Genomic DNA, 143,093 nt, shown 5'->3' on the forward strand with positions numbered 1-143,093 from the left:
AATTCCAAGCCACAACTGAATTATATACTGTGATAAGTAGCAAACAATGTTTTTTGAAGGAAAAGAAAAATACTTTTGAGCCAAGACAACACCTACATCTGTGTTTGCACAGCAGACAGCAACAATAAAACCCTAATCCTGATTTGGCCCTTGTACAACTTCTGTAATAGAGATTATAACTAGCCGTGATGAATATGTTCAAAACGAATTCCGTTTCAAGGCATACATCCAAGGGCAGCAAACTTGAGGTTCATGCTGACTTCTGAGAGTTTGATTTCTTAATCTTAATGGTGTGTAGCAAAAGAAAAAGAGAGAGGCGCCACGGAGTGAGAGAGAGAAAAGTAACAGAGATTAAATGGACATTGTAGAGAGTTGTAAAAATTATAGACTGAACCCACTTATATGGTTATATTCAGTCAATCATCAGACACTGAGACAGGTTCCTTTCTACAATCTGTTTTCCAATATGGTATATCTTATGACAGTGCTTCTACTGCGTACGGTAGCAGAGTACATCCTAAGGCAGGGGTTGGGAACCTCAACCCCAGGGTCCAAATGTGGCCATCTCTCCATATCTGGTCCTCAGGAATACCCCCAGGCCACACCCCTTCCCAGCACAGCCCCCTGAGTGTTTCTGCCTGGCTGCAATGTGTCCTTGGGCTCTTGCTTGACTGAATGGAGGGTAGAGAGACATGTGTAAAAGAAAAGCACTTCCTCATGTGGCGCATACACTCCCACTGGAGGCAATGAGGGCCGCCAACTTCATGAAGGACGAGGCTATCAGCGGCTACCTGCCACAATGGCTATGCTCTACCTGCACTGGCAGAGGCCTTGTGCCTCTGAATACCAATTGCCGGGAATCACAGGTGGGCAGAGTGCTGCTGCGCTCAAGTCCAGCTTTCAGGCTGGAGGCGGATTTACGGTAGTGCAACCACTTCCACCGCACCGGAAGAATCATCGTTCTATTGTCTGGAGAGGTCACTTCCTGGTTTAAATGGAGAAGCTGTTTCCAGTCGAGCCCAGCAACAGAAGAGCAGCACTGGGAGTTGAAATTTTGCACCCATTAGCAATTTTGGGCCTGGGGCAACCACCCCTGTGGTCCCCTCATGCTACCCCACTGCTGGACCTAGGGAGCCTAGGGAGTGCTGCAGGGTGTCATAACTATGACATAGTGAATTGAGCAGAACGGAAGGTGGGGGGTACAGATTTTTGGCCTCTCACAGGGCACTGCTGAAATTTGAAAGGCCAAAGTCTGCCCCTGTGTAGGCTTCCTGGTCAGTTGCTGTGAGAACAGGATGCTGGACTAGATGGGCTGTTGGCCTGCCCCCGCCCCCGCCCCCCCACCCCTACAAGTCTGTAGTTGCCAGGTACTTAAAGGACTGGAGCACAGTTCTTTACATAGAATGGCATAAAATGTGTACATGCTGATTTATAGGTATAGATGCCCAGGAAATTTTAAATAAAGTTCGAAGTTGTAAAAATTTCAAAGTTTCAAAAAGTTAAAAACAAAGTTTAAAAGGGAGGGAGGGCAAGAGATCCAGGGCTCACCACAAAAGACCCAGGGCAAAGGATTATTTGTGTTCACTGAACATCTCTCACTGGTCTAAGACATATTACTGAACTCATGGCCAAAGTGGATGTAATATTATGTGTGACTGCAATCTGAATGCATTTGTTTGAACACCCTCTTATGGTGGCTAATGGATCTAACTCCTGACACCAGACAGTCTTGTTGGTTTGGGTGAGAGCTCTATAAAAACGTTATGGAGGTTTTAGCTGCTTGTCCACACCCCAGAAGCCCCAAATAGCTGCAGCTTCCTAGCATGTGACCACAACTGTGAGATTTCCATTTATAATAAGGTCAGGCAGCTTCCCAAAGTGTAAAGTGACCCTCAACAGCACCTTGGGATGTGTGTCCAATTTTATACAGATTAGTTTTTGTTATACATATCTTATACATTTCTGATACCTTTAATATTTTGAAGAATTTTGTCTGTTTATGAAAACTGAAGTTAGCGGTTGGGGGGGCTGGGACTGGGTGCAAGTAATTAGCTTTGCCTAGGACACAAGATAACCTGGGCACTGCACCCATACACAAAGCTGGGTGCATGTACTCCATGACTGGCAGCATCTTCCTGCCCCATAAACATAAACGATCCGAGATAACGTGTGAAACCCGCCCCCCCCCCCAGCAACTCCACGGCCTCCTTCCCCGCCTGTCACTTTTGCACGACGTCGGGGCTGTAAGGCGAAAAGGTCAGGCAAGAGCAGCAGACGTGCCTAGCTGCGCCCAGAGACCCGCCCGTCGCTCGGGCGGCGGATGGGCACCGCTTGTCGCCGCCAGGGGCCCGCGCTCGCTCCTCGAGGTGCCCTCGACGACCCTGCGCGCTGGGAGGTTCGGAAGGGCCTTCCCCTCGGAGGTCACGCAGGGCCTTCCCGCTCCACGCTGGCCCACCCGGCAGCCCTGCCCGCAAAGCCTGCGCCCGGAAGCGCCCTCCCGGGGTCCGCGGGGATGCAGGGAGTGGGGGCGGGCGCCCGAGGGGGCGGGGAGGAGCCGGCCAGCCGCCCGCTTCACGTGGCCCCGGGGCAGCAGGAGGTACTGCCGAGAGAGTCTCGCTCCGCAGAGCAGCCCGCGGCGGAGCGGAGTCGCCCGGGAGCCGGTCCCTCTGCTGTTCGCTCCCCCTCCAGCTCCACTTGGCACCCGGGAAGAAGAGCGCCTGCTTTCCCCGCAGAAGCGCTTCCCCTGCTGGCGCCCGCCAGGCTCCTCTGGGAAGGAACCACACGCGCCCAGCCAGCCAGCCAGGGATCCTGCAGGCGCGACGCGGCGGCTCGCCGCCCCACCGCCGGCTATGCTGACCAATGTGCAGTAGGAATCGAGGAGGCATCGCTTCCCGCTCCGAATCGGGACTTGAGACCGGCGCGCGAGAGAAGCGGAGGGAGCCGGCGCCCGCGATGCAGCTCTTCGGGGGCTTCCTGGTGGCTCTCGCCCTGCGGGTGGTGGGCGCGCAGGTGAGCTCCGCAGAAGCCCCTCTGTCCTGGCCCCTGGCGGGTGAGGCTGGGGTGGGGCCGCCCCAGTGGAGCTGGCAGAGAGGTGTCAGAGTGGGTTTGGGGCGGCAGCCGATTACTGTTCGTGCCGTCCCGTGATCTAAAATGCGAGGAACCGGGTTGCAACGCCCTCTGTTCCGGAAGCCTTGTCCCGATCCCAGGTACGTGGAAAACGACTGGTTGTTCAGTGGCTGAACTCGGCGCGCCCCACGAGGTGCAGAGCTTGAGCGCCGGGGAAAAAAGACGTGAACCCAGGCTTGACAAGTTTACACTCTTGAAATTTACACTTCACGGTGTTTAGGGCTTTATTTTAAAACTGGAAGTACTCTACGGAGGAAAGATCTCTTATGATCTGGAAGTTTTTTAAATCTCCAACTCTCAGGTGTGTTATAATTATTTAGTAGTGTGGGGAAAGAGGCCACTCTGTACATGCTCACAGACACTGCTACCGTCTCCTGGAGTCCCAGGAAGCACCTTGGCACTGAGGTGTGTGGGGGGGGAGAGTTTACAAGGCTCAGAGGAATCCTTGATCTGGTGGGGCAGAATGCATAGCCCAGATTCAGGAATGATTGATTGACCTGGTAAATTGCCTAAGTGTGTGGCTTCAGTTAGGGGAAAATGCTACCGGTATGTGTTGTTTTTTAGTTTTGTTTAAAAAAAACATTTTAATTATCCTGTTCTTGCAGCCAAGATACTCTTTCTCATCCTTTCCTACCCTTTTTTTGTGTGTGAAACTGAAGGTGTTTTCAGTCAGCCTGCTTATTGAGCATTTGTCTTGATTTGTTTGCAGGGAGACTAGATTACGTTGGCTATTTAATGAACATTACTTCTTATTTGTTTGTGGGGAGGTTAGATTATTGCACACTTTCTAGTTCATTTCCCCAATCATTTGGGGAAGTGGATTTCTTGTGCAAGGCTCCCAATCAACTATTAATTGCACAACCTGAATTTGCTGGTATGTGTTTGAATCCCACCTGAAAACAGCCACAATCCCCCAGATTCTCCTTCCTCAAAGTGTCCCCAGAGTCCTGTCAGTGAGTGGATGAGTCTAGAACCAGATTAGCACAGAGCATTAAAGTGTGCATGTCTTGTGAAGCATTGTCAAAGCCATTTCTGAGGATCTGCATGTCCTTGCAAGGATACTGCATCCACCACGGTATATTGCTTATCTCTCCTGTGTCAAGTTGCTACAACCAGATAGACATTTCAGAAGACTGGCACCAAGCCGTGCAGATACGCTCATGGAAGTCAAGGGCACCCAGGCTGAAAGCACCTTAAGGGCTTTCTGAAGTTCTTAACTGGAATGGAATGCAGGTTGAGTAGGCTTCCTACTTGCCTTCTGGACCACTGTTTTGCCCCAGTGCCAAGCAGTCCCTATATTCTGGCACAAACAAGAAGAAAAGCCCCTTGATTAAGATGGATTGCTATCAAGAGCAGAAGACCTGGAAAGAATCTGCCCACTTCCCCCAGCATGCTGACCTTGAGCATGCCCAGGTGGGCACTAGACTCTGGGAGGAGCAAACGTCAATAATTTCTGACCCAAGACTCTTCTTTAGTGCAAACCATTGGACTAGATGAGCCTTGAGGTCCCTTCCAAGTCTATGATTCTACGATTCCATTTATCTGGCCACCTCAAATATTTACTTGCCTCACCCTTTCGAGTAAAAACGTTAAATTTTCTGGAGAGGGAAGTTGTGCACTGCTAGACTGATATCTACTGGCCTGAAATAGAATTGCGGTTTCTGGGTGATATCCAGTGGTAGCCAAACTCAGAGTAGACCCACTGAACAAGGAGAGCACTTCTGTAACTCAGTAACCCAAGGGGCTTGCAAGAGACATGATATCATCAGTAAATTAATCATAACAGATTGGAAAAGGACTTCATTTTGAAATGAGAGGAGCTGACTAATGCTTGGCTTGAAGTCACAGTCTCTCACTTGCAGCTTCTCTCTCTAATCTCATATACATGCAAGTTGATTGGTGTAGGAAAAGCACTTTGTGCATGCTTAGAGGCATATTGTTATTGGGTTGGATCCAGGCAAAGTTAGTTGAACAAGTTATTCATGAAATAATTCAAGACCCATCCATTTCACTGGCCAACCTAGCAGAAATAGTTCTTTACTAAAATTTCTACACTACCTCTGTAAAGAAATTCTCAGGATAAAAAGAAAATATAAAGAATGGTTAAAATACAGTTAAATCAAATCAGCTTAAAAAAATACAAGGATGAAAAAACAGCAATATATTTATTCCCTTCTTGATTATTTTACATCTTCCATGTCTGGGTCTGATTTTACAATACATTGGTGAGGGAGGCAAAGTAAAAACTGTGCAGCTGATTTTAACACTGAAGCAATAATATATTTGTATTGTGAACCATCTTCATAGCCATGATAGGAAGAAAGGTGTTATTTAAATCAAGTAATTTGCTGAATAAATGTTTTGGGCTCTGGTATACCCTGGATTCAAGCATATAGAACTGATCCCAGCTGATAAGCGATTGGGAGCTTCTGAGTTGAACCCGTCACAGTGGCGGGGGCTTCTTCTTCCCATCACTCTGTTGCCCCTGCTGTGTCAAACTCTGGATTGTAAATTCCTCAGGGCAGGGACCTGACTTCCTGTTACTTTGTAATACCCAGTGCTGTAGAAATCATAATAAATATAACAGGTGACACATACATTAACCAAGGCTACCATGCACTGCTTGCTTATCAATATGTACAGGATTGCACAGTTTCCAAAGGAGGAAGGAAGGAATTTTCTGTACTCTTGAGCCCTGGACTGCAGCATGGGGACAATGTGCCTTTTGACCAAAAACCTGCCTTGCAACATCTTAATCAATTGATCTTATTTTAGAAAATAAAATGCGGCCTTTAAACAAGTTTCAGCACATGAGAATCATCCCACTGTCTTCTGTGCTTTACAGAAAGGATCCACACTGAATTGCTAGAGATTTCATTGCAGGGTGTTGGGAATGCCTGGGAAAAATTACTTTCCCCTCCCCTTTCTCTCCCTAGAGGCAAGATATGCTTCTTCAGAACAGCACCACTGAAGCAGCAGGTGAGTGTGAAGCTTGTCCCTCTTTTATGATGTCGAAAGGGCCTCCAGGAAGACACATGTGAATGGAAGAGACTTCAAGGCTCTATTATGTCATTGTCTTTGTTCTGGCAAACCAGGCAGTTGTTCATTGGTTCAGAGATGAAACGAATTTTCTGCATGCTGTCAGTGAGACTTCAAATAGCCAAATTAGCCATGATATTAAATGTGCCTTTGTATTTAATGTGCAGATTTATTTTTTTTAAAAAATGCAAATAGAAGCTGCTGGGGGATGGGGGAGAGCTGCTAATTATTGAGATCACAGCAGGTGGGCTGGGTGGGAGATTAACCCTTTCCTCTGCTTAGGAAACTCCACCCTCTGAAGCTGGCATTTGCACTGGCAGGAAATCCTCTGTTGGGCTCAGTGCAAGATTTCCGCCCAATGCGACTACAACTTTCAGAGGAGAAAGAGAGATTTTCCTCAGGACTGCAATAGGAGATGAAAGGGTTAAATCCCCTCCATCATGATAATTTTTAGCATTTTTTAAGCCTATGCATTAAAAGCAAAGACACATTTAATGGCACATCTAATTTGGCCTATAATGGAGCCTAAGCATATGCAAATTGAATAATCACACATTCTTTCCCTGATTCCCCCTGTCTTCCCTTCCTCTATCTTTTCACTTGTGTCAAATTTTAGATTGTGAGCCCCTTGGGGCAGGGACCTTGACCTTTTGTGCTCCTCGTGCATACCGCTGAGGCTATATAAGTAAATACAGTAGTATTAGTAGCATCAGCAGCGGTGGTGGTGGTGGTAATCTAACACTCTCCCCACCTCTTTGAGCACAGAGAAATTCCAGAGGTGTAGTGCTTGCCTAGGTTTGGTTTTCATTGGAAGGTAGTCACTGGAGGCTTATGGTGCTTTGCAACATAGGAGTTTATTTTCAGATATACAGTTTGAGCCTAGGTGAAGGCACACAGCACGAAAACATCTACTCTCACTGCTCCGTCCCCAGTCAGATCTGAGCAGCTTGTAGAGCCGAGATTTCAGCTGTCTCCCTCTTTGTCTCTGTCTCCCTCAAATATTGCAGTCAGACAGAGGCAACTAGCTCCCCCTGCCCTTTGTCTGGACAGGGATGGTGGCGGCAGCAAGTATTATTCAACCATCTCCTCACCTTCCTGAGCCATTTACTTACAGTTTTCCTAACAGAAGATGTGCCTTGCAACTTTTCCACACGCCATTAAAGAACATGTGGAGACTTTTTGGGTTGCATTTACCCTCTCCCAATCTTACAACAGTTTCATACAGTTTTCAACATCTGTGATACATTGTGAAGGAGATGGGTAAGATTGCAGTCCTGGATTTATGTCCTTTCCCCATGTGACCATATTATAGTTGAAATTAAAGGCCTGTGATGTTCTGACTTCCTTCTGATCTAAAGCCAAGCATTTCCAGTCTCGCTTATTGAAAGAAAGGATGGGAGGCTGGAAGCTTCCGCCAAGCGCATGAAATGGTGTTATAATCAGCACTTACTTAAGTCGGAGACTCTGCTGGATAAATCAGACTTCCCTGTGACTTCCAGACACACCATTTTCCTGGCAAGGAGATGTCAAAGTTCTGGCTGAGAAACTGAGATGTTTTCTGCAAAACCGCTGAATCTAGAAGTTTCTGCCAGTGGGATTAATAACACTCTTAGGAAAGATGCTTTTCGAAAGGCTTGCATCGGCCTTTAAGTTACAGATGGTTTGGTCAACATGGGATGTCCTTGCCCTGCAGTCTGCCTTACTCTGGAAATGGTGGTAAAGGAGCAGTTAGGAGTTGTTAGGAGACCCCGTTCCCCTCACACAGCTACAATTCCCAGAGTAGCTTAACCGGCAAACCCTCTTCCCAGGGGACTCTGGGAATTGTCGGCCTTTGAGGGGAATGGGGCTCTCCTCATAACAACCTTCTTAACAAGCCACAGTTCCCAGGATTCTTTGGGGGAAGCTGTAGCTATTTAAAGCAGCACAATACTGTTTTTAATGGTTAGTGCAGATGTTGTGGACTATGTTGCCTATCAGCCCCAGATAGCACAGCCAATGGCGACTGGGGTTGATGGGAGTTGTAGTCCAAAACAACTGGGGAGAACCAGGTTGGCAAAGGCAGATGAATCTGATACAAGGCACCTTCCTACATCCTTGCTGCCCATCAGTTACCTGAAGCAGCCGTGTCTCCCGTTGTCCATGCTCTGAACCTGTTGCCCCAAATCTTTTGTATCTTCTTCAGTTGTCTCCTTTCATGACGTTTGGAACCGCAGCTCCTGCCAGCCCTTGGAGAAGCTCGTTGATGTGGTATCCGAGTACCCCAGTGAAGTAGAGCATGTGTTCAGCCCTTCCTGCGTCTTCTTGCAGCGCTGCAGCGGGTGCTGCGGAGACGAGAGGCTCCAGTGCGTCCCGACGGAGGTAGCCAACGTCACCATGCAGGTGAAGAGGTTGGGCTTTGTGGTGCTTGGTTCCCAGCTGTCTCTCCATGCAATTGTTAGGAATATAGAAAGCGGCCTTATACCAAGTCAGGCCATTGGCCCATCTACCTCATTATTGTCTACACCAGGGGTTGTCAACCTGGTCCCTACTGCCCACTAGTGGACGTTTCAGGATTCTGAGTGGGCGGTAGGGGGTTCTACGGCACAAGCTGAATCCTCCTTCCATCGAGCACTGGTGGGTGGTAGGTATAAAAAGGTTGACTACCCTAGTCTATACCAATGTTTCCCAAACTTGGGTCTCCACCTGTTTTTTGGACTGCAACTCCCATCATCCCTAGCTAGCAGGACCAGTGGTCAACGATGGTAGGAATTGTAGCCCCAAAACAGCTAGATACCCAAGTTTGAGAAACACTGGTCTACTTTGACTGGCAGCAGCTCCCCAGGATTTCAGACAGGGCGCTGTCCCATTTCTACCTGGACATGCTGGGGAGTGAACCTGGGACCTTCTGCATTAAAAGCTGGTGCTTTTACCCCTGAGCTACAGCCCTTCCCCGTAGTGGTCAGCACTTCTTTGCTTCACATCTTCTGTGAACAGCTGGGAAACTGAAGCTCAATGGATTCCTGTGATTCCTAGCAACTGGTATTCGGAGACACGATGCCTCTGACAGTGAAGGTAGAACATAGCCATCATAGTTGGTAGTCATCAATAGCCCCTCTCCTCCATGGATTTGTCCAATTCTCTTTTAAAACCATCCAAGATGGCGGCCCATCACTGCTTCCTGTGGCAGCGAGTTCCGTAGTTTAACTATATGCTGTGTGAAGAAGTACTTTCTTTGGTCTACCCTGAATCTTCCAACATTTCTCTTTGTTGGGTGTCCACATCTTCCAGTGGACATCCTTTCTCTATGCACATTCTCCATGCTAGGCATAATTATATAAATTTCTGTCATGCCGCCTCTTACTTGCCCATTCTCTTAAGTCCCAAATGCTCTGAGAGTTACATAGATTTCACCCTTACAGCTCCTGAAGGTGAATTCAGAAGAACAAGCGCCCTATGTGGAGCTGTCCTTTGTGGAGCATAGGAAATGTGTATGCAGGTATGTGTCTTCATGATGGCATTTTTCTGTTTTAAAAAATTACATTTATATACCACCTTTTCTTTTAAGGAGCTCAAAGTGGTGTACATGGTTCTCCTCCTCCCCATTTCACCTTCACAACAGCCCTGTGAGGTAGGTTAGGCTAAGAGATGGTGACTGGCCCAAGGTCACCCCATGAGCTTCTTGGCTGAGCGGGGATTTGAACCCTGATCTCCCAGGTCCTGGTCCAATACTCTAACCATTACGCCACACTGACTGTCCTGGGTATCCAGTACCTCACAGGAGTCAAGTAATCCCTGGAAGGAGAGGGAACGATGTGGGGTAGGGAGGCCCCTTATTGAAATCCACAAGCCCCTCTATTTGACTCCCTCTAATTTTAGCCTTCAAAAAACAGCAGCCAAGGGAGCCAGCAGAAATATTTTTAAAAAGGTGAGGGGGCTTGGACTGGTGGTGCCTCAGGCAGCCTGTTAATGTAACCTGAGCCTAACTGGGGCAGGTGTTCTCAGTTCTTGTCATGGTGAGCCACAATGGGATGTATTTGGGCCGGTGGGGGGAGTGCAAGGGAACTGTATTATTTGCAGTTAAGTGCACTACACCTCCTCCCAGCCTCAAAATGAAGAAGCAGGACAGTCGCTTTCAGCATGTTCCTTGACACCTCAGGCTTGGAGCGTTCCTTCTGCACATTTAAATCAAATTCCAGCTTTCCCCCAGGGGTTAGATTGTTGACACCCAGGCCTCCTCAGCAGGAAGCAGTTGTTCTTCCACCATTTGCTCTGCTCCAGGAACTCCACGCACAATTCTCACTCTGATTGACTAGAAATTTTTTGGATTTGTTGGCTACATAAAGGCAAGGCTTACTGGAGTAATTGAATCTCCTCAAGTCTGCCGTGCCTTAAGCTGACCAGACTAAAGGCATGGCTGTCCTAGCCAGCACACAATTGGGGGGGGGGGAATCCTGACAATCCGTATGCTATCTGTGTTAAAAAGCATAGTAATGAAATGTTGTTCCCAACAATTCACAGTCTATGTCAGAAAAAGCTGGATCCTGTGGTCAATGCCATTGTGTATCATTGCTCATACTTTTTTTTTCACAATTCTGCAGTGTTTGCATTTTGCACAATTTAATTATGGTTTTCCTTGTCACTGGGAGGAGCAGGAACAGTCGAGGTCACCCCCAATCATGAAGAATTCAGCAGACGTTGGTCATATTCTTTCAACCATATCTTCACAGTCATAAGGACTAGAAACTTAAAAAAAAATACAGAAAGGAAGCTAAAATTCTTATGAAGCCAAGTTCAACATTCAGTGTCATATTCTACATGCTTTCTAGACACCAGTGAAATTGCAGCAGATACACAGCCCTACACGCCTAATGCTTAATGAGCCAGCAACCCAACCAAGTGACAAAATGTGACAGAAGTAGCAGCTGTTCCAACTCAGCTGTCCATTTGGGGCCTTTACCAAAAGGAACAAAGAAACAGCCCCTGTTGCTTGCAGCATGAACACACACAGCATCATACAACCCTTCACTTCCAGCTAGCGTCCTTGCTCTCATAAGCAGAGACGAAACAAAAACTACCTTTCAAAGATAATTATTCCTTAACTTAATCAGTGTATTGCCTCTGAATACACTGGCCTCTGAAATGCCCAAAATAGGTGGTCTCAGACTGGCAATGTGGGGGAGGGGGAGGGGCTGATGTGCAGTGATGCTGAGAGCATTCCTAACTCCTCTTAGCCTCGGCTAATCCCGTTGGTGTACAACATGTGCTGTAAGGGAGGGTGCATTTTTGCCTGCAATGCCTGCTTCCTGAAGGGATCTCTGTAGAGAGACTAAAAGCCACTTGATGCTCTCCTTTATTTCTACCTACCATTCTCCCCCACAACATCCAATAACATATTTGAAATTCTGTCCCAACAGACCTTTTCAGTGGTTGCAACTGAATAATGTTGCTTATGAGACTGTTAACGGGATCTCACCTGCGTTTGGTGGTCTAAGAAGGGAGACTGGGCCTTGTGTGTGCAAAAGCCTAGGGCCTGGTTCAGTGATAGACAGTGGGGTGTGTTTGTGTGTGAGGTGGGGTTGGGATCTTTGGCCCCTATGAACCATGCCAGGTAGCAGAACATGAGTCTAGAAGCTCTGAATGACTCTGTTCCTTATAAAGAGGAAATCATCACAATTAGGGGGCAAGCCCATCTGTGTGTTTTTTTGCTATTCCCATTACATTGGATCTCTTAATATCTATGAATGTTGCAGCACCATACTCTGAACGTGACAGTCTAACTCTCTTCTCCCTAGGCCTCGGCGAGATGCTGTGAAGTCAGGGAGGTAAGTAGAATTGGCAAGGTTTCTGGACATTGGTTACTCTCCATAGTGGAGAGGGGTTGGGGCGACCCAGTCAGATGGGCGGGGTATAAAAAATAAAGTTATTATTATTGGTGTCTGTGGCGTTTGCCCCCTGGGATGTGTCAATGAAAGGGTTAAAATGGGTGTGATGTGATTGGTCAGTGAGAATGCAAGGGGGGAGTAAAAGATAGAGTGAGAGGTTTTGAAAAGACAGTTGAGGTCTGGGGGTTGACAGTTGGGAGTTGAGGCTTGGGTGTTGGAGAAGGAAGAGGGTGGAATAGGCAGTGGGTTGGTCGAGTTGTATTGTGAGAGAGTGAGAGGAATTGTTAGGGAGTTAGATAGATAGTTGAGAATAATTCAGTTTGAAGTTGTAGGAACTAAGATTTAAGAAACTGACAAGAGAAAAATAAACCGAAACCTTACGCTTATTCCTGCACTTAAAAATAAACTTGATTATTTGTTTATGTTAACAACTGTCTGGACTCTGTGTGTCCCCGTGAGAAGCGGGGTGGTGGCAGCAAAAAAAACAACCGCAGTGGTGGCACAGGGTCAATAGACCGTCAAACGTCCAGGGGCCCTGTGTGATCGCCAGAGTGTCTCATTCCCCACCTTCTCTTCTGTTTCCTTCCTTCTTCCCTCCTGAAGGAGGAGGAGACCCAAGGGACGCAGCAAGAGGAAGAGGGCAAAGCAGAGACCCAAAGATTGATCCTCTAGGTGAGTGTCAATACCAGGCAATGAGGGGGAAGAATAATTCTTCAAGTTATGGTTTAGCTGTAGATGTTTTCTCCCAGAAGTGCCTGCTTTTGGCTCCAGTTTACTGGCATGGATAACGCGAAGTTAGATTATTAGTAAACACAATTAAAACATTAAAATAATAAATAGACACCATCAATAAACTAAAAACATACCAGTATTCTAAATATCTGTACAGATATATATATATAGAGAGAGAGAGAGTTTTCACTGCATGTTTGCCAGTGTAATAATCTTTTCCCTGGCTGTGGGTTGTTTTGGTGATGGCACCCTCAGGTTCTAGGGCCACAGAAGAGCGACCTATATTGTTCCTACTATCATAAATGTTTCTGAGGTGCATTTTTCATTTTATATACCACCTTTTCCTTCAAGGTTCTCCAGCTCCTCATTTCATCTTCACAACAACCCTGTGAGGCAGGTTAGGCTGAGAGACAGTGACTGGCCCAAGGTCCCCCAGTGAGCTTCAGTGCTCAGTGGGAATTCAGTCTTCCAGGTCATAGTCCCAACACTCTTCACCCTTAACACCACACTGACTCTTTTTTTCTTTACCGGCAAACCGATTGACCGAGCTATTTCACTCATTGTTGGAAGCAGACTTTGGATGTGTGAGCATACTGTTGGAACCAAACAGTAATCTGGGTGATTTCACATGACAAGTTATTAGAACTTGAAGCTGCGCATGCACACAGGTTTTGCACAGTGTCCACACAATGTTGTCCTCTCCAAAATTCTGTCCTGTATTATTTTCCCATTTCATATGGATTTACAGTTTCTGCAGAAAATCTGATAAAAAATATATATTGCAGAATGCATAAATCCAGATTAAAAGGGGATGGGTGGGACGGCATTTTTAAGGGTGGACACTGCAAAAACCTTATATGCATGAGCAGCACTGAGTCTGTGGTAAACCGCCATCTTGAAACACCCCATAACCCAAAACGAAAAGTCCCTGATCTAGCTAAAGATAAATTGCACTTAAATCCCATTGAAATCAACAAAGTTTAATTTGCACCCTTGATTTCAATAGGACTTGAGTAGCCTCCAACCCACCGCCTTCAACCAAATCTGCAGCAATGAGGGCGGTTGAGGATGCATTTCTATGGGCTTTGCAGTGATAGGCCCCTCAAGATTCCCATAACCCAAAGATTTTCCTCCTTGCCAACCTCACCAATTGGTCAGGGGAGAAGAAAAATTTTAATTCGTGACTAAAACTTTCGCTGACAGATTACATTCAATCATCCATTAAAGGTTGCACCCCTAATTAAAATGCATTTAACTTGCTGTGTTTCTTCTTAAAGCTCACCATAAAAACCTTCCCATTTAAGGACTTGAGATCAAAAATAGCAAATACCAAGGCCTTGAATAGCTGGTTTGCCTTTTGTTATCCAGAAAGTAAACTTTAACCTTTCAGGAGGAAAAAGTGAAACTATTGTTTATTTGAGCAGATTGGAGCCCTTATCTCCAGGGAAAGGGAGGATTTAAGGAGATAAGTGGGGCAAGTTTTCCATTGTGCCTTGTAGATGAGAGCACATACAGTGTTTCTGTGGATTGTAGCTGAGGGTGCAACTTTGCCTTTTTCAGCTTTGAAACTCCCGTTTCTAAAAATCTGTATCCTTTTAGACTCCTCCCATCTTTCTTGCCTAAAAAGAAAAAGAAATGCTTTACAGAAAACTAATGCCTAATAAAAACAGCACTTAACCGTTAAATGCCTTAGGGTTCCTCTAACTAAGCCATTCTCAAGAGTATACCCATTGAAATCAGTGGACTAAAATTAGTCACATCCATTGGTTTTAGTAAGTTTACTCTTAATTTGACTTAGCTGGATACAACCCTTAGTCTGGATGGATAAACTAAGGTATATTTGGTGGCAATATTTTTGTTTGCTTAAGTGCAGGTTTAAGGCATAAGGGCCAGGAACCTAAGATCAACTTTAGATGTGCTCTGGGCAGTGGGGTGGGGAAGAGGGAAATTAGATGCTGAGAACTGAAACCAGACAGAGAAATAAATAACCCTGTGCTGTGGAAAGGGAAGTGAGATAATTCCTTATATTACTGGGGAAGGATTTGCAGTGATAACATTTATGCATATTTACTCATAAGTAAGAGACATGGGTGGCGCTGTGGGTTAAACCACAGAGCCTAGGAGTTGCTGATTAGGTTGGCAGTTCGAATCCCTGCAATGGGGTGAGCTCCCGTTGCTCGGTCCCTGCTCCTGCCAACCTAGCAGTTCAAAAGCAGGTCAAAGTGCAAGTAGATAAATAGGTACCACTCCAGCAGGAAGGTAAACGGCGTTTCCATGTGCTGCCCTGGTTCACCAGAAGCGGCTTAGTCATGCTGGCCACATGACCCGGAAGCTGTACGCCGGTTCCCTCGGCCAATAAAGCGAGATGAGCGCTGCAACCCCAGAGTCGGTCACGACTGGACCTAATGGTCAAGGGTCCCTTTACCTTTACCTTTATGCCTCACCTTCCTTCTCAACTGGATTGTGGTAAGAATTCACTTCTGCACCACCTTATTTGTTACCCAGGTGAAGGTCGCATCTACACTATGCCTTTAAAGCATATATATATATATATAAATGGTAGTTTTTAAGGGTTCTAGGAATTGTAGCTCTGTGGGGTATAACCTACAGCTCCCAGGATTTGGGGTGGTAGGAGACCCAGGACTGTTAAAGCAGTATAAATGTGCTTTAACTGTTTAGTGTGGATGCAACCTAGGCTTCTGCCATGTGAGTTTACTTAGCTTTGTTTTTTATCTGCTCCTATTTTCTGTATTGGGACGCGGGTGGTGCTGTGGGTAAAACCTCAGCGCCTAGGACTTGCTGATCACATGGTCGGCGGTTCGAATCCCTGCGGCTGGGTGCGCTCCCGTCGTTAGGTCCCAACGCCTGCCAACCTAGCAGTTTGAAAGCACCTCCGGGTGCAAGTAGATAAATAGGGACCGCTTACCAGCGGGAAGGTAAACGGCGTTCCGTGTGCTGCGCTGGCTCGCCAGGTACAGCTTGTCACGCTGGCCACGTGACCCAGAAGTGTCTGCGGACAGCGCTAGCTCCCGGCCTATAGAGTGAGATGAGCGCACAACCCTAGAGTCTGGCAAGACTGGCCCGTACGGGCAGGGGTACCTTTACCTTTTTATTTTCTGTATTGTCCTAAACTGTTTTAATTGCAGTTTGTACATCGCCTTGAGGCGTGTGAGGAAGGAGATTAATTCATTAATAATTGCTATTAATTATCTGCATCGTTCTGAACTGTTTTTAAAATAAAGCATGGGAGTCTGTGTTAGAAGTTTTAAAATCTCATTGCATGTGACCCTTATGCCTTAATCCTGCACATTTTTTCAAAAATAAAATCTCTTTTCTCTGACATGCATGCTCTCACACACAGAGATTTTCCAAAGATCTCCATTTCCAGAGAAGGTTGTCATGTGGGGCTGTTACTCAAGAAACACAAGCTGAAAGCCCCCGAGCAGCCAAGACCAGGACAACTAAAACAGTTGGCATTCTCTTTGTGGCATCTAGTCAGATTTTTAAGAGGTTCCTCAGGAGACATGCTTAATCCCACGTAATGTGTGGCCTGTTCTGGGAACTTGGAAGCTGGATTCTAGTGAGAAATGTGATTATTACATGAAAGAACTTGGGTGTGGGCTTAGCCACCCGGGAGGCTGTTGGTGTTGCCAAGCCCAATGTGATCATCGTCTTCAGTGGGGATATTATAACCATCAAAACAGAGAGTGGTTTAAAGAACACGCAGTTTTCCTTCTAAGAGTTTGATAAGACCACAGCAGATGGCAGAGTGTATTGTGACATTAGACAATGACTCATATAGGCCCCATCAAAGTGGCTTTCAACCTATGTGCAGATCTCTTTGGGACACAGACATCACAGGCCAGAATGCACCCTCAGGCCATGTCTGGACTGTACATTTAAAACACTTTAAACAGCCCTGGTTTTCCCCAAAGAATCCTGGGAGTTGTAGTTAAGGGTGCTAAGAGCTGTTAGGCGGCCCCTTTTCCCCTCACAGACCTACAATTCTCAGAGTTGCCTGGGAAGAGGGATTGATTGTTAATCCTTGAACTCCTGGAAGGAAAAGCAAGATATAGATATACAACAAGGAACAAATATGTCAGAGTCACAAGTCTCAGCAAAACACATTTTGCCAGCCTCGATAAAATATTATGTCAAAGTACAGTAAATAGGAATATTATCTTGCAGCAGTTACAAGGTGTTTGATTATTTCATGGTTGTATTTGCAGATTCATTTTTCATTTCTTATTTTTGTTTTATAGTTGCTGTTTATTACTAAATAACAGCCCAGTGATGACAACAGATCAGTAGGGGTTACATGGGGGACATGGCAATTCAGAGGAGTTACTTGCAAGCCAAACACACCAAGCCCAGTCAGTTGTGTTTTACTTTGTAAAGGCAGCACACTTGGGGAGTGAATGAAATAATGTGGCTGCAAGGACGGTACTTAAGCAAACATACCCCAGTGTTCTGCACCATTCATGAGCTCTTGTGCTCATGTTATCCCTGGTTTCCCACAGGCATCTGGTTGCCCACTGTGAGAACAATATGCTGGTCTAGTTGGGTCATTGGCCTAATCCAGCAGGTCATTCATATGTATTCAGCTTCTCCTGCTTTATCTGCTGCTCTGGGAGGGGTCCCTCCTGAGTCCCAGATGGGAGTGGTCAACAGTTCTTCCTCTGATTGCTTAGCAACAGTGATCAATTGATCAAGCACCTTTAGCAACGGTAGCACCTGCCAAGTGCCAAAGCATTAGAGCTGCCTCCAAGTTTTGTGCTCTAACTTTCTTCAGAAATGTCTGATTGACTTATTTTTTAGAAGCTAAGAGTCTGGGAGCACTGCTTGCATGGGATCTGATACATCTGTGCCCCCTTGTACAGTGCAGTTAATATGACCCTGAAGCAGAGGATGAAGCAGCGGATTGGAGCCCCACAAAGTGATTGCTTTTCTCAAAACACTGAGCTGTTGACAAACTAACTCCAAAGCAGCCTTGCAGCCAATCTGAAGTCTTGTGGTTATTCAGCAGAGTGGTCACCTTGAGAGAGAAGCTATTTAAAACCAAACAACTCAAAACTGAGCAATTCCTCTATTTGGTGGTCCATGGGTAGCCTTAAGCCTTTTTCACAGCACTGTAAACTAAGCAGCTATTGTTAGACATGATACGTTTTACTATGCAATGCTTTTTAGGTGTGGCAGCAGTAGTGGATTTCTAATGTTTATGAATTGTCAGCGAGACAGTTGAACTAAGGCCACAGTTGGATGCATACTTACTTGAATAATATGGTTCTTTCTTCTGAATAAACGTAGATGGGATGGGCTGCAATGCATTCAGTGAAAGTGTGCCACATCCTAGAAAAAAAACCAAGCTGAGTATCCAAAAGTCCTTTGTCATACATGTATAAATGTTCTTTTTATGGGATATTTGGATTTTAAGGTCGTTAAATACATTTGACAGCATGGCCTTGTTAGAGTCCTAATTTGCTGAAAATTACTGCATCCACTTTCCATGCCTGTTAACACAAGACCCAGCCACCTTCTTGGTGTTCATCCTGTCCCTTGCTCTCTTTCCAGGTGGGACTTCTGATGAAGGTGGCTGCTTTGTTAGCAGATGGCAGCGCCACAGTGCCTGTATTTATTACTCTGTCCTCTTCAACACTCCCCTACACACAAGCCCATCGCATTTCTGACTGATGAATTCTGGAGGGGCCCGTAGCAGTTCAACCACTTTCAAACCATCCTGAGCAAACCAGGAAGAACCAAGGAAACATCACAGCGGGAGCAGATCAAGCCAACGTGAACAGGAGATGCTAACTGCATACAAGGAGGTTGACTGGGGGCCAGGTGAAGAGAAGAAGCCACACGTTTGTCTAGGTTCTTTCCCTGCCTTCGTATATAGCTAATATTTCACACTGACATCCACAGAATTGGAATCAGAATGGAAGTACAAGAAAAGAGCAGTTGGACTAACTGGCAGGTACAGTATTATGCAGCATGAACTTAGAACAAACTGGCCACAAACAGAAGCAGGTGTTTCCTGCTGAATTGTCTGGATGCTACAGTCTGGCTGAGCAGTTAGGTGGCAAAACGAAACAAGTGGTTTGAGCAGTGTCATCAGCCCTTGGCTAAGTCTTTTTGCTTTCCACCAATTCCATTGCATTGAAAACGCTCTCTTTATCTTGCCAAGGATTCGTGTATCAGAAGAAACTATGCTTTGTCAGCCCGATACATCTAAAATACCTTCTTCCTTGATGAACTAAAGCTGGAAGAGTACTTTGTCAGGTAGCATCTTGGAAGCTGTGGGAAGAATAATTGTGTTCTGAGGCAGCAGATCCTATTCTGAAGAAACCTCCAGCACGTTACTCACAAAGGCGAGGAGCCAAGGGAATCATGAGATTGGAGAGACAGCCTATGCAGAGCTCAAGTTGCTGTGGGTTTAGTGCGCAAATATCATATTTTACTGCATAAGTAATTGGTTTATCGAAAAACTAGTGCTGGAAAATACACAATAGAGAGAGTATCCCCCAAATCTAAAGGTTCATGTATCTGTAAAGCGCACATAGTCACTTTTCCCAACAAAATTGTAGCAGAATCCTGTGCTTGGCAAATCTGTCTTGTCCTGCTGTGTATCATTTGCATCTGTATTGTAACATAATCAACTACGCAGCGTTTTGTTGATATAGCTGGTTTTGTGGTGGTTGGAAAAGACAGCCACAAGGTATGGGAGTGGATGGTGCCACTCCATCTCTATCCTGCTACCCACCCTCTCTCTGCTAAATTGTGTCGCATCTAACAGCTGGCTATGTCATCTCAATGCCAATGGCACCTTTGGGAATGGGGGCTGTTGCCGGTTTATTAGCACTATCGTATCTCATTGCACAAAGTCAGTTTGCAGTCAGTCCTATTGGAAAGGGTTGCAAAATGTAAGTAACTGTAGCTTGGCTGCATAACAATAGCCAAACTCTGAATGAATAATTGTGAAGCAATAGGCATTCTAAATGAGCTCTCACTGTTTGAAGAAATATTGGTGTCGTGTCGTTTTAGGGTGCATAATGTTGCCCATCTATAAACCAGTTACATGCTACAGTACGGCTGAGTATGTTACAGATCATTATTAGATTGTAAAAGTGATGGCTAAGCAATGAGGTGGTGCATGACAAATTAGTTTGAAGAACCACATAAGAGAGTGCCTTATTTATCCTTTTGCAGAAGAAGTAGAATATGAATTGACCACTTGTCGTTTCAAATATGGATAACGATGCATTTTGACATGCAGCACATCTGGTCTCCAGAATGCCATGGGACGAGACATATAGATGTTCAAAGTGATCTAGACAAAACTGTGCAAAATACCAGTAGCTGTTAATCAGGATAGGACATGCACCCTCATGCAGTGATTGTGCAAGAATCTGCAATTGCTAGAGGTTCATAGGGAAAAACAAGAAATGAAATATTCCCCAACGTTATCAGCATTTGTAAATTCTCACAATATCCAATACAGGCTTCTGCTGGATACAGGACTAGAAGGACCATTTATATGACACAATGGATTTGCTGTTTCTTGTATATGACAACCTGATTGCAATATGGTCTTGATCTTTATCCTGTGGTAGAGCCTATTTTTTATGGGGTGTGGTGGGACTTAAGATTCCTGCTTTCTGTTCAGTGCAATGAAGCAACATTCCAAATGAATTCTAAATATAATACTGTTATGGTTAAAACACAGCTCCAGATTCTGAAAATATTTTTGTCAGCTCATTCCATTATCTCTTCTGGGGGAAAAAACACTCTCCCAAGAAACACTGTCTGCCTTCTGAGGATGTGTGAGGCATTAACTTCCATTGCGATTCATCATTATTGCTGAATCCCTTACCATTGGGTGGGAAAGCGTGAGCCAACACGCTGGGCTGTCAAATGAGAGTTTGGAAGAATGAAGTGCTTTGCTCTGTCACATTTCTTTTGGGGCAAGTAATTGTTTCTCATCTGCAAAATGGATATAATTGACTACTAGGCTTTCTATACAACAGAAAAGACGTGAAAATTACAACAGAACTGTTGGAATGTTAGCCTATTGTGGCAAGAGGAACCAGATAATTATACTGATATGGTAGCTGAAAGACTCTGTTTAAACACAGTTCTTGTCTGCTTTCCTTTAGTATCTTTTTCTTCCAAGACTGCAGACTGGTTATCCAAGAAGTATTTAACTGGAATGCAGTACACCCAAACATATTTTTGCAAGTGCTCACTAGATGGCTCCAAGCTTGAAAGCAGCCCCTTCGTCTATGCTGGACTTTATAGAGGATATAATGATTAGGATTATGGCAACCAAGGATCTATGACAATGTCCTCTTTTTTTAGCCAGTTGGCATCTTTTCCCCATCTGGATGAGTGTTGTTCTTGTTTTAAACCATTTACTCAGAGATACTGAACTTTCCTCTGCTTAACAATTGCAGCTCTGGATAATATTTCAGTGCCCCACATTAGTGCAGCCAGATAATATCAGCAAGGTCACTTCCATGAGCTTGTCTAAACCCCTTTGAAAGCCATCCAGCTTGGTGGTATTCGCTACATCTTGCAGTGAATTCCACATTTTAACCATGTGTTGTATGATGTACTTTTGTCTGCCCCGAATCTTACATTTTTCAGCTTTCTTGGGCTCTAGTACTTTGAAAGCAGGAAAAACACACCTGTCTGTCCACTTTCTCCACATCACACACACACCCCACCCCAAAAATCCTAATAAAAAAGTGGGGAGAGGCTCCTGCGCTGGTGGGTTTCCTACACACACCTGGCTGGCCATTATGAGAACAGAATGCTGGAATGTATTGACCAGGGGTAGGCAACCTAAGGCCGGATCCAGCCCAATAGCCCTCTCAATCCGACCCACGGACGGACAGGGAATCTGTGTTTTTACATGAGTAGAATGTGTCCTTTTATTTAAAATGCATCTTTGGGTTATTTGTGGGGCATAGGAATTCATTCCCTCCCCCCCCCAAATATAGTCAGTCCACTACATGGTCTGAGGGATGGTGGACTGCCCCACAGCTGAAAAAGGTTGCTGACCCCTGGTATTGCCCATTGCCCAGGACCCAGCAGGCACCTTCTTGTGCTCTTCAAAGCACAGACAAAAACATGGGTCATGTGAAATAATGATAAAAGAACAAACGCTTTTGACTAGGTGCATTGCCTTTCTAGTAGCTCAGTTCCACACGGAGAGGTTTAGCAGAAACATGGCTTCTGCCACCAGCCCACAAATACACTAGTCCTTTCCCAACAGTCATTTGGATAGCATGGCAAGCTTACGAGAACCGAGGTAGTTACCACGGAGTAAAACCATAACACCGACTCTGAAAACAGGACGGAATTTATTGACATAGTCCTTCGACCCTATCGAAAACCAGGAGGACAAAGTGAAATGAGATCGAAAGTGAATACATGTATACAATCACGTACGTACTTCTTTAGGGGAAATGGCAGCCCAAGGAATATTTCTAATTTCATTTCCAACAGTTTTAATTTCATTTCCCCACCCCACCCCCGGAGACAGACTCTCCCCCCCCCCCCCCGCTTTGGACTCCGCAGCCTGGCTCTGCAGCCTTCGACGCGGGTTCTTTAAGAGGCAGCTCTCGAGCCAGCTGCCCGGCGATTGGTGCTTTATTCTAAAGGCCGGCTAGTGAGCTCATCCGCAGCCAATCGTCGCAACCGCGGACCACCCACACAGCCCCCGCAAGTTGCATCCTCCGACACCTAGCTCTTCCACCGGCGAGCCGGATCCCCGAGCCGAGATGGGAGGAGGAGGAGGCGCCGCCGCCGCCGCCGCCGGGGATTCCGTGCCTCGCCCTCCGCTCCGACCAGCATCTCAGGCACCACGACTCCTTTAGGTACGGGATGCCCCTTCCCCGCAGGCACCTGTGCCCTGCCCACGTCACACACACACACACACACACACCCCGGGGAAAGATGCGGGCAGGTTGTTGCAGCGCGTTCTTAGCCGATAAGGGGGAGCCGAGGGGGGGGGTTAGGCCAGGTTCGCCCCCCCTCCAGCTTATCTTTTGCACCACCTGCTTCCTTAAGCGTCAGGGGGGGCAGCTGCACCCCCCCTCCAGATCGAGTAAAACAATAGAAATACTTAACTGTCCAATCACGTCGGTTCTGGCCCCCTCTAACAAAAGTCCTGCCCCCCCCCAATAAAAATCCTGGCTACAACCATGGCGCGCGCGGGGGGGGGGGTGTTTGCAAGTGCGGCCATCTCTCTAGTGAGGCCTCCCCCCCCCCCTTCTAAGGCCGGCAGCGGATGCCCGCACACAATGGTCCTCTCTTGGCAACACAGCGCTTCAAGGCTTCTCGGATTCCTGTACCGACCCTTCTCCTGCCCATCTCCAAGTTGAGGCTGTGCCAGCACTGGTAGTTTTATTAGCGCCGGAGGGAGAATGAGGAGCGTCCATTCGTCCGAGTCTGTGCAGCTCCTGCGGGGCCTGTGGCTCCGCCTGGCCTAAGCGTCCAAAGGCCCCGAGGCTAACCATGCAGCCGGTGGCATACCGTTAGCACCCGCCGTTTTGTTTCCGGTCTGCTTGCCTTCGAGAGGAACAAGAGCTTAGAAACAAACAGCCTCTTGGGTTTCGCTTGCAGAAAAACGGTGGAGGCAGAAACCTATTGTGAACCTTAATCCCACCTATCTATCTATTCCCTGGCCTGGGCAAAAGCAGGGTTGCAGCCTTGGGTTGGTTGATGTGGTCTGAATAATCGATTAAAACTGTTAGATTCCTTTTTTTAAAAAAAAGTTAATTGTTTTTAGTGCTATGTACTTACGGAAACAACAGGTGGTTGGCACAATTTCAGAAGAGGCTTTCTCCTGTTACAGGAGGAGGGGAAAGCCTCTTCTAAGAGGGCGCTTGCTGCAACATGAACATGTGCCTTTTATTCAATTCCATGGTTTTATTTGCAATTATTATTTACTGAATTTATATACCACCCTATACCCAGAGGTCTCAGGGCGGTTCACAAAAAAAGATCACAATATATTAAATCAAAATAAAAACAATAACCCAATAATACCCCCCCAAAAAAGAGCCACATTTTAAAAGTGTATAGGATGTTGATCAGGTCAACCAAAGGCCTGTTTAAAAAGGATTAGGTAAAGGTAAAGGGACCCCTGACCATTAGGTCCGGTCGTGGCCGACTCTGGGGTTGCGGTGCTCATCTCGCTTTATTGGCCAAGGGAGCCGGCGTACAGCTTCCGGGTCATGTGGCCAGCAGGACTAAGCCGCTTCTGGCGAACCAGAGCAGCGCACGGAAACGCCGTTTACCTTCCCGCCGGAGCGGTACCTATTTATCTACTTACACTTTGACGTGCTTTCGAACTGCTAGGTTGGCAGGAGCAGGGACCGAGCAATGGGAGCTCACCCCGTTGCAGGGATTCGAACTGCCGACCTTTTGATCGGCAAGTCCTAGGCTCTCTGGTCTAACCCACAGCACCACCCGCATCCCTCTTAAAAAGGATTAAGCAAGTGTTTAATCCTTGCCAAAATACTTAAAACTCTCATACTTAGGCAACTCTCATTAGGTGACAGCCCTCCTGCAGAGACTGTATCACTTGCAAACTCTTTCCACTCTTTTGAGTGCTGGCACTTTCTAGCTCTGATTTGTAGCCCTTTGCACCCACCCCCACCCCCAGTCTTCTCCCTAACCTGCTAATTCACCCTTCGTTTTTCTCTCCCTCTAATTCTGCCTTTGTCTCAAGCATTACAGGAAGTAGGCTGGTGAGGATTCATTGAGAATGGCCAGTTTTTAAGCAGCGTGACCCCCTGAGCAACGGTTTGGGCATGGATTCCGAATCCTGCACTCGAGCCTTCTCCCAGGCCCGAGTATATCTTGAGCAAATCCGAAGCCGGGTTGCGCCAGGGGGCGTTGACGCGCACGGAACTGGGAAGCGTGACTACCTGGTGGATGCGGCTAAGCAGATCCGCCTGGCTTTGGAACGGGATGTGAGCGAGGACTACGAAGAAGCTTTCAACCATTACAAGAATGGCGTGGATGTGCTGCTCAACGGGGTTCAGGGTACGGTGGAGAAGTGGAGTGGGTGGTTGTGAAAGATGTAGGGATCCTGGCAGAGGTGGATTTAGGGGAGGGCAACCAGTTCATTTGTACTGGGTGTGGAGCCTCAGTGATGCTGCATTGGGCACCGCAAGTATGATGTAGAATGGAAGGCCAGAGGTGGTGGTTATGGGGCAAGATTAGACACCACACAGTGTGCTGCTGGAATTTGAGACTGTAAGGTCCACCCCTGGACCCTGGGATAGGTGGAGCATAGAAGCATGAAAGGTGCATGGCTAACTTACGAATGCTCTTTATAGGCTCTTGCCCACCCAGCTGACTAGATGAGGAAAAAATATTGCAAAATATATGTGAAATCATACAAATTATGTGAATATATATATATAGAGAGAGAGAGAGCAATTTAAAATTTACAGATAAACGTCATCTTTACATAAACGTAGTCTATTTATTCTTCTATACATGTTCATATCTTCTACATAATTGACTTCTCTCTACCTCTTAACAGCTTCATCATCTTTCTTTATTTCATTTTCTTTTGTACTGTGTTCTAATATACTTTCAACATTCAATTTATATAGAATATCTCCTCTAATTGTCTTTTATTTTGTGAAATTTATTCCAGGCACATCCAAGTTTTGATTTGGGAGCCATGTTTACACAAATAATTTTTAAAGCAATCCCATTCTTTTTTTAACCCTTAAGTTTGAGTAATTTCTTATTGTGAATTTATAAATGTCACAGAATTCATTTTTTTGTGGCACAGAATTTAGACTGCTTGTAGGTGCAGAATTCTAGCTTTATAAAAGTGTGGGGAACACACAGCCTTGGCTGTTGGGTCAGGCATGTTGTGATGTGAGGAAGAGCTGAGGATCTAAAAAGAACTACATAAAATGAGAGCTAAGAATGAGTAATGCCCATGACTCTCATGCAGTGGATCCTAATAAGGAGCGCCGTGAAGCTGTGAAGAGGAAGATCACCCAGTACTTGAAACGTGCTGAAGAGATCTTCAACTGCCATCTGCAACGAACTCTGGGAAATGGAAGCTCCACTGAAACGGTGAGAATTTTTTTTGGGGGGGGGGCGGAATAGGGGACATGCAGCTGGATTCCCAGCAGTTTAAAAAACAAAAAACAAAACCACCAAGTACTGTTACTGTCTCCTTTGTTCTACTCCACCTAGTTTCTCAAACTAAGACGTTTCTCAATTTTTCATTGATTGACAGGGTTACAGCAGCCTTCGCTTTCGGCCAATTAGGACACTCAGCGCACCAGTGGAGAACCTGAGGCACTGTAAGGTTGTAGGAATAATTGACAAGGTAACTAGTTGCACCTGAGATGGTGTTCTGGAAGAGTAACCATGTCAGGCAATTGTAGCGAAATCCTGAAGAAGCCTGGGCACCTTAAAGATTAATCTCTCCCCCCCCCGCCCCCGATGTTGCTGCAGTGCATGACCACTGGCCATGTTGGTTGGGGCTGAGGGCAGCTGTGGTCCAACAGCATCTGGACGGCCGAAAGTTCCTTATCCTTGTGTTAGAGCACCCTCATAACTTCATGCAGCAAACTGAGTTGGCTCCAGCCTATGAAATCCAGTCTTTAGCTGCTTCAGGATTCTGCTGGTTTGTCCAATCATATTTTTACTGTGTCTCATCAGACAAGTTTTCATCATGTAAAACAACAAGAAGCAAAATGAAAAGGAGCAGTACTATGAAACAACAGCAGCGCCCCCCCCCCCCACACAACTGAAGCTCTAAAAAGCTGCAGGAAATTAAAAACAACACTGATTTAAAATGCCTGAGAGAATAAAGAAAGATTCTCCCCAACCCTAAAACCTTGAGGTTCATATGGGTACCAGGCAGACCATTGCACTGTTGTGGTTAACTTGAGGTTTTGTTGCTTGTAGGTACAGATAGTGCAGGACCCTGCTACTGGGGGAACCTTTATACTGAAGGTATGTGCATCCGCCTTCCTCTGACTCCCTTCGTTTCCTCTATTTCTCTTCCTTTTGGCAATCCTAGACATGGTGTTAATGGAGAACCAACCTAGCCTTGAAAAAGCCCTCCTGGGCTCAACCTTGTTCTCTTTAGTATCTGTGAGGTTATAGCTAGCCCAGATCTCTCTATACTGTTCAATTTGTGAAGCTTTGCTCATGTCCTTTTCTATTGAGGAATTCCTTTTACAAATCCATTGCTAGCCCTCTTCTCCTTTTAGAAGAACAAAGCTTATTCTTCTCTCACATGTTCAAATACAAGCTATTTTAAAGTGCTGCTTTAAATTATATTAATGTCTAAATGAAAGAATTGGCAGCCTATTTATGAATCAAAGACTCGTGCGTAAAATCACAAACTGGTGAGAATCTTTGGGTTTAGTGTTAACACACTTCAGACTCCAGCAGCCAAGTTTTATTAGGAATAAAAATGAAGACAGGAGGACAAAGCAGACTGGGAAATAATAGGAACCCTTTAGCTCAAATCTATCTATGCTGACCTAGTTACTTACAAGAAGATTTCTGGACTCCTCACAAGTAACAAAGCAAAGGTGCTCGGTTACAGGGTTATCCAAATGGACGATGAAACCTGAGGAGGTGAGGGAACTCATGATGGAATGTGAGGGACAAAGGGACTATTTTACTAGTCCCTTTTTTAAGGGCTTCCACCCCATGTTGGGCTGAGTGACACCTGGCACTCTTTCAGCCAATCAGGTAACTAGTGTAACCCCTTTGTGGGAGCTGAGGAGATGTAAGCACCTGATGTGAGCAGGTGAAGATGGTTATCACTGGTGGAAATTACTGGGATTTCTCCTTCTACCTGCCAGGCCAAACCTATTCTGAGCTTGTGGACTCAGCTCAGCTGGAATATGTGCTTGCCTCACTCAGGCTAAACAGAGGGCAAGATAGCAGAGCCTTTTCTCCACAGAATCTATGTATCTGCCACCCCCTTCTGTTTACTGTTGAGAAGTTGCTTGGCCAATGCCTCTTTATAGCATCAGGCCTCTACTGGTCCCCTTGCTCTTCCTGAGCTGCAGAAGCACTTGCACCAAAGGAATGCTAAGAAAGAAGGGGAGAACCTTGGCTGCAGTAAAAGTTCAATGCTGAACTTTGGTGCTTGACAATGGCTTTCCTATTTCAGCAGGCAGTTTTTCTATTTCCAGGATCAGTTTTAATTCTTATTATTCTTGTATATGTGTTGTTGTTTTAAACCCACTTAGGAATTTTGAACATTAAGTAATTTATTAATACCTGAAATAAACAAGCACTTTTAATGTATTTAAAGCATGCCCTGCCTTTTCAATTCAAAGTTTTCCAGTATGGAATCACTTGCAAATAAAACCAGAGGTATTTTGGGGCCACAATGAAATTCTTCAGCAATAACAAATTGCCTAATTCAGGTACAGGGCCAATGCTGGAAAGGCAGAGTCTATAGAAAAATATTTCTCAGATAATCATTTACTGCTCCAGAGTACTTAAATGGAAAACATGCAGGGCTCCTGTACATTCTGCACGCTTTGGACTTTTACAGATTAGTTTCCAACTGTGTTCTATAATACAGTGGGTGGTAAGGGGGCCTTTCCCACACTGGAAGAGGCTGCTGGGCTCTTCTGGCCAAACAGCATTCGGATAGCCAACCCACATCTCTTGGTTCTGTGTTCCCTTCCAGAGCCTCCCCAAATCGCACGTGGAGACCCGTGAAAGGCAGACAATCATCCCACATGGAATCCCCTTTATGGTTGAATTGCTGTGCTACTCTGTAAGTGAGGACTCTGTCTTCCTCCACCTGGAGCACGTGAAAGGTGAGTGTTAAAGGATTTGCCATTTCCCCGCTCGTATTTCTCAGCCTCACCTGGAGTAAATATTTTGAGTGCTTGAGTTTTGTGTTTTTTGCTAAATTTACTTGGTCCTAATGAAAGTCTTGCCCAACTGTTATGGGTTGTTTTTCTTATCATGGGCCAACATGGCTTCATTTGCTTTTTAATACAAAATGAGACCTTTGGGCAAATTGGAGATCATGCAAAGTACTAAGACTAAGTCGGACTAAGATTTATCAGTGTGCAAGCAAGGGGAAAGAGTGGAATTATTTCTGTCCGTGAACCAAATAACCCTCTGAGATACCTTGAGTGTAGCATCCAGTACAGGAAGATGGAAAAATTCATTGTAGAGGATAACTCAACTGTAAACTAATTTCTCCTTCAGGGAACTGGGAATTGTGTGCACTTGCACGTAGAGCAGATTGGTTTTATGATTGCAGGAAACTGGAGTACCAGCCATCCTGTACAAAATACCATATTTTTTCATGTATAAGACTCCCCCATGTATAAGATGCCCTCTATTTTTTTATCCCAAAATTAAGAAAATACACTGTACACTATCCGTGTATAAGACAACCTTTATTTTAAACTTCAAAAATTTACGACAAAATATAGTCTTATACATGGAAAAATACAGTATTTCACTTCCTGCAGATCAGGTCAGCTGTTACGTTGTTGTAGTCCAAACTTATTTTTGCTAGAACAGATCTGGATGAAAAGTGACCCATTATGCAAGTCTTTTAATAGGTCAACGCTATCAGGCACCAGTCTGAGGAACAGGATTTTTAGGTTTCCCCCACAGCATTTCTGCAAGTTACAGAAATGTAACATTGGAACCATCCAGTTTGTGTTTTTTGTGTCACTTCTTTTTCCATTCTCCACTAAATCCCAGCTGGCTTTGTGGTTTGTAGTCACCCTATAGCAGCATGTTACACATGTTTATGGTTGCAGGTCATCCACTCTATCCTTCTTAGCCTGAGGTGGGTGGGAAGCTTTTGGGCATGTGGCGCCTGAGAAATTATCTTGCCAGAAACTTTTGATCTCTTCTTCCTCTGAGAATTGGTTGAAGAATAGTTATCCTATGCATTCCGAATTTAGCTAATACCTCTGCTGGCCTGACTGCAGAGATATAGTAGGTTAGCAGCCTTTTGAATTGCACATCATTTTTCTTCAGGCAGGAATAAAATTGGGAACACTTAAGCGTTTGTTAATCCTGCCGGGGGGGAGGGGGAGCTTCTCTGTGCGGTTTGAAAGCTTGCTGCCTGATCCTCCCAATAGAGCTGGTTCAGTAAGAGATCAACTGAACCATTTAGCCTTCTCTCTGTCCTCTCAACCCTCTTATTCTCTGCGGCCTGGTATCAGGCTAGCAGGCAACTGTAGTAGAAGGGATAATGGAAGAGGAGGCACAGCTGTTGGGGAACTGGAGTTGGCATGTTTCTGAGAAGCCCTTCTTCCTTTTTCCCACAGGGGGGACCCTCTGGTCCCATCTTCGCTCACAGAATTGTTTCCATCATAAATCCTCCAGCACGTCCAATACATTGAATGCAAAGCTCAGCTTGGTCTTGAGTCACACCAGTGAAGAAGGGGTCAGAGGAAACCCTCAAGAAGCCGATTCTGTGTCCCAGCAGAGCTGCAATTTCTACCCTGAAAACAGTGCTAGCCAGATCCCTACTGCTGTAAATCGTCATCTGTTCAGAAGTGGTGACCACTCGTTGCCTCGGAAGAAGTCCCTTGACCATATGCATGTGAGAACATCGACTAATGAGAAGTGGCATGTTGGACCTGCAGTTGGACCATGGGGCATTATTGGAGGCAAGCATTTAAGTGCAACACACACTTTGTCTACACAATCTAATTTAAAACCAGCGCACTGGGGGCATCGCTGCTTGGTCAACCAGAGGACTTTCAGGTCGTGTGACTCACTTATCAGAACTGATAGCATCAGCAGCATATCTGAGAGAGCTACCACACAGCAGGAGCCAAAACCACATGCAGGCGAGAGATCTAGCCAACGTGTCTCAGAGACAGGAAGAGGATGCATGTCAAAAACAGAAGCTCCATGTCACCGAATAGCACAGCTTGCGCATTCTCCAGCTGGCCAAAGACAGGTGCATCCTGGAATTCTTCAGAAGAACCCGTGTGGTCAGGAGAACCAACAGAATGTGACACAAATGAAAGAAGGGAGCCTTTTGCAGGAAGAGTTGACTACTGCGCATAAACAGCACATAAACCAGCTGGCACCAAGGCAATATGGGTCTGCAGCACACCAGTCTGCACACAGGGACAGCCTTGGGGCCTGGGATGTAAGTGAGGACCAGATCCAACTTTGGGCAGCTGAACTGGTTTTGGCTTTGGAGGGTCTCCACCAGCAGGGGATCCTATGCCAGGACCTCAACCCACGAAACCTACTGCTGGATGATACTGGTAAGTTTTCTCCCAAGAAGGGGCTGAATGAAAACTCTAGTCTGTCTTATTTGGTAGCTGGAGCATTTGGTTTCATTGGGAAAACATTCCAGCTCCCTCTCCCTTATGTTTTGTGAAATTACAGAAAAACGAATAACAATCTCTATTGTGAGGGGCAGGGAGAGCTCACTCCCAGGGCCAAATTCCCTCAGAGGAAAGTGGTTGAGACCAAAACACACTCTCACATACACCTGTGGGGCAAGAGATGAAGAGAGAATGAACTTAGAATCCAAGTTAGAAGGGACCACGATGGTCATGTAGTCCAACCCCTGCAATGCAGGAAACTTTGTCCAATGGGCTCAAACCCATGACCCTGAGATTAAGTCTTGTGCTTTACCAACTGAGCATGTCATTTTTCTGTACTGCGAGAAAAGCTTCCCTGTCCTCAGGTCTATATCTCAGTTCAGTCCCATAATCAGCATTTTGGTTCTGCTAAATAACATCACTTGAACCATGTTTGTTTAGATTTCCTGTTTATTTCCTTCGGCTTACAGGGGAGCTGTGAATAGACAGCACATATTGTCATTTAATAAAACAGGTGCCCAAGACTTAAACCCGAGGGCAGTTTTTGAAATTCGCAACTCAAATGGGGATTTGTCAGTGTTCAGAAAGGTGACTAGGGGCTTCTGATGCCTCCTGTTTTTCTTGGCTTTGCATAACTGCTCTTGCCATTTCTGTGGGTTCATAGGTCACATCCATCTCACATACTTTGGCCAGTGGACCGAGGTGGAACCACAGTGTTGCAGTGAGGCACTGGAAGACTTATACTGTGCTCCAGGTAATGAAGACATTTGCTCTTCCCTTGACAGATGGGGGCAAGAGGAAAGAAATATCACCCCCCCATTTATTTCTTTTATTTGCTTTTAAGTCATTTTATGCTGTTATATTGGTTTTGGTTTGTATTTTTGCTTTCATAATACTGCTTTTATATTATACCCCACTTGGAAATGTTTAGATATTAAGTGGTTTATAAATGCTCTTAAATGCAATAAAACAGGCAAGCTGGCCTGACCTGAGACACCTCTCTTTGTGACTACAGTCCTTTTAAAGCCTCTTGCCCAGATGGTTACAGGAGACAAGGGCTTCTGGCATGGACTTTCTGTTGCTGTAATTCACGCTTTTTTCTCTGCAGAGGTGGGTGGAATTTCTAAGCTGACCGAAGCTTGCGACTGGTGGAGCTTTGGGGCGCTGCTCTACGAGTTACTGAGTGGAACTGTGAGTAACTAAACCTGTCATATCTAGATTAGCAAGCCAGTATTAGGAAAACAGAAAGCGTTCTAATGGTGATAGTGGTGCTACACAAAGTGATGTTGACTAGGAGCACGACAAACTGCATTTGAACCTTGTTATCTTTCCCTTCTTTGCTGCAAAGTGTAAATTTTGTTGACGTGGATCGCCTGCACCATGGAGCCTACTGCTTACTTAGTTGGCATGGGCAAACTGGGTTATTTTCAGAACAGTTATCCTTAGCATTAGCAGCCTTTGCTGCAGGATAGCCTGGTTTTAATAGCTCTGTTTATCTCTTAGTCTTTAGCCCAGAATCACCCCTCAGGGATTCATCCTCACACCAAGGTTCATCTTCCAGAAAAGCTCAGCCAGTCTGCTTCATCCCTAGTCTCTGAGGTGAGAATGCTGGCCAGTTAGCATTAGAATTGGAGGATGGCTGTGATAGTATGCATTTGGAGTCTGAACTACCATCTCTCATTCCCTTCCCAGCTGCTGCAATATGATCCCAAGCAACGTTTAGGCTCTGGCGAAGAGGGAGTGAACAGGATCAAGGCACACCCTTTCTTCAGCACCATCCAATGGAACAAGTTAGTTGCATAATAAGAACCAAAGAGATTTGGGTGATGGTGTGGAGCTGTGGTTCCAGAGTGCAGCACCCGGCTGTTTTAACTGCTGGATTGTGTCCCTGCCAGATGGAAAACCCAAATCCTTCTAGAAGCACTTGCCTCCTGAATAAATAAATAAATAGCCCGGGTCTTGTGGACCTGGGTGGTGCCAATAGCGCTGTTCATAGAATAGAATCATAGAATCATAGAGTTGGAAGAGACCACAAGGGCCATCGAGTCCAACCCCCTGCCAAGCAGGAAACACCATCAGAGCACTCCTGACATATGGTTGTCAAGCCTCTGCTTAAAGACCTCCAAAGAAGGAGACTCCACCACACTCCTTGGCAGCAAATTCCACTGTCGAACAGCTCTTGCTGTTGCTCAGGGGGAAATCCACAGAGCTTGGCTGTAGATTTTTCAGCTTTGAGTTGCTCCTATTCTGCTTCCTAGCTATATGCCAATAGCAGCTAAAGGGATCAAATTCAGCTTTGGAAGATTTAGCCTGCTGGAGTTAACCTTCAAAGCATGAACAAAGATTATGAGCATCTTGTAAGGCTGACGTAGCCAACATCCTCCCTTCCACATGTTACTGGACTCCAGCTCCCACCATCCTCAGTCGGCATGACCAGAGTCAAGGATGATGCCAGATGGCAATTCTGAGCAGTTGGAAGGCATCATGTTGGCTACCCCTGCAATAGATTCACAAAATTGTAGAGGCGGAAGGCGCAAGGGTTCCAACCCCCTGCAAAGCAGGGAACTTTTGCCCAACATGGGGCTGGAACCCATAACCCTAAGATTAAGAGCCTCATGCTCTACCAACAGAACTGTCTAGGTATGGTTTGTTTGCAGAACCAAAACATCAAGCCCTTTATCGACGCTCTCAACATAGCTTACTCTACATCAGGCATGTCCAACTGGTTGATCGTGATCTACTGGTTGATCTCTGGGCGTCCCTGGTCAATTGGTGAAGGCTCCCCCCAAAAGCTCAACAACTTTGGTCAATCCCATGGGTAGATCACTGCAGTTTTCTATAGTGGGAGTAGATCACAGTCTCTCGGGAGCTGGACATGCCTGCTCTACATGATCAGTTTCCCCAAATCAGGCATGGCCAAAGGTGGCTTCCCCCCATACGTTCTACTTGCTTGTTCCCCAACCGTCAATTCAGTTGAGCTTTCCAGCAATGTTCCTCGTGCCACAGCAGTATCTACTCTATCACGTATCAGCTGTGTCTCCTCCCTAATTTAACCTCGAAGCCTCTTCTTCCTATACCTGCTTGACCCCGTCCCCAGCTTACCAGTGCTTTTCTGCTTAAGTACCCTAGGCAGAAGTCTTGGATTACACTCTGTATAGTTCACAGCTTGCATGTTGCACTTGGCTTCTTCTGCAGAATGGAGACGAGCTCTTATGCAGAGGGGAAGTGAGCAAAAGGCTCTTCTTGTGATTGCTCTTAGTGGATCTTCCATGTTCTTGCCAATGAACGTTTTAAAATAAAAGACTCTCAGCACAACCAAGCACTTGCGTGCGATCTTTAGCAACATTGCTAGCTGGTTCTATTGTAATGCCCATGCAAAGGTGTAGCTTGGCTTCCACCAGCTGAGGCAGCTCACCATTACAGGTAGATGAGGTACCTTCCTATGCAAGGTATGCTGGAAAAACATGTAAGCCAAGGTGTGTAAAATATGACTGGTTTCTGGCACAAAATATGCACACGACACTATCTTCAGAACTGGTTCAAAGGTGATGGGTGCATTGTGTGTGGTTGTTAAGTGTAAGGATGGGAAATACTGTTGTTGTAGGCTGTGTATGTCAACTAAAAAAATGTGGACCTGTCTACCCTTTTTTAAGAGGTACCAGGAATTCTTTCACACATCATGAGAATTGCTTTGGAACAGTGGAGTTAACACCCTTCAGCCTTATTCTAAAATACTTGATGGCAATAATATGTAGCCCATTTTTCTTTCAGGAACAGATAAGCCTTCCTGGAAGCAGCCACTGTACTTCCTATGTGAGTCATACACACTGAGCTGTTTAGGTCCTAGTCAACTTATTCTAGGTTCCAATGGCTAAACATTGCAACCATTCAATACAATTTTTCTTTGTATAGTATGTATAAATAGATTTCTGGGCAGCTGCAGTAGCTGTTCTCAACTCCTCCAACTCCTCCAGCCCAACTCCTCCAACACACATTTCTAAACTTAAATTGAGAAACTGTTTGCATCTTTAGCCCAAGTAGAAATTGCAAATCAATCCCCAATGAGCATATACAGTAGTACCTCGGGTTAAGTACTTAATCCGTTCCGGAGGTCTGTTCTTAACCTGAAACTGTTCTTAACCTGAGGTACCACTTTAGCTAATGGGGCCTCCCACTGCCGTCGCAATTTCTGTTCTCATCCTGAAGCAAAGTTCTTAACCCAAGGTACTATTTCTGGGTTAGCGGAGTCTGTAACCTGAAGCGTCTGCAACCCGAGGTACCACTGTATAGGATGGACACAGGACAAATTCAGCAGCTGACTTCTCATCTGAAAACATTTCAGGCCTCTTACTCACATCATAGCTGTACAATGAGAAAGTGTATAGCTCACATAGAACAAACAGACCAGAACCAATGATCTTAATAATAATAAATAGGTGTTTCAATACTGATGCTTTATAGCAGCACTTAACATTGTATATACTTCTCGCAAGACAACTGCTTGAGATTAGTATGTCTGCTATGGATAGTGATTAGTTTTGGTAAAGAAAGTAGGCCTGATTCACAGTCCTTCATACAGAGAAGCTGACTGTAAAACTACTTCCCCTGTTGCTACCAGTGTTATTCACCTGTTGCAGGCTAGAAAGGGTACCCAGATTGATAGGAGGACATACATGAGAACCTAGATTATTTAATTTCCTTGGGATGCTCAAGACCTCCAGGTACCTCTTCAAACTAAAGAGTTTGCTCTCTTCCTCCTATGAGATGCTTTGGACTAATAAAGTCTTTTCTAGTTCTGTCCCATTAAAACTTGAGAGCAGGTGCAGAGGCACGGCAGAAAATACACCAAACATCAGCCAACACAATACGAGTCACAGAGCTAACTTTTGCTTTGGTTTAAATCGAGCTTTTTAGGTAGCTATATACCACTGTATCTGTGCTTCAATCCAATGTTTCAAGAGTAGAAAAATCTGCATTGGCACCCCGTGAACATATTGCCAACTGCAGCACCTCAAGCCAATCTGGAGAGCACTCAAACTGCGGGGAGAGGAGCCGAGAAAGACACACCTACACTGCTTTTTGTTTAGGAACATGACACTTGTGGGTACCATAGCACCCTCAGACATCTTCCTTTATCTCTCCCATATTTAAAAAAAAAAGAACTGTTTTCGTTTGGGGGAATTGACTAGAAAATAATACTGTGTGTTTCGAGTTGTATGAAGCCATTTTGCCTTGAAGGGGTGGGGAACAAGTAGTCTTTCCCTGCTACATAAAATATAACTATGGCAGACTATTGTGACTGCTGCCTTCAAAGATCCCAATCTCTTTCCTGTTTTTGGCTACCAAAATCCCTTAAGGGCACAGCATAACGTTTAAAACATCTAATGTAAGCACACTCCAAAATCTTCCCAACAGATGCAGAGCTTGAAGTCATAATTTACTGTCACATCTAAACCAGGCAAACTATGGTTTGCTTGCAAACCAAGATGACAAATCAGTCTGAACTAGGGTTGTGGGCAAACTATAGTTTTCTTGCCCTGGCTGTAATGTCAAGCTATGGCTTTTTATTTAACAGTGAATGGTCTGGGGCGGTGGGGGGGGGGTCATGTAAGACAGAGCTTGTTCACATAGCCCCCGTGATTTGGCATTACATCTGAACTGATCTAGAATGAGGCAGATCACATACACTCACAGTTCTGTTACCCAGAGGTGAGTTACCTAATTTACACCATCTATACTAAACTCAGGGACGCGGGTGGCGCTGTGGGTAAAACCTCAGTGCCTAGGACTTGCCGATCGTATGGTCAGCGGTTCGAATCCCCGCGGCGGGGTGAGCTCCCGTCTTTCGGTCCCAGCTCCTGCCCACCTAGCAGTTCGAAAGCACCCCTAAGTGCAAGTAGATAAATAGGTACCGCTTTATAGCGGGAAGGTAAACGGCGTTTCCGTGTGCTGCACTGGTGCTGGCTCGCCAGAGCAGCTTCGTCACGCTGGCCACGTGACCCGGAAGTGTCTTTGGACAGCGCTGGCTCCCGGCCTCTTAAGTGAGATGAGCGCACAACCCTAGAGTCGGACATGACTGGCCCGTACGGGCAGGGGTACCTTTACCTTTACCTTATACTAAACTCAGAAAAACTTGGGCAAACTCAGCTCAGGTTCTGTTCCTTTGAAGGTGTTCCTCAATTGCTTATAAACACAACGTCTTACCCTAAGTGTCATCCCACTGTATTTCATTTCTCCCATTCATACACACACACATAATTTCCTTGTTTTATTTTGTTTAAAATCTGTCATGTTAAATACTTTAATTACACGTTCTGTGCGGCGAACAAGAGTAATAAACCCTGCAGGCACTAGCAACCCTCTCACTCAACAATATATGTGCACGCTATTGTACTAAGGATATGTCCCCATGAACCAGCAAGCCTTAGGCTAGGATACATGCCACACAAGACAACCTAGTCCCAACCTACATTACCATACCATTGCAGTCACGAAGTTGATAAAACCATTCAATGAGGATTAGATGGAACGTAGGACAGCCACCGAAGGTTGCCATCTCCCCCTAATCCCCAGCAGCCAGTCAACTTGAACTGGACCTGACAGCGAGATGGGACACCCATTCTGCCCTACCAGAGGCTTAGAACGAAAGAAACAACTTCCAAGTGGGAGAGGGAGAGAGCTGCTACTGCCACTTCCTTGCTTGTTAAGGGATGAGGCAGAGGAAGGTCCCTGAAAACAATCCTTAGAACTGCCCCTCACTACTAGGAGAGGATCTAGATAATGGCTGGGGAGGCAGTATCCCCTGGGAGTGCCTCATCCCGTTAAGGTCAAAAAACCCACAAGGTGGCTGGAGTGCAGATTTACTCTCCGTTACTGGAGGCATGTAAGATCAGGCACAGCAATTGAATCGCCCTAGAGAGCCTCAGGCTAGCTTCGCTGTTCCAAAGATCTAGAGCCTTCAAGTGGAGCAGAGACCAGCCTTTCCCCTCCGACAGCTGCCACGATGATACTGAATTAAAGCTGAGTTTCTGTGCAAGAGCTGCTCGGGAGGGAAGCTCTAGCTAAACAGCAGGCAGCTTCTGTTCCCACAAGATCAAGAGATGAGGCTATGTCTGTTTGGAGCAAGAAGAGGGGAAATGGTAGGTTACATCTGAACAGGTAATGACACCTGCTTGTCTGCCCTGGGAAGAAAATGAACCATCTTTGGAAGAGGCAGGAAAGGTGGGTGGCACACTACCCTCGGGGGTTCCTTTCAAAGCACCTCCTGCCACTAGGGGGAGGAGATGACTGGAATGAAGCCCTGCTGATTCCTGAATGTCCTCTGTTCCATCTGCTGCTGCTGCTGCTGCTGCGTCCTTGCTCTACTGGATGGGGCAGGTGGGGGCTGCTGTTCTCTACAGGTCAAGCAGCAGCACACGAGGATCTTCCACCACAGCCTTGATCTTGCGCAGGAAAGTCACCGCCTCTCTGCCATCAATCAACCGGTGGTCGTACGTCAGGGCCACATACATCATTGGGCGCACCTCAACCTAAGGAAGAAAAAAGAGATGCTTAAGCTGAACATTTTCTTTTGTAATCAACTTGGTGCTGTACCTCAAAGCCGAAGCAAGTTACATTTTAAGCTTTGTAACATTTGCCCTGCATAACCAAGAAAGTGAAACCCCAAGCTGGAGTTTTCTTATGTCTTAATAATTTGACACAAACTCTTCAAACCTTTCCCCCACACATTCACCCTCTAATTCAAACCCAGAATACTCCCCTATCTTCTCAGAATAATTTTACAGTGGTCAAAACTTCCAGTTGGTCCTTTTCTACTGCACTTGTCAGGGCTCCTAGTTCAGCCTGATCCACTTCTTTCTCCTCCATCATCAGACTGGACAGTTGGTTAGAGTGTGGTGTTGATAATGCCAAGGCTGCAGGTTCAATCCCTGTATGGAGCAGCAGCATATTCCTGCAAAGCAGGGGGGTGGACTAGATATCCCCCAGGGTCCCTTCCAACTCCACAATTCTATGGTTCTATTTTACTAGACTGAAGGCCCCCTTTAAACATTACTCTAGCCATCTGGAAGATGCTTTGCTATGAGCAGCTTCAGCATGGGTAGGCTTTATACCTGAAGCAGCATCTCCACCCATCATTCAGCCTAGACAATGAGGTCCTGCTCCAAGGATCTTCTGGCATTTCCCTCATTGTGTAACATTTAAGTTACACAGAAGCAAGCAGAGGGCCTTCTCGGTAGTGGCGCCCGCCCTGTGGAACACCCAGCCATCAATGTCAAGGGACAGAAGCGACTCTATGACACTGAAGGCAGGCCTGTATAGGGAAGTTTTTAATATTTGATGTTTTATTGGGCTTTTATATTTTTCTGGAAGCCCCCAGAACGGCTGGGACAACCCAGTCAGATGGGCGGCATAACAACAACAGCAACAACAACAATAAATTGGCTTATCTACCTAGCCTGGTCATTTACATGTCATCTCAACTGTGCAGGAGCTAGTCACAGAAAAGTGGCTTGCCAGCGGCTAAGGTAACGTTTAAAAGCCCCATTAAGCCCCTTAACCTTCCATACAGTACATACTTTGCCTCCAACAGCAACAGGCCTGTCAAAGATGCCATGCATGCCCAAGATAGCAGACTGAGGGGGGTTGATGATGGGTGTCCCAAACAGGGATCCAAATACACCGCCGTTACTGATGGTGAATGTACCGCCATCCATATCCTCAATGGCAAGCTCATTCTTGCGGGCCTGAAATGAGGGGGGGGGGGAGAAATACTCAGTATCACTAGCATGTGAACACCTCAGAAAGTTCCCCACCCTAAGCAAAGGCAAGAAGTTATCTGAGAATCCCCAATAACTAGTGAAAATATTGAGGTTACAGGGGGAGTCCTTTGAAGTTCATATAAATATCTTCAAGGTTGAGGGTGCTATCAAATTCAGAATGATCAAAGCACAAGACAGAGAGCAATAGCTAGATTTTTGCTGGGGTAGCTTAAGACTGTAACAGAATGTACCTTTTTCAACACATGGCAATTCTAAGAAGGATAAGAATAAATTGAGTCATTCCTATTTTGCCACAGCACTGTCCAACATATTATTTATGGGTGTAAAAAAAAAAAAAAGGAATACAGGTACACTTGGTTCCAATACAATGGAAGGGACTCTCATCACTGTGCCACCATATAAAGTGCTATGTCTTTAAGGCACAGCAGAATGAGTTTCCGTCTCCCCCCACAATATGCTTCCTTGAGAACACGCTCCCCATTACTGTTGACAAACTTGAATCCAGCCTGTTTCATGTTATTTGCAAATTTAGCATAAACAATATGTTTTTTCTTGAACTGCAACCAGATACGGAGATGGCTACTAGTTTACATCACTTTTTTAAAAGTTAGATTTGTCTTCCAGAAAACATGTCGATCAACATCTATTAGTCAGAACGGCCAAGTGTTTTCAGGTGATGTATCACAGAGCACCAAATGCTAGATATATATATCTGGGCCTGGAATTTTAAGGCTTCTTGAAGTGGAGACTCTGCAGTTGGCTTTAGCTTTTTGTCAAATTACTGAACCAGAACCTTCATCCTGCCACTGTCTTAGTCACACTCCCCTTTCCCCCTTCTGATACCCCTTAAGAAAGATGCATGTCTGGTTTTCACCCTTGAGAACCCTTTATACTCGAAACATTACCTTTTCCCCCAGCTCATTGATTGCTCGCTCAATGTCAGCAAAGTTCATTGTTTCTACATTTCTGATTACAGGAACCACAAGACCCTGAAAGAAACAAAGATCTCTGAGTCAAACACAACATATATAACATGACAACAAGAGCCAAATATAGAGCAAGCCATCACTGGACAGAGGTGTGTACCCAGAGGTACCATCTTCTCTAACTGATTGAGGCAGCCCAACATCTTGAGGAGCCAGGGGACGGAGCCGAACACCCTCTGAACATTGAGGGGGTGGAACTCCCTTGGCCCCTAGGAGCTGGCGCCTATGGGTGTATCTAAAACAGGATTGGGGGACTTACTTCCTCTACCCCCTCCCCAGTCAAATTTGATGCCCTCTGTATCTCACTACGCCTATGACTGATCCCCCATGCCCCCCTGGAAGTTTGGACAAGAACACCCTCCCTTGCTGTAGGATTAGACAAAGCCAAGAAGCTTGTCTCTGAATTTTCATTTCTTACAGCTGAACACCAAACCAAATGATGTCCCATGCATCAGCCAGATGCATGTTCCCACAATACATACCCTAGGAGTTGCCACTGCAACACTGATATCCACATATTCCCTGTACACAATCTCTTTGGTAGTATCGTCTATCACTAGATGGAGAAAGAAAAGTAGGCCATTACATACAGAAGCATCACGAGTCAAAGCTCTAATCAGGAGCAAAAATCAAGCTTTATTGATTTAGTCCATCTCTTCCTTCCATTCACTAAAAATTAGTAATGGAGGGAAGCTGATCTGCCTAGTGTAAAGGAAACACGAGGTTTCCGCCAGTCACCACCTTGCAAGGAGCAAGTGCCTTGACCTTTTCTTTTTCCTTCAAGTCCTGTGTGTTTGGAGAAATAGGCAGTCTTGTCTCATTTACACAGATGCATGGAAAAGGTAAGAAACAGCAGGAGTTGGGCATGCAATTTCTTTCCATAGACCAACTTCTGCCCAAGTGAATATCCTTTTGCTAAGAAAGGGTTTGTCACAACACAGTTGCTTTTCTTTGCACAAGTGCAGAGACTCTCAGCTGCTGCACGTGACTTAATCATGAGGTCTGACAGTACTACCTTCCACAGAGGCTTGCTCATGACACTCAGGCATCTCAGAAACACTGCCCCATTGTTCTCACCTCCATTTACAACAGGCTGCTCTTGCAACGCAAAGGCTGCAGCTTTCACGAAGGCAGACATAAAGCCAAGTTTCATATTGTGCTTCTTCAGGAAGTTGTCCCTGTGCCGGGCTCTCATTTCCTGGATGTTACTGAAAAAGCCATCAGAAGAACATTTACTACTAGGAAAAGTAGTAGTATCTACTTAAGCACCGGATCTGCAGCACATTCCTGACTAGAGTTACTTTGTGGCTCAACCCTTATTTAAAAAGTGGCTTGCAATTTATTAAATTTTTTTTAAAAGAAATGTTATCAGAGTTTCAACAAAGAGTTTCACTGCAGTATAGACTGGCTGATCTCTGAGAAATGTATCAGGAGTGGAAAAATTACTAATATTTTCTCTCCCTCCCCAAAGTTTACAACAGCCAATTACTTTACAACCATTACTAATGTTACCCTCAGGGTGTCACCAAAACAAGCTACTGCATACTATGCTGAAATGCATATGGCTGTTCAAAGTATCCCCATGTGACGATGAACTTTCAGGCAGATGAACACTTTAAAATTCCTATAGATAGTTAAATTATGGGGACGACCACCACACATCTGGTCAAAGGAGGAATAAAATGTTAGATTTGCCTGCTGGTTATAGGTTCTTCACTGCTGCGCTAGAGCTACAGGGTCATACAATGAAACTAAAATGTTGGGAGATTTAGAAGGAGGAACTTCTTCACAGTGCACGTAGCAAAACTATGGACTTCACACTCACGAGATGTCAGTGAGGACCACTAACCCTGATGGCTTGAAAAGAGGATGAGACATGGAAGATAAAGCTACTGGTGGCTGCTAACCATGACAGCTATCTACTGCTTCCAGTAACAGAAAGCAGAATGCCTCTTAATACCAGTTCCTAGTGATCATAAAGGGGCAGAATGCTCATATCTTGTCTGAAGGCTTCCAATAGGCACATGTTTGGCCAATGAGAGTACAGAAGACCTCTTCACAAGACCTTGGAGAGCTCCAGAAAACCAAAGTAGACAGGTTATAGGTCTCTTGGGTTCAATATTGACACAGTGAAAGCAAACTTCAGAATAAGCATAATGGGAAATGAGGGGGGACCTTGTGCCTCCAACAGGCTCCATCCATCCTGACAGAATTTGACCGTCACTTTGTTTATGACTATCTAAAAAGTAAACCATGTCTCCAGTTCCTTTGGCCACACTTAACAAGCACATGAGTTTGGGGCTATGTACTTTGGAGGACCTCTGATGCAATGACTCTAAAAGGCCCTCAATCAGAGTACCGAAAGTAGCAGTTACCATCATTCACTTACTGGAGCAGAAGCCAGCCACCCAAATTGAACAGAATAGCTTTGTCTTGACAATTCTAGGCAGGCATTGTAGCCTTCATCTTCCCCCTCCCAGACAATATGGCTTTAGAGAGGCAGTTTTTAGCAAGTACAAGTGCCCCTTTGGGTTTAGACTGTTTGTTTTCCTTTGCCTAATCTTGTTTAGAGCTAGGATTACCGTCCAAAGACATTACCGTCTCCCAAGATACAAGGGTTTGAGGGGAGGAAGCCATCATGAGAAGCCTTTACAGCAGACACTGACACCCAGTGGGGAGGCAAAAGGCCTTGGCCTAAGCCCTTGCAAGTCGGGGGGCAATCAATCCAAAGCAGATTACTGACTGCAACAAGAGCCCAAGGCCAGAGTAAAGCGACACCTCCATTAGCCTCTAAAATGAGGTAAGTTGCAGCATTTCCTCTCCAATCACGATTATTTTGCCAACCTTATTATTCCAAGCACCAAATATTTACGTGTTTTGTCTTAAGAAGCAGGATAGGATTTCATAGAGCAATTTGATTTGGGCACCATTTTCCTTAATGTGCTGAAACATAAGCTTCCCCCTCCCCAAATCCATTAGTGCTCAGCCCACAAACGCACTTCATGGAACACAGTTGGTTCTCCAACTGCCAAGGAAAGATGCTAAGGCCGGGCGAGAGCTCCAGGACCTGCCTTTCGGCCGGTTGCACAGCTGAGTCCTTGCTTAGAAATAGCCTCAACTCTATACAACCAAGAAGCTGGCTAAAACCACTTCATCCCAGGACAAAACACACAAGATCAATGCACACCAATGAGCCAAAGTTCCTGTTCCTAGTGCAACACAGAAAGATCTTGGCTTACCTGCACATACTGAAGATATGGTCCTTACCTCATATCAATTTCATTGAAGGTGGTCAGCATGGCACATGTATTTTGAGCCTCTTTCAGGCGCTGAGCAATGCGTTGACGCATCCTGTTCATTTTCACCTGAAGTGGAACAAAAAGAGATATAGTCAAACCTCAGATCCTGAACGCCTCAGTTTTGGAACGTTTCGGCTCCCAAACGCCAAAAAACCAGAAGTAAATGCTCCTATTTCCGAATGTTTTTCGGAACCCAAATGTCCAACACGGCTTCCGCTTCAGTGCAGGAAGCTCCTGCAACCAATCAGAAGCCACACCTCAGTTGTCAAACATTTTGGAAGCCAAACGGGTTTCTGGAACGGATTACGTTCAACAACCAAGGTTTGACTGTAATGGGGGAAAGGTAGTTTTGCAAACTGACGTTGACAAGAATTCACATTGTTGACTATCACTACCAGGAATAACACAAGTAGGAAAGGCAGTGCTCATGAGCTAAAAACTTTGCTGTATTCAGCCACTGCTCACAGAATAGTACAGTGGTACCTCGGGTTAAGAACTTAATTTGTTCTGGAGGTCTGTTCTTAACCTGAAACTGTTCTTAACCTGAAGCACCACTTTAGCTAAGGGGGCCTCCTGCTGCCGCTGCGCCGCCGGAGCACAATTTCTGTTCTCATCCTGAAGCAAAGTTCTTAACCTGAGGTACTATTTCTGGATTAGCGGAGTCTGTAAACTGAAGCGTATGTAACCTGAAGCATATGTAACCCGAGGTACCACTGTACAACACAACTTGACCACTGCATCTCATGAGGCTTAGACTGGAGGTTTTTCAGGCAAAAGAATGGTCCCCACTCGGCCTCAATCACCCTCATGCACTGCCCCATAAGCGCAAGAAGTTTCCAATTACCCTTTGCTCCACTCTGGCTCCTTTGCTGACCCCAGGTTCCGCCACAGGAGCAGCTGCAACTGGCTTTACTGCAGAAACTGAAAGAAAATTGGGGGGGGGGGGGAGAAATGTGTCAAGGGACTGAGAGAAGAAGGTTTATGTCCTGGCAAGCAATGGATGAACACGAAGGCTATCTGAAGTAGAGATGAAATACTCATTTGGGAGATGATACCTAATGCATGCTAGGTAGCAAGGTGGACATTCTTTAACACTCTCCTGTGGACAGTTCTGCAGTCTCCAGTTCGGAATAACTCCCTGCTTATGCAGGTGGAATGAGGTTGGTTAAGGGGGATTAGAGATGGTCTTGGTCTCACCTGGTTTAGAATCCACAGGGAGTGATGACACAGGGGGCACTGGAGGCATCGCAGTGGGAATCTGTGCTGCAGGGGCAGGTGCTGCTGCAGGAGGAGGAGGAGGAGGAGGCGCTGCCGGTTCTGGTGCAGGGGCTGCTGCTGGTTTGGCCTTGGCAGGTGCAGCTAAACAGAAGAATTGAGAAAGGCAGTTGCACAGGCAGACAGAATCCAAGAGGTGCATTTTTTCCACAGACCATCCAAGCAGGCTCTTTCAGTATCTTTGAGAAAATTACCCTTTTGAATCAGGAGCCCATATTAATATAATAAGACAGTGTTCACTTGTCTCATTGGCACCCAGAAAATAAACTTGCGAAATGGTATAGCTATGCACAGAGGCAGTGGGCTCGGGAGGCAGCAAGTTCCATAGATTAGGTTCTTTTAAAAGCTGAGTTTGGAAACTAAACCAAAGTGCTGGTGGCGACATTTAAAGCCTTAAAATGGTTTGCTACCTGTTGTATCTGGCATCGTGTATACCCACACTAATTTGCTCGAGGCTTTGAGATTAGCAACCGAGACCCTGTTCCCAGGTCTAACATTTACTAAGGTCTGACTGGCAAGAGTCTAGAGCAGGGTTACCCAATGTGGTGCTTCCATGGGAACAAATGTAGTAACTGCATGAGTCACCTGTTCCCACATTCCACCCCTCCTCAAAGAACCTGCTTCTTTCTATTTATCTTTCAATAAATCACAAACCCTTATATTTTTACACATTGCCCATAAAATTTTGCAGGGAATTACTGTGATTTTTTCCCCTGCCAAAGTATGCAAGTCAAGTTGAATTTGGACAATTCAGTCCAGTTACAGCATTCAGATACGGATTCTTTATTTTTGCAGCAAAGCCCATCATTGTCGCAACTGTGACAGTGTAAGAAACAGACATGGCTGGTCCCAACTTACCTCCGGTTTTCCTGAGTTTAAACAAAGGTGTACCTCCTTCCACTTTCCCCCCATCAGGAACTAGAAGTGCTTCAATTACGCCAGCTACCGGAGCTGGAACCTGCACAGATGTCTGTAGATAAAACACAAATGAGCTCTCCCCTAATCATCAAAAGGAAATATGTTAAGCAAATGGGACTATCCCTTGAAGAGGAATGAATGACACATGAATGGGATTGGCCTTTCTACAGAAATCATGCAAAGAAACAGCATCATGGAGATATTACATCTTGGGGGTATACATATTTCACTGGAAATCAACTCTGCATTTCATCACAAGAAGGAACAGTACAGTTATTTATTTGTATCAACTGTACTGCTTGTTAAGTCCAGAGCCCCCAGAGGAAGCCAGTAGTATGGCATTTGCTAATAAGCCTCTCCCTCTCCAGTACAGTGGTGCCTCGCAAGACGAAATTAATTCGTTCTGCGAGTTTTTTTGTCTTGCGAATTTTTCGTCTTGCGAAGCACGGTTTCCCAAAGTCTTCAAAATCACCAAAGTCTTCAAAAACCTCAAAAAAGGCTACCACACCACGTGCTATGAGTTGCTCCTCGAAGTCACCCTGGGTATTAATGGTTTTAAGAAAAAGGAAACAAACTTGCAAGACGTTTTCGTTTTTCTCGTTTTTCGTCTTGCGAAGCAAGCCCATAGGGAAATTTGTCTTGCGAAGCAACTCAAAAAACGAAAAACTCTTTCGTCTTGCGAGTTTTTCGTCTTGTGAGGTACCACTGTATATAAACTGATTCACTCTCAATCTGAGAATGATGGAGGACATGCAAGCTCCCAGAAGGCATAGTTGAAAACGAGAAAGTTTTTCAAGTCAAAAGCTAGAAGAGTGCCCCTTGCCTAGGTTTTGTGATCTTCGGTTGTCTTTAGCTTACCCACCACCACACTGGAGAGCATCAAGAAACTACCCCATAAGAGCAACATTGAAGAATCAGAACAAAAGGCCTATCTAGTCTGGCATCCTGTTTCCCACAATAGGCATTTTCTCTATTTTCCGCACACCACGCATAACTGAATACATCATCTGGCGTTTCTAATTATACAAGAAAAATAGGACGTTTACCTTGTCTGTTTCAATCTCACATACCACTTCATCTTCTCCTACTGTGTCACCCACAGCTAAAAATGAAAAGAACCACCCTAAGTAAGGAAACTCTTAAAGCTCATTTTCTTAAAGCTCACATCAATGCCTCGCAGAGAGTCTCAATTCTTACATGTATGCCGGAGGACTTGCAAGATCATAATAAGGGTCTGGACATTACATACCTCATAGAGGACTTACACTGACCTTTCAAACTTTAATTAGTTTGGTGAATTTTCACCTATCGAATAAGTGTGTCCAGAGCTCCTTTCACCAATTACGACTTTAGTGTATTCCCACAACAGACCAAGAAAACCATAGAAGACAAAAAAGCTGCCTCTTACCTTTCTCCCACCTGACATCTCCCTCTGTGACTGATTCTGCAAATGCTGGTGTGTTCACTGTAACAACTTCTTCCCCTGTAGAAGAAATGTATATCTGCATGTAGTAAAAGCCTTCACATTCAGTCATTTTAAATTCTGGAATGTCTATGGACAAACAGCATTATTAGAAACCTCTTATATCTAGCAATACCTCTGAGAACATCTACACCAACCTATTTACACGAAAGCCAAGGTTTGTTGTCCCACAGATGATCAAACAAACCATAGTTTTCTTCTCTGAAGTTTGATTTGTTTCCCAGCTGCGCTTGCCTTGTGTCTTTGATGAGCATTTGGGGTGAGGTGGTCAAGCAAACCATGGTTAAGGAAGGGAGCTGGGTTCACACAGCACACTAAACTTAACTGAAAGAAACCAAGGTTTGTAAGCCAATGACAAACAATGGCTTTAGACTATTGTTTGTTGGCAGTAAACCACAGAAGCTGCTGGGCTGGACTCACACCTAAGGCTAAGTTATAGTTTAATGAGTCGTGGTTTAGCGTTATGTGGGAACCAGAACAGTGTCATCTCTCTTTTCTCCTTAAAATCTGCCTCCTCAGGTAGACTGTTCTCCCTCTTCCATAAAAGTAGAACATTGGGGTCATTTTGCAGTAGATTCAGGACATATTTATATACTTACTCTTGCCTCTCCATTATTTCCCAAACTGTTGAAACAAATCATAAGCTTCTCAGGACAGGGAACAGGCTTTTTTTAGTTTATATTATTTTGTAGAGCATCTTTTACACAGGTGACATGCTAATAATCATGCTTAATCTGAGACACTTGAGGGATGGGGGGAGCGACCAGTAAGGGACATAATATACCAGAGTCCAACCTACACTGCATCACAACCACCTGTAGTATGACAAACAAAGAAAAAACACAATTCCAGTCTATTACTTTGTATTCCTGCATTTTGTACTCCTTAGTTTAGACTAAGAATCAGTTGGGGAACAAGCTTGGAAGGAAATGTGCAGGCAGAAAAGCCCTCCCCCCAGCTGCAGTCATCTCAGGTACTTACTGCACACTGTGGTAGTTCTGAAATAACGGACAGTGAACACACGGGAGCCATTTACCCTGGAGAGCAAGAAACAAGAGATCAACTAAAGGCCAGCAAGAAGCAGTACAGATTTTGCATCTGTTGGCCTGACTTGACTGGGTTGTCAATCAGCAGCCCTGACAATTAACATGCTCATCGGGGCAGATGACATTCTGCACAGTACCTAAGGGAGTCTATTTCAAGGCATTCGACAATCAAGGAAGATCATATTTCTGGGGTGCTACCTAGCTTGTTCCCCCCCTCCAGAACAAATTATGCAAAATATGCAAATATATAAATTCATTCAAATCAGGTAATTTATACAGTTCAATAATTCTTCTACTCTTGGTGCAGAATGTGGATTACTCTGGTCTGGGATAATTTGGACACAGAGAATGCAGCTACCCCTCTCTGACAATACTGTAACTAGGAACTGGGGTTGTAGCAGCTACTCTCCATCCATGCAAATAGTCAAAACATACTGACTATTTACAGTTGAATACTTACAAATGCTTCCTGCTGTTGGCATAAGCTAACCCCTGGCATCGAGAGACACCTGGAAACAGAAAGCACTTCAATTAGAAATCTGTTTACATTATATCGCTTATTACAGTAACGTGTACTAAGACAAATTAGTTTAATAAATGTTATAAAGGTAAAAATAGCAGCTGACAATTATTATTGACATGTAAAAGTCTCCACACCATTATCCTAGTCCTCAACAACCTAGTCCTTTATCTGTTTTTTTATAAAAGATTAATAGCAGCCCCAGTATCCGAAATCTAAGTGTTGGCCAGCTAGGTGGGCAAGATTAATATCTATCAAGAAATGGAAAAGACACTAACACAAGATCTCTGCATTCATTTAATTTATTTTGTAGCATTTCCTCCACCACCACAACATCCAGAATCATTCAATTCATCTGCATCTGGGGAGAAATGTTTAGAAAAATTTGCATACCCTGTGCTCCTTCCCTTTTTCGATAAAGAACAAAAACATTTACAACACATCGTTTCTAAAAGGGGCCATTTTTTTGGAAGTGCTCAATTAATTCCAATTAATTGCACAGTGTTCCTGAAATAATTTATACAGTGTCAAATTATGCCAGAATGGGTGGTCCCATGAGTCTTTTTCCCAGAACAATCCTCATGAGCAAGACTCCAAATACTTACTGGATACATCTTAGAAATTCTATCTGTAAAGTCATATGGGCTAACTTATTCTGATGTGAGTTTCAACATGTTTGGGCGCTTGGGATCATCTTATTATCTGAGCCAAAAAGTTACATCAAAATCAACTCTAAGATCTCTTGCAAGGCAACCTACCGTTCCCTAAATTATGTTCTAAATTATGTATTTTGAACATAACTCATACAGAACTCCTTCTGCCCAAACCTACTTAAGTGAATGGGAAATGCATCAGAGCATCTCTACTTTTTCAAACTTATCAAATTGGTGCAGGTTAAAAATACTGTGCTCATCCACCTACATATCCTGAGTATCTGGGCAGGAAACAGGAATCATTTATCTATCCTTTAATGTGGGAACTGCCAAGGAAGGTTAAAAATGGAGTTCATTGGTGGTTATGCTGACTCTGCATTATGGTCATTTTCAAATATTCTAATCTATACACAAATCTGTTGGTTGAGTGAGCTGGTCATTTATGCTACATAGCTTGTTTTAACATATCATAGGTAAACATGGAATTCATTTCTCACTTTCTTTAATCTTTAACTACTTTTAAAACCACTTGTGGCTTTAAAGAAAGAAGTATGAATGTACTATAGTTTTTAACCAGGTTTTCATTAGATTGCCCTTGTCACGGTGATTATGAAACAGACAAGACACCTAATAATAATAATAAGAAAGACAGACACCTAATAATAATAATAATAATAATAATAATAAACTCACTGGAGAGTGAATGTTTCCCCTGTGGACAGCTCCCCTGCTGAAGAGAAAGATTATACAATCACCAATACAAAAAAATAAGTCATGAGTAACTCAAGGCAGAGTCACCTTTCCACACTATTCTACATTCCAAAGTAGAGAATAAATATACTGTATTCAGATTCAGTAGGCTATAATGACACCCCTTCTCATCAGCAAGGTGTGACTACCCTAGTTTGTCAGAGAAAGTAGCCCCAAGTTAATAACAGAACTTTAGAGCTGAAAGTGACCATGGGGTTCATCTCGTCCAACACTCTGCAATGCAGGAATCTCAACGAATGCCTTACGCTTTCAAATATTTTTCATCCACAGGAAAAAGGCATCCATAAAGTTTAATACAGGAGATCAATTTTTTTGCTTGTTTGCTGTTCTCCTTTATGTTCAAAAATGCACAGCCTTCAATGCAATCCTACACACCTACTTAGAATATGCCCCACCAAGTTCAATGGGATTTATTCCCATGTAAATGTGTACAGAGTTGCAACTTTAATAAGCAAGAGGGAAAGGTTCTCGAAACCTTGTATGCCTCTCTCTTATATAATATGATGGCTAAATATTGAGGTATGACAGCTACATATTGCAAAATGGGGTAACAGGATCAAACTCGTGATTACAGGCAATTAATATGCATAGTCTTCCCATTTGAATTACTATGAAGCCTAATGGTTTAATTAAGATGAGAACTGCCTCTGGCTTTTGATTTCATCTTTTGATTTCATCAGGTAAGCCTGTACAAACAATGGGATGTAATGGGGGAAAAATGGATGATAGCCAATGCTAGTCACACAAGTAGATCCACTGAAATCTTGTCAATTGATTTAAATGGGTCTACTCTGTGCATGACATAGCTGGATATCACCCAGTGAGTGTGATGCAGTGGAAAGCATGCGTTCAAATCCTTGTTTATCCACAAACAGCATCAATCCCATGTCAGTAAAATGGAAATCATCATAGCTTACTTCAAAAGATTGCTGCGAGGACATATACTGACTACCCTGAGCACAGTAGCATGATTAACTGTAATGAGGCAGAAATTCCTATTCTGATGAGCTACATAATTTGTAAACTCATTTTCAGCTAATGATTTTAGCTTCTGGCTATTACACTGAGTTCATTTTTTCAGTATTATCCTGATTGCACAGCCCAGATTCCTAGGTTCAGAAAAGTCAGCCCAGATATATTTTACAACACGAAATGTGGAACAAGCAGTGCACAGCACAAGGAGACTGAATAGTAGTGGCTACTACTCTATCCTTCTCAATATACCCACCAGAACTCCTTGATGGAACTGAACCTTCATGTTCTATGGCTTCCCAGTCTCGTTATAAATTTATAAAATGTAACAAAAATGAGATTGGAAGAAACCAGCCCTGCATTCATGAAGTAATACACTTGGCTGTGACAAAAACTTGTGATATATATTATATTCTACCAAAGAACTCTACTCACACCAGGAGTAACAAACAGATCATTTAATATCACATCATAGCATCCCAACAAATCATAGAAGAAACAAAATGAACATGACTACACTGCTATTCACACATTAAAACATTTCTTAAATGTTTGTTTGAGGAGGTGGATATGGTGACGCAAATCTAAATGGCGAAGTTCTGATCAATCTTAGACCCTGTTGTTATCCATGTAATCTTTATTCCAAACACCAAACTTCAAAGATTACATAGCATTCTGAATCAAAGGCTATGATTACCCGATGCAACATGACAGACGCATCCACCCACCCTTAGAATACACGAATTCCGGAGCAATATGTGTATACCGTATTTTTCGCCCTATAGGACGCACTTTTTCCCCTCCAAAAATGAAGGGGAAATGTGTGTGCGTCCTATGGGGCGAATGCAGGCTATGTGTCCTATGGGGCGAATGCAGGAAGCTATCCGCAAGCCTTGGGAGCCCGGCGGGAGTTCCCGCCGGGCTCCCAAGGCTTGCGGACAGCAGCCTGCAGCCCAAAACCCGGGGAGCGCAGCGGGGCGCACCCCGAGTTTCGGGCAGCTCTCTGCAAGCCTGGAGAGCCTGGCGGGAGTTCCCGCCGGGCTCCCAAGGCTTGCGGATAGCAGCCTGTTCTGGGAGCTGGGGTCGGGGGAAGCTCGGGCAAGCTCCGGGAGCGATGGCGAGGTTGCGCAACCTCACCTTTGCTCCCGGACCCCCAGCCCCGAGGCTAAAAACGAAGCCAGGACAGCTAGCGGGATCCATCCCACTCGCTGTCATGGCTTCTTTGCTAATAATTTTGTTTTTCTTTATTTCCCCCCCCCCCAAAAAAATAAGTGCGCCCTATGGGCCAGTGCGCCCTATAGGGCGAAAAATACGATATATATGAGGTTTTTTTATTTCTCACTTGAAATATCATCGTTTTAAGAGGGGGAAAATTTTCTGGCCCTAGATGAAGCAAAGTCTAGAAAGTAGTGAGTAAGTTGCATACATGATTAGCAAGGAGACAGATTAGAATGTGGTATACATGAGGAAAATACAACACAGGTCACTGCTCTGTTTGTTGTTCAGATGTCATATGTGTTTTTTTCTATAGATATTGTAAAAGTAAAGATGCCTGGTTCAGGGGCAGTAAAGTACTGTATTTTTCGCTCCATAGGACGCACTTTTTCCCCTCCAAAAATTAAGGGGAAATGTGTGTGCGTCCTATAGAGCGAATGCAGGCTGCGCCGCTAAGCCCAAAGGCAGAACAGCGCTCCGTCTCGCTGTTCTAGCTTGGGGACGGCTGCGCGCAAAGCCTCTGCGGGGCAGCAGGGCGCTGCGCTCCAAAGGCTTCAGGGATCTTTGAGGCTGGCGGTGGGGGAAAGCAGCGCTTCCCCCCACCACCAGCCCCACAAGCTCGGGTGAATGCACCTTGAACACACCTTGTTTTAGAGGGAGAGAACAAGAAAAAAAAATGTTTCCCCCTGTTCTCCCCCTCCTATGGTCCGGTGCATCCTATGGTCCGGTGCGTCCTATAGAGCGAAAAATACGGTAATGTCATGTTCTAGCCAGCTGATCTTACAGGGGTCCTTAAAATGGGGGCAACAGGTGCATTTTAATGAAACACTGAGCTTGTCCTCTAACCCTATTCATCTTCACTCCAATCTAAATGTTGAGTTTGTGGTTCAGTTCTTTTTTTAAATCTACTCCTATCCTCACCTCAATCCCCACTTAACCCCCACATTGTCCATTCCTGACAGAAATTCTCATTCCCAGGAACTAAACTAAATATTTTGATGAGCTCCTGGGTCTCAGGGAATATGTTTGTTCAAGGCCAAAGTAGCTAACGTAGGGAAGGAAGTGATGTTGGTGGGCAAGGCCTTCAAGGGCAGGGTAACGGTGTTGTATACACAGCTATTCTGCTATCACAGAGAATAGTTCAGAGAATTACTCTGGTAAAGAGAAACACTATTCCTTAAAAGGTACCCGTTCCCAGGGAGGGAGAACATAGATATGGTGGGCACAATGGAAACGTGGTGGGATAGAGAGAACTAGTGTGGGACACTTCTCTCTGGATAGTGACAGTGAAAGTGGAGATGCCCTAAAAACCTTAGTAGGAGAAAGCTGAACTCTGCTGAAATAGTTCAATGACATTGGTTGTCAGCATATTTTACAATTCTTTGTGAGTACTGTTGCACTTATGGCTGATTACAGACTTCCCATAGGAATCAGGATGGCCAATGTGAAAACAGGATGATGGACTAGATGGGACTCTGTTTTGATCCAGCAGGACTGTTATGTTCTCATGCTATGATAACCTGATTATTGTGAATTAAAACCTTGTGTATTTTCCTTCTCAGCTACCTCCTCCCCAATTTACTGCACAGAAAGTTCCCCATTTATTCTGCTACCTTGAAAGCTTTGTACACTCTCTCTTTCTAAGAATGTTTTGTCCACAAATTTTTAAGACCTTCCATGTTCAGCTACTCCTTTCAGCTGTTCCTTCTAGGTGTAGGCAGCTCGCTGATACATTTTTGCTGCTCCTCTCCCCAAAAGATTCAATAGTGAGGTAGTCACTAATTCAGCAACCTCACAGTTCTTCTCTGGAATGAAGTACTCATCTTGCAAAAACGTTTCCCATACATTTCTTTTCAACAGGACATATACTGAATCCAAACTTCCCATCATTCAAATCAATAACTTTGAATTCATCTTATATTCCTGCCTTTCATTTTTACAACAATGCCAAATTTGTCCAGTGCTTCAGTTCTTCTTTCCTTTAACCCCAACACTCACACCTGACCTTTCAAGTGCATTTGTTCTTCCTTATTTGACATACTGTAACTACAACAGCCTTCCTTGATCCATATCTCCATCTTTTACTCAAGTTCTCCCGCTGGCCTTTTAGTTAACTGTGTTTCAAAGTCAAATGCTTTCAGTCAGACTGACTGTGCAATCCTAACTCACAGATATACTGGATAGAGGAGGTTACGATGTGGCATATTTCCCAACACTCCCTCCCTGCTGTCCAAATGAGCTGACATGAAGGACTTACTCTGGCGTATTTACTTACATTAGCTGAAAGTGTTAGTTAAGTTGGCAGAAGTTACACCACTGTTGAGGCCAAAAAAGGGTATGTCAAGGTCAGGAAGAGGAGCAAACATTGCATCCTAATTCCCTCCAATCACTGATCCTGTATAGGGTTCAGTGTGCCTACACCAACAAAATTGCAGGTGTGACTAAAATCCACCCCATACGAGTCAATGGAAGGGCAGAAAATGATCCAGCCAACAGCAATTATGATGCAGCTTCATTTACACTGGAAATATGCCAGTGTGCCTGCCTGGTTAGGATTGCTCCTACTTACCATCCCCCAACAGGTATTTTACTTTTTGTTGTTGCTCAAAAAATTGCTCAAATCTATCCATCCCAAACAGAGTAATAAACAAGAAAAGGGGAAACTGTGATGGCTGAATGTTAATTACAGTTAATTAGGATGTCACCAGATAATTGCTGCAAAACAGATATATTGTACCATGCCAACTGGTGATGAGACAGTGGCATTTTATCTTGGCGCCCGTTACCATACAAGTAAAAACGGGGGGGGGGGGGGGACAAGGCAATTATTTGCAACGATCATTAACGAGGATCCCGTCATGCATAAACATTCCGACTAGACAAGACAAATGCGCTGTGCGGCATTGAAGCAGGTGACCCCTGCTTCCGGGCCGGGCGGAGAGGGGCATCGTTTGCAGACATCCGCGGTGCGAGGTCAACCGGGGTCACACCTGCTCAACAAACCTTCGCGGTTACCGCGTAGGCTGCTGTAGGGGGACGACACCCGCCGATACAGAGGCACAAGAGCCACGCGTGATATTAGGCGTCGCCAAGCTGTCACGCTGCGCTTCAACCTTCAGAGCCACCTTCACGCGCGGCAGAATCCCCTGCCGGCCTTGGGCTCCGAGGTGCCCGACGGCCGCCGTTCAGTTACATGCCTGACCTCGCCTCGCCCTGAAAGCGGGCAGGGCCCGGAGGCAACGGGAGGCGCCCCAAGATAAGAGCCACTCCCCGCCCGCCTTCAGCAGCCCGTTCGGGGCCTTCCGTTAGCCACGGGCAAGAGGCAGCGGGGCGAGGCGAGGCGAGGCGAGGCAGGGCAGCCTTCCCCCGGGCACGACTGCGGCCTCCCCCGCCTCGCCGCCCCGCGTCCCCCCGTTGCCCTTGGTGCCCGTCAGCACCTTCGTGGCAGCCCCAGCCCGCGACCTGCCCCTCCGTCTTCCCCTGCGGGAGGCGGTACCTGCCGAGCGGCGCAGAACGAGCGCCCGAGCGCCCGGTTGAGGCAGCGAGCCCGGGCCAGAGAAAGAAGCAGCATCGCGGAGGAAGAGGCGGCGGCGGCGGCGGCGGCGGCGGCAGGAAGAGCCCCAGGGCGCACACCGGAAGCAGGCCCGGCGGAGGCCGGATGCAGCCTGGGATCGACCAACCGCGGCTCGAGAAAGGGGCAGGGCGCGACGGGCTATACCAATCGCGGCTCCCCGAAGCACAAAGGGAGGGCGGGGCGAGGAGAAGTCGGGGAGCAGAACGGCCCTGAGGGCGAGGAGAGCGGCAGCCGGCGTAGACCCTGCAAGAGTGAAGAGGAGCACGGGGCATCCAGCTTCAGAGTCGATTGCAAAGGCCGCTTTTAGCCTCTGCAGGAGCGCAAATGAAGCAAATGGGCAGCAGTAGTGGCTGTGCTTGTGCAGCGTGCTGTTCCTCCCTCAAGCAAAACACACACCCGAAAACGATCTTTCGAACTGTAGAATATATGTATATATAGCTCCAGGAGAATCCCTCTCCATTAAGCAAGTTGTCACTCTATTTTTTCTATCTCTGTGGGCTCCAGATCTTGCCCTGCATCTTCCATTCCTGCAGTCGTGTGCGTTTCCCTCAAAAGCATTTGCAGAGGCGAGCCCTCGAACAAGGAGGGGTGTGCTCTGGGAAGTGGGGCTGCAGGGGGCAGAACTGGACAGGAAACTTTCTTTCTGAGAACTTCCCTAAGTTAACCACACTGGACCATAGCTGTCAACGTTTTCCGTTTTCTAAGGGAAATTCCCTTATTCCGAATAGGATTCCTCGCAAGAAAAGGGAAAAGTTGATAGCTATGCCCCGCACGCCCATCTGCTTCGCGGTTTGCGTGGGCGGCTGCAGAAAGGAAGGAAAGGGAGACAAGTTTCCTGCCACGACCTTCCTCATTTTTGGATCTAAGTCATTGCCCTTTCTTTGCAGCATGATTTAATGCACAAGCACGCTGTAAACGCAACAGTTACTTTGCTGGATGTAAGATCCAGGATTAACCTAGTCCAGCCTCCAGTTTCCAACGGTGGGCAGCCCAATGCCTGCGAGCTCATAAACGAGACAGGATAGCGCTGTCTTTCCGCCAAGGCTGGCTCAATACGTTTTGCAGCCTGAGATGAAGGACAAGTTGGTGCCTTGCTTCACACGCAGAACCTTACTGGAATGGCACTGAGGACAGGACAGAACCTTTCATTTCACCTGAGAAAAGAGGCTTGTTCAGGGAGCTCAGGACAGGCTTTGTGGCATCCACATTTCTGGAAGCGCAGGCGGAATGGCCGGGTGCTGCCGCCTAACACTTGCCACCTGAAGTGATTGCCCCACCTCTGCCTAGTGGCAGGCCAGCAGTGCAACTCACCTAGCCAAAGTGGCAAAGTTTTTGGGGGCCCTGCAAGATAGAGCAATACAAGCCCCTGTTGGGAAGTGGTGAGGTTTGAAGAAGAGCAGTGTAGGCACCGCTGTATCCGCAGCTCCATCACTCACCCATGCTACCTAGGGCAGAAAGTGGGGGGCAAACAAAAGCCTTTCGGGATTTTCCACACCCACCCATACATTTGGTGGGCAGAAAAAGGAACTCCATTGGTAGAGGGCAGCAGAGCTGTTTGAGACTCAATGAAGTGAATCCTCTGCCTCATCTGCCACCTTACTGTGAATTAAGGATTTTTAAAAATCTTTTTATATCTTTTTATTATATTTAAAGCTAAGAAGGTGGTTTCAGAAATTACTGAGACTCAGCACTGATCAATTGGTCAGTCAAGTCCTCATTTGGCTGACAATACTTGAGAGTAACTTCCATTTTTTGTTTGAAAGAGCAATTATTGTTCAAATGACGCTTTGAGGTGGAATTCATTCACATACCATCAAATGTAGGTTGTGCTATTGGAGCTCTTCCACAACAAACCCATGTCCCCTAAATTTGGCTTTTTGTAATAAAGTGTAGGATAATAACTCTTGCTTGAACTAACCTCCACACAAACAAATAAGAAAGAATGCTCAATAAATAGCTGCCATCTAATCTCCCTGCAAACAAATCAAAATGAATACTGAAGAAACAGGTTGTCCAGGAGCAACCACAGTGTAAATGTTAAATCCCACATGTGAACTGCACCTGATGGTTGCATTTCTGTTTTACATATTCATAGGCTTCCTCAAGCTGGTTGGCTGCTGTTGGCCTTCTTCACAGCCCTGTGACTGGTGCTGCAGTTAGAGGGATCTTTAATGACAGCACCAGTGATTCAGTGCCCTCTTTCTCAGTAAACGGGTATGCAGATGCTGTAAAAGGACAGAGTAGCATTCCATATACCTTTGCCAGCCAAGGTAAGTGGTCAATGCTACACAATCTCCGTGTGGAGGTTTAACTTTGCAGATTTTAGTTAGAAAGACTGTAGAAGCAACTTGTTTTTAAAATATCTCTGACAATACCTTTTTATCATGCTTTTTCTTTTAGAATCTCCTTTAAAATTCTTTCCACTTGCAGTTTGAAGGTATGAAAAAGCAACTTTTATTATTTGGGTAGCGTCTGATTGCTGAGAAGGATTTAAGAAGTGTCAATACTCTGACTATTTGCAGAGATCTTAAGAAAGTTTGATGAAGTACCCAGACATTTGGTGCGTGTCTCAGAGAAATTTGGGTCTGAATTCAGGACTGAGTCATGATGAATTTGTCAGGATTCCTCTTGAGAAAACTTTTTGAGAAACGTTGTTTTGGAAAGGGCATCAGATTCTTTCAATATCTTGAGATAATGTCTTACTGTTCAATGTCTTCTGTATGCAGTGAGAGGTTTGGCTGTTTGGTAAAGTACCTTTGGCAGCTGATGGAAATAGTTTCTCACAGTACTGTAGCTGTGTTTTTACATTCTTTCTTTAGAGATTTCTGGAGGAGACTATAAGGGTGCAGATAGTAACTCTAGCTGTAACATGGTCATGACTGGTGAGCATGCTTGCATTGGCACAAATGTGGGGCTTCAATCCATAAAAGACCTACCCTGATGAACATCTGACTCCTGTAATTCAGTCAACATTGGCATATTCACTGCAGCCAAAATAGGCACAGAAGGTACAAAAGAGTGCCAGAAAGAATGCCGTGATTAGATAGGAGGGTAGATTTCAGTTAAATGTTCAGAAATTCTTACTCATTATAAGAACAGTTTAGCAGTGTTATAGGCTAATGGGAATGTTGTAGGATCTCTTGGGGGATGCTTCTTAGAATATATGATATACTACTTTGGGCTGGGTGTTGAATTTTCCAACTCTTCCAGCTCTATTGTTTGTTTTCTCTAGACAGACTGTAGTATTTGAACAGAGATAGAAGATGAATAAAGGAAAGAATCATTTCCGTACATATGGAAGGCTTATGATTTTTATAAAATACTAGATAGTATATATTCTCTTCCTTTCTTTTGCCGCTCCAGATTTCTGGCCTTCAAAAGTGTTTTTTAAAAAAGAAAAGTCATCACCTATTGTGTCGGATTCATAAGTTGTGCCTGTATTACAATCTCCTTACCCAAATAACTCCTACTATTTTGTTGGATACTAACCCTGCATCTTAAAGGAGAAATAGATATGAATGGGAATCCTATTGCTGATCATTGTGATTACAGACCTACTTCTGGACATGCTGGTGGACAAAAAGGAGACACTTGTGTTGAAAGAGACTGTTTCTTTTCCCCTGCTTCTTACTATGCATCCATAATATCACATCTCCTCAGCCAGCCAGAACCTAACGGTGAGCTAGATCCTAGCTTTCTTCTCCCTTCCTCACAGAAAACTGAACTGCTGTTCCAAAGTGCTGGGAATGGCACATGTTCCAGGGAAGCCTCCTCCCCGAGTCCTGACTGTGGCTTGATTAACTCTAGTCAGTTCCATAATGAACACCTGCAAGCTAAGAGGGCCAGGGTGGAAAATATTATCCGGGGAATGAGCCTGACACCAAACCCTATAGTGCCTGGTATCCAAGTGGAAGGAGATCAAAACCATTTAGAGAAAGTAAAGGGGAGCTATAGAGAGAACAAGAGAAAGCAGAGAGTTCCTCAGCAGCAAAGTCTGCATGATATTTCTCTGGCAAGAGCTGGCCAAAATGGTATTCAAGTGGAAGAATACCTCCAGCTGAAAAAACAGCTCCACATTTTGCAGCAGCAGCTGAAGCAGCTACAAGAGAGGTTTGCTCAGCCTCATGAACTGAATGATTCCAGTCCAAGCCAAGGAAGTATGGAGAAGACTTTGGGTTTGCTGAAGGAAAAGTTTGGACAAAGCTTGGATAGCGGTAGTCAAGGTGTTTCAAGTGGCTATCGCAGAGATCGTTTTTGTAGAAGCATCCCCAAGACGAGAGGATCTGAATGGTCAGAGAAAGGAACTAGAACATCAGATTCGCATAGTCTGACTTCAGAAGACAGAGCTCTTTCAGAGATATTGAAACGTGAGTTAATACAGGTGGTGACACAGGCTGTGGACTCTGTCTTGAAGCAAGTATTGCCTGAATCCCCAGACCATCAGCCCCATCTGCCAAGTAGTCCCACAGTAACAGCCTCCTCTACTGGGAGAGAATTTACAGGTGCTGCAGCAAGTGCATCCAGCAAATGGCTTCCTAAGATTTCTTCCCATAAAAGCACCATTTCAGTAGCCACAGAAAAACCTCCTGCTTTTCCTTCCTATCCCATCCGCTCAAAAATGGAGAGAAAACCCTGCCAAGTACCACCCGTGAATTATCCCTTGGTTATGACCTCTGAAGTTCAAGGAAACAGTATTTTTAGCCAAATGCTGCTATGTGGTCAGAATAGCCCTTGGGGCAGCCTGTCTCCAAAAATGGTCCCTTCTCCAGAATGCTTAGATAGGCCATGGCGACCAATCAAACTGAAGTCATCTGTCATGAGACACCAGCGATGTCCAACACCCTATAAATCTGCTGAAATTGAAAGTTTGGCCTCTCTTCCAGCTTCAAATTCAGAGTTGGCTGAAATGCAAGCTTTGATGGATGGAATGTACTTCCCTTCAACACATATATCCTTCCTGTATCATCAGCATCTTGCATCAGCTGTGAGTGGCTGTTAGTAGTAGACAAATCTGTTCATTGCAGCTTCTCCCAGTTTCTAACTATTTTTTCAGTTTCCATTGGTGTTTTTTTTTATTATCCTCAGGAAAATTCACCAGCCTTCCAGTGCATATTACGTCTAACTATAATGCACTTTTTTTGTTTCCCCCCACTAATACTGGCACCATCCTTACTGAGATTCAGACATCCAGTCAAAAGTACAGTATTTTATTTCAGCATCAGGGGCATTGCTGCAGGGGGGAATGGGTTATGCACTCATCACGCCACTCCAAAATACATTCTCCAAAAACAGTTTCTAACCAAGTGACCCCAATGGGATTTTTGTTTTACACACACTTGACTGTAGCATTTCACATCACATTGAGCTAGCATATTTGAACAGCAAATAACATATTTTGACATTCTGTAACCAGAATCTTACAGGTTTCCCTCATTACATGAAGAAGCAGGACAACTCCACTACTTTATGTTCTGGATAAATTTATAGAACTTAATAAGAAGTAAGTAAAAGTTTATCTCATTCATCAAATGGCTCTGCCCTTGCAGGAATGGAGCAACAGAAACATTAACACATGAGGGTTTTTGTATGTAACTTTTATAGAGGTGACCAGAATAAATTATTTACTCCCACCCTGCTAAAATACCCAGGAAGGATCTAGTTATTGGCTGACACAAACAAAATAATAGCAAAAATAGTTACTAGATTTCTCTTTTCTGCTGCAAAGACCCATAAAGAGATTTTGTTAACTTAATTGTATCTTGGTTTGTTAATGTCCTTAGTTTATATGTAAGTACCATATATTTCAACTTGGTTTTTTAATCTCTTAGCAACAGCAATGTAACAATAGTCTAGGCTAAAAAACAGGCTTTGCAGCTCATCTAGCTCTGCCTAGTTCTCCTTAGTAAAGGCACTGTCTCTCTTAAACATTCTCTGTCAGATTAGCCCATAAAAGCCTGACCTCAGCATCTGAACTATTCAAGATTCAACATTGTGTTAAGGGCTCTCATCATGCCCAAACATTTAGAGAGCTATCACACCTTTAAGAGCTGTGCAGAAGGAAAAATTATCTCAGGTGAAGCTTCCCTCACCACTGCAAGTAAAGACACACCTAAACAAATTCTGCCTTCCTTTTAGGATTGGTTCTTTTAGGATCTGGATCTGGGAAGCTTAACTGCACTACATGTGCCTATGGAACAAGAGAGATTTCCAGAAAAATAAATGCAAGTCAAACAAGTGACTGGTACAATGCAGGATCTCACACTAGGTCAGATACTACTCCTGATGAATAACTCCTGACCTAGGGTGAGATCCTGCATTGTAATAGCTTTGATCATTGAGAAAACTAACAGGGACGATAGAACCTGCACTCAGTAACTTGACTGCTCAGCTTCCTCACCTTCCTCTTGCTGTGACAAGTTGATTCCTGCACGCTACAATTGATAGACATGGAATCACTGCTATATAATGACAACAAGAAACACCATTTGCCAGCAATAGCTCTGCATCAGGAGTTGGCCACCCTTAAACATTGTTCAGCAATTGTTCAGCAAGGTAGAGTGTTACACAGACCCAACTAATGTTAGCTAGGGAGACTGGGAACAGCAAGCAACTTTTTCCTTGACTCCGAATTACATCCAGGAAGCTTTAACCCCTGGCCATCTGAAAAAGGCTAAGCTGATGTTCTTCTTCTCTCGCTACCCCACATCTTCTCTGCTGAAAACCTACTTCCTAGACGTCCAGGTAAAAGTATTCGGCTTATTGTATTCCAAAGTTAATGTAAAAATGTGCAGATGTTGATTTATTACAGGTTTTGTTCCAAGAAACTGAAAGAGGAAGAAAGGTATTGCAAGAAAGAAGTACCAGCTAGCAAATGTGCATACCAGTATGTACAAAATAATTGTAATTGAGGGGTGGGTGAGGGGTTGTTGTTTGTTTGTTGTTTTATTATGTATTTGTGTTTTTATATTGTAGTTTTATGTTGTGAAGCAGCCCGAGATCTACGGATGAAGGGCTGTATACAAATTTAATACTTACAAAATAAATAATAATTTTAGACTGTACCACTCCTGCCTGTCTGCCTAGTCCCCAGCCTCTCATTTGGATAAAATGTTTCATTCTGGGGTATGTTTGTTTACTGGTGAGCTATATTAGGTTTGATTTTGATGGAGAAAGGTGGAATGTAAATAATTAAAATAATACATTGGATTGGATCAGTACATTCTCCGTAAGGTTGTGGGTGTCAGGTTGGAATCAGTGCATACCACAAAACAGTTCAGAATTTCCCTGACTTTTCTCATGAGTGAAGCGCAAGGCCTCTTTGGAGATCAGTGGTGGAGCGTTGGTGGTCCCTAGTGACAGTTTACAGAGCAGCAACATTATTATGCTTATTCACAATGGATGGCAGGGGGAGGGGAGGAATGGATGGCCCATTGGTGCTATAGACTTATAGAGGCATTGTTTTCCACAAGAAGTTGAAGAAGGAATTAAAATAGAGGTTTGACCTGGTTTTTGATATAATGCTTATATTCCCAGTAAAAACCTGGCAGTGCTTATCTTTGTGGGCAAGACCTACTAATAGGTTTGCTTGAAAGTATGTCTTGATTAGCAAAGGACATATTTTCCCCTGCAATTATTCTTTTAGTTCAGCGGTGGTTAACATAGGTCTCTCCAGGTATTGTTGAACTCCAACCTCAGCCAGCATGTCAGGGATGGTGGGAGATGTAGTGTAGAAAAATCTAGAGGATCACATCAGCCACACAATCTGTCTGTTGCCCCCTTGCCCTATTGAAAGTGACTTCTGCTCCAAAATAAAGGGGCAAGGTGGAACCTGCTAATTAAGAAGACAAGCTGTCTGCATCAGGGGAGTCATATGCCCATGACTCACTGTTTCTGCTCATGTCTTCATGCTCCTTCACCATGGGTGTTTTCAATGTTATGCCTCCAAAATCTGTCTCAATATTTCCCATCCACACAGGTGGGAGGTGCTTGTTAGGATGTACATATCCAAGAATACCATGTTACATGCTCTTTCCATAGTTCACCCGCTGCATCACCTCCCAGCTCATCAAGTGGTTTAGCAACTTCCGTGAATTTTATTACATCCAGATGGAAAAGTTTGCCAGGCAAGCCGTCTTGGAGGACCTCACAGATCCCAGTGACCTCATTGTTACCAGGGACTCTGAGCTCTTCCGGATCCTCAATGTGCACTACAACAAAGGGAATGATTTTGAGGTGAGGTTACACTTGCTACATAGTTTTATTTTGCCTGTTGTGGCATTTTTCTGAGAAAATGCCCTTTTTACCAGAACTAGATAACTCCCTAAAACATAAGGACATAAACAGTGAAACAGAACACTTTAGGCTGTGCAGAAATGTAGTCTTTTAAGCACACTGGTGTTGGTTTCCCCCCACAATATGCTTTTGTACATTGCAGGTGGTAATTGTACACGCCTTCGTACAATCATGTCATCTAAAGCGGCAGCATGTACATCTGTCTGTACACACAGATCAACATGTTTTTTCCAAACTAGTGCACAGCAGTGTTCTTTATTCCCCTCTCCTCAATTAGTGTTTTAATATAATTAAGCAAGCAAACAAACTTTTTTTGCAGGATATTCAGGACATTCACTTTGATGAAGATCAGTCCACCCTAAGCACATGTCAAATTGACCAGTGGCTGCTTCATAGTCCTAACTTTCTTCTTCTCTGTCTGTAGGTTCCTGATGGTTTCCTGGATGTTGCTAGTCTGACCCTTCAGGAGTTCTTTAGTGCTGTCAGGGCAGGGAAGGACTCGGACCCGTCCTGGAAAAAGCCGATTTACAAAATAATTTCCAAACTAGATAGTGAAATACCAGATGCATTTAAATCCTCCACTTGCCCCAAAGAGCTGAACCAAGGTTAACGCGCAGTTATCATGGCAACTGGTACATGTGACTATAAAACAAAGCTATCGCTTGAGGAAGAGGCTGGCCAATGTCAACATCAAATCTCCACTACATACCAATGTAATGATTGAGATTGGACTTTGTAAAGAGCGCATAGTACCATCAATAGACTGATTACTTTATGGAGTAAAGTATACGAAAGGCACTATTCTGGGGTGGGGAACCTCCTCCTTTCCATCTGCTGGTATTCCTAAATGGCCACTATGTCCATTGTCAGTTCTACATACTGTGTTACTCTCATTATGTCCATGTTCACTGGGGCTTATGGAAACATCTGGACCACACTAGGCTGATGAAGGGTGACCTACAATTTGATCCAGGGTTCGCTAACCTGGAGCCCTCCAGGTTTTTATTTATCATATTTATACATGACTGTTCTGCCAAGGGACCCAACCTCTACTGGCTCCAGCCAGCATGGTCAGTAAGAAGGGATGCTGGGAGCTGTAGCCAAGCAATGTCTGGATGTCACAGGTTAGTTCCCTTTGATGTAAACCTTGCCAAGCCCCCTACACGAAAAGCTAAGCTTTCCACAAGCCCAACTGTATCCTCTTATGTTTGCTATTTGACTAGTCTCAAGCCCCCATTTTGCTAAAGCTCCAAACCCAAAACTGTGTGCCTGTAAATAAACTTTCGTAAAAGCTTCTGTAAACCTTCACAAGAACTTCAATTTTGCCTGTGAGCAGCCCACAGCCTTATGCATGTTTACTCAGAGGTAAGTTCCATTGTATTCAATGGAGCTTTGCTCTGATTAAGTATAGATAGGACTGCAACCCTTAAGTAACTTAGCACTGCTTTTCTTATATTCAAATGTAGCTTGTTATTAGTCTCATCTGTGTATTTCTAATGTGCCCCTTGGTGTTGTCAGGCACAATAATTTTGAGCACTCTTCCTCAGTTTCTCTGGAACTTGCAGTAAACATACTTTAAGCCCATTAGAAGTCTCCGGTTCTATCCCTTAGGTTTTGCTGACATTATATACTGTAGTTTCAGTTTATCATTCCTAAATTGTATAGCTTTGGTGCCCAGTTTATCATAAAATAAACAGGATGAGCAGGATGTTATTATGAAGCAAGAGGTTGTCTGAGATGTTGTGAAATTAGGGACAAATAAAAAGGAATACAAAAAAATAAAATGCACAAAATGCACTAACCTTGCACTCAGTTATTAAATCCGATGCTTAAACATTCCACATTCCAGTGATAGGTCCTTCTATCATTAAAACAGTTGGCAAAGTTTAGCCAACACATTGTGGCCCGCTGGAGTTCTTCTTTCTCCCGTGTTCTAGCCAGACATGTGTTTATACAGTGGTACCTCGGGTTACGTACGCTTCAGGTTACATACGCTTCAGGTTACAGACTCAGTTAACCCAGAAATATTGCTTCAGGTTAAGAACTTTGCTTCAGGATGAGAACAGAAATCGTGCTCCGGTGGCGTGGCAGCAGCAGGAGGCCCCATTAGCTAAAGTGGTGCTTCAGGTTAAGAACAGTTTCAGGTTAAGTACGGACCTGTGGAACGAATTAAGTACTTAACCTGAGGTACCACTGTATATTCTTCTGGCTTCCGTCCAGAGAGGCTGAGGCAATCCACTAAAATGGGTCACATATAAATAATAAAATTATTAATATAGACACTTTTAGCAATTTGTTTCCCTTAATCCCCCGTTGTATGGATAACCCGGCCAAGTGGAAACAGACTGAGATGTGCTCAACGAAGCTGTATTCACTGTTTCCTCCAGTTGGTTAGCTATGTCTGAAAGACTTTACAAACGTGTAAAGTAAAAAGGGAAGTTTTCTGCTACTTTTTGAGGGAAATTTATACAGTAAGGCAAAAATGGCTACTCTGTTCCCTCTGCATAGACAACATATTGTTACTTCCTTCCCACTTCTCTGTGTAGAAGGCGATTGAGAGGGACAGCACATAACCCAGGATTGGTTTCCTTTGGAAAAAGAGACCACTGGAGGCTTAGGGCATTTTGTTAACATTTGAGTTTATTTACAAATACACAACGTAACCACAGGTGGAGGGAAACAGCGCAACACCCGCCTTCCACTTTTAGCACCGCTTATTTCCCTCGAACTTTCCTTGGCTATGAGCGGCGGGCGCGGCGCTACAGAGCCCTCTTCGAACTCTGGGCAGCAGGCGGCGGCGAAGAGAGGCGGAGTTTGCGAGCTGTATGCAGATGAGGCGCCGCCGCGGAGCATTGTGGGGAGGCGCGAACCGGGGCGCGAGGCGGGCATGGAGAGGTCGGTGCTCCGTCAGGCTGGGCCGATAGATGATGCCCGGCTGCGGGCGAGCGAAGGGAAGCGAGGATGGGGCCCTCGTGCGGGGCTTGGTATGCTCGCTGTGCCTTGAAGGGGTGCGGGAGGAAGGCGGCCCGGGTCCGGACTGACGAGAAAGCATACTTACCTGGCAGGGGAGACACCTTGATCATGAAGGAGGTTTTCCCAGGGTGAGGCTCATCCATTGCACTGCGGGTGTGCTGACCCCTGCGATTTCCCCAAATGCGGGAAACTCGACTGCATAATTTGTGGTAGTGGGGGACTGCGTTCGCGCTTTCCCCTGATGACTGGTGTACAAAAAACAGAAGAGAAAATGCTGGTTGTCGTGTGCTTTTCGTTAATCTCGGACTGCTTCCAGATTCTTTCACCGCCTTCACTTATTCTAATTATTTTATCCCTTTTGTATGGTAATATATTTTTTTAAAATCTGTTTTAGTGGTGTGCGGTCTTTCAATATATTGGCCAAAATAGGTTTTGCGGGAAAACGATTCTAACCTTGCAATACGCAGCATTCTATCGCTCCTCATGGGAGAGAGCAAGGCAGCCAATTTCAATACACATCCTCACGCCTGATCCCCAATTTCATTCAGACATCATGATATATCGGAATATTGTAATGTTTAACTGCTGTTATATCACGACGTTGAAAATCAGGTATCGCTCAGCCCTAGTCTGTTTTTTAGTATACCTAAAATCCTTTATTAGGGGGGACTGGACTTAATGGTCAGGGGTTCCTTTACCTTTAACCCACATTGTGTTAAAAAAATTTTTTTGCAGAAGAAACTACCATAGAGTGCAAATTCTTTGCAGAGGTAACTACCATAGAGTTATCAAAATTTTCAAAAGTAGGGGGTCCGTGGCTTGGCTTTTGAAAAATAGGGAGTCCTCATTAATTAGCAATTGGGAACACTGCTTGAAGGCTTTTGACAAAATCCCCTGTGATATTATTGTGGAGAAGCTAGTAAAATGTGGACTGGACTGGTAACTGTTAGATGGCGTTGTAGCCAATTGAGCAAAACCCAAAGTGCTTACTAACTGCTCCGCATCAACCTAATAAGTTACAAGTCAAAAGAGCCCATGACAGCTCTTGCATCTGTTCGCTGCGGTGGTGTCCTAACATACAAATATTATTTTCCCACTTACTGTACACACTTCCTGCGTTAAAGTAAAAACTAGCTAGCAGAAAACAACCCAGCCTTAATCTAACACCAAGCATTTTCTCTTCTGTTTTTTGCACACCAGTCATCAGGGGAAAGCGCGAACGCAGTCCCCCACTACCACAAATTATGCAGTCGAGTTTCCCGCATTTGGGGAAATCGCAGGGGTCAGCACACCCGCAGTGCAATGGATGAGCCTCACCCTGGGAAAACCTCCTTCATGATCAAGGTGTCTCCCCTGCCAGGTAAGTATGCTTTCTCGTCAGACCGGACCCGGGCCGCCTTCCTCCCGCACCCCTTCAAGGCACAGCGAGCATACCAAGCCCCGCACGAGGGCCCCATCCTCGCTTCCCTTCGCTCGCCCGCAGCCGGGCATCATCTATCGGCCCAGCCTGACGGAGCACCGACCTCTCCATGCCCGCCTCGCGCCCCGGTTCGCGCCTCCCCACAATGCTCCGCGGCGGCGCCTCATCTGCATGCGGGAGTCTCTCCGCCTCCTCACGCCCTTCCCTGCCAAGCCGCGTTCAGGCCAAAGAGGGGGCGGAGCTGCTGACTCTCAGTCCCAGCGGCCGTCTCTCTGTTTAGGGCACCGCCGGAGGAAGAAGAGAAGTTGGTTTAAGGCAGAGTTTGTTCGTTCGCCTTGTCGTCCTCGCGCTGCCGAGCACCCGGCTTGCAAGGGCGATGACCAGGCACGCTTTGGCTCCACAGCCCAGGAGACAGGGCGGGGGAAATAGATTTCAGTATTCGCTCACATTCCCAGCCCATTTTTCCGGCCTCTTTTGCTCTGCTCCTCCCATGCCCTCCCTCAGCTACTGAGTTTTGCTCAGGACAAACTTTAAAAACCGAAAACCTATGACAGTATAGTTAACCAAATACCACAGAGAAAGCAATTAGAGCTACTCTCACGAGGAGAAGCTACTGGACAAAACAGAGTGGCAGAGAAGACAATGCACACGAACATGACCGGTTGCCTCAGGATTAAAAAGAAACCCCCGGGTTTTGGGGAAACGGTGAAAACCCACTAAAAATAAATAATCTGAAAGTGACAGCAACCTGGAAAAGAAACCTCTTTTAGCTGAACAATACTGAACGTCTACAGTAGTTCCTCTGCACTCTTGCTCGTTCCATGGACGCCGTAGGATGGCGCTGCTGGAAAGCCGTTGTCTCCGGAGAAGCACATATTTGAAATAATTTATTGTCACTTGTACAATTTGTATACAGTGAGATTACACACGCACCCCCCACTCAGCTCTCTTAGTCTTAATTCCCCCCCACACACCAAACCCGAAAGTCAGTTATCTTTTCATTCAGCAGTCTAACAGCCCACGGATAGAAGCTGTTCTTGACCCTGTTGGTGTGACTAATTATGCTTCTGTATCTTCTGCCTGAGGGCAGGAGATCAAGAAAGTGCCGGCCAGGGTGTGAATCATCCCTGAGAATTTTCTTCACTCTCCTGAGGCAACATTCTTCCGCTGTTTCATCCAGTGGATTCATGGGACAGCCCATAATATCTTGTGCTGTATTCACCACCCTCTGTAGGCACTTCCTATCAGTTGGTGTCAAACCAGCGTACCACACTGTGATGCAGTATGAAAGGACGCTTTCTATTGTTGACCGGTAGAAGGAGATCATCAAATGTTGATTGACATCGTTCTTTCGCAGTACTCTGAGGAGATGGAGTCTCTGTTGGACTTTCTTAACCACCTGGGTTGTATTTATTTTCCAAGTAAGGTCTTCACTGAGATAAACTCCTAGGAATTTAAAGGAAGAGACTCTCTCCACACAGCCCTCCCCGTGTACAGCGGGGCTAGTTCTCCTCTCTTCCTCTGAATGTCCAACACCATCTCCTTTGCCTTGCTAATATTAAGGTGCAAGTTGTTCCCTAAGCACCATATAATTATTATTTTTTATAAATTATACATTCATATATATATGAAGGCCGAACAACTTTGTATGGCGGCCTGTGGAAAACATGCATGTCAATATTGTTGTTGTTGTTGTTTAGTCGTTCAGTCGTGTCCGACTCTTCGTGACCCCATGGACCAGAGCACACCAGGCACTTCTGTCTTCCACTGCCTCCCGCAGATTGGTCAGACTCATGCTGGTAGCTTTGAGAACACTGTCCAACCATCTCGTCCTCTGTCGTCCTCTTCTCCTTGTGCCCTCAATCTTTCCCAACATCAGGGTCTTTTCCAGGGAGTCTTCTCTTCTCATGAGGTGGCCAAAGTACTGGAGCCTGAGCTTCACGATCTGTCCTTCCAGTGAGCACTCAGGGCTAATTTCCTTAAGAATGGATGCGTCTGGGACTTTGGGTCGAGCCACGGGCCCGTCGCAAGCGGGATTTTCTCAGTAAGAGAAAGTCCGGGTTCTCGAGGGTAAAAGGGGGTGCTACAGGGCGTGATAGCCCCCCCAAAACCCCTCTGGAGGGAAACCAGAGGGTCAGGAACCCAGCGGAGCCGTTTGCAGATCGCCCGGCCGCCAGGTAACTCCATAATAGGAGCGAAGAGAGCGGTGGGCGGAGAAAGCAGGCACCGGGAAGCCATTGTCTCACCCTCGAGAACGATGGGCAAGTGACCGATTCTCAAAAGCAATCAATCGGAGCCTAATTTGGATTACAATTGGAGTATGAAAGAAAGGCTTTGAAAAAAAAGAAGGAGATAAAAAAGAGGTCAGTTCTGACTGCAATCGGAGAGGAACGCAATACTACGAGCAGAGCGTGGAGCGGAGGTTGGTAAAACGGCAAGCGGTTTGAACTTCTCCCTCTTAGAGAACTTGTTAAAAGTGAGATAAATTGTTGTAAAAGTAACAAAAAGTTGCAGAAAAAGAGGATAACTAAAAGAGGGAACAGAGGGTAACTACTTTGTGACTTTAAAAGGTCTTTGATACAACGAATGGTCTGAGCGAAGTTAGAAAGAAAGAAAGTCACTTCTTGGTACTTTCGGTTTTGGGAAAAAAAACTGCGCAACGAAATAGAACTTTTGTTTCTCCATTTTAAGTTGAAGGAAGTCATCCAGCGACAAAAAATATAATAAAGGGATGGAAAGACAATATTGAACAGTAAAAAAATTTCTTATGTGATTGGATACCTTTGCATTTAATTTAATTAAACTCGAACGTTTAAATATAAAAGGAAAGAAAAAGGGACTATGTTGGAATGAGGCTATCTACCCAAGTTGTTTTTGCTTTTTTTGGGATTTTTTTGTGTGAGTCCGTGGAATGAACTGAGAAAAGAACAGCTTAGCAACATAGGGACTATGTTGGAATGAGGCTATCTACCCAAGTTGTTTTTGCTTTTTTTTGGTTTTTTTTGTGTGAGTCCGCGGAATGAACTGAGAAAAGAACAGCTTAGCTGTCTGTCTTCAGTACTATATTTTTATTTGGAGCTAAGGAAAATTGGAGCTGAACTAATCACTTCTCCGTGTTTCATTTTCATTTTTATTTTTCATTTCCCATTATCGGATTAGCCTGGACTGTCAAATTAAAGATCACTCTTCTTCTTCTCTTCTCCCTCTGTTTTTATATCTGAACTTAAAAATATTATTGTTTTCACATTTGAACTCAAATATCACTCCAAAATAAGGAGGCTGGCAGCCTTTACAATTATTGGTGGTCAGACTCCTTTAGATACTTCTTTTTTATTTCCTACCTCTGGATACACTTGGTGCCCCTTGGACATTTCTGGATATAATTGGAATACCTATCAGCATTTTTAATAACTTTGGCCACATAATTGGATTATAATTTTGGGAATACAATATATAACCATTGGATTACAAAAATTTAGACAGTACAGCAGCATTATTCGGAGGGCATTTCCTCAATAAGAAGACGGTATGGATATAGCCTAAGTGGTGGCAAGAAGAAAGAAGAAAGGAAGTTAATTTCTTTTATGCAGTGGGAGATTGATCTTTCAAAAGTGTGAATTTTAAACATTTATTGGTGTTCCCCCCTATAAGTATATATTTGTGAAAACTATTTTGGAAAAACTGATATACACAAATTGAGTAATATTTAGGTTTAAGTGCATGACAATTGGGAAGGGTAAAAATTATTTTTTTTTTTCCCGACGCCTTTTTTTTTTAAAGAAGTGATTTAATGATTTATATTAAGATTGAATACTGATTGTTATTGATCGTATATATACTGATTGTCTTTGACTGTATATCATATCAGGTGTTCGGAAATTAATTACAATGTCTCATACACAAAAGAAAGGGGGGGAGGGAGGAACACCGGTAGAGAGGAGAGGATCAAAACAAGAAGCGGACTTTAAAGGAGAGATTTTGAAAATGTTTGCAGAGATCAATTCCAATATTAAGCAGAGTGAAAAAAATATAGAAGCAAAATTAGAGCAAATGGATAAGAGAATGGGCCAAATGGACAAAAAAGATGATGTTACAGTTAATGAACTGAAAGGGCAATTGAAGGATGTGAGTAAGAGGACACAGAATTTGGAAGAGGGGTTGAAAAAGACAAGATTGGAAATGAGGGAAGTGAAGAAGGAGGAAGAAAAAATAAGGACGGGAATGTCGGAAATTAATAAAACACAAGAGGAAGTCTGGGATACGATTTCTATGAATGAACTCAGGCAGAGAGAAGTGAGCTTAAGATTGAGGATGGTTCCAGAGGTGCAAGGAGAAAATATTAAAGAGAAGTTAATAAAAAAGATTGCACAATGGATGGAGATGAATGTAGATGAGGTGGCAAGATCGGTGCAAAGTGCTTTTCGAATGAAGATAAGATCGGCTAAGGCAAGAAAATTTCTGGGGGACTGCCTGATTACCTTTAAGGACAGAGAGATGAGAAATTTGATACTCCAGAAAAATAGAGAGAACAGGTTGAACATTGAAGGAAACTACATAATCATTTTTAAAGACATCCCGATCAGGTTACTTAAACGGAGAGACCCATATAAACCAACAGTTCAGATTTTAAGGAAGAATAATATAGAATTCAGATAGGAATACCCGGAAGGAATCTCTTTTATTTACAAAAGTAAAAGACATAGACTCACGAGCCCGGAAGAAATAGGAAAATTTTTAAGAAAATATAAAGAGCTGCGAAGTGATGAGGAAGAAACAAGAGAAGTGGAGCCAGGAATGGAGGCGGCAGGAGGAGTGGACCCGGATGAATTAGAGGAAGAAAGAAAGAGGGAAGAAGAAGAGAAAGAAGAAGAAGAAGAGGTAGACGAATTATAAAATTTGTAATAAAGAATTCAAAATGGCGAAAACGGAGCTAAAGTTATGGACTTGGAATAATAATGGGATTAACGATAAAAAAAACGAAACAAAGTCGAACAACATTTAAAAAAGAAAAATTTGGATATCATTTGTCTACAAGAAACTCACGTGGCAAGAAGACATAAAAAATTTTTAATTAATAAAAGACTGGGAAATGAATTTATATCTTTGGATAGGAGTAAAAAAAGAGTAGTTTTGTACATCAGAAAAAAAATTGAAGCTCAACAAATTTTTAAAGATGGAGAAGGCAGAGTTATGGCAGTTCAAATTAAGTGGCAAGGAGAAAAAATAATAATTGTCGGGATCTACGCACCAAATGGAAACAAGACAGAATTTTATAAAAATTTAGAAGAAAGACTGTTCGAATATATGGATCAGAAAATTATAATAATGGGAGACCTGAATGGAGTGGTGTCAATGGAAATGGACAGACTGAGAACAACAGGGGTGAGCAAAGATGGGAAATTACCTAAGACTTTTTTCTCAATGACTAAGAATTGTAATTTGATTGACATTTGGAGACTTAGACACCCACTGGAGAAACAATTTACGTTTTATTCAGAACCAAACCAATCCATGTCAAGAATAGACCAGGTGTGAGTCTCAAATGAATTAACTCCAAGAATCTTGAAAATTGAAATTCAACCAAGAGTGATTTCAGACCATAGTGCAATAAAACTTAAACTAAAAGGTTTTGAAGAAAGAACATTTAGATGGAGAATAAACGACTATCTTCTAGATGATCAGAAAGTAGTAGAAAATGCTCAAAAGAACCTGTCGGAATATTCTGTAAATAACTGTAATAAGGGAACAAAAATGAGTACGGTCTGGGACGCCAGCAAAGCTGTGATGAGGGGCTTTTTCATTCAACAAAATGCCCTGAAAAATAAAAATAGGGAAAAGAACAAAAATGAATTATTGAGACAAATAATGGAGAATGAACAAAAATTGATAAAAAAACCAAATAACGAAAAGATAAGACAAAACATAAAGACCTTACAAACACAGTTTGCAATGATAATAAATAAGGAAGTAGAAGGGAATATAAAAAGAAGGAAACAAAGAAATTTTGAATTCGCGAATAAATCAGGAAAATGGCTGGCGTGGCAGATAAAGAAAAGAAAAGAGCAGAATACAGTAAACAAAATCATAATTGAAGGTACGGAAATGGAAGACCCGAAAGAAATTAGAAAAGGATTCCTGGACTTTTATAGACAACTGTATAAAAACAAAGAAAAGAATAATATGAGGAAGATAGAAAGATTCTTAAAGGAAAAAGAAGTGCAGAAGATCCCGATGGAGAAAAAAGATAACTTGAATGCCCCAATTGAAATTGAAGAAATTAAAGAGGCGATAAACGAACTGAAAAAGGGGAAAGCTCCAGGACCAGATGGATTCACAGCTAGATACTATAAGGAAATGAGAAGCACCCTACTTGTACCACTGAAAGAAGTTGTAAACAATATCTTGAAGAATAGAGAAATACCGGAAACTTGGAAAGAAGCCTTTATTACACTTATCCCAAAACAAGAATCGGACTTAACGCAAGTTAAAAATTATAGGCCTATTTCGCTGTTGAACACTGACTACAAAATCTTTGCAAGAATATTAGCAAAGAGAATGAAAAAGGTACTGCAAGATCTTATACATAAGGATCAGGCGGGTTTCCTTCCTGGCAGACAGATGAAAGATAATATAAGAAATATAATAGAATATCTGAATGCCAGGAATGAGAAACAAGCCATGTTAATCTTTGTGGATGCGGAAAAGGCCTTTGACAATATATCATGGAACTTTATGTTAAAAAATTTGGAACATATGGACGTAGGTACGGAATTTTTTAATGGAATAAAGGCAATATATACAGAGCAAAAAGCGAAGTTGATAGTAAACAATTATACAACGGAAGACATCAAAATAACAAAGGGTACAAGACAAGGATGCCCATTATCACCATTATTATTCATCTTGGTGCTGGAGGTTTTGCTAAAATCAATAAGAAAAAATGAAGAAATAAAAGGGGTGTCTGTAGGGAAAAATGAGTATAAAGTCAAAGCATGTGCGGACGATCTTGTAATGATGGTAGAAGAGCCAGCGGGAAGTGTTAAAAGAATCCTAGAAGAAATAGAACAATTTGGTCAAGTTGCAGGTTTTTATTTAAACAAAAGAAAGACAAAAATTATTGCGAAAAATATAGACCAAGACAGGGCTGGAAGTGGTGAACAAAGTGAAATATTTAGGAGTATGGTTAACCCCCAAGAATATCGATTTGTTTCAAAATAATTATGTACCTGTTTGGAATGGGATAAAAAGGGATCTGGAGGTGTGGGGAAGATTGAAGCTATCTTTTTGGGGAAGGATATCTACGATAAAGATGAGTGTGCTGCCAAGGATGTTATTTCTATTCCAATCACTTCCGATAATTAAAGGGGCATAAATTTTCAAAGAATGGCAAAAAATAGTTTCAAGATACATCTGGCAGGGCAAGAAGCCAAGGATTCAGTTTAAGTTATTAACAGATGCGAGAGAAAGAGGTGGCTTCGCCCTGCCAGACTTGAAACTATATTATGAAGCATCATGCCTCTGTTGGTTAAAGGAATGGATTAAATTAGTGAATGGAGAGTTGTTAGATTTAGAAGGATTTGATAATAGATTCGGGTGGCATGCATATCTGTGGTATGAAAAGAAAAAAATTCATAAAGGCTTTGAAAACCACATCTTCCGAAGATCATTGATAGATGTGTGGGAGAGGTATAAAAATTTGTTGGAACCAAGACTCCCCCATTGGCTTTCACCATTCGAAGTGATGAGTGTGAAAAAGATAAACATGAGGCGGAGGTGGATAATTTATGGAGAATTGATAGTAAGAGAGGGGAGGAAATGGAAAATGAAGACTTATGAAGAGGTGAAAGAATTTGTTTATGATTGGTTGCACTACTACCAGATTAGTGAAATGTTTAAAAAAGACTGTAAAATGTGTGGATATGAAGGAAAAGAATCAAAATTTCAAATAGAGGTATTGAATAATGAGTATAAAAATTTGTCTAAAATGTATAGAATGTTGTTGGAATGGCATACAAAAGATGAAGAGGTGAAATCAGTAATGATACATTGGGCTAGAGACTTTGGTTATAATATACAATATGATGATTGGACGAAATTATGGAATGAAAGGTTAAAATTTACGGCGTGTACCGCCTTGAAGGAAAATGTAATGAAAATGGTATATAGATGGTACATAACGCCAGTTAAATTAGCTAAAATGTATAAAACATGTAACAAGTGTTGGAAATGTAATGAAAAAGAAGGAACTTTCTATCATATGTGGTGGGAATGCAAAAAGGTGAAAGGCTTCTGGGAAATGATATATAAGGAATTGAAAAAGATGTTGAGATATACATTTGTTAGAAAACCAGAAGCCTTCTTACTAGGATTGGTAGGTAATGAAATTAATAGAAAAGATTGTAAACTTTTCCAATACGCTGTAACAGCTGCAAGAATACTTCTGGCGCAAAGATGGAAGCAGGAAGAAATTCCAACTGTGGAAGAATGGAGAATGAAACTGACTGAATATGCGAAACTGGATAAATTGACTGGGAAGATTCGATATCAGAAAGACCAAAAGTTTATCGAGGACTGGGGGAAATTTACAGATTATCTGAAAAGTATATGTGATGCACAGACAACGCTTGTTGGTTTTGAAGAGTCTCTGTGAAAAATTAAGAAATATTGTAAAAAAGAAAGTAGGAGAAAGGAAGAGGAATGGTTAAAGGCAATAATAAGTTCAGAAATGCGTTAACAATAGAAATTTTAATGAAAGATTTGCAGAGAAACTGAGGGAAGTCAAAAATTGATGAATGTGAGAGTTAATATGAGTTGATTGTATAAAAATGTTTGGAAAATGAATAAAAAATTATTATAAAAAAAAAAGAATGGATGCGTTTGATCTTCTTGCAGTCCATGGGACTCTCAAGAGTCTCCTCCAGCACCATAATTCAAAAGCCTCAATTCTTCGGCGATCAGCCTTCTTTATGGTCCAGCTCTCACTTCCATACATCACGTCTCTGCTTTTTAAGATGCTGTCTACGTTTGTCATCACCTTTCGCCCAAGAAGCAGGCGTCTTTTAATTTCGTGACTGCTGTCACCCTCTGCAGTGATCATGGAGCCCAAGAAAGAAAAATCTCTCACTGCCTCCATTTCTTCCCCTTTTATTTGCCAGGAGGTGATGGGACCAGTGGCCATGATCTTCGTTTTTTTGATGTTGAGCTTCAGACCATATTTATGTTATAAGTATTTATGTTATGTTAATATTAGAATGTAAGATAAAAAGCCCTTCGGGTTGAGACCCAAGACCCACTAGGGGAAACGCTCTTCTCACTGGCAGCCAACCAGATGCCTCTCTTGTGGGAAGCCTTTTTTCCGCTTGTGATTCCCAGCAACCGGCATTCCTTACACAAGTTCTTCCTGCTGACTAAACTTTTAGGCAACTGAAAAGCTGAGCAAAGCTGAAATCAAAATCTTAGTAGGCGAAAATAATTTTAATAGGCAACAAACATTTATTCTGTTTTTTGTACACCGCTCATCAGGGGAAAGCGCGAACGCAGTCCCCCACTACCACAAATTATGCAGTCGAGTTTCCCGCATTTGGGGAAATCGCAGGGGTCAGCACACCCGCAGTGCAATGGATGAGCCTCACCCTGGGAAAACCTCCTTCATGATCAAGGTGTCTCCCCTGCCAGGTAAGTATGCTTTCTCGTCAGACCGGACCCGGGCCGCCTTCCTCCCGCACCCCTTCAAGGCACAGCGAGCATACCAATCCCCGCACGAGGGTCCCGTCCCCGCTTCCCTTCGCTCACCCGCAGCCGGGCATCATCTACCGACCAGCCTGACGGAGCTCCGACCTTTCCATGCCCGCCTCGCGCCCCGGTTCGCGCCTCCCCACAATGCTCCGCGGCGGCGCCTCATCTGCATGCGGGAGTCTCTCCGCCTCCTCACGCCCTTCCCTGCCATGCCGCGTTCAAGCCAAAGAGGGGGCGGAGCTGCTGACTCTCAGTCCCAGCGGCCGCCTCTCTGTTTAGGGCACGGCCGGAGGAAGAAGAGAAACTCCGCCTCTCTTCGCCGCCGCCTGCTGCCCAGAGTTCGAAGAGGGCTCTGTAGCGCCGCGCCCGCCGCTCATAGCCAAGGAAAGTTCGAGGGAAATAAGCGGTGCTAAAAGTGGAAGGCGGGTGTTGCGCTGTTTCCCTCCACCTGTGCTTACGTTGTGTATTTGTAAATAAACTCAAATGTTAACAAAATGCCCTAAGCCTCCAGTGGTCTCTTTTTCCAAAGGAAACCAATCCTGGGTTATGTGCTGTCCCTCTCAATCGCCTTCTACACAGAGAAATGAGAAGGAAGTAACAATATGTTGTCTATGCAGAGGGAACAGAGTAGCCATTTTTGCCTTACTGTATAAATTTCCCTCAAAAAGTAGCAGAAAACTTCCCTTTTTACTTTACACGTTTGTAAAGTCTTTCAGACATAGCTAACCAACTGGAGGAAACAGTGAATACAGCTTCGTTGAGCACATCTCAGTCTGTTTCCACTTGACCGGGTTATCCATATAACGGGGGATTAAGGGAAACAAATTGCTAAAAGTGTCTATATTAATAATTTTATTATTTATATGTGACCCATTTTAGTGGATTGCCTCAGCCTCTCTGGACGGAAGCCAGAAGAATATACAGTGGTACCTCAGGTTAAGTACTTAATTCGTTCCACAGGTCCGTACTTAACCTGAAACTGTTCTTAACCTGAAGCACCACTTTAGCTAATGGGGCCTCCTGCTGCTGCCACGCCACCGGAGCACGATTTCTGTTCTCATCCTGAAGCAAAGTTCTTAACCTGAAGCAATATTTCTGGGTTAACTGAGTCTGTAACCTGAAGCGTATGTAACCTGAAGCGTACGTAACCCGAGGTACCACTGTATAAACACATGTCTGGCTAGAACACGGTAGAAAGAAGAACTCCAGCGGGCCACAATGTGTTGGCTAAACTTTGCCAACTGTTTTAATGATAGAAGGACCTATCACTGGAATGTGGAATGTTTAAGCATCGGATTTAATAACTGAGTGCAAGGTTAGTGCATTTTGTGCATTTTATTTTTTTGTATTCCTTTTTATTTGTCCCTAATTTCACAACATCTCAGACAACCTCTTGCTTCATAATAACATCCTGCTCATCCTGTTTATTTTATGATAAACTGGGCACCAAAGCTATACAATTTAGGAATGATAAACTGAAACTACAGTATATAATGTCAGCAAAACCTAAGGGATAGAACCGGATACTTCTAATGGGCTTAAAGTATGTTTACTGCAACTTCCAGAGAAACTGAGGAAGAGTGCTCAAAATTATTGTGCCTGACAACACCAAGGGGCACATAAGAAATACACATCTTCGGTCGGAACAGTGCTGGCGTCAGGCTATTTTGCGCCCTTGGCAAGTCTAATTACTTGCACCCTGAAATAGAAATTGCTCACTTCGGTTTTATAAAGCAGCCCTGTTTAGGGATTTTTAAAATCTTTTATCTTTTATCGTGTTTTTAATATTCTGTTGTTGTTGTTGTTGTTGTTGTTGTTGTTGTTGTTGTTGTTGTTGTTGTTGTTAAAAAGCGATTGTCTTGCAAAAAAAAATTAAAAACACAAAACTTGAAACTACTCATTTTATTTTAAATTGGAAGAGTCTATTATTGTCTTTCTCAAATGCAATAGAAAATGTTTTAGTGCACAACTAATTGTATAAAACTGCGCCCCTTAAAGGTCAGTCCTGGGTCCCTTTGAGGTCTGCACCCTAGGCAACTGCCTAGTTGGCTTAATGATAGCAGCACCCTGGGTAGGAAGCCTCTGAAACCTGCAATGGCACCAGGCTGTCTTATGTGGCTTCCTTTTCCCACTCTGAGCCCAGTGGATGGAGTCAAGGAGAGGATGACTTTTTCCTTCAAAGGGGGAAGATGGAGTCACAGGGGTTGAGTATTCACTATACACATTTAAAGTGTGTTTTCCCCTCAAAGGATTCTGGGAACTCAGTTACCTATTGTCAAACTTAAAAAAACACCAATACCCAGAATTCTCTGCAGGATAAAATGTGCTTTAAAAGTATGTGTACACAGTTGGGTTCCTTGTGTAACCATTGTGTGCTAAACTTTATCCACAGCCATCTGATCTGAATTCAATATTGCTCAGGCCTCACTTAAACTTTTTCCGGGTCTGTCCTAACCCTCCTTTTAAGATTCCCTTTATATTCCTTTGTATGCCAACAACAAAAGGAGGAAGTGTTGGAGCGGAGAAAAGGCAGTTGGGGGAGGGGTTACCTCCATTATCCTTTCTATGGGGATGGATAATTTGTCAGTGGTAGTAGATGCTTTGCATGCAGAAAGTCCCAGGTTCACTCCATATGTGTTTTTTTTAAAGGATCAGGTAGGTGTTGTGAAAACATTCTGCCACAGTACCTGCAAACCTACTGTTAGATCTAAGACCAGTGTAAAGTTAAAGGGACCCCTGACCATTAGGTCCAGTTGCAGACAACTCTGGGGTTGGGGCGCTCATCTCGCTTTATTGGCTGAGGGAGCCGGCGTACAGCTTCCGGGTCATGTGGCCAGCATGACTAAGCCGCTTCTGGCGAAGCAGAGCAGCGCACGCAAACACCGTTTACCTTCCCGCCGAAGCAGTACCTATTTATCCACTTGCACTTTGTGCTTTCAAACTGCTAGGTTGGCAGGAGCAGGGACCAAGCAACAGGAGCTCACCCCGTCGCGGGGATTCGAACTGCCGACCTTCTGATCGGCAAGCCCTAGGCTCTGTGGTTTAACCCACAGCGCCACCCGTGTCCCAATATCACTGTGTACACGTAACTAGACCTTAAGGCTGGAACCAATATTTATCTCTGCGGTGGAACAGAAGTAGTTTCCTTTTTAGTATTACAGTGGCATCGTTTCAGTTTTCTTCAGAATCAAAACAAATTGGTAGGGCATTGAGTAGCAGTGGTGACAAGTCAGTTACCATTGCTACTCCCCCTCCCATTTAATCCAGCAAGTTTTGTGGCTCTAACTCCCTTTTTCATGTTTTTATGTCATTTGTTTTGTGCTGTTGTGATAGGAATTTTATGGTCTTAGATATATGGTAATGTTCATAACCGCACATACATAGATCAGCACAGGAAGGCCAACCTGGAACCATTTTGATTCCTAAACTAACCAATTGTTTTCTCTGCAAGGTCAAAATGGAAAAAGCCTCCCCATTGTCTTTTCCTTCACAAATCCTGTCTTAAGGGTATGTCTGTTTGAATAAGGGTGTGAGCCTTATCATTACAAAAGACTGGCCAGGCTCCTCAGGAAATCCAATCAAGTAACCTGCTAGACAAGAGATAAACAACAACAGGAGAAAAACAATATTAAAATTTCTGTGATGTAGGTTGGATGTATCTGAGGGGTGGTCTTAGGTTACACCCCTCCTGTGATGTATGTAGATCTACAGGATGGGAATTTCAAAAGTCTTTATAAGGCCTTGCATGCCATTTTTGTGGGTCCTCCTCCTTTCCTCCGAGTGAGGGGAGCACCCTGTTGCAACAGATCAATAAAGATCAAGCTTACCAGCTGCTTTGCTTCTCAATGTTCTCTGGTTGGCCTCGTGTTATTTTCTCCTACCAATAGGGAACCTATGTAAGGACTCTATATGGGCTCTTGGATACCCCATAAGGGAAAAGGGCATATTTTTGTTTACAACACTGTATTGTAACCCCCCCTCCAAAATCTGATATGGTAAAAGGTAGTACAAAAATGTTGTAAATAAAGGGCTGCATTAATGTCCAGGTGTCTTGCTACTTCCATACCAAGTAAACTAACTTTTACAACAGTTCCAGCACTGCTCCAGTTGTAGGTGTATGCATGGACATAGCCAGGATTTTTGTTAGGTGCCGGGCAGGCCTTTTGTTTTTTTGGAGGGAAGAACCTGTTCGCTATGTATTTTTATTAAATTTTATTGATGGGGGGGGGGCAGCTTCCCCACTCTGCCTATGCCCCTGGGTGTATGTATTTTATACGCTATCAACATTCAACTACCGAACACAGGTTGAGGAACATTTTTCATCCTGAGGGCCTTATTCCCTTTGGGGCAATCTTCCAGGAGCCACATGTCAGTGATGGACAGGGCTAGAGGCAAAACTGGGCAAAGCAACAAATGTAAATTTTACCTTTGTAAAGGAGGCTAGTTTCTGCACAGTCTCACCCTTCTCCATCCTGGCAAGCAAGTGGCAATATTTGAGTTAAATGACACATACCAGCCAGGCAAAAACACTCAAGGGGTGTGTGAAGCAGGGGTGGCGGCTGTGGAAATTCTCAAGGTCTTGGAGGCCTTGCCACTGGCCATGCAGAAAGTTAAGAGGAGCTACCTAAGTGAGCACATCCTGGCAAGGCCAGCATGGGAAGAAACCACATGGTTCCTTTTACTCACATTAAGGCGTGACATTATTACCATATTTCAATGGCTCATTTATGAATCAGATTTGAGTCTTACAAGTCATTTTCTGTCTCTCTGTGTTCGGCATTACAACTCACTCAAGAAAAAGGTTCTGGAATACATACGCTGGAGTATACAGAACAAACCAAAAACTGCTTTAAAAATTCTTTATTTTCATAAAATGCATATGTAATCAGCAAATGTTCCTATAAATTAAGCTTAGCAAGTACAGGGCAACACTGTAGCAAACAATCCTGCTATAACAGGAATAATAATTAATCTGCAATTTTAGTGAGTGGCTTTCAAGGAAACACACATTTTCACTTTATTGTATATAACAAAACAAAGCAATGCAAAGTGCTGTTTTGGGTGTGTGCAACACTTACAAATGACTCAACAGTAGTTGTTCTTTAGTATTATATTGCCAGCATCCTACATTTAGGTGGCACAAGAGCTTGTTTCACTTGATTTTTTTCAAGTTTTCTTGTTTCTCAAGTTTATTTATTACTTACATTTATAAACTACTCACCATCCTGTAAGATGATCCCAGGGCAGATGATGCACAATAACACAATAAATTTAAATGTAATTAAAATGGCACTAAACCCATAAAAACAGTCCAGTAGCATCATGAAAAAAAGCTGTACCCACTCAATGACTTCCTAATGCCTCTGTGAAGAGGTATGTTCTAAAATCTATCAACGGTGGTGGGTCTGCGTTCTCACCCGAGGGAGGGGGGGGGGAAAGAGTTCCACACACAGCAGCCCCCAAAGGCGGCCTTATCTTGCATCACCACATAGCAAAGCCACACTATTTCCCCTTCTTTCCTTCCTTGATTTGTCAAGTTCCATAACAGTAGTGCAGAAATACTTTGGGAGTCACAGAAGTAAAAGACACCATTGTGGATAAAGCAACTGCTGCTTTGTTCTGCTTTTTTTGCCAGGTAAGGCTAGCAGGACTAGTTAAAAAGAAAAATTTACTGATGCAAAAATGAACCAAGGGTGTAGAGTAACCAATGATGTGGGAGAGGAAAAGGCCTCTTACCTTTGGTGTGCCAGTTGACTTCTAAGTGGCTACAGCATGGTTCAATGTGGGTAAGTCACCTTCTGAACTTCCACTGAAACCACTGTCTTCTAGACAGTGTGAAGTAGAGAACTGCGTATTGGACTGAACCAGGGTTTCAACCCTTCAGTTGCAAAGGTCATTGGAGGGCCTCAGGCCAATCACACACAGAGTTTAATCTTTTGCACAGGGTGGTTCTGAAGATAAATGGAATAATCCCTGTACTCCTCAGAGGAAGAGGGGATACAAAGGTGAAGCACGCATGCATATAGTGTCAAGGTAAAGGGTCCAGCTTAGTTCCTTAAGCATTTAATGAGCAAAACAATTCTTATTAGAATCCAGTTCCTATTAGAATATAGACTTTCCCCATGGCTTACATTTAAGATACTTTAGATATCTTGATTCTGCCACTGACTGGGAACATCAGGAGAATGTGTGAATGCATGCATTGCAGAAAATATTCACATATGAATATTTTGCTAAGCATTTCCTGGTTTTAAATTTTAGCCAGCATCTAGGAGCAGTATTTCTTCTTCTTCCTGGGACTAGAGAAGAATCGCACGACAAACGCAACAAACAGTACTGGAAAATGTCATATTAGTGAATTCACAGTATTTGACAGCCTCTCAGAGTATACTGATGTATTAGAATAAAGGATAAATAATAGAGTAAGAGGGAGAAAAGAGAACTGCACCAATAAGCTGGAATATCCTTCTGGAGATACATACAATTTCCTGAGATTACGCTTTATTGTGTCCAATATAATGCAATAGAAGAAACATTACAATGGACATAGTAAGGAGTAAATTAATTGAGATTTTACTTTGTTGTTAGTTAAAAGTAGGCTAGCAAGTCATTCCCAGTTTAGTCGCGTGTATTCAATTCAGAGAGAAAATGTAAAGTGGATCAATAAAAACTGGGAAAAACAAGAAGTCAAGACTTGTGCAAAGAAGCATCACTGGGCTTTAGGGCAGATTTAAGTGCACAGATACAATGCAAATACTCAGTTGAGTATGGGAACTGCCTATACTGAGGAACGCCCTGTGAACTATGTAGTGATGTAAATTTCTGCCTAGGACTTGCGCTGTGATGGCTCTCTCCCACATGCAAGCCATCACCTGATGCCGTGATCCTGGACAGACATATATGCATGTATATAAACTCCTTCAGCCAACTCCCCAGCCTCCAAAATTCAGCAATCTGGAAGCAATAGGTTTCTGGAAAAAATGACGAGTTTATTTCATTATGTTCAAATGACAAACTACATTTTAATATTACATTCCCAAGCCTCAGGCTCAAATGGCTATGAGAACATCAGAAGCTTTTGCTGTTGTTTTCGATTAACTGCAATTTATTGTTCAGGAGTGCCTTACCTTGTATACTCCTCCCTGGTCACTTCAATCCTGGGGATAGCTCAATTGGTAGAGCACAAGACTCTTAATTTCAGGGTTGTGGGTTTGTGCCCCATCTTGGGCAAAAGACTCCTGCATTGCAGGGGTTGGACTTGATGCCCCTCGTGGTCTCTTCCAACTCTACAATTCTATGAGAGACACTCTTAGTAGTGCCATGTGATTCCAAGGTTCATCTTATGTTCGTTTAAGTGTGGTAGCACATGGAATTAGAAATGTCCTTCCAATGAACATTAGGAAGGCACCTAAAGTATTGACATTTAGATGCCTGCTTAAAACTCACCAGTTCATCTGGTCTTTCTCTGAAATCTAGTTACGTTGGTGTATTAATTTGACCTACTGATTTGTGATGAATCTTTGTTTTATGGATGTGATATTATTGTTCGCCACCCATGTATTTTTCTTGGTGATACAGAAAATGCTAAACAAACAAACAAATGAATGTTTCGTTCAAACCTGAAACTGTGGTTAATTTTAAGCGTGGTTTACGGAAACAAGCCCAGTTCATGAGCCATGGCTTGAAGTTCGCTTGTTTCCTTAAACCATAACCAGTTTATTTGGGTTCAGACATAAAGCTAAACTGCAGTTTGTATGTTTTCAATTCTCTTTTTATCTGTCACAACAGTGCTGAAGGATTATTTTGCTGATGAATCCAAAGCTTGTTTAATTAACACTAAATTATGGTATCTGAATGAGGCCATTAGTTCTCACATTATGCTTCTTAAAGGAATTTAGAGGATAATTTCTGTTATCCTAAACCATGTATGTATGAGGTACACGGACTATGGCACATGTATAGGCTTTGTGTATGCCATGATTTCACAGGAATGCAGTTAGGAGCAGAATGTGGTGGTGGATACAGAATCTGGTTGAGTGTCTCAGGTTATTTTTCAAAAAAGCAAATCTCTGGTTTTCTGGATGAAATCCCTAAAGCCAGAGGCTAAATAAGATTTTCAGAGGTTGTCGTTGGGCTCAAAATTTCTCATCCTCTTCATGGACTGGTAAAAAAGGCAATATTATGCATAAGACGCCATCGTCATAATTATTTCTGTCTTTATTCATCAGCTTATCCCACAAAGGGTTTATGTACAATATAAAGAAGTAATTTTTTTTAATTACACACAATACTCTTTAGTACAGACTACACACAACCCTGGGTAACTGAGAGTTACTTTGCTAGAACTGCTCTACTGTGTCTCCTGTTCAACTTATATTTCTTTTGCTGTAGAAACTGATTTTAAGTTAATGTTAAACTTCAACTCGGAAAAGGATGTCATGGAAAAGTATGTTTACATCTCCATCATGTTCTGTACACCATGTTCTGTACATCCTTCTGCTTCATAACTACACCTATGTACTTACCTTATTTGCATATGATCCCCACTGTCAGAACAGCATCCTGCCAGTCATGATGCAGGTCAAGAAACAGACAAAATGGGGTTTTCCCATTAAACAATATAAAGTATTTATTTTGTAGCTCCATTCATAACACAGCAGTAGGATTTATCGGCACTATTAAATATTTTATTTTAATTGAAATTAATATATCTCCTATGCTATATAACAGGTGTAACCATCCTGCCAATTAAACTTAATGAAGAACCATTCTACTATAGTGGAGCACTTGTTTATTGAAAGAATCAAAACACAACTTGGGACGACATCAGCAGAGTTCACTACTGCAGCTATCAAATGTCACAATTCAGCCTAAGGCAATCCTTGATTTGTAAACATAATAGTGTCTATTTTTGAAAGAGCAGTTCCCAAAGAATGCAAGCTGCCATGGTTATTATAGATGCATTTGATCATGGACTCCCATGGTTAGTATCAATATGCATCAAAGTATCATACACAGTGAAGTCAATGTATGGCGAAATCATCCTCATCCTCAGCATGAGGATCATCCTTGTCTTCTCCTGCTTTTGGTCACAGAGTCTGGAAATAAGTGATACAGCGTTGTATTCAACAGAGAACTAAGGTGAACATCCCATCGGTTAAAGGATTCCTCCTTGCATAATGGGAGTTCCTCCTGTCCCGCTGTGCACCTCCTAAATCTGTTCTGGAGGTTCCCCAAACACTTTGGAGATTTGTGGACAGGGCAGGGCAAGGCATGCACAGAGGGAGGGAGGGAGGGAAAGAAAGAAATCCCATTGTGCTAGCACAAGAATTTGAGTACTGCCCACACCGTCCCTATGGAGGTACCATTTGTGTAGCTGGATGATGGTCACACCCAATTTTGGAATAAGGCCCTATGCTGCAGGAGGCAGCACAATCAAGAGTGAAGCAAACTGTAACCGAATATAGAATATACACACTTAAAAGTAGTTGGGAAGAAGGTGAAGGGTGGAACCAGAATGACAAGTGAGAAAATGTAAGGGGAAGAAGTTGCAGTGTGCCTCCTCCAGCCCCAGGTAAGTAACTGTAAAACCTTTAGAAAGATTTGTAAATGTACACAGCAGTCAATGTATATTACCCTATCACATACACTCTGGAGGCTCACAACTCCCGCAATTATAAAACTATAGCCCCCAAACTAATGAAAATATAGTAGAGAGAAAAAAGAAGAAACTAGAAAAAGTAACATGAGAAAGAAGGGTGTTGGGGTTGTGTTAGTGCAAATCAATAGGAGCACTCATGCTTAAAAACTGAAATAAAATCAACTTTTCTGCCAGATTAAAACAAATTGAATGTGAAAGACGCTTTGGTCAAGTGATATGTGGGGAAAAGGTTGGATTTTTGTGTGCAAGGATACTGGTTTATCCATCTCTGTATTGCAAAAACCATTTGTCAGAATCGGGAGAGGCTGTGAAAACATTGGACAGGTGTCTGGAGCAGTGATGGACTGGATGCGAGCCAATAAACGGAGGCTGAATCCTGATAGGATGGAAACACTTGGGTGTTTTCCACAAATCAGAATTAGGTGTATACCCTTTTTCTGGGAGACACTGCACTCCCCCCTGAAAGATCATGTTTGTAGCCTGAGAGAGCTCCTAGCTCCCAACTCGTCACTGAAGTCTCAATTGGCTTCTGTGGCTAGGACTGCTGAAGCCCAACTTAGGCTGGTTTGCTGGCTTTAGCCGTTCCTGGGCTGGGATAGCCTGCCCTTTGTTGTCCATGCTCTAGTGACCTCCTTGGAGTACAGGTGGCAGCCATTTTAGGTGTGTTCAACTGACGCGCGATCGTTGACATGCAGGTTCTTTTGAACCCAAAAGAAGGCAGAATGAGGGCGGGACATGTTTATAGACACTCTGCCAACATGCACAAGGGCCAGGAGTGGAACTCCCATGAGAAATGGTCGCCACTGGTACTTGACGGTCCGGGGGCTCCAGGTGGTGCAGAATGAAACTGCTACGTTAAGAAGGAGGGCAGTCGGATGGGACCGTAACAACAACAACAGTAATGGTACTCAAGTGGTATGTACCAAGTCATTGATCAAAGCATTCCACCCTCCTACTCAGGAGGAGAAGTGTACCAGTGAATTATAGTATTGACAACATTTCCCCTACACATTTTAGGAAGCCAGATAGATACAGGAAGTATTCAGCATTTCTCATAAACACCTCATTCCAAGCTCAAAGATCAAGGAGTCTACTAACTTTTAATTCTAAGCTGATAGTAAAATGATGCAAATTGCTCTTAGTGAGGGCAACTAATATGCCATTTACACAAAGAATATTGCATACATTATTTAATACCTACCCTGTTTTTCAATTACAATTCTACAAAGCTGTGACAGATAATTATTCAGAAGCTGAATAATTATCACTTTGAGGATGTCAAGCATGTGGAATGAAAGCCTCCAGAAATTACTTTTGTAATTCATTAGTTTATTATTTTTTTGCTACTATTCAAATAGTCATCAATGACCCAAGTACATGGATCCTATTGAAGTACATGGGTCTAATGATGGGTGGGGACTCAAGACAGCCTTTTCAGAAGTGGTGCCCAAGATCTGAACAGCCTCCCAAGGGACAGCTGCCTCATCCCTCTTCTGCTTTTAGACAGGCAGTGAAGATCGTTTTATTTCAACAAGCTTTTGTAGATTATTTCCCTCATATTATTTCATCCTGTCAATGCCCTTTTAATCCATTTTCAAGACTGTCATGGTTTCATTTATTTCATCATTTTTTCTGACTATAAGTTGTCTTGAAAATCAGTTAGAAAGGTAGGACATACATGCTGAAAAATAAAGCCAAGGCAATGGTTCTCCCACGTGGTCTGTCCACAACTGTTTCTTCAGAGGCATTCCATGGAGTCTCAAAGAAAGTAAAAGGAAAAAGAAAAGAAAACTATGAAAAAATAGGTGTCACCCTTGTTGGTCCATTGGAATATCCATTACATACTTCCAGTCATATTGGTTCAAGTAAATACTATTTCAATTGTTCATCTTTCTTCCCCCTCTTGTCATCTCTTCCTTCTTGCAAAAGGGGGTGTATGGGGTGTTAGGGGAGGAGCAGGACCTGGGGGGGGGGGGACATCATGCTCCATCTGGGGTAGTTTGTCCATCTTTGGTCCCCATCTTGCATTCAGCTCTCACCTGTGGCTCCTAGAAGCTGTCAGCACAAGACCTGGAAATGGCTTTGACTGGCCGGCTAAACCAGGTGAGGGTAGCTGATGGGTCTCAAACCCTCAGTGAGTTAGGGACTTCTCCTGCATGCGAAGATAGGCTCCAGTGGATTGAGTGGACGAGACCAATAGTGGGACCAATGGCCAAGCAGGTGGGTTCTGTATGTGATGTAGAGGGAAGTGAGGCGCAGATGACGCTTGTCAATCTGAGAACATAGCACATCTGGGAGAAGGAAAACACCTAAACATCAGCTGCCTTGCGGGATATCTTCAGGAGAAGAAAAGTCTAAGGAGGAAACCCTACACAAATCCGGAATGGAGTTCCTAAGATAGCAGGATGGCATCTTGTATGTCTTCTTCCAGCAACTCCTGCGCCAAGCTGGTGCCAAACGTATTGCTCTGCTTTCCTTTAGATCACATAAATGAGGCCAAGAGGGGAGTCTTGTTGTCTTGGCAGCCCAGGACCTCCATATATGCTGCCCACGCTTGAGCCCTGGAGAGGTCACTTTGGTGCTGCTTAGGCAGCAGTTTGACTTCACCCTCAGGGGCGCACTCCACTATCTCGCTTGAGATACAGATGCAAACAATCGCGACATATCGTATGTGTGGCAAGTTGTCCATAGGTGGTGCTATCAAACCATAGGAGTCAGGGAAAGGTGAATGAACACACAGAACAGGAATAGAAGAATTGCAACCACAAATATTTAAATGACTCCACGTAATGTACCGAACTATAGTATGATGCTAGGTAGTATCAAAAGGCACCAAAGTTGTGACTGAAAATGATGGTAAACCAGCAATTAAAGTACAGTACAATTACTTATATCCAGATATAGTATGACAGGGAGATTCAGACCTGAATTAGACAAGATGCAGTGAGAATCCTAGGTCTTCCATTTTCCCTCCTTCATTCTGCAAAAGAGCAGTAAGCCACAATAGCCAGCTTAACTAAGTACCATGCGGAAATAAGTTGGTTTATATATGAAAAGCATCACTACATAAAAACTCACAATTCAGTCACCTCTGCGGAGTTCAAACATAAGATTCTCCTGAGCATCTTTATCTGAAAGATCCAGTTATTATTCCAGCAATGTAGGTTCCCTTTGTCTTCTCACAAAATTGTGAGTTTCATTTAGAAACAAAGAGTGCAACTCTTGAACTTCATAAGGTCACAAGAGCTTCTAATTTCCCATGTCTCCTTGTAATTACTGTGAAATGCAGGTCCACAAATAGCTTACCAAATAATAAAAAGTCACAGTGTGACAAAATAGGAAAGTATACATATGAATAAGCTTTTGTAGCCATTTAACATTCTGCACTGTATCCAAATATTCTATTGTTCATTCTGGGAACAGTTTCCAAATTATACATAATTAATCAGACTAGAAAATGTCAAGTAAACAAATACATTACAATGATAAACCATTCATTAAATACTAAACAGTGGCCCTCCTTCAATACTGCAAAAAATGCCCTCATCATTACTAATGTACCCATGAATAAAAATAATTTGCTAGGCAATCACAAACTGATTGGCTAAGAAGAGTTAATGAAGCATCTTTCAAGACCACCACCATCCTTTTTCTAAAAGAAAATTAAGATAGCAATGGTCTCATTCAAACGATTTGGCACCTTCTCCATCCATATAATTCATAGCACAAACCACTGAATTGGAACTCGAAAAGGACAAAAGCAGTTCACTGCATTTGTTCACTAGCAAGCATGCAAAACGGAGCATGTAACAAGACAGAGAGAACATTGTATGTAAAATCGCTTGACCATCCTCCTTGAGGCAAATCATTTTCTCTCCAACATAAAATAAAGCCTTCTTCTTAGGACAGTTGAAATGGCTTTCAATCTCCATGCACACACTAATGCTTTCTGGCGTTAGTGTGCACATTTAATTTTGTGTGTGAAGAATAAAATTGTTTTGAACAGGAAGTTTATAAGGAAACACGGCATGTTAATGACCAAGGGCTCCGAAATTCCGCAAAGAGTTGAAGGGATCATCTTTTTAAACAAACCACACAAACACACACACACAAAATAGAGCAGCCTATATAATATATGGTCGACTAAGTCATTCACTAGGTTCGTAGTGAAAGTTTATTGTTCTGTTTTCTAGTACAATAAACTACAAAGTTTATACAGTAAAAAATAACAACAGCCACAAAGCAACAATGCAATTGTAATGCTGACATTCTGCGACAGTACAGAAGAAGAAATGTCCATGGCCTCATCTTTCCACTCTACTGCACGCATAAAAGCTAGAACTACTAATTTTAACACAAAACCTTTCACATTTAGATGCAAGCTCCATATAACTCGGGGGTGCTGGATATCACCAGGTAGAATTCCAAGGAATGCAATAGGGAAGAACACAAAAAAAATATGAAGTTTTGAAAGAAAAGAACCGCACAACTCTCCAGAGGGCGAATGACAAGTTCCACGTCACCCTGTGTTCAGTTCTCACCAAAGCAAACTGCCTGCAGGGAAAAGGAAACTGTTACAGAAAGTAGTTAAGCTTTGGGGACTGTGAGAAAAAAGCAGACTGCTGTTCAGTAGTCAGGATTTCCCTCAATTTTTTGAACTGTGGCATTCCAATACCCTCCAGCTACCATGTATCATATAGAGGAGATTGGACATCAAATAGACATGCACAACTGACAAGTCTATCAATGCCCTAATGTCCAAATTATTATTGAGCGGAGAACGCAATCATTGTTCATTCTTTAGGTCATTCTCAAAAACTCACCAAGACACAGGAGCTCTTACCTCGTAGGTAGAAAAATTCTACTTGACAAATTGTGTCAGATGTATTTTGTGCGATTGAGGGCTCTCTCGGCAAAATGACCACTTTCATCGGTGATTTTCTCCCAATCTGTTTGTCCCACCACAAAACCAATGGCCCTTTTTCTGTCTGCATCCTTTTTTTCTTCAAGGTCTGCCCACCTTACCTACGAAGAACACAGCATTGGGATGATACTCAGTTCCAGAAAATAAAGCGAGACATTTTTGCCAATAATACAGTTTTGCTCTCAGCGAAGGTTTCAGACAACTTAGAAAAAGGGAAGGCAACTTTACTGGTTCAGCATTCTAGAATGCTCAAAGATTTGTGACCCTCACTAGTTAGCAAGTAGAATTTATTTAGTGTCATATTTATTTATTAAATTTAGATCCCACGTCTTCTTCCGAAGAGCATAGGAACTAGTGCTCTGAATGTGCAAAGCAGGGAGCCTTTCACGAAGATTTTTGCCTCTTCTTCAGCAGATGTGAAACTGTTCACAAGGAATTCGCTGGGGGAAAAGAGTGAACCTGTCCCAGTTGCCGAGACAAGAGAGATGACATTCCTTGGCTCGGCTCCATTTGCGTTTAGTTTAGTAGTTGGGCAGGAAGGGGATATGTATAAAGATGCACAACCAAATGTGTGTCTTACTACTGTAAGGGAGTGCAGATGTGATTCTTCCATTTGCATGGCATTACTTTCAGTGGGATGCATGGACAAGGAAACTGCCAGCGCACTGTAGCAAGTTGTCCAGGCAACGAGGATGTGCTCCCTTCCCACCACAATGGATGCAGGTGCGAAAGTGAAAGTATATGTGGAAAGAAGTGCAGGTTTTTTCCTGTGTCCTTTTTTGTACCAATGTTTGGTACAAAAAATCAAACATCATTACAATTTGGCTTAGCACTAAGTGGAACCAATCCTTCTTCAGGGAACCTGTACAAACTTCAGGGCAGCTCTAATGTGTGTATTCAAGCCATATTGCAAGTCTATCAAATACCTCCATATTTTCCATTTCCCTACTTATTTACTGTTTCCTCATCTTCTTACTAAGTAGCCTCTGATGCCTTTAGCTATAAATGCGTACTACTAAGCTTTGCTATCTTCCCTGTTTTTTACAGGAGCATGACGAGATACAAATTTTTAGAAGAAATTTTCAGAAAGAGAAATTGAATCTAATGGACATGAAATTGAAAGCAATGGCCCCACAGTGCTTCCAAACATAGATTAGCTGAACCAAACATATAGTTCATGCTTTAGGGAAAACTTTCTGGTTGAGACCCTCTGAGACATTAAACCAAAATTACTTTATTACCCTCTTCTTTCCAGGTTCAGAAGCACGGGTATCATAATCATCTGGAAGCTGAAGATAATCTTCCATTCTGCTGGCAATTGCTTCCCAATCACGCTTCCTCTTAGCACCAGTTCGCAAGCCATCCAATTTGTCTGAGAACAAACATACAGCCTCAGGGTTAAAGGGGAAAAGCACACTTGTGTAATGCCCAATACAAACAAGATGCATGGGAATGCTTTCAGAAGGGTAAGTTGCTATCTTATAGCAGTGGTATATGCAAATTCTTGGGTGTCTTCATGAGTAAAATGGCAAAACCCATTGTCACTTTTTTGAAGCATCAATCTGTGATGATCTGGGAGAAAAATTTGTGCTGGATAATCATACAACAGGCCATATAATGTAGCGATACTTGAACATGTTTTTGAAACGATACAAATTTAAATACTAAAGGAAGTTTTTAATACCTTGTGTTATGCCAACGCTGTGGCAAATGCGTATCAGTGCACCTGCCAGATATCTACATTTATTTTTGAAAGACTATAAGACGGCTTTTGAACTGCCTGTGTTGGAGTCAAGGACATGTGACTTGTGGTGCGGAGCACCAGCCATAAAAGGAATAAACCCACAAGCAGTTTCTCACTTTCTTCCTTTGCTTGAACGGATATGACTGTCCTCATGTGAAGTTCAGTATTACTGTTCTAATAAACTGTTGGCGTGGTCAGGTTTTCCTGAACATTAATCTTTAAAAATGTGTATTATTAGGAAGCAGTTGCTACTGCCGAGAAGCAAAGTGGTATGAATAGGTGAAATTTGTGTCAGAGCTCACAAATATTTTCTATATGCATTATTTGCTCCTCACCCCCCCCCCCCCGGTTCATAATGTACTACACAATTCAAATAACGTACTACACAATTTAAAATTATTTATACCAATCTATTTTAAGTGTACAACAGTATGTTTAATGCTATAGGTTTTCTAAATGGTTCCCAGAGATTGCTATTAAAAATTAGCAAACCCCAAACTATCTGTCTGTAAACAGAGCCTTGTCTTGCCTATTTGCCAGAAAGCAGAAAATATCAATTTAAAGAACTACAAAAATTAGCTTATTTATTAATCCAGTGAACCAAAGTAGCAGCTATATCTAATTTAACATCAAACTACCAAAGATTTTTCTGTAAATCAGAACAAAAAATGTTAAGTATGAAATAAATTCCATTCAAATAATCTAAATGCCATTTTTCTATTTTTGCTGGAACTACTTCAAGCCTGAATGATGATAAATGCTATAAAATTTACTCAAAATTATATTATTTGGAAGAATAATATTCATCTATTATTTAGCTACCCTTATATTAACCTGTTTTTAAAAGTTAAAAACGCAAACTATATCCAATTAAAAATGGCAGTTACAGCTCCAAAGATACCATCTGCCAATAATCAGATATAAGTATTGTTAACATTCTGCAATAATAGAAGTGTTTTGAAATCTGAGTGTTATGCACAACATTGCTCAGAAAAAAAAAACATTTTCTATCAAAGATCTTAGAATCATGAATAGCAACAATTAATGTATAAATGCCATGTTAGCAGATATCTTTACATATTCATTTAAGATTATAAGATATGAAGTTGGAACTTGTACAAAAGAGGGCCAGGAGCCAAAATGTGCTTGTGTATATGTTGCAGATTTTCCTTTCCATATGTCATTCTTCAATGCTGCATAAAAACATGTTCCAGAACATCACCCCATCTTCAAAGCAACATTGGGGGCGGGGCTATAGGAGGGGAGAAAATCGCTGCTGCTCATGCAGCTCCTTTGACACTGAGCCAGGAATCAAATTGTTCTGAATGAAAGCATAAACTGGCATATCTGATCATCAGCATAGAAGTGTTTATTCCCTCATTCAGGTAGGATATGAATGATGTATGCAATAGAAAAGTGAGAAAGAGGTACTGAACAAAAAGTCCTTGTTCATTCAGCGACCTGTTTCATAATATTTCGTTCCTTTTCACGATGTATTTTTAAAACGTGATGTAATTTTAAAAGGTATTATGGCACAATTTCTCCCGCTTATTTCCAATATGGAAGCCCTTCAAGCTTCTGATCAAATGCCATTCACATTGATATGGCTGTATTTTTTTCTGACCATGATGCGTATGTCTTATACAAATATGCTACAGTGAGTAAACGTCTGCTTAAGCTTTTTTCTGTAGTTATTCCACAAGCACATCCATGGTACACTGAGGATTCCAATCACTGAGGTTTTTCCACTGCTTTAGTGACCTCGCTGCATTGTTATATGTGTGGTGTTCTTTCTGTTGCCTGCATTTAACTTCCTTGTAAAATAAATTTCCACGAGGAAAGAAAAAAGTGATGTGAACCTAAAACTCTGCAAAATTCAACAAATACTTACCTCAATAAACATAAAATAAACAAAGAACAGCTTAAGATATAAGGTGCCAATAGTGATAGCCATTTCACACATTGTTTTAATAAAACAAACATTAGATCTATGTTTCCCATGAAGTTTGATTTGGTACCAAAATCATGTGGAAAAAAATGAATGAAAAGAGTCACTGCAAATGTGAAGTTGTCAGATGGACTCATGATCACTTAGCAGCAGTTACAGTTTTAGCTGAGGTAATAATTCATTTGCAAGCAGGTATGCAAGGAAATTTCAGGTACACAGTATTCAGATGAATGCCAATGCAGCATTTTATGTTATAGGCAACATTTACTACAATAAAAGGTTTAGCGTTTTACATACATCTATGAATCAGGAATCTAACACAGTGGCATTTCATTGAGGTTTATGAGGGAGCAGTCACAGGGGAAAACATTTGGATCAGATTGCAACATTCAACAGCATTTTGTTTCAGAGCAATTTGGGATGATGAGCAGTATTCCTACACTACCTAAATGATTTTCTTTCTAAGTTGCCCTCGTAAAATAACTTTCACCAGGAGGGATGGGAGGTGGGTATGTCAACTATGAATATCACTGGCCATGGTACTTCTGGTATGGTAAGTTGGGAACGGGAGGGACTGTGCTTCTGTTCCTATGTGACCAGTCAGTTCAAAAAGGTACTCTGCTCCACGGAAATTATGCTACAGGGTTCCAAAAATATCCATCTTGAGTTCCTTGCTGTATAATGTGCGTCTGAAATGACTGAGAGAGGTCACCTGCAGACCTGGTCTGAATTGTCATCAGTATTAACATTTGACACACGATTCTCTTTCCATCTACATCAAAATGGACTACAGAAGCTCTGAACATGTGTTTGAAATTGGGAAAGAGGTTGGAAAAATAAAGATAGACCTTCTGATTAGCTTTAATCAGATGAAAGGTTAAACATTCTTTTTGCCAGAGTGCTCAACCAGACACTTCAGGGAATCCCACCAGAATGGCATGAGGCCAACAGCCCCCCCCCCAATTGCTGGTACCCAGGAACTGGTAGTTATAAACACTGCCAAGTAAGACTGAACTACTGTTGGCTGGTGATGTAGTTGAGCAAGAAAGGATTTGGACAGTTCTTGGTGGGCTTGCATTCACCCTAAAGGATTGGCTTTGCAGCCTGGTGTTGTTAGGTCTGGTCTTGCAGATAACTTGAGTACCCTTCATGGCTCATAGCACCTTTTAAGCAACCTCACTTGGTACACAAGCCATGGTCATTTTTTGAAAAACAAGATCTGACCAGAGTTATGCATGCCTTGATAACCTCCAGTTTAGATCAGTGCTATTTGCTTTAAGTGAGATATCCTTTCAAGATCATCCAGAAACTTCAAATAATTTAAAACAAAGTGGCAAGTCTTACCTAGAACCGATAAGACTGATAGAAGGAACATTCTCAACAGCACTTAAAGAGGTTTCCTGTCTTCCAATTTGTTTCTAGGCACAATTCATGATGTTGGCTCTAATTTATAGAGCTCTAAAGAATTGGCTTGGGCCAGGTTAACTGAAAAACTGCCTATTCCCTAACAAACCTGCCCAGTTATTGTCTTCACAGGTTCTATTAAGCATGCTCCTACCTTTGAGTTGAAATGGAGGGCCACAAAAGCTGGTGCCTTCTGGCTCCTTGCACCATCTGTAGAGCTCCCTCTAATGTCCATTTGCTTAGTACCCTCCTTTGACCATTTTCAAGATGCCAGCTAAAGGCACTGGGTCTTTGCACACCCTTTATTACCTTTGTTTTCACGGCTGTCTTAAAACTGCTTTGAGAGATGGTTAAAATTGCTTCTAACCCCCATCGCCCCAATTGCCGACAGTTATGTTTTGACAATGGACTGAATTATTTATTTACGTGAATTTCAATACCCTTGGAAGCTGCCTCAAATCAAAGCTGAGAGGTGAAGCACTAACATTTTTAAAGTAAATTAATGTAGGACTCTTCCTTATGTAAAAAATGTTACTGCTGGAAGTTTTACATGCAATGTTCTTATGAGACTACTGGTTTGTTTACAACAGTCACATAAAGACAAATTGTGCCTCTGCAGTGTGATCCCAACAATTATCAGTTCATGAACTTATCTACACACACCTCATTCAGCGTCCACCCAACCATAAGGGCAACACGGTAAGACAGATGTTTCCTACTATTTGTTACAGTGCAACAGTTAGAAATTACAGGAACCCCCAGGTACAGAGTAAGTGAAGGATGTTTCCTATATAATTCTGCCATTTCCTCCCCATTGAATGTAGTATGCACAGCTGAATGTCTTCTATGCAAATCACGATGTACTGCTATCTCCTGCTTCGGTACCTCCAGAATTACCATCAGAAACCTTGGCCACCAGTTCCAAGTCACTAAATATCTAATTTAACCTAATGGACTGAAAGCTCATGAAACTACTATAATACTGAGACGATAGTAAGGAACACTCTCTGAACTTGAACAGGGACTGAATATGTAAAAACTCTCAATTATGCATTTGTATATAAAATTAATTACTGAATGCAAAAGGAAAAACTTCCTATAGTTACTATAGTTAGTCAGATATAAAAGAGTATATAAGGTCAAAATGCACACACTCCCATAAGAAAATTATGTACCGGTAACTATTTACGAACTATGTTAAATCCATCAAGATTTTACACTACGCAGGTATGACAAAATATGACATTGAATTAGAGACAGTAATATATACATTTCTTGCATGTGAAGACTTTATTGGGTAGATTCTTTTCAACTACTTAGCTCTCCAGCATGAGATTTTGGCTGATATTAGGAATTTACGATGCTCTTTTGAGATTTCAATAGCACATCCAACAGAACTTAGCAGCAGAAAAGGTGAAAAGGCTATTTTATGCAAATAGTACAAGCAGTGAAATAGTCTCTTTATACTGCACCCTAACACTGAGTATGAGCGTATACACTGTGTGTGTCTGTATTGTGAGCATGCACCAATATTCAAATTCAAACTCTGAAGGGTCACCACACACACTTTGTTTTCCAGCTTATGCTACATATTCTCAATGTAATCCAAAGCAGAGCGATAGCTTCTCAGATAGCATGTTCAATTAATCAATTCTAAATTGATTATGGAAACCCCTTTCCTCTGTTGTATGATTGACACCAACCCAGACTGATATAGATATCTGCTCTGCAGTTTAATATAGATGATTTTATTTACTGTTTCAGATGATTTTTTAACTTTAGTATTGCCGTTGTGTATTACATTGACTTTTACAGCACTGAGACTGCTGTGATAAAGGGCAGGTTATCAGTGCTTTAAATACATAGACAAATGCTGAATATGCCTGCAGTACCTAAAATAATCCTGGAAGTTAAAGGTACAATGGAACCTCGGAAGCCGAACATAATCTGCTCTGGAAGGACGTTCGACTTCCGAAACATTCAAATTCAGAGGCGCGGCTTCCAGCTGGCTGACAGCTGGGCTTTTTGCAGATCAGAAGTCAAACGTTCAGATTCCGAGGAATGTCTGAAAACCAGAACATTTACTTCCGGGCTTTCGACATTCGGGAGCCGAAATGTTCGGGAATGAAGTGGTTTGAGAACCGAGGTTCTACTTTACAATGAAGGGAATGGAGTACTTTATTAGTATTTTGTCCAGCAAAGCTTTCAAGACGGATGCTGGAAAGCAGCACTAATGGTTTAATTCAATTTGTTTAACAGAGAAACTGAAAAGTAATGGGAGTTCCTTTATGCCAACATATATCGTATTGTTCGGCATTATGTATATATTATTTCTTTGATTATTTCTTTCACAAATGTGCTAATAAAATTGATTTCAATGGTCAGGCCAACTTCCTTTTGAATAAGGTTTATTCCTATGAATCCTATCAAACAAAAGCTGCACTTCTACAAGGCTTTTCGATGCATTATTTAGCCTGGTCAATTAAATTACTGCATTATGGCAGTAGTATAAGAGGAAGCATGCTATTAAAGAAGATGGTTGAAAATAAACATAAGACAGAAACAAGATGAAGTATGAGCTTCATATCTTCACTCAGAAGTATTGAGGCTTAATTACATGTAAAGAATGAACTGACACTTGATGTATGTCATCACAAGTTGACCAAACTTTCTAGTAACAGTACTTAGACAGGCTAGTGGTCATTTGCTGTTCCCAACTATGCTAAAGCAACGCATAATGCTGAGCAACATATGAAAACTAATCCGTTTAATATAAATGCCCCGTAAATAAAATTATAGTGTAAAGAAGAATATAAATTGATTGTATTATCCTCAGCAGCTCAGCAGGAAATGCAAATACAACTCACTTATTTGAATGCTAGAATAAAAGTAACTGCATCACACAAACCACACAAAAAGCTACAAGTTAAAGGATTTGATTATTTGTACCTTTTCCAACAATAAAAGGTAAGTGCATATTACACAGCTCAGAGATATTTGTATTTTCAGAAATGGCATATTCAATTCATATCATTTTGCCTTAGACAAGTGTTCAGAGCTGCAAACAAGAGATGTGCAAATACTGTCATATATATTTTACTTGGAAAAAAGAAATGAAATACCCACCTAGTTTTGCTTCAGAAGTATCCATCTCCCATTTGCTTTTCGGAATGTAACCCTAAATCATATACAGAGAGAAGCTCGAAGGATTAGAGAGAGATAAGAGACATAACATACATTTTAATTTGCAAAAGCATTATACTGCAAACATTTCCTTAGGGCTACCTGAATGAGAACTGTGAATGGGAAGAATGTTTTTTTAAAATGCAAACTACTGCAAAAAATAAGAATCATAATTCCATCATATCCAGTGCAAGATATCACTCTCAGTAAATAAAGGGCTCCTGAGTCAGTTTACAGCAACAACAGTAGAAACACATATTACATACTTCTCAATGTGGCATGACCTGAAGTATATTTGTGACAAGTCACAGAGACCCATGCACATCATGGCTCTCCAGATATCCCCAACTCTGTGTGCTGCATCATAATGCCCTAATTTTTGGGAGGGGGAGGAGCAGGAAGGAGGCTTAAGAGGTTCTAGCTTTTGAGTTCTACCCATTGTTATTTGCATTCTTTCCAGAGTATTTTCCACAAACATAGGATCAAATTATTTATTCTGAAATAGGTATCTTTTTTCAACCGTACAGAAGAATTCCGCAATTTGTGTTCCGACTACATAGTGTATTTTTATTAAACAATTTTATAATGGCACACATATTTAATATGAGAGAACATAAAAATGCCGTGCGAATCCAGTTTTATTCCTTTGGCTAGCTTTAGATTATATTTTATATATGAGGATATCTCCATATGCTCAGCTTGAGTTTGATGATGTTTATGTTATATGGTGCTAGTCACAGATGTAATGCCAAGTGTAATGTGTGAACTTAAACAAGTCCGGTTCCGATCCAACGGAGCACGTCTGAAGTACTTCATGAGTAACTTGCTTTTTCAAAAATAAGAAGAAATCCCATCAACCAGCTATTTGGTAGCAAATGGGACTGAATACAGTGCTTGTTCTTTCCCCTGAGCAGCTGAAACTATTTCAGCTTTGTAAAGAAAACAATGTTTATGCAGCCCAGGCTGCTGGATTGGAAAGCGGTACTGAGAGAGAAACACATGTTTTGTGAACAAGACTGCCCCATTCAGCTACTGACATACATGCACGGGCCCCAAGTGGACCAAAGTGAAAGTCTGTAATAACAAAAGTACAACCCTCACAATCATTCTTTGTTAAGATTTTATGTGAACGGTGTGTCTCAACTGAATTTAACAAACATTTAAATTCATCCAGATAGGACAGATGTACAGTTAGTTGGTGGAAAACCTGATCTAGAAGCAGATGTACAACCTGTTTTGGATGTATTCTGCATTCTTTTTGATGAATCAGGTTTGTAGAATGAAGAATGCTCCTTGATCCAGTGCTGATTTTCAAGGTTGTGGCTTGGAGTGTCTTTTACCTGCTTAGGCTGTTATACCAGCTGCTACCTTCCCTGGAAAATTCACATCTGGTTGTAGTCATTTATGCACCACAAAACTTTGTAACCCACGTTACATGGGGTTGCCCTTGAAAAGTGTCCCAAGACTTTAAATAGTGCAAAATACCACAGCCAGGTTGCCAGCAGGAACGAGCCAGTCAGAGCATATTATTCCAAGTATTGGTTGATCTGCATTGTCTGCTGATTGGTTTTCAAATTCAGTTCAAGGTGTTTGTTCTTACCTTTAAAGCCCAACACATCTTGGGCCCTATGTATCTTAAAGGCAAATGTATCTCTGGTAAGTACTACCTCAAGGGCCTGCACAATGCAAAGTTTGACGGTTGGTGGGTAACGAGTTTGGAGGATGTCCACTAGGAACAGAGAATTTTTAGTAGTACTGCTAGTTCTATGAAATGCTCTCCCCAGAAAGAATCACCTAGCCCCAAAATGGTATGCCTCCAGGTGCTAGTCAAAAACTTGACTCTTTGGGAAGACGTTTGGAGCCCGGTGATTCTGTTCTCTTATGTATGAGTTATTCCATAGTCCCGTGTCCCCTGAAATGTCCACTGAAATGACCATGTTGTCTATTTTTGTTCTGCCACTGTGTACTTTTGCTTTGGTTTTTACTGTGCTCTTTTTATTGACCATGTTACTACCTGTCTGGATTATTTATATAATAAAGCATGATATAAATATTTTAAATAAACAAACCTTGTAAACCCTTATAGGTAATTCAGTTCATACAAATCCAATGAATGAGTCTGAATTCCATAAGTACATTTAGTTTCCTCATTTTAGAAATTCAGGAGTTTACTGCTTCTGCGAGAATGTATTAATTTGATCCTTAGTTCAAACCATGAAAAGCAAACAACAGAGGCCGAAGACAGAAGTGAAAAAAGGCAGAGGAGGAACTCGTTTCTTCTTCTGATAGCCCCACAACTGCTTTTCTCATTCCTTCTCCACCCACCCTTTTGAAATACTGCCCCGGTTGTTGCTTTTCCTTACAAAACAAATTGAGGGAAAGGTACACAAAATTTTGTATAGTGTGTAATTTGGCCCTCACTTCTGCTATTAAGAAATGGCATAACACCAATGGGAGTAATTCCGATTTCAAGAATGAAAAGCAAAGAACCTCTCAATTTGGCGCAATATCTATCCCTATGTATTTAGAATATTTCCCAGCTATTAGCCATTGGGCCAAATTTCTTCCAGCTGTTTCGAATGGCGCTGAACCTTACCTGTGAGTTCTGCTCACAAAATGGGGCTTCCCTCTCTACTGCAAGCTTCTGCACACCCAGAAAAGCAGTTCCTGAGGGTTTGGAGACCCTCTGGAAGGGCATGAAATAAGCGTGGAAAGGCTGCAATGGGAAGGAAGAAGTGCTGAACATATGTAGTATCTTCCCTTGTGTAAGGAGAAGTACCTTTTGCTTGGCATCTTTGGGTCCAAACCATTGTCATTGTGGATCAGAAAATGTGGATCAAGAAGTGGTGAAATAAAAGAAAGTGCACAGTAAGAATAAAGGGACTGTTATTCCAATGGAGGGATGTAGAAAGTAGAGTCCCCCAAGATTTGGTATTGGGACAGGCACTTTTTAACAACGTAGAATTAGGGGAGAGAAGTGAGGAGGCCAAGTTTGCTGATGTTCACCGTCATTAAAACAAAAAGAGATTGTGAAGAGCTCTGAAAGGACCTCTCCAAACCGTGATAATGGACGACTAAAATGGCAAATGCATTTTAATGTAAAGAAGAGTAAAGTGATACATGTCGGTGCAAAAAATATAAATCTCACGTATATGTTCAAGCGGTCTGAACTAGTGTTGACTGACCAGGAACAAGACCTTGGGGTCGTAGTGCATAGCTCGATGGATATGTGAATATGTTGACCCAGTGTGCAGCAGCTGTGAAAAAGGCAAATTCCATGCTTCGGATCGTTAGGAAAGGAACTGAAAATAAAATTGCCGACATCATAATGCCGTTTCACAAATCTATAGTGCGACCGCATTTGGAATACCGTGTGCCTTTCTGGTTGCCTATCCTCAAAAAAGATATTGTAGAATTGGAGAAGGTTCTGGAAAGGGCAACCAAAATGATAAAGGGGATGGAGCATCTCCCCTGTGAGAAGGTTAAAAATATTTCACACTCTTTGGTTTAGAGAAAAGTTGAGCCAGAGGCAACATGATAGAAGTGCATTATGCCATGTACGTTATGGAGAAAGTAGATAATTCCCCCCTCGCTCATAGCAACAGAATTCATGGACATCCATCCAACGAACCTGAATGTTTCGAGATTCAGGAAAGATAAAAGAAAGTACTTCTTCACATAGTACACAAATTATGGAATTCTGTCCATAAGAGGCAGTGATGGCCACCAACTTCAGAAGAGAGGCTTTAAAAGAGAATTAGACAAATGCCATCAAGGGCTACTGACCCTGATAGTTGTGTCCACTGTCAGAGGAAGTATGCTTCTGAATAGTATCTGCTTAAGTGCTGTTGATGGGGGAAGGTCCAGGACGCTGGTGACCCTCCTTTGCCAAGGTCCTAAGTCTGTCTTAGGCTAACAAGCTTTGGTATTTGTCCATCCACCTGATGTTTGAAGATCTTCAGGAACAATGCCAACCTCCAGACCGGTCCTCTCAGTCCCTCACTGAGTCAGCAGAAAACAACGCCCCAAAGACTAAACCAGACGCATCGATGACTACATATTTATGAACTGTTCTCAATAAACCTAACTTTTAGTTTAACAGTATAAACCACATTTGTGTGGATTTTTAATAGCTGCTATCCTTCATCCTAATAGTTGTTTCTGATTAACATTCAGAAGGGGATTATTGGGAAACAGTCAGGAACAGGCTACCCTCCTGAGGAAGGCAACATCCTCATGGTCTTTTACATGGTCTGTAAAAGTTCTGTGTCCCCCCCCCCCCCAAAAAAAATCTACCTGATGGTGCTGGATCTGCAGACTTTTAAACAAGAGCACTCAGTGGCTTTGAGACTTTGAGCATCTGACGCTCTTACACCTTCTGAGGTAAATACTGAATACTCTATGAACATCAAGTCAAAACCATTGCTCTGAGTTGGAGCATATTATCCAAATAGTTCACCTTGCATATGCATTTAGAGTTCCAAGCTCCAGCTTAATAGAAAGCTCAACCAGCAGTCCACTTTTGTACAAAGCCTTAGAACTGAAATTAAGACAGCAAAAATACTTACAATGATGAAGTACTACAAATAGAAATCATTGATTCTAGAGCGTGGAAACGTCCTTGTGTCCTTATATAATTCACAATGGACCTCCCCACAAGCAGTAATACTATAACTATGTCACCCTCAAAATATGTAATAAGAATTATGTATCAACTATATATCTGATACACTCATTTTATAACCCTTTAAAATGGTTATATTCCTGTTTGGGTTCTGTAAACAAAAAATGATTTAAAATAAAACTCAAATACATTACTGTAAACGTTTCTTTCAAAATCCTTTCAAAAATAAAAATAAAAATTTGAAAAGTAAATAAACAATTTACCAACTTGAAACATGTCACTAACAAGCTTCTAAAAATGGCTCTTGGCCCAATATACCAGGGAGGAATTAGGAGTTCTGAATATATATGCACTGTGAAGCATTTTGATTATATCACAACTTAAATGTATCCACTATCATAAAGTTTCACTCATTTGAGACATGGAATTATATCTCGTTGTACGTTTAACCTCCAGTATCTTTGTCTTCCAGGTTACCCAGACTTTTATTCTTGCCATCAGAAGAACTTCCAAAGAACTCAGGAGCCAGTTGCTGGATGGTTTGAGAGATATCAAAATGTTACCAGTCATTGCTGGGGCATCTCCTTTCATCTCTAGCTACTGCTGCTCAACTTCCAGGCAGATCAGCAAAGCCAACTGAATTCCAGATGCTGGGATTTGGCTGTTTGCGGTGCATATATGCATATACATATACATATTGTTGTTGTTTAGTCGTGTCCGACTCTTCGTGACCCCATGGACCAGAGTACGCCAGGCACTCTTGTCTTCCACTGCCTCCCGCAATTTGGTCAAACTCATGCTGGTAGCTTCGAGAACACCGTCCAACCATCTCGTCCTCTGTTGTCCCCTTCTCCTTGTGCCCTCCATCTTTCCCAACATCAGGGTCTTTTCCAGGGAGTCTTCTCTTCTCATGAGGTGGCCAAAGTATTGGAGCCTCAGCTTCATGATCTGTCCTTCCAGTGAGCACTCAGGGCTGATTTCCATATACAGATACATATACGTGTGTGTGCGTGTGCACGAGCGCAAGAATAATCAAAGAAACATGGTCTCCATAAAACAGTCAGGATCACCTCAGCTTTGCTTGTTCAAATTATTGTCACCAAAAAGCAGGAATATGTATCAAAGTCCAAAGAGGCCGTTCCACTGGCATGATGCTCGTAGCTTCCAGCTGGTTTTTTCCAGTTCCTTGAGTAACTGTTTTACCTTGATATTGGTTATTTCTTTGTCAGAGATGCATCAATTATTTCTTCGCATGTCTCTGAATACAGCACCTTCTCATGGTTCAATTATATATGAATCTCAGAAATCTCATAAGTAAGCTGCAGAACCCAAGAATAATCAAAATCAACTGATGCATGGCACTTTGTCTTCTTCAGAAACTTCAATTCAGAATTCTTTTTGGGGTGAACTGGTTCAGGATCTTGAAGTTCAGAAAGTGTTAATTTTGCCCTATTATCACTGAAGGGGAGGGAAGGTACCAGTGGAACTTCCTTGATGAGTTGTTCAACAGTAAAATGTAAAACCTGTAAGTGCTGTTAAACAGTCGAAACGACTACCTTCCATATCTCAGAAGTAAGTAATCGCACCAAAAGCTTAATTGGATTTCTTCTTTTTTAGTGGGGAGGCTTGGCCTGGTTAGGAAAGACAGGACAAATCTGGCACAATACACAGAATCCAGCTGTTCTCTCTCTTGGACATCTTGGCTGGGGACTGTGCATTGCCATATGCTGTAGAAGAGCTGTAACAACAACCCACTTTCCACAGGCAATGGATTCTGTGTTGGGCTGTTGTCCGATTTCTTCCTGACTTTGGTGTTGCATTAGAAAGAGGGGCCTATCTGGTTGTCAGCTTCTTAACCAAGCAATATTGGATCTTCTAGCTTCCTGTAAGCCATTAAACATGTAATCTCCACTCACGCAGAGCAAAGGAAACAACAACCTCCCTTTGGCTATGAGCCTTATGTTCCAATGTTCCATTCCATTGGAACACGTAATGCTGGTGGTCAACAAAAGAGGTTTAAAGACTCAAGGCAAATCTAAAAAAAATGTAGTATAAACACCAACAACTCGGAAACACTGGCCTGCGAGCGCTCCAATTGGAAAACAGCTTTTACCACAGGTGTCATGGGCGTTGAAGACTCTCAAACTCAGGACAAAAGGGAGAAAGGTGCATAGAGGAAGGCGCGCTTGGCAAACCCTCACCATGATCAACTCTCGCCCGGAAACCTATGTCCCCACTGTGGAAGGACGTGTGGATCCAGAATTGGCCTCCACAGTCACTTACTGTTACTCACTGTTAAAACCGTGTTTATGGAAAACAATCTTACTTGGCTGTGAGTGATCACCAAAGAAGTAGTAGTTCAAATGTTTTAGCCATAAGTTTCTACAGAACACATTGCCCAACATGGAACATGAAGCAAACTATCCTTATCTGCCATAGTAAAGTTATGTAGGTCCTCCCACAAGTGCTTATGACCAGTCTCAGTGAAGATTTTTCCTGTCTTGAACTATTTCATTCCCATCTTTAAGAGCTTTTAACCTCAGGTTATAGAGATGACATATATGCTTCTGGTAGAAACATTCAGTACTACCACAGTCTTTTATGGCACAGCAGAGATTGCAGGGGACTGTTCATGCACTTTTAAAGTATCTGAGAGACTCATGCACTTGAACAGCAATGACATGAGGAACATCTCTCAGATCTCTCAGAAGATAGTCTTACCATTTGAATTCCAGTTGATTTCCAGCTGGGAATTTTGGTCACCTGGGACCATGCCCTGATGTGCCTGTGGAATATACTATCTGCATTTCGCCTAAAATGGCTACTACTACAAAAGCAGTCTCCATGCTAGGCCAAAAAGAATAAAAAGAACATGTCTGTGGAATTATCCTGCCCTTCAACCAAGGTGCTAGCAGGATGTGAAGATGGAAAGTGGAATATAGAATCCAAGAAAGGATCGTTAGCACTGTGTTTCAGCATATCCTAACATTTCCTACTTTGTAGTCCCCTTCAAGAGGAAAGAGAGTGAAAGATGTCCCTCTCTCAGTCATCGGTGATTACATTAACGATGTGTCTTGCCTCTGCATCAGAGTTCCAGAGGAATTCTGTCCTCCATTCAGAAGGCTGTATTGAAAGTACTTTGTTGCAGGAATGTCACGTTTAGAGAGTTCTGCTTTTTGGAGTTGGGAGAACAATTTGCCTCTTTGCTGACTGCTCTCTTATCAGCTGAATGAGAAGGAAATATTTTACTTAAGATCTTCAAAGGCTGAAATCCTGTAGTGGGGGCTTGCTTCTGAATAAACAAGCACAGGATTTCAATCCAAGAGCTATTTCTTACAGCTAGAAAAAGTTTAGTTAAGAACAATTCTTCAGAAAACAGCAAAACGAAACTAACAATCTGAACATCTCTTTCTACATTCAAGATTTCAAAGAAAATTTCTCCATTCTAAAATAACGAAGTATAAATCCAGAACTCCCATATTGTTGGAAATGGTATCAGCCAGGGGGAGGGGATTTGGATTTTAGTGCAGACAGAATCCCTGTTAGGCACTGTAATAAGATAAATTTGTTGATGGGGTTGGGCTGATGTGTTTCCTACCAGTTCACTCTCTTCTTCCTCTGCATCTTTTTTGTTTTCTTCTTTCTGATCTTCAATGTTGGCATCAAAATCCTCCATCTCCACCTAAGCCAAGGTACAATTTGAAAACTACACATTACCTGTTTGTTAGAGATGTTGCAGCACTAACTTTGTACTTAAATAAGAGAGACTCAAAAACATTTCTTTAAATCAAAGATATGTATATACTATACAAGTAAGATTTATCTTTTCTACAGAACTGTACTGTATTTATTTATTCTTCTATTTCTCACCTCAGAAATTGATGAGGAATTTGCAACTTGCTTTTCTGTTCCACACACGTTCTTTAATACTGATAACTTTACATTACACTTCTCTTTCTCTCCACATATATGCAAATATGTTGCTTAAAAAACCCCCTCAAAATGTACACATTCCTATGCTTTCTTACAGTGGCAGACAACTTAAAAAGTCTTGAGCAGATGATTTTCTTCAGCCACTTGTTATGCCTGTATTAAGTGTGAAAATGTGCATTTGTACCCATAGTATACTGTATAGGATCCTAAGTCACTGGCCCATACAATTACAGTAATCTCTTTCAGAAAGCTAAGATATTTACTCAAGAGTGAAAGAGAGAAAGACTTTACTTTATGGAATGATATCAGTCAAACCACTATGTTTTGCTGTGTGTTTCCTCATGGGAGTCCTGTGGCGGCTTCGGGAGTGTACAATTCTTCCAGATGTCTACTACTTTTCAATTTAAGATTTCACTAAGCAATGAATCTTTAGTCAAATCCTTTACCTGCTTTCTACTTTAATAACTACAGTGGTACCTCAGGTTACATACGCTTCAGGTTACAGACTCCGCTAACCCAGAAAGAGTACCTCGGGTTAAGAACTTTGCTTCAGGATGAGAACAGAAATTGTGCTCCGGCGGCGCGGTGGCAGCAGGAGGCCCCATTAGCTAAAGTGGTGCTTCAGGTTAAGAACAGTTTCAGGTTAAGAACGGACCTCCGGAACGAATTAAGTACTTAACCCGAGGTACCACTGTATTCATCTTTTCTACAGCCATGAATATCATATACATGGATAAGTTGGCTTCTTGGAAATCTCACCTCTTCAATAGCAGCATCTTGTAGCAAAGAGCGAATGTCTAAACGTATCATATGACGGGGTGCTGTTTCCCAATGATCAGCCATCTGGAATTGGGAAATGAGAGTTGGAGCAGTTTCTACAATATTCAGTATAAAGAATGCTTTGGCTACTAGGACCAATGCGGTACCATAAAATGTAGTACCTTCAAAAGAGACAAGTTTGCCTCCCCTACCCCCCATAAGGATGAGTAATTCTTGTAGCTCTAAGAAAATGTTAGTTACCTCTGTGACTCCAAAACTTTATAAAGTTACCTTACTGATCTCCTTGAGCTTGCGTCCATGGACATTTCTCTTGCAACAAGTTTGGTTGTCTGCAGTAATTTCAGCTAGGTAGACCTAGAAAGCATGGTGTTGGGGGGGGGGAGAGAATGTGCTCAGAAACATCTGATTCATCCCCAACATATTTTCCAAAGTAAGCTTGGTGAACTAAGGAGAAGGAGCGTGTGCAAATTTAAATGGAAAAGGCAAGGCTAAATAAAAGAAAGCACGATCAGTGCCAAGGATCCATTTGGACTTATATGTGGAAAAGGACTGGCCTGTGTGCTCATGCCCCTCAGTCATTTCTTGGATTTTATTGCTCTTTTCTAGAGAGGCTTTCAAAGTAATTAACAACAGAACAACAAATATATTATAAAAACAAAGCACTATAAAGGCAGCATTAAACTATGTGGCAAACTCAAAACAACAATTCCCCAGTCAACTACAGCACCTGGATCGGGAACTTTTTATTGTCTTTCTGTAGGTGGAGACAAAAAAATGGTACTCTGATGGCAGGGAATTCCACAACTGGCTGCCATTCTAAGTTGCAAAAGGGGAAAGTGGGCTGTATTATTTCCTTCGGATTTCCACATGGCTTCCTACCTTCCACCCGCCATCATCCTGCTAGTTTTTTCTATCATGGCCTGGTTAGATATGCTTCCAAGTCAGGCCAGGATCTCTGTTTAGGCAAAAATCTAGTTTAGGCCTTGCCCTTATGTTTCACTAACCTTGCTCTCTGCCTCCAGCCTGCTTGTTGCTCCCCTTATCAACTGCTTCAGGGCATCTTAGACCCTTGCATGACACTTCAATTTCAACTGATGCTATTAAGAGAGATTTAAGAGGCTACCTAACATGAAATCAGACAATTAGTCCATCTAGCTCAGAACTGCCTACCCTGACTGGCAATGGTTTGCCAGGGTGTCAGATAGGAATTAATTCCCAGCCCTACCTGCTGATATCAGGAACTGAACCTGAAATTTTCTGGGCTCCAATCACCCCCTTAACATTCTTGGCAGTACTGTCCTTATATCCTACAGGTACCCAAGTTTGAGTTTGCCTTGGCTGCCAGTGGCCCAGTATTAATGCTCAGGGTTCAAGGGCATGGAAAACCTGTTTTAGAGCAGCTAACAATGACAGAGATTATCCAATAATATTTACCTCAAAACCTTTTGTTTTTGCAGCACTCCAGAACTGCTCAAAATGGCGTACTCTGTCATTAATTGCATCAAGGATGATAAAGGGGAAAAACCCATCATCCAAAGTCTTTTTGAAAGTTTTGAATAAGCTGGCACGATAGATTTCTTCCATATCAGCTTCATATTCATACTCCAAAATCTGCTCCAGAAAAAGAGAAGGTTAGCTAAAAGAAGAACGAGGCCTTCTTGCTAAAGTCTGAAATTCAGTTACTGCTATCACATATGCTGGTAAATATGTCACATATACTGGTAAATGCTACATAATAAAATTGTAAGGATGTCATCATACTGCAGTTCCCATGACTGCCAATAGATAGCCATGGGAACATTCAGGACTTCAAAGCGCAACATGGTGTTGTCTAAAAGCCCTATGCAGCCCAGCTTTTCTATCTGTGCCTCCTGTTGTCATTGAACACTACTGCAGTGGTCCAGACGTAATGGAGAAGAAATATGTTGCAAAAGTTGGATCCAGACATATGCTGGAGGAAGATGGTTTTTTTTTGTTTTTTAAAAAAACAATTATTCCTCCCCCCTACAGTCCCCCATGTCCTTAGAAAATATGTTCCAGAGGATTGGGAGGAAGGGAAAGAGTTGAAAAATCACCTTTCCCTTCATCTAGGGAGAATCTCTGCTGGATCTTAGTGCCTTCCACAAACAGAAGGATCCTTTCTGTAGTCGGGTGGGATGCTATGGATCTAAGACAATGAGCTAATCAACAACTGAAATGCAGTACCTTCTTTTTAACTCTTTTCTTTGTATCAGGGTCTCTCTCTTCTTTCTCTATTTCAGTGATAAAATAGTCGTCCAGGCTGAGCACTCTGGGTGCAGCTCCTCCACATTCAACTTCCTTATCCTGGGAAGGAAACACACCATTAATAAATAGCCTGCATTTAATGGTGCAAGTGCTTCAACTCAGAACATACAGCACCCCCTCACAGTTAGTAAGAGGGAATTCTGTTTTCCCCTCTTCATTTCAAGTCAATCCAGCCGCTATATATTTTAGAGCTCTGAATGATTAAATAAAGGAAACTGTGCACTCAGACAGCTGGGACCAAAATGCAAGGGCGTTCCACTCTTCAGTGAAGACTGAAGATGCCAAAGAAAGCTGCTGGTTATTCACTCACCCTGATAAGCTTAGCAACGTGAGTCTTTCCACTGCCTGGCAATCCTCTCATGATAATGACAATCTAAAACAAAGACAGCATAAATTAATTGTGTTATTATTTACATATTCATTGCATTTAAACACTGCCTTTCTGCCAAGGCACCCAAGGTGGTTTACTTCACTGTTCTCTCACTGGGAGCTGCTGAGAGAAACATTTTGCAACCACAGAATCAACCAGGCACCACATTTAGCAGCATGGGGAATGGTAATGGTAGACCAGTCAAGTCCTCTTCTTGCTTGCTACTCAAACATGGCAGCCCCTGTGTGGGGATTGCTTTCACCCTCACTGGGTAGCAAGCAAGGAGAGGGGAGATCTGGCTGAGCTTGGAGAGCAGAACTGCATCCAAATTCAGTCAAACTTTGGAAGGCATGGGAATCTGTCTGGGGAGATTACACATTACAGAAACATTAGCTGAAGTGTCTATTTCTCATGCATTTTGTTGCTTAAGATTAGAAAGCCACATTCACACTACTCACCCTCTCTGGTCTACTCTCCCTTCCAGGTGGCTTCAGTATATCATCCACATTTTTAGATTCTGGTTTCCTCTCTACACGAGGGGCAGGTGGTGGTTGTCGGGGTAATGATGGAGCAGAAATGGGCATTCTTTCTTCAGGGTAATTTCTGCGGTCACCTTAACACAAAGTTCACACAAGAGAGAAAAAGAAAATTAACTAAAATTATGCACTGAATTAAGAGACCATTAGTTCCTAAGAGACTTCAACTTCTGTTTCCAATATGCTTTGTGGGCAATTTACTCATTAGTCTGTACATTTCATTCATTTATTTTAAAGTGAAGTTTCTAAACTGGAACAAAAACAAAGAAAAACCCCAAAAGATGGCATAGTGCAATAAAAATGAATGAATAATATTTTCCCTTCAAGCTAGAGACTTTGATACTGACTTCTTCTGTGGTTTAGGAAAGTTAATGAACCTTAGTTTCAGGAGAAAAAAAATGTGCTACTTTGATTTTAGCCACAAGGACAAACAACAGAAATGATTATGAGAAAATTAATCTCTCAGAAATAGGATAAATTAAGGTGTGTTCTCTTATGTACTGAATAACAGATATATTGCTTGAATTGGAACATTTATCTAAGAACATGCAAGGGTCTAATTAGGAAAGCAAATAACAAAAAAAACACATTGCAAGGCATAAGAATTTTCTATTACCATGTGTAGCACAATTTCCAAATACAACTTTGCATAATCCTTTTTTTTTGGGGGGGGGGGAATAGATAAATAAAATCAAGAAATGCTTAATGTACAGCACCTGCTTTGAACATGTGATAACCACATTGGGTGATTCATGAATGAAGAAACCTAAGAGTCTGTCTGCATGAAAGTCTTACTACAGTGGTACCTCGGGTTAAGTACTTAATTCGTTCCGGAGGTCCATTCTTAACCTGAAACTGTTCTTAACCTGAAGCACCACTTTAACTAATGGGGCCTCCCGCTGCTGCCGTGCCACCGGAGCACGATTTCTGTTCTCATCCTGAAGCAAAGTTCTTAACCTGAAGCACTATTTCTGGGTTAGCGGAGTCTGTAACCTGAAGCGTATGTAACCTGAGGTACCACTGTATAAGAATGAGATACAGTGGTGCCCCGCAAGACGAATGCCTCGCAAGACGGAAAACTCGCTAGACGAAAGAGTTTTCCGTTTTGGAGGTGCCTCGCAAAACGAATCTGCTATGGGCTTGCTTCGCAAGACGAAAATGTCTTGCGAGTTCCTGGGTTTTTTTTTCCCTTTTCCCCCTCTTTTTCTAAGTCGCTAAGCCGCTTATCTGCTTATCCGATAAGCTGATAAGCTGCTAAAAGCCGCTAAAAGCCGCTAAAAGCCGCTAATAGCGCTAATCCGCTAATCCCGTCAATGGGCTTGCTTCGCAAGACGAAAAAACCGCTAGACGAAGAGACTCCCAGAACGGATTCTTTTCGTCTTGCGAGGCACCACTGTAGATTATTCATATCCTTGTATATAGGACAACGGCTGCAATTCTACATGCACTTAGAAAGAAGTAAGTCACAATGAACTCAGTGGGACTTACTTTTTAGTAAACATGCATAGGATTGCACTGTACATAATTATAATGGACTGTATCTAATGCTGGGTGAAAAGAGTTCTACTTGTGTAACAGGACTTCACCTTCCTCTCCTTTCATTGTGCACCCCCAAAATCTTCTCCAGAGGGTCCTCCAATCCCTATAGCAGAATTTGAGGATGCATGGGAAGTCTGCAGGGGAGAAGAGGTGAGGGAAGTTCTGTTGCACAAGAGGAAGTTTACTGCATGAACAAAGCAGTGTATTGGATGCAGCCCAGTATCTATTCAGTACATGCAAAGGCTTCGAATACTGAAAATATTGAGTCTCAAACTTCATAGTTATTGCTTAAGGCAGGGAAGGGGAACCTGTGGCCTTCTGATGTTGTTGGACTCAAACTCCTATGATTCCACATTAGCCTGGCCAATAGTCAGAAGTTGGGTCTTACTGATATTAATAATCAGACAGACCGAACAGAGTTCTTTATTTATATGGATGTATCTATACTGCCCTTCAATCAAATTCCTGGGGTGCTTCACATAAAAAAGTTCCATTACATTGTAATGCAAATATGATCCTTAAAACCCCTCTCTCTGAAGCAAGGAGGGTCAAATGCAACTTCAATCACTGATAATACTTTTATCCTTAATTATAAGGAACAAGTAAGCGAGTTCATATTCCCAAATTCATTCTGAGACCTCAATATTCTAATATTTCTTCAAGGTTGAAGATTTATACCTCCAAACATCGGAGGCCCATGATCATAAGGTGGACGATCAGGTTTTCTGTCATATGATTGTCTTTCAAATCCTCCCCGTCTTGAGTTTGAATGGTCTTTGTCACGATAGGACTGAGCTCTTGAAGGAGATGGCCTGCTAAATGAAGACAGCATATGGTAACACAAACTGCATGATTTATTTGAATATTACACATTTAACAAAAATGTACACGAGATTCTCTGATAAACCAATTTCTGGCCAATCCTATACTTTGCTGCCAGATGCAATGACTATCCTTTATTAAGCCCACCCCAAGTAATATATCTCTGTATGAAACAGTTACAATCTCAGCCGTACACCTTTCAACCAAGAGGGGAAGAACATTTTAAATGTCTGTCCTTCCACGGCATATGCTCACAAGGCTTCAGCTCACAAGCAGGACATGAGTACAACAGTGCTCACTTCACTTGTGATTCCCAGCAACTGGTATGCATACTCCCTCTGAGTGTGGAAGCAGAACATGATACTCACATGTACAAAAATCAAAAAGAGAAGTGACAGTTCAAAAACTCAGCACCGCAACCTGTATGAAGACACACTTCTGAATCCTACTTATTCCTCCTATGTTACATACCTGTCATCTCGTTGATAGCGTTCTTTGTCAAATCTTTCCCGTTCATGTTCTCCAGAAATACGGTCCCTGTATGGCTCTCTCTCTCGCCTGAAGTCTCTGTGATCAATATTGACATTATTTTGCCGCTCAAAATAAGCATCTCTTTCCTTGAGATATCGTTCCCGTTGGCCTGGGTGTTCTGGAAAATGAAGTCAAAATAATTTTAAGAGTTATTCTACAGGATCGCAGAATGGGGTAGAAGCATCAAGTAGCAGATTTCTTGGGTTGAACTATTTGACTACAGCAAGGGATTGCAAGTTTGAATGCTCCTTCATTTTAAACACGCCATTCAAGACAAAACACAAACAACATGGAGAAGGCAATTCTAAATCTCTCTTCCCCAACGTGCTAGTTTTCTACGTACAGGGAGCTTTTTATATGAGGGGGCATTCCACCCTACCTTCAGTCTGGTACAGTCTTGAATTCTGCCACCTCAGTCTACATCAGCCGTCCTCAACCTGGTGCCCCAATAACCATGGCCAATAGGAATTATAGATGAAAACATCTGGAGTGCATCAGGTTGGGAATGGGGATGGCTGTTGTTCTCCATAATATCTAGAACAACTCTTTGAGTATTTACAAGAATTCAAGACCTGGTGAAAGCCATATTACTTTAAAAAGGAGGTGGAACGTGTGTATGTTTTAACAATGAACCTACCAAATATCAAACTGATGCCTGCCTTCTACTTAAAAGAGACATCTCAGAGACACCAAAGTACACCCACCTTTTGAAAAGGGCTGCCTCTCATGAGGAGCTTCTGGACGCAGAGTTATACGTTCCCCATAAGGAATTTGTCCACCTTTACTGGTTATATCTGTCAAATACAAATTAGCAATAATAAAATTAAGAGATTGCCCCAGATACCATCTTCGAATAAATGCATTCAGACCATCACCAGCAGCTTGAACATCTTGGAGGCTGGGGAAGAAGATTTACCATCCGTGCCCTCCCCAGCATTTCCCTTTGGCTTTTGTCAATCTATGCAGGAAGAATGATGATGGTAGTCAGCTGCAAGCCATCTAGCCTGGTGAGGAGACTCCTCCCACTCTGAACTGCATTTATTAAGCCCTTGAAGTGCAGTAAGACTAGATCCAAGAACTGGAACTTTATTGTCCGTTAACTTTTTTTTGTTTTGTTCTGTAATGTATTTATGTCCAGCTTAATTCTTTTGCAATACTGAATTTATTCTGTTTGCTGAATTGTTGGTTTTTGTCCTATTTGAATGTACCAATATGTTTTGAATACTGCTTCTCTCCATCTTGCCCCATTAATGTTTTGTAGTCTGAAAATAAGTGGATGCCTCTTATAATTTGGTTGGGTGGGCACAACTTGGTGTAGAAAGGCAACTAAAAATAAATTAAGCCAAACTAAATCAGCCAACCAATAAGTGTCATTTCTTCAACAAAGACATTAGCTCGAGGGACAATAACAGGAAACAGCTGCCTTTTTTGTTTTAAAGAAGAGCTGTATAAATTGCTTAGTCATCAAACAGCATTTACCACAATGTGGTACTGTGCATTACTTACAAAGCTTTAATTAAATTAAAAACAGGCATTCCCCAGCTAAAGCTCTCACGAGAAAAACACCACAGGGAGAAAAACTAGCAATGCTGTAATTTATTGATGGCTAATTGTTTTGTTTCCAAAAAACAAAATAACAGATGCCAATAAGGAACCTTAAGTAGAAACGCACAAAAAAATCACAAAACTGGTTTTGCTTAGTGGGTCCCCCACCTAATCAAATCTTGTCTGCAAGGAGGAACTGGGGTGTTTTGATATAGCAGCAACCTGACACAACAGTATACGTTTCAACATAACATAACAAAAGCATTAAAAAAGCAGAACTGCCTTCCTCAATCATTCCAATGTCAAACCAGTCCAGTATTCTGTTTCCAAACTGTTCATATTTTTATAAACCTCCACCATGTTATCTTTTCTCTAAACATTTTAGCCTGAAATGTTTTAGCTATTCCTTACACGGAAGGTGCTATTAGGTTTTGTGAACCATTCAGACATACAATCAGTTTATGAATACCTAGGTAACAACCAATGTTACCAATATCTTCTCCTTTACATCATATTCTTGCAGTAAAATGGCAAGTTCAGACTGAACAATGGCAGTTATAGAGGCTGCAAATTGGCAGTTTATTATTTATCTGCATAAGGCCCAAAGTATTATTTGCTATTTCTATTGATTAGCCATCTCATAACACAAATACTCTGGATCATATTCTGTATAGGAATGACTAAAACAAGAGCCCTTTCTCATTCTAGTTCATAGACAGGCTAGACGATTTAAGGATCAGGGAATCAGACATAACATCAAATTTCTCTACTAACTTATCAATGTAAAGATGCCCTAAAGGGTCCATTTTTAATGCACAGAATGTAGACCAGCACACTCCTCTGATGAGAATTGTATTGGCTATTTTTTTTAATGCTACAGGCATAATCATTCTGTTAATTAGCATTATTAAGATAAACAGTATTCACCTTGCCCATGGCCGTGTCCATGCCCGTAGTCAACAGTCTGATGAATAATTGGTGGCTTGGAAAGTTGTGCTATACCCGACCCAAAGGAAGTTGCGACTGTCGATGAAGGTAATGAGAGATCTGATGCGGGTAAGTCATTCTCGGATTTTAACCCTTTATCTTCACTGCTATCCCAAAGTCCCTGGAAAGAATCCTCATCCCAACGTTCTTGGCTCAGGGCAGGTGATGATTTGACCATAGCAGCTGGACCTTGAGAGGCTGCTGCTGTTGAAATGGGAATTGGAGTACTTGGCTGTGTTGGTGGACCAGGCATTTTTACCGATGGGAGGGGGCCCTTTGTCGCTGGGACAGATGGCTTTGCAAGTGCAGCGCCTGGCTTGGCTGTTGGGGCAGCTTTCCGAAACATGACGGGTGGCTTTACTATTACAGCTGGCGTAGGCTTCATAGATTGCTCCTCTATTGGTATCTCAGCGTGCATTTCAGAAGAGGCCTAAATAAAAGGATATTTTAAAATAAAAGGTACATGAAATTAATAGCAATTTTAAAAATGTTGTCAGATACTGTCATAGCAAATGTGTACTTTGATACTTAAAACAGGCCTTTTGGGGTACAACATCGATAAAAGAGTACAAAGAAAAGGCTAATCCTTTTTTTTAAGATGGTTACATGGCATTTACAATACTGAAACTTATCTTAAGGAATTTGTATACAACTTGTGTCTGTTGCTGCCTTAGCAATCTCAGTTGCCCAATGCGCCTTCTCATCTAAAGTTCTTTTGTGGCCAGGTCAAGTTTTGTAAATCACCCAAATGTGGAGCAGCCATAGTAGTCAAAACAAAATATGACAAAACACAGCTACAGATAAAGTTGTGGCTACCTGGTGGTGATATGTGATAAATTTTATAAAAGTGTTGTTTTGCTTGCCATGAAGCAGTGGTAAGTCATTACTTCCTCCACATGGTTGCGTCTTTGAGATTTCTCTAAGCAGAGAAATTTACAAATGTTTGATCCAGCTCTCAGTTAATACGGAGTGCTTTTTCTCAGCTACATCTGACAGGCACCCAGTAACGTCCGTCCATGTTTTGATAATCTCAGGGATCAGCTGCTCTAGCATGCTCTATGTGGGGCCACCCATTAATGCAGTGGAAAACTTGCCACCAGTAGAAACGAAGTCGCCCAGCTGAATTCAAAATGATGGTGATTTCCTAAAGTCCTATATAGTCCAAATCCAGTACATCTTTGGGAGACCCTGCTCCTAGACTCTCCCTTCTCTCCTGAAATTTGCAGGAAAGGTGCACTGGAATCACAGTGAGAGTTACGAGGATGAAGATCTGATTTCTTCATAATGATGCCCCATTCTCAAGAAAGACCTGCTGCAGAACCACTGCTGCCTCCGACCAGGGATACAGAGCATAGCCATAATGACTGGTAACTAGTCCGGAGGGGTGGGGAAGCAAGCTCAAGCATAAGTTCTTAAAAGTTTCCATTTAAAAACCATTTTTAAAAAGACATATACAAAAAAAAAAGTGCATCACACTAAAATCACACTCGCACAATATTTTCCATAGCAAGACTTAATTTACCTGAAAGTTATCTTTCCTAGCTCTAGGAATTTCCTGTGGTGGCAGTTCAGGAACAAATTCATTCATCTTCTTCATATGTTCTTTCTGTTCTCTGCAGTCAAAAAATCATATTATTGATCTTAAATCTTCTTTTAAAAACCACAAAAAGTATATGCATTTGTCTTAAACAAGATTTTAAGAACCACCACGTTTACTTATGTTCATCTGTGGCACCAAGACTGTGGAACGCCCTCTCTAAGGAGGCCTGCCAGGCTGAGAAGCTAGTGAATTTTAAGCAACAAACTAAAAATTGGCTACTTTGTAAAACATTTAGACTAGTATTTCCAAAACTTTACACCCCAATCCACCTAGAGCACTTGAAAATTGCTGAGCATCTTGCTGGACCACTTAATTATTGTTCTGCCTATTATCACAATTGTAATACACTGTGAAAGATAATGTATGCTTCTAAATTGGGTTCTTATTGTTTCTTTTGTTTCTTATATAATATTTTATTGTACTACAACTTGAATTTTATGGAACTGATCTGCCCTTAAATATTTTTCATCTCATTTTGATTGGCAGTTTGCAATTTTAGGATTTTCGCAGGTTTTTTCTGCTTCAGTTGATTCTTTTTAGCACATTTTGATTTGTTACTCTATTGTTTTAATATAGTACCGTTAGCCACTTTAGGCTGTCATTTGGCAAGCAGGAACAAATGTTTCCAACAAAATGTGCCACTTTTCTCAGTGCCAAAAATGAACATTTGATCCTTCACAGAGAGCATTTAGCTCCCAAGGTACATTTCTTTTTCACACCAGCTCAAATCTCATTGCAATTTCTGAGGATATCATTTTGGTCTTAAGAGAGAGAATTCAAACCTTTGTGATCAGAATTCTCACATATTGCAAAAGAACGTCTGCAGACCACTTTCCTAGTTCAATAAATGGCGAAACACACCACTGTTGACAACAGGAACTAGCAACAGAGATTTTTCTACATATGTTTCCCAGCCCTGCCCAGAGATGCCAGGGATTGAACCCGGGATCTCTGCATGCTCTAGCACTTGTTCCTGTCTCAGAGTTATAAATGTCACATCATATGCACTGCTTGAAAATCTAGATTTGATGTATCCATGGAGTGCAGTGTAATATGACTGCTTGGCAACTTTACACAAGAGTAACTTAAAACCAAGCACAACAAAATGTGAAGTGCCCTCCTTTAAGGCAATATTAGTGTGAGTGGACTTTGTACCGCTTCATGTGAACTGATAGACAATGCTGGACCTTTTGTTTTCATTGGCTCCCTTTTCTGAATTTCTTAAAAATACTGCAGATCTGCATGAACAAGGTTCTCCTGCCTGAATATTTACTACGCAGTTTTAAGGATAAGCGTGATCACCGCCAGCTATGTTATTTGACTTTTTTCTAGCATAGGTATGCTATGTGCAGAACTGTTCTTGATTCTATGGGAGGTTCTTCAACATTAAAAAAACACCTATTTTAACTTCATTAGTTTAAGACTGATAAAAAGTGCTGTTTAAAGCATACTTATCTCAATGACCCTTGACTTATTAAACTTGCATACCCTTCCATCATCTAAGCTGATCAAAATGTTCACAGCTATTTACCACCTAATTATATGTATTTTTGCAATTTGCAAGAGGGAATGCAAGGCAGAGGGGAGATGAAAAAGCAGGTTTTTCCAAAGCTAAATAAACAAGAACAACAGCCAACTCACCGTAGCATTTTTAGCTCTTGGGCAGCCTTCAGGATTATTTCATGTTGCCTTTGACTAAGGACCATTACACCTCCCAATGACGGCTCAGAGGCTAAATTTGGCTCGTCTCCCAGCAATTCAGATGAGCGTGGTGGCAGAGGTGGTGGATCCAGACGATCATCTAAACGTGGGAATCTGTCAATTTCATCTGAATACCACCTATCCGAAAATCTTTCCCTTTCCCAATCGCCCCTGTCGGGTGGGAAATCAGATGGTTCCCTCCATGTGTCATGTCTCTCTGGATACTCTCGAATTCTGAGCTCCCCCCGGTCTCTGGAATCTCTGTCGTAGAAATCCCTCTCTCTCTCCTCCAGCCATCGATCCTCCCGGTATCTGTCTAAAGGAGGAAGTGGAGGAAGGGGTGGCAAAGGTGGGAGAGGAGGTATGTCCAGATCACTAAGCGTATCTCTGTCGCCCAGTGGTCTAAGGTAATCTCTGTCCCAGTCTCTTTCTGAATCACGATCATACATATCCAAGGGTCTTCGGACCCTGTCCAGATCTCTGTCTAGCTCTCTCTCTCTCCCCAATGGCCTTTCCCAGTCATCCCAATATGGCTCTCGTCTATCAAGATCAGCAGATATTGGAGGTAAAGGAGGTAGAGGGGGAAGAGGTGAAAGAGGTGGCAATGGATGACGGTGTGCTGACAAGTCATCTCTCTCATACGGATCAAGAGGATCATCATGGTATCGCTGGTCGCGCTCAACCCAGTATCTGTCTCTTTCCCAATCCTCCAGTCGTCTGCGCTCTAGAGGAGGAATATCTTGGTATTCAAATGAGCGTTCCTCTTCCATGCCTGCCTCTCCGTAAGACCATGGAGGCCTGGGTGGTTCTTCACGAAATGGAGGCAAATTATCCATACCACCTCCAAGGCCTGTGTCACGTCTGTGCATATCCCTCTCCCGGCTACTAGGTCGCCGTCCTGGTCCCCTTTCACGGTTACTAGCCAGCCGGTCCAGTCCCCTTTCCTGACTACTGGGTTGCCTGCCTAAGCCCTTTTCCCGGCAATCTGCATGGCCTCTCTCTCTGCTGCCCATCTGGGGAGCTGGTTCCCTGTCTCTAGCTGGTAACCCTCTGTCTTGGCTTCTCGATTGCCTTTCCAATGCCCCTTCCTGGTTGCTCGACTGTCCACCCACCCCAGATTCCCAACCGCCTGACTGGCCCTCTGGCATCCTGTTGTGGGTTCCTGGCCCACTGTTTACATCTCTGCCACCTATATCTCTGGTCAGACCTCTACCTCTGTTTGGTACTCCCCTTCCTCTAGCATCATCAAATCGGCCTCGGCCCCTTCCTCTAGTGTCTTCCATTCTACCCTGGCCCCTGCCCCTGCCTGCTGGCCCTTTGGCCTGGTTATCTCCCAGCTTGATTTGTCCCCTCTCCCGGCTTTCCAGTTTAGTTGGCTCCTTGCTCTGATTATTTTCAGAAGAAGTCAGTTTGTTTTCTGCAGAATTCAACTCTTTATTTCCCATTGGCGCTGGTAGTAACATTTTCTTCCCCCCTGGAACAGTGGAACCTGGTGTCTGATGGAGAACACCCGAAGTAAGAGGTTTTTTTGATTCTTCTGTTTGCAGTTCAGTCTCTGCAGAGCTTGGTTTCTTTGTTTCTGACATTGTTTCTCTGCCCTCTTTTCTGGATGAATTTTGCTGTGCTTTAGACATGACTGTACCTGGCTGAACAGAACCAGTAACCTTTGTATCTGGTCTAGGTTTAGATTTATTTGCCACTGTCTGATTATTGCTCATATCAGTAAAAGATTCCTTATGTTCTGTCTGATGGTTCTGTTGTCCCAAAGGAGGCCTAGGTCCCCGCCACTGTGGTCCACTTGCTTGGGAAGCCTGCATTTGTGAAGTGCTTGAGGGAGTATAAAATGCTGCTGCTGGGCCCCGGGGGATTGTCCCCTGTTTGCCTGAAGATCCATCGACAAGCTGCTTTTGAAATCTTGGCCTTGGACCATCGAAACGTTGCCCTTGAAAATGAGGTCCTTGCTGTCTTGCAGGTTCAAATTTATCGAAGTCTCTTCCTCGTGGTGCATCAAATCTGTGCATTTAGAAACGAGACATTTTATTCAAGTAATAGATTTTGTGAGACTTTTTTATATAAAACAACTCCATAAATCCTCTTGGAAACAGCTGCCAAATTAAAATCTCATTAAGTAATAACGATACACAAAATTCACCAAAATATTAGGTTTGCTGCATGCGAATGGAGCATGACAGAAACAAGTATTGGATTCACCCATATCTATGCTCATCTTCTCCATCTCTTCCTCAGATAGAAAGGAATGTCTGACTCAAGGGTTAGACTTTGGTTCATGGGGTGAAAGATGTAGACACATGCAGTATTCTACTGAGTCAGGTGTCTTCATCCTTTGGGAAAAGCAGATAGAGTTTGAGGCACAGGTATGTGTGAGCCTGGGATTTACTTCCTGTCCTTTTAGGTATAAGAAGTAGTGTCTGACCAAGTTCTGGGCTCCAGAGAGCCTAGAAGTCTCACACTTCAGAAAACATAATTTTAAAGCATTTATTAAATTATAAACTGAAGATGACAACTGAGATTACACTAGTGTTACAAACAATAACAATTTGCAATACAATATCTTCCTCTTATCTCTGTTTTGTGTGTGCAAACAAGACACCTGCAGAACAATCACTTTTGCTGCTTACAGGTGGGCACTGAAGATGATTTTACTTAGGAAGACTTTTGCTTTGTTAGGTAGCTGCTAGTTGTTGGTTTTTTGTTTTTTTAAAAAACTATATATAAACTGTTGCTAATTTTGTGTAAAGTGGGATATTACTAAATAGAGCAGCAGGAACAAAAGCACAAACTCTGCTTTTGGTTTGTTTTTTTGTGAGACCAGAATTATACATTTGGCAGCAGACCTGAGTGCCCTGTGAACAGCAGCAGTTGAGTGACTGGGAGAGGGGGCTTAACTCTGGCCCCAATTCCCTTTTCACTGGCAACCTTCCTCATGCTTTTCCCCAAGATGCATTTGAGGCATCATGGAGGAAAGTAATTGCCATACTGGGATGTACATGGATTTACTTCTTCCTTCACCCTGCAGCCCACACCTGAGTACACTCTGCATGTAAGTTTTATTTTTAATTCTCCATTTCCCCTGAGTATATGGATGCCTCCATCTTGTTTGTGAGTGAAGCTGTTTTGACTACAAAGCTTCCGGCACTTAACCTCATTAGCATTATGAGGACTGGTACTACAGGCTCCCACAGATTTGGTTCAAGCATTGCCCCTCACCAAGAGAATTATCAAGTAAAGAACAGACAATTCTACTGGTTTCCAAGGACACTCATGGTGGCTAAATTCCTAATGCTTCAATATTGGAAGGAGGAGTCCACCTGCCACCCCTGTGCACCATAATCATGGACAGAGGACATGACAACAGGCAGCATATGAGAAGGTGACCTTCTGTAAACATAAGGAAGATGGGGAAGCCTCCTACTAAAGGTCTATTTACTTGAATATCTGGTCACCGGGTTTGTTCTGGACCACCAGCTGCTCCCCCTTTCCCTTTGGAACATTCAATTAAAAAGCTACTAACAACACACAAAATGAAGGGGGAAAAAAAAGACCTGGCTTTGGGTATTTCAAGAAATACTCTGGAAGAACGTATGAGGTTAAAATATGGTAAAGCATAAGATTAAAATAGGCCAGGGATACCATTGGGCGGGCAACAACCACTAAATGAGCACAGTCACATGAAATACCATGTCCTACTGGCAAAGCACACAGGATTACATAACAATATTTAAGAGTGTTTCTACTGTACTATCATCCAAAACAGCATTGCCATACAAAAATGAGGCAGAAAGAAAACCTACCTTGACACCCTTGGACCTTCATGGTGCTGTCCCCTGGCAGAATCAGGAAACCCGGCTGACCTCCCTGGTCTGCTCTGATAGGTAGTAGTGGTGCTGGTGGTGGATGCAGATGAGGACACTGTAGAGTGAGGTTTTACTTCAGCAGAAGTTAGTTCTGATGAAACAGAACTAAATGGCATTGCCTGTTTGCCCAGAGGCGCATAAGAACTGCCTTGGTCTGAAGTGCTAGCAGATGATGTCACATTTGAGTGGTAATTCTGGGTGGCAGATGTATCAGTAGTTTTAAAAGAAAAGGAAGCAGGGGTGGGAAGAAGAGGTGGCCTGGTTGCATCCATTGTAGCGTGGGTCATGGCAGGAGAAACCGTAGCCTTAAATGAAAAGGAAGAAGCAGAAGGGGTGGGAAGCAGGCCTGGCCTGACAATATCCATGGCCGGGGTGATGACGGGTGTATCATTACCTTTAAACGGAAAAGCAGGGGTAGGAAGCAGAGGTGGCCGGGTTGCCTCCATGTTCTGGGAAGTGGCAGGAGACTCAGTTACTTTAAATGAAAAAGAAGCAGCGGTAGGGGTAGGAAGCAGACCTTGCTTGGCCATCTCCGTAGTCTGGGGAGTGGGAAGTGACTCTTTAAATGAGTAAGAGGCAGGAGAAGGAAATGGAGGTGGCCTGGTTGTCTCTGAGGCCTGTGAGGTGGTAGAAGACTCAGTTACTTTAAATGAAAAAGAAGCTGCGGAAGGAGTAGGAAGTAGACCTGGCCTGGGCATTTCTGTACTTTGGGTAGTGGGAAGTGACTCAGTAACTTTAAAAGAACCAGGAGTAGGGTACAAATTTGGCCTCGCTGTTTCAGTGCTCTGGGTGCTCTGAGGACCAGATTCTTTTGAAATAGGCATATCAGACTTTTGTGGGCCAGAAGAGAATCCAGTGGAAGGTGGAGGCAGTGCAGCTGAGGGCAAAGGAGGCTGCCCAACGGACATACCACTTTGTACTGTTTGAGAATATGCAGAAAAGGCAGGCGGCAAAGTTACACTCCCAGGATACTGACTGGTCATGTTCCGAAGAGACTTCACTTTCTCCTGAAGGTGGGTGTAAGTGACTTTCATCTGTCCCTGCCACATTTTCCACTGTTTCTCACACTCATGAAGTTGGTCTTTGTGAGGGTAGGCCTGGATTTGATCCTGCCACTGCTGAAATTCACGTTCCCACTCCTTGTAAAGTGGCTGGAACTGTTTGTTCTGTGTTTCATAATGCTGTAGCTGCGTATCCACTGACATTGTCTGCCAGAAAGAAAAAGTAGTAAGGAACACCCTTTAAGTTAGTTCAATGTACTCACAATGCTTTAGACACAAACATATCTTAATTGTCGCATAGCAAAGCACAGGTCTGTACACTGAACACTGTTCATGCTTTCCAACAGCTTCCATGAAATTGTTGTGCTTTAAAGGTGAAGTCATAGATTTGGGCCTTTGAACTTTATTTTTCTTTAATATCACAGATTCACCCCCTACCAAACTAAAATGATTCTACACTCTGACTCTAAATATATTGCATGATTAAACCTACTGAAAAAATGGAAATTCTTTCTACATAGTCTATTTAGATTAGTGAACATATTTTTTAGTTTTCTTCTCACAAGGAAGATGCTTCAATATACAGTATTACTTTTCTTCTTCTCGGTTCAATTTCTTGCCTACTCTTCATTGATTCACTATTACAGGGCAGGTTACAGCATAAAAAAAGACTGAAATGTTAGCTTCTTGTCTGCTTTTTCAGAAGTTAACATGTAGTCAATGAGCAAAGGTCCACATCAGAGTTGGGGAACTTTCTTCTCTGATGGTTCAGATCTGTATCTGCCTCACGGGTCAAAATTTGGCAGTTTGCCCATCAGTCATAATGATGTCAAGGTGATGATGCTCTTTGAAGGCGCACCCCCAGAGCAGCTTCAAAGACGCTTGCTCCAGCATCACAAATGAGTTTGCATTGAAACCCCTGCTTAAATGGGGATCCCTCCCTCCACTTCAGCAGGGGCTTCAGTGCAAGTCCTAGAGCAAGGCACAATCTAACCACTCACTGGTAGATCAGGATCGGCTGATGGGTGATTGAAGCAAGCCTTGCTCAAAGCAAAAGAATAATCGGGAGCTCACTTTACTCTCCCAGTTGTTCATTTGGAGCCACCTTGGTAACTGCTCCACACCTGAGGTGACATACAATGTGGTGGGACGGAAGGCTGCGCTTTACCAAGAACAGCTTGCTGGGCCAAACTGGGAGCTCTAACAGGCCAAAGCTGACCTGTGGACCACCATGAAGAGTCATGAAACTCTGTTAGCACCATTAAATTGTATTAAGTATCTCACTCAAGTGGGAAAAATATGGATCAAATCATATTACTTTAATGACTCACTGGCAAGTGCGACAACTGTATGATCTGTTGGTAGCGCTGTAGAATTTGTTGCAACTGTGCATGCTGCTGCATTATTCTCTGATACTGGAAACCCACTCGCTGCTGTGGATGCTGTTGCCATTGTGTGGCTGCCGCCTGTAGCTGCTGTAATCTCAAACTTTCCTCAGGATCCTCTGGTGGTTCAATGCTCAACTGGAGGAATAAGCAAATATCAAATAACAGAAAACTTGTTCAGTCATACAGCACATCAGTTATACAGCTCTAATCATTGTCAGTACTGGGGAAAGTAGTTGTACATGCCCGAAAGCAAGCAAATACAGAAGGTTTTGTCCCATCCTCCCCTTCTTCAACAAGTTAAATAGTCCAGGCACAGCATAATGTAAGTGCATGCCTATGGTAGAAAGTATATCTGACCACAAGCCAGAGCAGGATTACCGTATTTTTCGCACCATAGGGCGCACCGGACCATAGGGCGCACCCAGTTTTTAGGGGGGGAAATCAAGAAAAAAAATCTCCCCCCCCCAGCCCCAAAGAGCAGCGTACAGGCTGCGCACAACCTTTCCCTGCCGGAGGGGTTGCGCGCGGCTATGGCACAAGCCAAGGCAGCAAGCAGGATGGATCCCGCTCGCTGTTTTGGCTTCCTCTTTAGCCCCGCGCAACCTCTCCTTGCTGGGAGATGCTGCGCAGGGCTAAAGAAGCCATAGCCCCGTGCAGCCTCTCCCTGCTGGAGGGGTTGCGCGCAGCTATGGAGCAAGCCAAGGCAGCGAGCGGGATGGATCCCGCTCGCTGTTTTGGCTTCCCCTTTAGCCCCGTTCAGCCTCTCCTTGCCGGGAGACGCTGCGCAGGGCTTCTCCTGGCTTTCCTGGGAGGTGGTTGGATTTCCTCACCTCTCCCAAAAGCCCGCAGAAGCCGCGCAACCCCTTTAAAGAGATCACGGCTTCTCCTGGCTTTCCTGGGAGGTGGGGGGATTCCCTTACCTCTCGCAAAAGCCCGCAGAAGCCGCGCAACTTCTTTAAAGAGATCGCGGCTTCTCCAGGCTTCTCTGGGAAGTGGGGGAATTCCCCCATCTCTCGCAAAACCGGCAGAAGCCGCGCGCACTTTAAAAGGGCTGCATGGCTTCTCCTGGCTTTCCTGGGAGGTGGGGGGGATTCCCTCACCTCTCCCAAAAGCCCGCAGAAGCCGCGCAACCCGTTTAAAAAGATCACGGCTTCTCCTGGCTTTCCTGGGAGGTGGGGGGATTCCCTCACCTCTCGCAAAAGCCCGCAGAAGCCGCGCAACCCCTTTAAAGAGATCACGGCTTCTCCTGGCTTTTCTGGCTAGTGGGGGAATTCCCCCATCTCTCGCAAAACCGGCAGAAGCCGCGCGCACTTTAAAGGGGCTGCACGGCTTCTCCTGGCTTTCCTGGGAGGTGGGGGGGATTCCCTCACCTCTCCCAAAAGCCCGCAGAAGCCGCGCAACCCGTTTAAAGAGATCACGGCTTCTCCTGGCTTTCCTGGGAGGTGGGGGGGATTCCCTCACCTCTCCCAAAAGCCCGCAGAAGCCGCGCAACCCCTTTAAAGAGATCGCGGCTTCTCCTGGCTTTTCTGGGAGGTGGGAGAAGGGACTGATGCGGCCAGTCAGTCCCTTCTCCCTCCTGTGGAAAAGCCCGCAAGAGCGCACGGAGCTTGTGTGCGGCTCTTGGGGGCTTTTCCCGCCTGCCTCCCCCCCTGCATTCGCTCCATAGGACGCACAGACATTTTCCCTTGCTTTTTAGGAGGGAAAAAGTGCGTCCTATGGTGCGAAAAATATGGTATCCCAGTTCCTCCTTTTCAAATACAGATTTTTATTTTTATTTTTAGTGAGAATCTCCTACCAAAAAACAAAACAAAAAACAAACAAAACAAAACAAAACAAAGAAACACACAACACTACTTCCCAAGAGCACTACTTTTGGTTGCCAGAACACATAAAAACTATACAGGTATTTTACAACTATCAGAATTTATTGCACTATCATATCTCTAGATATGCTAGTGAAATAAATTCTGATAGTTGCCCTATTCCATGATCTGTTGTGTAAGATACTGGATGATATACAACTAAGGACTCAGCTATACACTTACAAATACAATGTTTTAAGTGTGTTTCAAGTGCAATATACAATGTGACACTATATGGTGATGGTGAGCCTTATGGAAAATTCAATGTATTTTTTTAAAACACTTTTTTTAAAAAAAGCATTTTCAGAACAGTTTTTATATGTGTATAGATTCTACCTAAGTCATATTCAGAGTAGACCCACTGAAATACCGTATTTTTCGCCCTATAGGACGCACCAGCCCATAGGACGCACCTAGTTTTTTGGGGGGGAAATCAAGGGAAAATTCCCCCCCCCCCGGTTTGCGCAGCCATCCCCAAGCTAGAAGAGGGAGACGGAGCGCTCCGTCTCCCTCTTCTGCCTTCAGGGACAGCCTCTCTAGCCTCCGTGGGGCAGCGGCTTGCCCTGCTGTCCCCGGAGCTTGTTGGGCTGGCGATAGGGAGAAGCAAGCTTGCCTCTCCCCACCTCCAGCCTCCAGACCAGGTCGGGGAATAGCGGGATGGCGGCGCTCCGCCTCCCCGCTCTCCCCTGAGCTTGTGGAGCTGGCGATGGGGAGAAGCAAGCTCCCCACCCCCAGCCGCCAAACTGTCGGAAATCAAGCCTTTATCGGGAGAAACTGGCAACTCTCCCAGGCACCCGGCTTGGTCTCCTGTTGACCTCCCTGGCTGCATTCCCCAGCAGGATCCAGGCTAGCTCAGGATAGGCGATTCTCCCCAAACGTAGGAAGAACACCCCCCTCCCTCCTGCTCCCCCGGCAGGGAAAAGGAGATAGACAGAAACGTATTTACATGCTTTTATTTCTGTCTTTGCAGCATTACAGAAAACATGACTGTTCTCTCCAAACTCCAGCAGTCGAGTGACAAAAACTTCCTGTACTTCCTGTACAAGAGCAAGAGGAAGAGCTCAAATTACACTCTGAGCTAATTCCGGTGCATTGCCCTGTGAGTTGACTGTCCCTCTGTTTCCCACGGAACAGTCCCAACATTCCATCATGTGATGTTTTCAAGCTAGCAGTTTGCAGCTGCATTGCTTCTATATCATAACACAAACTAGGTCGGGGGAATAGCAGGGTGGCGGCGCTCCGCCTCCCCGCTGTCCCCCAAGCTTCTGGGGCTGGCGATGGGGAGAAGCAAGCTTGCTTCTCCCCACCTCCAAACCAGGTCGGGGAATAGCGGGGTGGCGGTGCTCTGCCTCCCCGCTCTCCCCCGAACTTGTGGGGCTGGCGATGGGGAGAAGCAAGCTTGCTTCTCCCCACCCCCAGCCTCCAAACTAGGTCGGGGGAATAGCGGGGTGGCGGCGCTCCGCCTCCCCGCTGTCCCCCGAGCTTGTGGGGCCAGCCTCCAAACCAGGTCGGGGAATAGCAGGATGGCGGCGCTTCGCCTCCCCGCTGTCCCCCGAGCTTGTGGGGCTGCCCGATATCTGCACCAATCGGGATGCAGGCTGCTATCCGCAAGCCTGGAGAGCCCGCGGGGCTCCCCAGGCTTGCAGATAGCTTCCTGAAGCCTGGAGAGCACCGACCCCTCTCGCTCTCCAGGCTTCAGCGAAAGCCTGCATTCGCCCCATAGGACGCACACACATTTCCCCTTCATTTTTGGAGGGGAAAAAGTGCATCCTATAGGGCGAAAAATACGGTAAGTAAATTAGTTACTTAAGTCTACTGATTGCAAACCATAAATCCTCACTCACAGGAGAGTGGCCTCCACAAGACACCAGGGCATCACATATAACCCAGAATAATTGTAATTAGATTACAATGGTAAATAGCTGAAACATAACTCTGTCCAATAAGTCTATGCATAGCATATTAACAAAACTTTAATTGTTTAGCTTAAATAAGGACTTATTGCCAGATACAAACTTAGGTAAGTACAAGCTGTTGGTAATCTGAGATATTAAGACACATCCACAATGCTTTTATATTTGTTGGAAGCCACCCAAAGTGGCTGGGGGTAACCTAGTCAGAAGGGTGGGTTACACATAAAAAAAATAAAAATATTATTATTATCTAGGTTGTGCTCACAGTAAAAGTTACTACACAGAAGTAGAGCCAGTAAGGTCCAGATCTTTTACTGTTGCAGACTGAGCAAACAGAAAAATAACTTCCAGTTTGCAGGCTTTTCATATACAGATACAGAGTGTCCCTGTTGCTCTAATTCCAAGGCTTCAACTGCAATAGTAACATCAACACAAAACTAGCTAGCATACGTTAATCACATCAATATAGCTAGAGTTCCAAGGCCATTACCACAGCAACTGGCTCATTTGACCTTACACCTCACACATCAGGTGATTTATGCCCATGATGGAAATTCCTTCCTTCCTATGCCCAGCTACTCCAACACAAACCTATACCAGTTAGCATAAGAATTTCATGCACTGCAAGGACTCACTTAACTCAGACATCCTCAGTTAAACTAATAGGTGGTAGGCAAATTCTGATTCCAAGGAAGATGGCAAAAATCCTGACTGAATAATCTTAACACCGTATGGACACCAACAGTTGGCTCCAAACTAAGGTTGTAATCCTATACACATTTGCCTAGAAATAAGACCCATTGAAAACTAGCTAATAAGTAGATCTGTTTAGCTTTATGCTGTTAAGTTTGTTGAACTTTAGTTGAAGTACAGTCCCATTGATTTTCGTGTAATCAAAGTATTGTCTAAGTACAGCTAAATTAGTCTGGACCCCTGACTATTAAGTCAAGTCACAGACGACTCTGGGGTTGTGGCGCTCATCTCGCTTTACAGGCCAAAGAAGTTGGCGTTTGTCCGCAGACAGTTTTTCTGGGTCATGGGGCCAGCATGACTAAGCCGCTTCTGGTGCAATGAAACACGGAAACCAGAGCAGCGGAAACGCAGTTTGCCTTCCCGCTGTAGTGGTACCTATTTATCTACTTGAACTTTTTGGCATGCTTTCGAACTGCTAGGTTGACAGGAGCTGGGACTGAGCAACGGGAGCTCACCCCGTCGCGGGGATTTGAACCGCTGACCTTCTGATCGGCAAGCCCAAGAGGCTCAGTGGTTTAGACCACAGCGCCACCCGCATCCTGCCTTGTGGCTATAAAATGAGATAAAAGTGTTCCAAAAAAAGAACAAACAGATGCTGGACCAAGACTTTAGGATTACTGGGTATATTTAATTCTTCCAGAGTAGTCAAATTATCACTTTAGAACCATACTACTTTTAATGATGGCTGATGAACTAATTAATTGGTGATGTGCCCAGGAATTTATTTGCCTGACACTTGCCCTTGTAAGTAGTACATCATTTTAAGTCTTAGCAATTAAATCCAATCACCAGAAATAACAACTCACTCTTGTCAGAAACTGTAGGAGAAATCCTACATACACTGAATGCTTCAAACCAAGAGAAGACATGTATTGTATCTTCGTATTATTTTATGGTATTTTATGCTTTATTGTATTTGCACATTATGTTGTATACTTCCTTCCTATTTTAAAATAAAAATACAGAAATATAACTGGCCTATCACAACATATGAAATCCATAGAATGGTCAGAATAGAATGTAAAGGAGGTGTTGGTGCTTTGTGTGTCAGTGGGATACAGAATCCAAAATTGAGAAATAGAAAAACAAACTTATGGGTAGAGAACAGCACACCAAAAGAGTAAGTAAAATATAAGGAACACACTTAATATTAAACCATAGTTTAAAATGAACTATGGTTTAGCACAATGTGTATGCTGTTTAAAAGTCCACACCACAGCTCCCCAGCTCACAGCTTTATTGCACCAGGGAGGAAACAAACTAGAAGCTGGCTTTGCATTATGTATAAACCTACTCTTATGGTTTGTTTATCTCCAGACAAATTATGAGTGCTGGTTCACATGCCAGTCTCTGCTTTGTTTCCCCCTTGGCACACTGGTCAAAAGTGGGGGATCAGCATAGTGAGGACTTCTGAGCAGCATGCAACAGAATTTATTTTTAACATTACATCCAAACTGGGCTAATATCACTCCCCTATCCCAAACTTTGATGGTGATCTTTAAATGCAAAAGGTACTTAGGTAGGCAATTGAAACAGAAGATGAAATCATAGTGGGTTACTTCAACCACCCCTAAACTGGCTGGGTAACAGGTCATGGCAGAGTCAAAATTTCTAGATAGAAAGAGTTTGGATCCTAATTGCCTGGGACTGGCAGAAGATTGTAGAACTGCTTGAAACACTGATCAAATCTCTGTCAAACTCAACATTCAAAAGATCAGAAAACTGCCAACAAACTCAACACAGTCATACTTAATTTACAACAAAAAGATCTGCAAAAACAAAGAGGATTCCTATTAAACTGAAGAGAGAACAAACTCTGGCAAACTGAATGCAAATCAACAATAAAACAAGCAAAAATCAACAACCTGAGAGACACACTGAAGTTATTAAAATAAATATTAAACAAAACTAAGACTCACAACAGAATGTTACAATGTGGAGTGCTCAGTCTCTAAACTGTTCCCTCCTCCTTCAGGGACACTCCATTCTTCCCCTTTTCAGATATTTGTTTAAACCTAACAGATGCCCCTCAACATTCTCCAATCACTGAACATGCTCAGTCTTCACTGGGCTGTTTTTGGGAAAGTTCCCACCATCTATGCTCTTTTTCCTAAAGTTTTTTTCTACCTCTGTAATCTTTGGATACCTTTGAGCATGAAAATACCTCCATCTTAGTTTTCAGCTGTCCCATTTCGACTACAGTCCTCTTAGCACTCACCAACTGAGATTATGATATGATCAGAACACACTGTACAGAGAAAACCAACTAGTGGAGGTAGCAGAAACTTTTAAGATAAAGGTGTAAAAAGAATACTGAAGGACTATAGCAAAACTGCAAAAATTATTATTTCTATCAGTCAAAATTGTTGGTCAGTTAATTAAATATGTAATAGTATTAAAGTCAACCTTCTTATCTAAAATGCGCTTTGATATAAAGAGGGCACCCAGGTAGTTACAGACCTGCCAGCCCAATTTCAGTTCCATATAAAACATAAAAAGAAGAAGTCTTACTAAAAGAGGATAAGTATTGCTTCAACAAAGGGAAATATTAACTTTCTACATTTCTTTTGAAGATACATATTACATATGACCAAAAGGTTTTTGGCTAAGTCATTTGGTCAATGTATAAGTGGAGAGACTCTTACAGATTAGGATAAAAAATAAGGAAGACGAGGACGTAGTGATAAAATGGGCAGGAAAGGACATAGGAAGTTGCTTTATACCAAGGCAGAACACTGGTCTATCTACCTCAGTACTGTCTACACTGAATGACAGTAACCCCTCTAGACAGGAGTGTTTCTCAGTCCTATCTAAAGATTGAACATGCAACCACTTGCTAGCAAAACATGTGCTCTACTACGGAGTCACCATTTACACAACAGAGGGACAATGGATCCCACAGAGATCTTTATAGGGGCTTGCTGGGTTATATTATTAATAATTCATCTGCAATACGATTGAACAGTGTGGCAGTTACGTCTGTAGATGACACCTAATTAGTTAGGATGGTAAAATCCCAGGCAGTTGTGAAAAGCTTTAAAAAGAATTTATCCAAAATGGAAAATAAGGATTAAAATACAAGTACCTAAGATTCCATGTAAGCGAAATGGGATGCGTATGATTTCAAAAAACTCTAACCTTATATGCATACTAGTGGCACCCGATCTGGCTGCAACTACTCAGGAAATAGAGACAATCACTGGCTGAGATGACTTTATTAAAGGAGGAGACTAATTACTGGAGAACAAACTTATGAAAGTGAGGTATCTTGACATGTATCCATGATACAGAGTCAGTCAGTCTCTCTCTCTCTCTCTGTATGAGATGCTGCCAGGCAGGGTGGGGAGGAAATACAAGGTGCCTATCACCAGCATTGTCTGATCCACAGTGGATAAATAATACTAGACTTATCTCTGTGAATTATGGTTTGCTCCAGCATGGCAACCCTTATGGTCTTAAAGCTTGATCCTAATATGGAGATGTTATTGTTTTACAGTGTTGGAAATATGTAATGCAACGTCTTCCTGAATGCAAAGTCAAGACAGAAGCACAAATAATTATACCGTGTTATCGTTTGGTACCTTCAAGTCATGAAGATACCCAAAGGAAGCTTTGAATAGCAGTACCTTCTTTGAGACTTTCCACTCCACATACAGACATCCCCCAATGCACACAGCATTTCCACACGATGATTAAACTCCACATGACATAACGCTAAACATTCTGAACTGGACATCAAAACGGCCAGCCATTTACTAGCAAAACATGTGCTCTACTACAGGGTCACCATTTACAGAACAGAGGGACAATGGATCCCACAGAGATTTTTATAGGGACTTGAAGTTCATTTCTGATTCATTTACATTTATCTCCTCAACCTATGCTGAAGATGCAAGGAAGATTTATACACTTGCTATGAAATGTATTTTAAAAAAACTTCAAAACTTTTTAAAGAAAAGCACATAAACCCACTGATTGTTGTCTTTAAGGCTTGTATCAGGGTCATGTAAACCACAACTGATCAGCAAAAGTTCTCATAAATCATCCCTGTGTTCTAAGGCTACTGCACCAGGGCCCTATTTTTTTCAACCAGTCCTTCCAGACAATCTGAAATGACAAAAGAATGAACACAACACATAATGACACCTCTGTGCACAGCATACCTTGGGCTCAACAGATGACAAAGGAAGGTCATCACCTTTGGGCTGCGGTAATTTGGGCTCAGAAAGCAAAGGGGGGTCAGAAAGCACATCAGAAATGGGTATTTCCCTTTCTTCTTGCCTCTGCTCAGGAGCATCATTTACCACTCCTAGACCTGATGGCAGCTGCTGTCCCAGTGCATGTGCTTTTGCCTTTTGCTGCAGAGTAAGCAGATGCTGTTGGTACCAAAATTGCTGCTGTTCCTATAACAAAAAAAGATGAGAAGTACAGTAGTATCTAGGCTTAAGAGACAAGGTCATATCCTAGAAAGAAAGCTACATTAACCACTGAAAAATGGCAAATGTGCCTCATTTTCAAAGGATACTTGGACCTACTTTTGAAAAAACCAAGAGTAGCATCCAACACTGCAGTCTCATTTGTTCAGCAGACTTCTGAATGCACAATGTAAGTTATCCTCCTTCTTCTGCCACACTAGCAAGCCCCTGTGTGGCCTCAAAGTCTGTTTGAGAGAATTGGAGAACCCTCTGAAACAAATTTTGGGGGTACACAGAAGGAAGGGGAGGTCCTATTCCACAAGAGGAAATTTTCTGGCACAGAACTGGATACGACCCCAGGTTGCTACAACTATTCCTTTGGAGTAAGGATCAAAAGGCACAATGAAAATATAGGCCTTTAATAGGATTTTAATTATGGAATGGTTTTGTAATTGGTGGCCTTTAATCTGTCAATAATCATAACATTTTTATCATTTTTGCTTAAACATCAAGTGTCCATGTTTCCTTTATTTTACTTCCTTTCATTATGATGGATTCTCTTTTTCAATCTGGCCTAAGGTAAAGTATTGTCAGAAGGGCAGGGCAAGAAAGTTTCAAATAAATTCATATATAAATAACAGAAAAATGGGGTTTATAGTTTTAAAATTACTTTAGTGCTGTGATTTATACTGTTTTATGTACATTGTTTCAGAATAAATCTCAAAGTGGAACATCAGATAAAACAATTCAGAATAAAACAAATTCAAGATTTAAAGAAAACATTCCAGATCCTTCAAGTGACATTTTGATTTCCCCAGTCACCAATCTAGTATCCAGCAATCTCCATGTGGTTGCAAATGGACCTGTAACAGTCGCAAAATGTGCTTGACTAATTTCTAACATTCTCAGAAGCGGGCTGGTCTGGCCCATGGTGACCCTCCTAAGCACGCTTTGCACAAGTGGGGACATTAATACATACACCCCTGTTGTCCCATACATGCAAGAAGCTCAGCAAGAACCCAACACCAAATTTTTAAGCATTACAATGACCTGTACAAACCAATGATATCAGACTTGTTACAATGTGCTTATATGCTTGCTTAAACAAAGAACATGTTTTACCCAAGATTCTACAGTAAAAAACACCATTGTGCAGGTTACACTTTTATTCTGCTTCAGATTAACCCTTTTGTCTGCCCTGGGTCTGTTGTAGCCCAATTTTTCTTCAGCATCTGTTGGTGCTAAAGGCACCAACTGTATTTGTTTTCTTTCTTTTTTAAAAAAAATAATATTTATTAAAGTTTCAAAAGAAGAAAAATCACATTAATAAAAAAAATTAACAATAAAAAGGAAAAATACAAAGTAGAAAAAAGAAAAAACAGTTAAAAACAATTCCATCTTTTCTTCACTTCTTTTACGTTTACTTGTATTTGTTTTCTTTCAAAATATGCATAAACACAGGGAGAATACCGGCATTTTAGAACATGTTGGATGTCGAAATGCTGCTTAGATGTATGCTAAAATATGGATAAATGCATACAACCATGGTTGGCTTTGTCTTAATCTGTAGTTGCTTTGTAGCTTCACTCCAATTACTGTACTCTGTAGCTACAAAGACCCATCTCTACATACTTTGCTGTAATACTAATTTTTCACCATTTCCTGATTCTTTGCTTAAAGGAAGGTGATGTTTAAATAAATTCTACAAACATTTAAAAATTGTATTTACGATAAGTGTTTCAAAGAGGTCAATAAAACATTTTTCCCTTTCTTTGGAGCTATTCTCATTCTCTTATGGGGAGGATTCAGGTCTTCAAAAAAAAGCCTGCAGAAATTTTGCTTTCTTAAGTTTTGAAAGCAAAATTATATAGAGAGAATCCTCTGTTGATACCTCTGAAGTCATCAGTCATTATAGATTGGCCATTTCTGTTTTCTGGATAATTTTTTAAAACTGTGATGATTGTGATGTGTGCACATGTCCACATGCACTCATTTCTAATAACATTTATTTATCTGTGAAACTGATTAACATGAAAAACCCCTTTATTCATTTTTCACAGTAGACTACAGAACACATAGAATATGATTGGGTCACATAGATATATGGTCTCCCTATCAGGATTACTTACACCATATAAAGTTTACACTGTAAACATGTGGGCAACTACTGATTGCAGAAAAATTAAAGATGTGCCAGTACAGCCAATACTGCATATATCTAATTTCCCTTTTCCTCAAAATTCTGTTTTCTGCCTGAGCAACCAGAACAGCCCCAATCCCCTGTGTGTTTTTTATGAGAAAGTCTCACTGAGATCAATGGGGCATACAATCCAATCCTTACCCCCAGATACAGAAGTTAGGAAGTGGCATATCTTCCCAAATTAAACCAGAAGAAGCTATGTCAGTGTAAAAGACAAAGGGGGGTGGTGAATGGGTATGTTGAAAGCAAGGAGAGAGATAACAAAATTGCACTGCATCCTAACACTGTCTATCCATTGGTCCCACTCCCACCCACAGAACTTGACATAATTTACATCACCCAACATGCAGGTATAATAACTAAATTCACCCCAGGAGACAATGGAAGGGCAGAAAGTGCAGGTTTAGACTGCTACCCCTCCTTCTACCAGAAGCAGTAAGAATACAGCTGATCCGCTGACTAATTATTAGTATGATTTGACCTCCTAATAGCTTAAGAAATGATTTTATCAATATGATAAAATGATATGAGTGGCTGGGGAAACCCAGCCAGATGGGCGGGGTATAAATAATGAATAATAATAAATTATTTTGATGACCCAACTAACAGGTCAGTAATCTACCCCTATCACTTGGTATAGAAATCTTACAATTAAAGATCTGAAAACTGGCTTGAGAACTGGCTCACAAAATCTTAAACAAATACAAATGAAAATGTACTGTACAATGTAACACAAAAGTTAGGACATATCCCTTTTTCTCACTGCCTTACACATAACTGAGCTTAAACAAATTGCATAGAAGGAGAAAGACGAATCTGAGCATGCACCATTCTGAATCCCTGCTCCAACCTCACACAGGATACTAGCGTCAATGAAGTATACATTTTTCATTCTTTCCATCTTAGAAATTTTAAACCGTTACATGAAGAAATTACACATCTGCTCTTTTCCACTTCTCATATACTTTCATGTATTTTTCACAGGAATTGTAAAATTAATGTTAGAACATCATGGGGTGGCAAGTCTGCCTGGATACGTGTGCCTAAGTGCTAATTCCCTTTTGTACAGTTATGAACAAAGCACCACAATAATTATTAATAGTAGCTATATATGCATGGAACAAGAATACAACAGAGTTCAGAGAATAGTAGAAAACACACAAGCAAATAGCACATGTGTTATTTTCCCCTCCAGCATTCTCTCTTATAGTAAAGTATGCACTGCAATTGCATGGCATACCACTGACAGCAATCCTATGACTATTTATCAGGTTGAATTACCTTTTCTGAAGGTAACTAAAAAGGAAAATAAAATCACTGCTGTTATTCCCTCATCAATTGTGAGTGACTGAAATGGACATGGGGCCCCAGGGAGTGAAATGCTTACATCACAATCTAAGGTAATTCCATACCAGCTCCTTTCAAATGCCACGAAAATCATAGATAGAAACAAACTATGGCTTGCTGTGAATGAGCAACATGTTTACATCATACCTGCTCTGCTCCTAAAGGAGGAAATGAATCTTATTTCAAATCAAAAAAGGAAAGGAACAACAGCACAAGCCTTCTCAGAAGCTCACTTGTAGTCCCCAACACATGGGACTGCCTGTGATTTTCAGAGTTGAAAAGCATTCCGCTTAACTCCAAGGCACTGTTTCTTAAAAAGAAAAACCCAATGTTCTAGGCCTGAGACTTCTTAGCTTCTATTAAGCCCCCCAAAAATCCACTCCTGTTTTGAAACAAAAAAATAAAGGTGCGTTAAAGCCAATTTATTTGTTACTGTTTTCTAAAATGAAAGCACTTCCTTCAAAGAAAACATATGAACTTATGCATGCTTGTCCAGGCAGACTTAGCGCCCACATGGCGCTAACCTGTGAGTTTTCACATTTCCTAAACAAAGAAGTCCTTTTTTTGTTTGGGAAAAGCATAATTTATCAAGCAGCCCCAATGTGACAGTAGAAAAGAAATAACTCAGCAAATAAATAATAGTAGGAATGCCAGCAGCTCCTCCCCACTCATCAGATGGCCATTCTGATAACTAGGGAGGAGATAATTTGCATCCTCATCAGGGCATTGGATTGGGCAGTTTAAAATCCCTCCTCTCTTTTCATCCAGGATTGTGTGCACTTTTTAACCACCATCAAAACTGGTGAGGTCTCTCTCATGGGTCTAGTCAAGACTAGGTTCCTGGGTAGGAGGTCAGTCATCTTTGCTTTAGTCCCTATGGCCTAATTTTAACCAAGATGCCTCCTATTTAAATGAGAATCTGCTATTCCATCTCATCAATTTTATCTTACTCCAACTCCCACCTATGCCCATCTCACCCCTGGGTCCTATCGAGCTATTCAAAATACGACGGACACATCAATCTTACCTGGGCGGTCATTGTGGAGGGGTCTGCGTGCAGGGCGGCTTGCTGTCGCTCACACCTAATATCTATGTCTGGACCACTGCCCTGTCTTAACTCCTGAGGTTCAAGAGCAGGCTGAGGAATCTGGGATGGGGCGAAGCGCGAGTCGGATGGAGTAACGGGCTGGCCCGGTTGGCAAGCTGAGGT

General features: G+C 42.8%; 5 protein-coding genes and 1 long non-coding RNA gene across 11 annotated transcripts in view; 4 read left to right on the forward strand and 2 right to left on the reverse strand.

Annotated features, from left to right (window-relative positions):
* The first annotated feature begins 2,557 nt into the window (after nucleotides 1–2,557).
* PGF (placental growth factor) lies at nucleotides 2,558–20,480 on the forward strand. The gene is made up of 7 exons (XM_080979760.1): nucleotides 2,558–3,009; nucleotides 6,063–6,105; nucleotides 8,348–8,544; nucleotides 9,564–9,640; nucleotides 11,937–11,966; nucleotides 12,630–12,698; nucleotides 18,330–20,480. The coding sequence occupies exons 1-6, from the start codon at nucleotides 2,860–2,862 to the stop codon at nucleotides 12,688–12,690; spliced, it is 558 nt and encodes a 185-aa protein (XP_080835886.1). The 5' UTR covers nucleotides 2,558–2,859; the 3' UTR covers nucleotides 12,691–12,698; nucleotides 18,330–20,480.
* Nucleotides 20,481–22,458: 1,978 nt separating this feature from the next.
* RPS6KL1 (ribosomal protein S6 kinase like 1) lies at nucleotides 22,459–33,082 on the forward strand. 2 transcript variants are annotated; one of them, XM_080978183.1, is made up of 11 exons: nucleotides 22,459–22,636; nucleotides 24,496–24,812; nucleotides 25,744–25,868; nucleotides 26,035–26,127; nucleotides 26,712–26,759; nucleotides 28,465–28,597; nucleotides 30,080–31,036; nucleotides 31,764–31,853; nucleotides 32,208–32,290; nucleotides 32,603–32,698; nucleotides 32,792–33,082. In XM_080978183.1, exons 2-11 carry the CDS (start codon nucleotides 24,578–24,580, stop codon nucleotides 32,900–32,902), a joined length of 1,971 nt encoding a protein of 656 aa, XP_080834309.1. In that variant the 5' UTR covers nucleotides 22,459–22,636; nucleotides 24,496–24,577; the 3' UTR covers nucleotides 32,903–33,082. The 2 variants fall into 2 exon arrangements, with proteins under 2 accessions (XP_080834309.1, XP_080834310.1); XM_080978184.1 differs by having other exon boundaries at nucleotides 24,504–24,812.
* Nucleotides 33,083–37,354: 4,272 nt separating this feature from the next.
* On the reverse strand, nucleotides 37,355–56,674 carry DLST (dihydrolipoamide S-succinyltransferase). Of its 2 annotated transcripts, none has more exons than XM_080978815.1 (15): nucleotides 56,514–56,674; nucleotides 50,753–50,789; nucleotides 49,347–49,395; nucleotides 48,822–48,877; nucleotides 47,766–47,840; nucleotides 47,404–47,459; nucleotides 46,298–46,409; nucleotides 45,362–45,523; nucleotides 45,009–45,085; nucleotides 44,133–44,230; nucleotides 41,943–42,073; nucleotides 41,348–41,421; nucleotides 40,785–40,868; nucleotides 39,676–39,843; nucleotides 37,355–38,628 (listed from the first exon to the last, which is right to left on the reverse strand). In XM_080978815.1, the coding sequence occupies exons 1-15, from the start codon at nucleotides 56,586–56,588 to the stop codon at nucleotides 38,494–38,496; spliced, it is 1,389 nt and encodes a 462-aa protein (XP_080834941.1). In that variant the 5' UTR covers nucleotides 56,589–56,674; the 3' UTR covers nucleotides 37,355–38,493. The 2 variants fall into 2 exon arrangements, with proteins under 2 accessions (XP_080834941.1, XP_080834942.1); XM_080978816.1 differs by having other exon boundaries at nucleotides 50,753–50,786; nucleotides 56,514–56,640.
* A 1,583-nt stretch (nucleotides 56,675–58,257) lies between these two features.
* Nucleotides 58,258–66,680, forward strand: PROX2 (prospero homeobox 2). Its single transcript, XM_081014497.1, has 5 exons — nucleotides 58,258–58,861; nucleotides 59,955–61,539; nucleotides 63,225–63,332; nucleotides 64,629–64,823; nucleotides 65,308–66,680. The coding sequence occupies exons 2-5, from the start codon at nucleotides 60,106–60,108 to the stop codon at nucleotides 65,491–65,493; spliced, it is 1,923 nt and encodes a 640-aa protein (XP_080870623.1). The 5' UTR covers nucleotides 58,258–58,861; nucleotides 59,955–60,105; the 3' UTR covers nucleotides 65,494–66,680.
* Nucleotides 66,681–92,828: 26,148 nt separating this feature from the next.
* YLPM1 (YLP motif containing 1) overlaps nucleotides 92,829–143,093 on the reverse strand; it is a 51,130-nt gene continuing 865 nt past the window's right edge. Inside the window, exons 1-21 of one of the 4 annotated variants that reach the window (XM_080977427.1) lie at nucleotides 142,911–143,093; nucleotides 138,085–138,324; nucleotides 129,337–129,528; nucleotides 126,942–128,212; nucleotides 123,070–125,142; nucleotides 121,351–121,441; nucleotides 119,769–120,258; nucleotides 118,001–118,090; nucleotides 117,237–117,414; nucleotides 116,622–116,755; nucleotides 114,327–114,481; nucleotides 113,809–113,871; nucleotides 113,418–113,537; nucleotides 112,647–112,823; nucleotides 111,483–111,566; nucleotides 111,192–111,275; nucleotides 110,098–110,181; nucleotides 101,819–101,870; nucleotides 94,838–94,968; nucleotides 93,516–93,697; nucleotides 92,829–93,226 (exon numbers count right to left, since the gene is read on the reverse strand). The exon at nucleotides 142,911–143,093 is cut by the window's right edge and continues 864 nt beyond it. In XM_080977427.1, coding sequence (XP_080833553.1) covers nucleotides 93,551–93,697; nucleotides 94,838–94,968; nucleotides 101,819–101,870; nucleotides 110,098–110,181; nucleotides 111,192–111,275; nucleotides 111,483–111,566; nucleotides 112,647–112,823; nucleotides 113,418–113,537; nucleotides 113,809–113,871; nucleotides 114,327–114,481; nucleotides 116,622–116,755; nucleotides 117,237–117,414; nucleotides 118,001–118,090; nucleotides 119,769–120,258; nucleotides 121,351–121,441; nucleotides 123,070–125,142; nucleotides 126,942–128,212; nucleotides 129,337–129,528; nucleotides 138,085–138,324; nucleotides 142,911–143,093 — 6,039 coding nt within the window. In that variant the 3' untranslated portion in view covers nucleotides 92,829–93,226; nucleotides 93,516–93,550. Of the gene's footprint in view, nucleotides 93,227–93,515; nucleotides 93,698–94,837; nucleotides 94,969–101,818; nucleotides 101,871–110,097; nucleotides 110,182–111,191; nucleotides 111,276–111,482; nucleotides 111,567–112,646; nucleotides 112,824–113,417; nucleotides 113,538–113,808; nucleotides 113,872–114,326; nucleotides 114,482–116,621; nucleotides 116,759–117,236; nucleotides 117,415–118,000; nucleotides 118,091–119,768; nucleotides 120,259–121,350; nucleotides 121,442–123,069; nucleotides 125,143–126,941; nucleotides 128,213–129,336; nucleotides 129,529–138,084; nucleotides 138,325–142,910 lie in introns of those variants that run through there. The other 3 variants (XM_080977426.1, XM_080977429.1, XM_080977428.1) reach the window with 3 other exon arrangements.
* LOC308462637 lies at nucleotides 130,389–131,128 on the forward strand. Its single transcript, XR_013979241.1, has 3 exons — nucleotides 130,389–130,474; nucleotides 130,566–130,744; nucleotides 130,927–131,128. It is a non-coding gene; the product is annotated as an uncharacterized lncRNA (long non-coding RNA).

The sequence above is a fragment of the Podarcis pityusensis genome (genome assembly GCF_964106645.2).
Source record: "Podarcis pityusensis genome assembly, chromosome: 1".
Taxonomy (NCBI): Eukaryota; Metazoa; Chordata; class Lepidosauria; order Squamata; family Lacertidae; genus Podarcis; species Podarcis pityusensis.

Coding starts and splice junctions, on each gene's coding strand:
- PGF (XM_080979760.1), top strand. CDS start 2,860: ATGTGCAGTAGGAATCGAGGAGGCATCGCTTCCCGCTCCGAATCGGGA. Junction 6,106..8,347: donor CAGCACCACTGAAGCAGCAG/GTGAGTGTGAAG, acceptor TATCTTCTTCAG/TTGTCTCCTTTCATGACGTT. Junction 8,545..9,563: donor TAGCCAACGTCACCATGCAG/GTGAAGAGGTTG, acceptor TCACCCTTACAG/CTCCTGAAGGTGAATTCAGA.
- RPS6KL1 (XM_080978183.1), top strand. CDS start 24,578: ATGGATTCCGAATCCTGCACTCGAGCCTTCTCCCAGGCCCGAGTATAT. Junction 26,128..26,711: donor TTGTAGGAATAATTGACAAG/GTAACTAGTTGC, acceptor TGTTGCTTGTAG/GTACAGATAGTGCAGGACCC. Junction 26,760..28,464: donor GGGGAACCTTTATACTGAAG/GTATGTGCATCC, acceptor GTTCCCTTCCAG/AGCCTCCCCAAATCGCACGT.
- DLST (XM_080978815.1), bottom strand. CDS start 56,588: ATGCTGCTTCTTTCTCTGGCCCGGGCTCGCTGCCTCAACCGGGCGCTC. Junction 50,790..56,513: donor CGTTCTGCGCCGCTCGGCAG/GTACCGCCTCCC, acceptor CTTTCTCTTCAG/CAGGGGAGCTGTCCACAGGG. Junction 41,422..41,942: donor GCAGCCTGTTGTAAATGGAG/GTGAGAACAATG, acceptor TTCTCCATCTAG/TGATAGACGATACTACCAAA.
- PROX2 (XM_081014497.1), top strand. CDS start 60,106: ATGAATGGGAATCCTATTGCTGATCATTGTGATTACAGACCTACTTCT. Junction 61,540..63,224: donor TGTACTTCCCTTCAACACAT/ATATCCTTCCTG, acceptor ACTCCGAATTAC/ATCCAGGAAGCTTTAACCCC. Junction 63,333..64,628: donor CCTACTTCCTAGACGTCCAG/GTAAAAGTATTC, acceptor CTCTTTCCATAG/TTCACCCGCTGCATCACCTC.